Source organism: Tachypleus tridentatus, chromosome 3 (genome assembly GCF_004210375.1).
Source record: "Tachypleus tridentatus isolate NWPU-2018 chromosome 3, ASM421037v1, whole genome shotgun sequence".
NCBI classification, from domain to species: Eukaryota; Metazoa; Arthropoda; class Merostomata; order Xiphosura; family Limulidae; genus Tachypleus; species Tachypleus tridentatus.
In genome coordinates this window covers 35,772,686-35,885,864 of record NC_134827.1, presented here as the reverse complement: position 1 = coordinate 35,885,864, position 113,179 = coordinate 35,772,686, and the positions used below count along the sequence as shown (strand labels likewise).

Below are 113,179 nucleotides of genomic sequence, written 5' to 3'. Positions count from 1 at the left end.
GTGTGAGAGGGACATCTGCAGCTTATTTTATTCCTATAACAGTATTTAAGCCTATTGATTTCCAAATGTTCCTCAGTTTTCGTCGTTTTAGTCCCGCGCTGGTAAAGCGGTAAGTCTACGGATTTACAACGTTAAAATCAGGTGCCCAGCATGGCCAGGTGGTTGAGGCATCTGACTCGTAATCCGAGAGTTGCGGGTTGGAATCCCCGTCACACCAAAAATGCTCGTCCTTTTAGCCGTGGGGGCATCATAACGATACGATCAATCCCACTATTCGTTGGTAAAAGAGTACTCCAAGAGTTGGCGGTGGTTGGTGATGACTAGCTGCCTTCCCTCTAGTATTACATTGTTAAATTAGGGACAGCTAGCGCAGATAACCCCCGAGTAGCTTTGTGCGAAATTCAAAACCAAACCAAAACAATTTCGACTGTCCCATTCTTCAAGCGGCCTGGCATGGCCAAGCGCGTAAGGCGTGCGACTCGTAATCCGAGGGTCGCGGGTTCGCGCCCGCGTCGCGCTAAACATGCTCGCCCTCCCTGTCGTGGGGGTGTATAATGTGACGGTCAATCCCACTATTCGTTGGTAAAAGAGTAGCCCAAGAGTTGGCGGTGGGTGGTGATGACTAGCTGCCTTCCCTATAGTCTTACACTGCTAAATTAGGGACGGCTAGCACAGATAGCCCTCGAGTAGCTTTGTGCGAAATTCTAAAACGAACAAAACGAAGCATTCTTCAAGCCAAACTAAAATTATTAAACAAATAAATAAAACAATTAAAGCAGCCTTTCATGTCCTAAAAATAATCTTTCATTAATCATGAATTAGCACAACCTCCGTTAATGAATAAATTCTTATAAAATAGAAATATTTCTGCCTGAAAAAACAAATTTAACAACGTTCGTTTGTGTATCTTCTGTTTCTACTTTCTTTGAACAATTACTGTACAACATCTACAGTTTCGACATTTTATTTCTCCGGCAGATGGCGAATACCAAAAGTTGTTGCTGTGTGGAGAAATGACATCATAGTGATCAATGTTTTACCGAGGTGTATAAACGTATGGTATTTTGTGAGCAGTGATTAAATTAACATTTGAACTGAAAGAAAGAAAGGTTAACACTTTGAAACGAAATGGGAGCTGTTTTAGGGATTTGTACAGCTGGCCAAGTAAGTAATTCTTTTGAACAAAATTAAAATGCTGTGCAATATATTAGAAACAAGTAAAACAATCTAATAGGACAATGACATTTCATTTGTAATCAAAGGTAGGCTTGCAAGATAGAACGTACGATACACTGACGTTAAGCCTACGTTGTACTAAAATCAAAACTAAGTCGTTAACTTGTAGTAGATAATGCCTACGTGTTAGTATGCATGTGATAGTAGTAAATAATAGAGCTGTTACTTGTAATAGTACCTTTTGTTGTGGTGCTGTGTGCTCAGAAAGAAAGAAAATGGGAAGTATAACGAGACATGAAGCATCTAACTTATTTCAACTTTAAGTGTACTCAGCTAGTCCCTAACACGGGCCTTTCTAGTGATGTTAAGTAGTTCAATAGTAGTGATGTAGGGCTATGTGCTTAGAAGTTAGAAATATTTATGCTTTATGAAGTTATTATAGTGGTTAGCTCTTCGGTTACTGTTAGGGCTAAAATGTATGTTAGCCATACATATGCCCTTTTCAGATTTGTACTATGGTTCATTGCAAAGAAATAATAAAATATCTGTAACAGAAATATACACTAAAAGATATAAGTTGGTTATGTTTTTGTAACAAGAAGTTTGAAACTTGAACTCAATACTATACTATCTGACATGTACAGTCCAAATGTAACACATCTTGAAATAATATTTCAAAACAACCCGTATAAATACTACACTTCTAGATCTGTGCAGAAGAATGTCACAAAATCTGCATGAAATGACTTGTGGAAAATAAACTACAAGGTTAGATGTAAAGTAGGGATGTTGAACATTTCTGCTTTATGGCTCTTAAAACAATAGATAATCAGTTAAAAACCTTGAAATCTGTTTATTATATAGAATACTTTATAATATTAATAAATATTAATATATTTATAATATATAATGCAGTAGCATTACTTATGTAGGGAAAACTTGGACTGTTCATCAAAAATCTTATTTTAAATATTTCTTCATTAGGTTACAGAACTTTACAGTACTATACAATGTTTCCTATTATAACAATATGTAATGACAACTTCTGGTATTGTCTATAAATATCATAGCAAAAACTTTTGTGTCAACCAATTTCACTGTGGTGACATACTTTTAAATTGAGTACCTGCATTTATAAGTATTATCAACTAGTATTAATCGTTAAAAAAATCACAATTCTAGCGTAAGTTATAGCATTATTACCCCTTGAAATTAGTTTCTTATACAAATTTAGTGTTTCTTTAAAAAAAAAACTTAAGTGCAAGGAGATATGGAAATGAACACCCAGTTATAGATAAACAATAAATTATTCAGTTCGAACCTCATTGTATTTAATAAAAAGTTTTGAGATAACGTGGTACCTATTGGTTCATCTCGGCTGTTCCACATCATAAATTAACCATAAAAAAACCTTTACAGCCAGATTTTATCATTCATATACTTAAAAGATTTTGCTTCAATTCATTTACATTTGTTTTCTGTACAACATCTGAAGGCAACTCACTTCAAAGAAAAATAAAACTGAAGATTACTCCTACTCTGCTGGAATTTATACTTGTGTTTCCTGGTCCTGTGGTTCTCACTGTTAAATATGATAAACAGGTGATGTGTCAACACTATCAGTTTCCTTTACAATCTTGGTTTTCACTGTTAAATATGACAAACAGGTGATGTGTCAACACTATCAATTCCCTTTACAATCTTGGTTCTCACTGTTAAATATGATAAACAGGTGATGTGTCAACACTATCAGTTCCCTTTACAATCTTGGTTCTCACTGTTAAATATGATAAACAGGTGATGTGTCAACACTATCAGTTCCCTTTACAATCTTGGTTCTCACTGTTAAATATGATAAACAGGTGATGTGTCAACACTATCAATTCCCTTTAGAATCGTTTGTTCTCACTGTTAAATATGATAAACAGGTGATGTGTCAACACTATCAGTTCCCTTTACAATCTTGGTTCTCACTGTTAAATATGATAAACAGGTGATGTGTCAACACTATCAATTCCCTTTACAATCTTGGTTCTCACTGTTAAATATGATAAACAGGTGATGTGTCAACACTATCAGTTCCCTTTACAATCTTTGTTCTCACTGTTAAATATCATAAACAGGTGATGTGTCAACACTATCAGTTCCCTTTACAATCTTGGTTCTCACTGTTAAATATGATAAACAGGTGATGTGTCAACACTATCAGTTCCCTTTACAATCTTGGTTCTCACTGTTAAATATGATAAACAGGTGATGTGTCAACACTATCAGTTCCCTTTACAATCTTGGTTCTCACTGTTAAATATGATAAACAGGTGATGTGTCAACACTATCAATTCCCTTTACAATCTTGGTTCTCACTGTTAAATATGATAAACAGGTGATGTGTCAACACTATCAATTCCCTTTAGAATCGTTTGTTCTCACTGTTAAATATGATAAACAGGTGATGTGTCAACACTATCAATTCCCTTTACAATCTTGGTTCTCACTGTTAAATATGATAAACAGGTGATGTGTCAACACTATCAGTTCCCTTTACAATCTTTGTTCTCACTGTTAAATATGATAAACAGGTGATGTGTCAACACTATCAATTCCCTTTACAATCTTGGTTCTCACTGTTAAATATGATAAACAGGTGATGTGTCAACACTATCAATTCCCTTTACAATCTCTGTTCTCACTGTTAAATATGATAAACAGGTGATGTGTCAACACTAACAATTCCCTTTACAATCTTGGTTCTCACTGTTAAATATGATAAACAGGTGATGTGTCAACGCTATCAGTTCCATTTTCAATCTTGGTTCTCACTGTTAAATATGATAAACAGGTGATGTGTCGACACTATCAATTCCCTTTAGAATCTTGGTTCTCACTGTTAAATATGATAAACAGGTGATGTGTCAACACTATCAATTCCCTTTACAATCTTGAACACCTCAATCAGATTCCTTCAAATACTTTTTTTTAAAAGAGAAAACAGTTTGAGAGATTTCAAGCTTTCTTTTGTATGACAACCCTTCTTTTCCAGTCATCATTCTAGTAATCTCTTCTGAACCATTTCCAATATCTTTCCTATAGTAAGGATCCCAAGACTGAACACAATGTTTCAAATGTTGCCTGACCAGTGACTTATACAATGAAACTATAATCTCTTTAGACTTGTATTAATCATTTCTGTCGATACAACCTGAAATTCCATTCATTCTACGACTAGTAACAACACACTGCTTGGATGATTTTAGAGACTGATCAACTTTAATATCAGGATTCCTTTCATTTGTAACATTGAAGTTATTTGCATGCAAATTATAATTCAAATTTTGGTTTTCCACATGCATTATTTTGCATTTATTATAATTTAAATATATCTGCCATTTATTTGCTTAACTCAACAAATGATCTAAATCCTTTTGTAAAGTAGTAGCATCCTCTTCACAGATAGAAACACCTTAATATCATCTGTAAGGTTAAGTAACTTATTGACTATTCCTTCATCTGTATCATTGATATAAGTCAAAAAGAGCAAAGGCCCCAAAACTGAGCCCTGAGATACCCCACTTGTGACCTTAATCCAGTTTGACAGAATTCTATTTGTAACAACTCTGTGCTGTTTTTCATCCGACCACTCTTCCATCCAAGTAGCTAATATATTCTCCATACCTATAGAGACAATTTGTTTAACAAGTCTTTTATGTGGTACCTTGTTAAATGCTTTCTGAAAATTCAGATACACAAAATCCACACCAATTACCCTCATCTACATAAGCAGTAACGTTTTCAAAGAATGTCAAAAGATTTATAAGGCAAGATTTTACATTAATGAAAATATGTTAACAATCCAATAAAATTCTAAACTTTCTTAAGTGTCTGTAAAACTTTTTTTTAAAGACTTTCCAAATGCAATTCCCACAGCTGATATAAGACATGGATCTATAATTACTGTGACAATTTTTATCACCATTATTGAAAAGAGGAGTTACATCAGCTAACATTTCCAACCCTCTGGCACCTGCCTATTATTCAAGGACTGACAAAAAATAACAGTAAGTGGCTCGTATATCCCATCTTTAACCTCCTGCAATACCCTTTGAGAAATATTATCTGGCCCAAGAGCCTTATTGCTTTTTAAACTTCCCAATTTTTTTCTTAACTAGTTGACAATAAATGTAATCATCTAGTTTGATCTTTCTTCATTTATCAGCTGTTAAAGATGTCAAATACTGCTTCCATCTTCATCAGCAAAAACCGAATAAAAAGGAAAATTTAATCACCAAACCATCTCGTAATCATCAGGTACTAGCCTTCCTTTATCATCCCTGAAGGATTATATTCCCATTCAGTGGTTTGTTCACACTTGAGGTACCTGAAAAATATGTATTTTAAGTTCTATATTTTCAGCCAGGCCTTTCTGACATGTCCTAATTTGATGTCCTAATTTCCTATTTCACCAACTTTCTTAATATTCTATAATCTTTTAAATCTGTTATACCATTCAATTTTATGTCTAAAACTCTTTGTGAGCTAACCTGTTCTTTGTTACTTGTAGCTACCCTTTTATATCTATAAAGCACATATTTAGGTTGGATATTTTAAAATTTTCCACATCTGATCAGAGTTTCCAAGTAATACATCTGCCTAATTCACAACAGATAATTCTGGTTGGATCCGTTCAAAATTTGTTTTGAAATTTGTAACTAAAATATAGTTATTTGTTATCTCCACATGCAGTAAAACATCAAATCTAATACATCAATGATCGCTTGTACCCGGATGTTCTCCAGTTTCTACCATCTTGAGCATTTCTGTGTTTGAAGTTAACAATTACTCTAAAACATCATTGTTTCTACTAGTTTCCTTGAAAAAACTGGTGATGAAAGCCATCCTGAATAGTTTCCTAAAACCTTTTTCCTCATGGTTTGATTCTAACATTTCCAAATCTCTATATCTAAAGTTAAATTATGACTTTATTAACAGCTGAAATTTTAATTTTGTTGCAAAGTGTTTCACTAATTTCATCAGTATCGTTTGATTGATGCAACAGATTCTGACTAAACACCTTTTCCCTTTATATCAACTAATATAAACCTAAATGGATTCAGTCTTCTTCCCTTTATATCAACTAATATAACCCTAAAAGGATTCAGTCTTCTTCCCTTTATATCAACTAATATAACCCTAAATGGATACAATCTTCTTCCCTTTATATCAACTAATATAACCCTAAATGGATTCAGGCTTCTTCTCTTTATATCAACTAATATAACCTTAAATTTATTCAATCTTCTTCCCTTTATATCAACTAATATAAACCTAAATGGATTCAATCTTCTTCCCTTTATATCAACTAATATAAACCTAAATGGATTCAATCTTGCTATTATTTTTGATGTCTTAACATAATGTAACTCGCATATACTCTTCGAAACAAGAAACACAAAATGGATATTTTTGTTATTTTAAAGAGAAATATATGTAATAACGTTACAAGCTCAGAGTATGTGATGTTACACGTGTTAAGGCACTGATTGTCAGACCAAAATGACAATAAAAGTTGTGCACTTTGAAAACAAAGGAAAACATCAGATTTTGCCAAAATGCATTCGTGTCCAATAAATGTGTTTGAGAGATCTGCATGTTCTGCACGTGCAACATGTGCAAAATCCATATAAAAGTGACGGTTCTCGGTTTCCATAGGTCAGTGTTAAGTCACTGACACGCGCAATACAGTTACGCCAAGACTGACAGAAGCACAACGCAGCAACGCCATTGGTCACTTGGAAGCAGGCGAATCTCAATCAGATGTTGCCAGAGCTGTGAATGTCCACCCAAGCACCATCACAAGGCTATGGAAATTTGGAATCGCCACCAACAACATGGATCGTGGACCGCCCACGATCTAGCAGACCTCGTGTGACTACGCCCGCACAAGATCGCTACATCTGGTTACGCCACCTTCGGATAGGACCACCACTGCAACGCCAACTGCCTCAACCATACCAGGGCCACCGAGGATTTCCGATCAGACTGTACGCAACCGCTCTACAAGATTCTTAGGCCCCATGTGCAACCCATCATGGTGAACGTCAACGATGTTTTTCAACATGACAACGCCCGTCCTCACACAGCCCGACTCACCACTGTCTTCTTAAGACACCACAACATCAACGTTCTTCCTGGCCCTCCAGATCACCAGATTTAAACCCCATCAACATCTTTGGGACGAAGTTGGACCGATGTTCTGCACGGCGACAACCTCAACCGCTGATTCTACCTCAGCTTGCAGCAGCTTTGCAGGCTGAGTGGACAGCCATTGCACAGGATGTGATTCGTCATCTCATCGCCCATGGGCAGGAGATGCCAAGCAGTTATTGATGCTCACGGGGGGCATACTCATTATTGACGTTGAGTGACGTTAAACTTCAACTAGTGAGCGTGGACTTCGCCTTTGCAGGCTTTGGATGTTCAGCAGTGAATGTGCAAAGTTTCACACATGTCATACAGAACAACCCAGAATAAACTTGTTAACAATTTGTCTCAAATTTTGCCTTTTATGCTTTTTTTTTTGAAGAGTTCATTACATGTAAGGCCACTCCACCCTTCTTATATTAATACTCTATTCCTAGTAAACAGATTGTAATCCTGTTTTAAAAGACATCTACAAAATCATCTGTGTTTAACCGTGTTTCAGTTATTCCCATAACACCAGAGTGTTTCATTTCTACTAATTCTTTAAAGTCATCTATTTTATTTCTTATATATACCTCTAACATTACCATGGTAACTATTAAGTCTATCCTTATGACCACTATATCCATTTTCTATGCTAAACTCTTCTCTGTCTCATTATTTGTTGCATTTAGTTTTTTTTTGTTTCCCACCACTTTGATACACAGTACAGTTCTGAGTTAAACTTCCCTTACTGTTAAGAGCCTTTGCAAACAGTCCAGTTCCTACCATATTTAGTGTAAACCATCCATTCAAAAAAGCTCTTTCCATTGAACTGACTAAGTTAATTTTGAGCAGTTTTCCTGACAAAATGAAGTTATGGCCTTTTTATTTGAATGCCTTTATCAATCCCTTGTACTTATTAACCTGTCTGACCTGTCTTTCCCTATATCGTTATCCCTTATGTGTATTACAAAAACTGTATCTCTGCTATCCCTCTTCCTGCTATCTTCTGTTCTGTCATCTGTAATTTCCACCTGTGTCTTCAGGTAGCATAACCTGATTCTTTTATAATTACCCCACAGACTATTATATCCACATCCTACTCTGACCCTTCCTTCCAGTAGTTCCTCATCTGCAGAAGTCAAGGGCTGAAATTTGTTGCCCAGCAGAGTAGCCTCATTATAACTAAATTCATTACTTTCTGTGCTAATAATAATCTAACTTCTTCAGATGTATGTAAAATCTTACACTACTCCTGAATTAGTGCTACCATTATACAGTCTGTCTCTTGTTTCTACTTTGATTAGGATAGCCTCCAACTTCTCCATTCTACAAACTCTACATAAAAAATTGCACATCTGCAGTACTAGCTTTAAAGTACATGCCAGTCCTGAATTCTTAAGTAAAATCCACTCGCAACACCCATTACACCAAACAAACTGTGAATGCTAACTCTCATACTAGTCCTAACCATTGTATTTATACTTGATGTCTGTCGTTAACCCTGTTACTGTTAAACCTAACATTTAAGAACAAATATTTTTCATCACTACTTTGTTGCAATACTAAAGTAATAAAGTTTTCTCTGCTTATCAGTAAAAGTGTTAATACCCATACCAGCTGTTCATACCCATACCAGCTGTTAATACCCATACCAGCTGTTCCAAGATACATCTTTGTTTCAAGCGGGTTTCTCGTCATCAAGTACAACCCACCTCCATCTGTAACAGCATAAACTGAATTTAAACTAATGGGTCTAAGTTAAAGTATACAAGGTAATTCTTCAAACATCAGGAGACAGTAAACCAGTTTTCTATATTTTATTTAATAAAACAAATCTATCCTGCTTTACGATGTACTGAAAAGTTGAAATATACATAAGCCTAAAGTACTATTACGTGTACTAAGCCTACTTTAATGTTGTAGTAAAATTTACACCACTAAACTTTAACTTAAAAATCTTCATTGTCTTGTCTTTATATACCAAAATTACTATACGTAGTTGTTATTGCGTTATTTAATTCAAATTACTAAAGTTTATAGTGCAGATATTCAATAACTTTCAGAAATTATTTAGAATTTGGTTATAAGTACAACATTCATATGCTTATTAAAACAATGTATTAAAAAGTAAACAAACAAGTTTTCAAAACAGAAGTAAATGTAGGTATGGTTAATATCTATATTTTAAACGGGATAGTGGATGACATTTGTATCGTCTCTACATATTAACACATATTACTATGTGTTACATAGTAGGGAGTAACATTCCACAACACTGTGTGTCTGTGTTACATAGTAGGGAGAGATACAACTTCCATCGCTGCCATATTGTGTGCACTGTTTTAGAAAAATCAAAACAGCACATGAAACGATACAAAAACTCTACATGTTAAGAAACCAAATAAACACAGCCACAAAACTATGTTCACCCGATTAAAATTAATGATGAAATCGATAAAGTAAAACAACACTTCATCAAGACGGACAAATTTCCTCCAAAAACCATTGAAAAAATTACACACACACCTGGATCAACAACACAGTCAACTACAAACAAACAATAATAAATTCCAAGAAACAACAAACTACAAAACCTTGTACTGCTACATACCACGTTTCCGATCTCAGCGAAAAAATAACTAACATTTGGAAAAAACTCATATCAAAACATAACATTCCAGAAAACACCAAATTTGTTTAAAAACTAGATACAAAACTGAAGTCCATACTATGTAAAAACAATGACATACACAACACCAACATTATTTATAAGATACAGTGCACAAACTGTCACATCTGTATTGGAGAAACAAGCAGAAAAATGGAAACTAGATTCAAGAACACAAACACCTTCACACATTTTTGAATGCTACAAATAAAGTAAATACAACATAACCGTATAAAAGACCTAGGTACTATAAAGGGAAACAAATGTAGAATTCAAGAAGCCTTACTTATACAATAACTCAAACTGAAATTCCTTTATACTGGTTCAATACCTTTATAACTATACCAATTAATAACCTAACATCTAACTGCAACGCCCCCTACAATTTCATACCCATTTACATTTTTGTTCCTGAGATGTACCCAGCAACGGTAAGTTGCAAACTTTGTTAACCTGAAGATGTTCTAAGAAGGTCGAAATATTGTTCTGTACTTTATTTTAATTAAAGTTTTAATAACCATACCAGCTATCTTGAGAATAAATATTTTAACACATAGTTTGGTATAATGAACTACTTAGAAGATCCTTTTCTAAGTAAATTTTGTTTTAGTATAATGTTGTCGTGGTGGGTTAACAACCAATAAATAATGCTCAGTTTTGGTTTCTGTTTTTTAAGCTGGACCTGTATGACACTTTTAATGTCTAAGGGTACACAATGTTTTATTTCAGTTGGCTTGCTGCTGTGGAAGTGCAGCCTGTAGTCTCTGTTGTTCAGCATGTCCATCATGCAAAAACTCTACATCTACAAGAATTATGTATGCTATAATGCTACTACTTACAACTATTGTAGCATGTGTGATGCTGTCACCATCAGTGAAAGATGGCTTGGATAAAGTAAGTGTCTAAATTTCTTATCTACTTAGAACATAATTTTGATTTGTGAAGAAGTGGATTTTATCTCCAAGATAAACAGAACAAACTAATATAACCAAGAGACTTCTGAGGTGTTATTGGTTTTATGGCCAAGAATATCATTATTAGTAGTGTACCAAAGTGATGGAACAATACTTTCTAATCCGTATATGTAGATACCCAAGAAAAGTATGTCTGATTAGCTATGCTAATGGCCAGGTTATAATTTAGTTTAGCTATAGATCTATTCTGATTGGAAAATATGTACTGTGTGGTAAGGTAAAAATAGTAATGACTTTTGACTCAATATAAAAGTGATTTTACTTACATGGACACCATCTCCCATGTGAAAAGTAATTAAAAGGTATTTACAGTATGTGAAAATGAAGTGGTCAAAGAACTATGGGGTGACCCGTAAGTCCCTACCCATCCATATATCTTATGTATCCAGTGTATTTGTGTGCTGTCCCTCATTCTCGCTGCATAATATTATGCAACGCCATGTTCTGTGAGACATTTTCCTCAACTTAGCAGGGGTTATTGTACCAAATGCTGCGGTAACAGTTGCCTTCAACTCATCATTAGTATTATAACGTTGTTTAGACACAATGTCCTTTATAACATATGGATGGGTAGGGACTTACTGGCCACCCTGTACAGTTCATTATGATGTATTGGCTCCAGTTTTCTTAAACTTTTAAATTAGATTAATCAACCACAAGAAGAAATGTTACTAGTTTCCTTAAACTTTTAAATTAAATAATCAACAAGAATAAATGTTACTAGTCCATAAGTTGTACTTTTGTATGCAACAAATTATACAATTCCCATATTCAAAAGTATGTTTAAACATTTGTTTTAAGATGTATATATTTGTTTTTTGACATTTTAAGTGGATGTGTTTCTGAATAAATTAACAGTACATAGTTATTGATATTAAGAACCAAATTTGAAGGGTTTATGCATCAGTATTCTATTTTTTATTTGTTATGGAATGTCATCACTGTTTAACTCATTTAACTTATGTTAATAAAAGTGCTTGTTTTTTATATTCCAGTGTTCTGTTTAACTATAACACTGAAAGAACAAAATTCTAATTATTTTCATGAGTCATTACACTAATGTGGTAAACTTGGTAATTGTGAATTAATGAAAAATTGTAACAAAATAGTTTTGATTATTAGAACAACCAGGAAAATACAATTGATTAGTTGATTGTTTTCATGACATAAATTCATTGGATTTTAATGTCAAATAATAGATTACTTGACATTGTCAGTGTAATTTATGCTTAAGGATAATTAATATATTAATTGCCCAGTTAGCAGTGATGTAGTTTTTGCTATATACATAGCAACTAATTCATAGGTATAGGGACTCTTAAAGGCACTTAAAATAAGGGGCCACAATGATAGGAACTCAGTTGTGAATTAATTATAGGGTGAAATTCTAATTAAGAAAATTTTTTGCATGGAAAGCATATACTTAAACAGGACAAGGACAAACTTCTATGAAAGAACCTATAACCAAATTGTAAGGACAGCTTTAAACCAGTGGTAAGGGCCAAAATAAGAAATAGTGTAAGAAAACTATTCAGAATATTTAAGGCCATGCTAAGTTGTTACTGTTGTAATGTTAGAAATATAAGAAATATAATAGATCACCTTAGAGTGGTGGTAGGAATGAAGGATATAATGGGAGTTACTGAAACTTTTAGATGTTTAACCTGTTGACTGCCAAGTATTTCAGCTGATACAGCAATTCCGAACCAAGTTCAAAATACAACTCTAATGCTTCTTCATTTTGTAACCTTTTTCGTGACGCCATTTTGGATCGAAAGTGAAACAATTTGTAAGTAGGTCAAATGCATGTATGGTGCTGGCATCTAGTGTTAAAGTTAGGTATTTGAGCAATACTACCTTTTTTTTTTTAATTGGCACCCCTCATTGATTTCTGTCTTAAGTACTGTGCAGATGAACCAAAGATTAACTTTGTGCTTAAGTGAGAACAAGTGTTTAATTGAATTGTAAAAAAAACAAAACAAAATTATTGGAACTAGTAAAACTTAATGCACCATTATATGCTTTAGAAAACAAAATTTCCCAGAAGGTTGCCTGGAGAGGTCACCTGTTTTAACAATTTGCATCAGTATACAGTGTTGTCTGTATGTCAGTTAGTCGATACGAAAATGACACCACGAGAGAGGTGAAACACTGCAATATGCACTGTTGTGACAGCAGTAAAGTGTGCACATACCAGAAATTAAGAGAATAATTCTTCACGTGAAAGGCTGAAACAACATTACTAGTGAACTTGAAAAGCAAGATTTAAAAATATATGTAACTCATAATTTTGGTTTTACTTATTCCTGAAACAGAACACCTTTGGAGACTTTGAGGAAGTACATACAATAGTACTATATGCTAATCCATTCGGTATTGTGTACATGTCATCTTGTATTGAAAACCTTTGACTTCTGAGCATAATATATGCTTTTAATAACATTGTGTTTTGATTGAGTTTTAACAGTACTAATTAAGAATTCAATAAAATGTTTTTGGAAGTATTAAGTTCAACGTGATTGAAACGAGTGCTTTTGTTTTCAAATTAATTTTTCAGTAACTAAAATGATGGTTTTGAATAAATACATGAAAACAATGATTTTGTCACCTGCATGAGTCAGCTGAAAATATCAGGTTTGTTTTGTTTAAAACAATAGAATAAGTATTGATTTTGTTTTATCATTTTGTGCACCTTGCCTGACAGAACAAGTTCAATATAAAGTTAACACCAGGTCATGATAAATGTATTATATAAAGTTAACACCAGGTCATGATAAATGTATTATATAAAGTTAACACCAGGTCATGATAAATGTATTATATAAAGTTAACACCAGGTCATGATAAATGTATTATATAAAGTTAACACCAGATTATGATAAATGTATTATGTAAAGTTAACACCAGATTATGATAAATGTATTATATAAAGTTAACACCAGATTATGATAAATGTATTATATAAAGTGAACACCAGATTATGATAAATGTATTATGTAAAGTTAACACCAGATTAAGATAAATGTATTCTTTAATCTCTTCACTGAGTAAGTGAGTGCTGTTTGATGTGCCACATAATTTTGAAGGAACTGTGCAGCAGGTAACAAGTTTTTATGTTTGAATTATATACTTTAGTGCTGGTATAATTATTAATCTTAACATTACCAATATAGCACATGTGATTTGTATGGCTTCTGAAAAACAAGAAGAGAATCCATACAGTTGCAACTGTATTATGTTTAATAATTTTGTGATGTATGCAGCGTGGAACTATGTAGAGGTATACCTGTATCCATTCTTTAAAAACAAAATCTTTCAATTCAAACTGCCGTATTTTAAAGAGCTTTATACTGTAATGGTTTATTAACCCTTGCATATAACACTTTACATACATTTTAGTTTCAGTATTACTTTCTGTTGTGCTTTTTAGTTAGATAAGTGTGGAGTGTATAAATCTGTTATAATTGTATGGATGGACTAATTCTTCTAAAGCTTTTCATACCGTAAAGCAAACGTAAAATACATGTTGGTTTTTATGGATATAAAGACTTGTTATCCACGATGTTCACTTAAACCTCGTGTTTCAGGCCAACAGTTACCTGTGGTATTAGTTTCTGTTCTTTGTGTTTTAAGATGGAGAAATTTTTGACCCAGTTCTTTTTTGAAAAATGATGTTGTTAGTACATTCTAGTTTATATGATTGTTAGTTTGAAAAATGATGTTAGTACATTCTAGTTAATATGATTGTTAGTTTGAAAAATGATGATGTTAGTACATTCTAGTTAATATGATTGTTAGTTTGAAAAATGATGTTAGTACATTCTAGTTAATATGATTGTTAGTTTGAAAAATGATGATGTTAGTACATTCTAGTTTATATGATTGTTAGTTTGAAAAATGATGTTAGTACATTCTAGTTAATATGATTGTTAGTTTGAAAAATGATGTTGTTAGTACATTCTAGTTAATATGATTGTTAGTTTGAAAAATGATGTTAGTACATTCTAGTTAATATGATTGTTAGTTTGAAAAATGATGTTAGTACATTCTAGTTAATATGATTGTTAGTTTGAAAAATGATGATGTTAGTACATTCTAGTTTATATGATTGTTAGTTTGAAAAATGATGTTAGTACATTCTAGTTAATATGATTGTTAGTTTGAAAAATGATGTTGTTAGTACATTCTAGTTTATATGATTGTTAGTTTGAAAAATGATGTTAGTACATTCTAGTTTATATGATTGTTAGTTTGAAAAATGATGTTGTTAGTACATTCTAGTTTATATGATTGTTAGTTTGAAAAATGATGTTGTTAGTACATTCTAGTTTATATGATTGTTAGTTTGAAAAATGATGTTGTTAGTACATTCTAGTTTATATGATTGTTAGTTTGAAAAATGATGATAGTACATTCTAGTTTATATGGAACTTAGGATGATATGAATTATCTTATTTATTCCTGTCGTGAGTTTTTATGATTGTTTGTTTGAAAAATGATGATGTTAGTACATTCTAGTTTATATGGAACTTAGGATGATATGAATTATCTTATTTATTCCTGTCATGAATTTTTATGATTGTTAGTTTGCTGTGTATATTGGCTGTCTATATTTCTAGGATAAATTATTCATAGGTAGAACAAGTTGTCATTTTTATCAATTGAAATAAAAAAATTGATTTTTAAGCAAAAACTATAAATGTTGTTCAGCTCTATGAGTTTGTCAACAGTTATTTGATAGTTTTGTAAAGAAACAGTGTTCAACATGAAATACATTGAATTTGATTTATAGTGTTATTTTTAGTTTGTGATGAAAATAAATATTTTCTTTGATTAAGTTTTGTACACTGGATTTATAGTTTTAAATTAACAGGAGTACCTTTAATTAAGCTTGTAGGCAAATAGTAAAAACAGCACAGCTATAATGCATGCAATGTAAGCCTCTTAAAGTTTAGTAGTATATAAAAATAATTTGTATATATAGCCAGTTTTTAAAGCAGTGAAATGTTTGTTGATTTATTACTATATTTTGTAAAAGAAAAGAGATACTTAATTAGAAATGTGTGCACTCTTTATCGGATGTTAATACTTTACACTGCGTAGTTTTAGGGTATTCAACACACAGTTAAAATAATTTTTAATGGTGAATATTTATGCTTTTTATTTATTTTATAAGAATATTCTTTTGTATCGGTCTTATTTCAACTCCCTCAAGTGATGGCTGAAGTCTCAATATGACAAGTATTCTACTGTCTTCTATTTTGTTAATGTTCATCTCTTACTGAAAATTAAAATGTTCAATATGAGGAATGCACCACATTGAAAGCTCACCATTTTTTGGTTTTGAAAATTTTCATTATATTTTGCACACATGTGCCTGGTCAAACTTTTTCTTTCTTAATTCAAGCTTGTCACTTTCATGGTATAATGGAAGAATATAAATATGTAGAAAATCTACTGAAAATTACACAAAATTTGGTATACACTTTATCTATGGTAAGTAATTTTGTACTAGTAAAAATAATATAAATTGTACATGATGTTATCCAGTAGTTGCAGACTTAAACATTTGTATCAGTACTTTAAAACCTGTATGTTTGTTTTTGATGTGAAGCTTGTTGTAGTAAGTCCTGAGTCTTGGTTTTGTTTCTGTATAGTTGTGTACATTTTAAGTATTTGAGTTTTGAGTAAATTGGATTCTTTCATAGGCACCCTTTTGTAGTGACAACTCTGTTTACAAAGTTATGTGTCAGGATGTTGGATATCTAGCAGTGTATCGGATCTGCTTTGCCATGACACTTTTCTTCATTCTCTTTTCTCTCATTATGATTGGGGTTAAGTCATCAAAGGATCCACGGTCTGGTATACAAAATGGGTAAGAACTGTAATAATTATCTAACTATTTTATCTGATAGCTTTGTAAGTTTGCTTTCTTTGATACAATAATTATGATGTTTCTACAACTTGCTATCTCACTGAACTGTTTGGTGTATTCTTAATTATTCTTAGTTGTATTTTGGTAATAATTAAGACTCTGGCATATTTGGAAGAAATGGTATGATACATAAGCTGTTTATAAGTTGGTTGCTATAATCATTAGAATGAATGAGAAAAATTGATGTTTGTGTAAGAAATTTTTCAGTCTAAAGTACTGATAGCTACTGTTGGTTATTCTCCAGAAACACTCGAAATATTTCAAGCTTGGAAGAGTTTTTTGGTTAAAATGTATTTTGGAATCAAGAAATTGATAATACTCATAAGAACCTGTGTGAAAATCCATTAAGTAGTTTATTTTGCATAGGTGATGTTGTAGTTAAATTTTATATATTTATATGTGTGTGTGTGTGTGTTTTATATATATGCATGTGTGTCTAAAGGTGTTTTAATACCTATATGTTCAAGCATTTTGTGTAACCCTTATGTATGTGTCCAGATTAGGATGCAAAATGATTTTGCATTGGCTTAGATGCTGTGTAAAACTTGTGCATGGCATGCAGAAGTGGTCAGTGTCATTGTTTAACAATATCTTTTATTAGAAGCTCCAAACTTCTGAAAGATTTTCATTACACTGTTTATAGATGCTGTGTAAAACTTGTGCATGGCATGCAGAAGTGGTCAGTGTCATTGCTTAACAATATCTTTTATTAGAAGCTCCAAACTTCTGAAAGATTTTCATTACACTGTTTATAGATGCTGTGTAAAACTTGTGCGTGGCATGCAGAAGTGGTCAGTGTCATTGTTTAACAATATCTTTCATTAGAAGTTCCAAGCTTCTGAAAGATTTTCATTACACTGTTTATAGATGCTGTGTAAAACTTGTGCGTGGCATGCAGAAGTGGTCAGTGTCATTGTTTAACAATATCTTTCATTAGAAGCTCCAAACTTCTGAAAGATTTTCATTACACTGTTTATAGTGTATGAAGTGTTCACAACATTGAAACACAACCTGTTTTTTTCTGCTTATTTAGGTTTTGGGCCATAAAGTACTTGATTCTTATAGGTGGTATTGTTGGTGCTTTCTTTATCCCAGAAAGAAATACATTTGGCAGAGGTTAGTAGTCTTCATAATTTTTATCCTAAAAGTTTATACTTAGCTACAAGCTAAATATAATATACACAAGTTTGTCTACACATTTGTACACATGAAGTATTTGCACTATAGCTTTTGATACAGCATGTGTATCTTCATAAAGTTCAGAAGACTTTTAGTAAAGATTACAAGTATTTTATATAAAAAAATCAGATTTTTTAATAAAATATTTTTAATATAGATTTTTTTGTGAAAATAGTTTTCCATTGCTAGTCTGAGTGCAAAGTGATTTCTTGTTATGATTAAAAACAACTGTTCTTTGTTCCAAAAATCTCAAATATTATTTGTGTAATCTTTAAAACTCAAATATTTTTCAAATGTTTGTTTTCAGTAAGACTTTATATTTTGTTATTTTCTTACACTCTAGGCCTGGCATGGCCAGGTGGGTTAAGGTGTTTGACTCATATCTGAGTGTTGTGGGTTTGAATCCCCGTCACACCAAACATGCTTCTCCTTTCAGCTATGGGGTCATTATAATGTGTCAGTCAATTGCACTATTGATTGGTAAAAGAGTAACCTAAGAGTTGGCAGTGGGTAGTGATGACTAGCTGCCTTCCCCCTAGTCTTACACTGCTAAATTAAGGATGGCTAGTACAGATAGCCCTTTTGTAGCTTTGTGCAAAAAATTCCAAAACAAAGAAACAATGTGCACTCTAACTATGTGGGGTCTATCACTTGACCAACCTCACAATCATCATGAAAGAATTAGGAAATATAAATTATGCTTTTTTCATGTTAGAGTGGCTACATATTATAACATGAAAATACAAATGTTTAGTCTGAGCAGCTTAAGTTTCCTAATGCTATATATTTACATATATATTTACTTTTTATTATATTAACCTACCTGTCATGTATAGATAACATTACATGACTTGCATTGACTTGGTGCATGTGCACTTGTTACATATTCAGTTATATACAACTTTAGTCTTCCCTGAGTTGTCTGTGTTTTAGTGAACCAGTATTTTGTAATATAGTCACATTTAAATTATTATACATTATATACACTTGTATAGATTATTGCTATTTAGAAGTAAATTATTAAACTTGATTTTTTTTTAAAATATAGAACAATAAATCAAGAAGTGAAGCAAACAATTATCTTTTCTCACTACGGCCTTTGTACTCAGTTGTTACTGGAGATGAGTTGCTAAGCCTTTTAAAATTTCACATGTGGATGATATCAAACACATTTTTTGGGGATTTATATATGTACAGTTGAATGATCAAAAATCATAAATTACTACACTGATACCATATAATTCCACTATAATTTATTAAGCATAGCAACTAATATATTTTGATTTAAAAGAGAAAAAGAATCTTTGAGCACACTAAAGACACAACCTACCTCCTTGGAAACTTGGATCAAAAGAACATGGTAGCCTTTTCAAAGATTACAATGGTGGAGAAAACCACTTTGGGGACATTCAAAACTGTTGATTGGTTATTCACATTACATACTATAGTAAGAGTACATAAGGGACCATTTCATAAAATGGAGAGAATTGAACTTTAAGTACATAACCCATATTTCAGCAAAATAAAAAGATGCGAGGTTCTTATTTTATGTTCAGTATTAGTGAGTTGAGTTCCTAATTTGTACAAAACTATAGGCTTAGTATTTTGACTTGACAAACATCTAATTTTAAACAGTGAGGCATACCATATGACTCACTAAACTGTATATTTAGATGTGTTCATTTAATACTCACTTTTAAATTAAGAAATCAACTTGTATATAATATTAAAACTTGAATTATAAGCTACAGTTTGATTCCAAATTTACTGACATAAATTCATAAAATAGTAGTTCAATAAAATTTTGAATGCAAGTCAACAAACATGATGACATAGCCTTTGACCCATGACACATAGTGAAAGGGTTAAATGTTAAACTGTATTACAGTAATACTAAAAAGAACTAAAGATTTGGTTAGTTATGAAGGACAATGCTTTTTTCATTATAAGTGAAAAGGATGAACGCAGAATCGTACAACAATTTAAAAATGTGTTGCCATTTTACTCGCTGTTAGTTTAGTGTCTGTATCCGAGATTCAGTGATTTACATTAATTGTGGTCTTTCCTCAGTGTAGAGGCAAAGATTCAAGATTAGGAATACTCCTGGAATGGCATTACCAGATGAATGAAGATGTTATAAGTACATTGATTGTTTCCTGCACACAAATTTCTATAATACATGTATTTAATGGTATTTTATTATACCACGCTTTAGCATACACACATACACAGTGCATAATGAAATGAGAGAGAAAATAGAATGTTATACCTTAAGATAATCTGTGAATTTAATGTCTGATTTTCTTAAAAATGCAAATGGACTTCTCAATGGTATCTTTGCTTTTGCTGACATATTCAAGCAACTAGGGATTTTGATGAGTACTCTCAAAGTTTCTCAGTTTTTCCAAACATCCCATGTTTGTACCTGCATCATCTTCCTCGTCTGGAAAAGCAGTAAGGGTTTGTTCTCTGGCATAAGCTAGCAGTTTCTCGTCTGTCTGTGTAGTTCTCTTAGTGATGACATCATCAAAGTTTGCATGCTCTTCGCTGGTGATGTCTGTGTAGTTCTCTTAGTGATGACATCATCAAAGTTTGCATGCTCTTCGCTGGTGATGTCTGTGTAGTTCTCTTAGTGGTGACATCATCAAAGTTTGCATGCTCTTCGCTGGTGATGTCTGTGTAGTTCTCTTAGTGATGACATCATCAAAGTTTGCATGCTCTTTGCTGGTGATGTCAAAATTATCGTTAACTTCAGTATCACGTTTATCACCATTTTCAGTCAGACCATCTAAAAACCTCATTTAACAAACACTTCTTAATTGTTGAAGGTGATATGCTATTTCGTGCACTCTTTAACCACATGATAGCATCCAGCATGTCAACCTTCTTGGACAGGTCTGTTGCATGTGCAGAATCACCCATGTGAAATAAAATGTGTTGCCCAAGCAGTTTTCTGTAGTGCATTTTAATGTTCTATATAAACCTCAGAGTGACTGACAGTTAAGGGGAGGAGCATGGAAATCTACCTCGAGGATCGTTCTTCCACAGCTGGGTTCAACCTGTCAAGTCTGATGGTGGAAGAGGTATGGTTCAAATAAGGCCTGATCTCACAACACATTGGCTGTCCTACAGCTTTGGTGCATCTATTCACACACACATGGCCTGATCTCACAACACATTGGCTGTCCTACAGCTTTGGTGCATCTATTCACACACACATGGCCTGATCTCACAACACATTGGCTGTCCTACAGCTTTGGTGCATCTATTCACACACACATGGCCTGATCTCACAACACATTGGCTGTCCTACAGCTTTGGTGCATCTATTCACACACACATGGCCTGATCTCACAACACATTGGCTGTCCTACAGCTTTGGTGCATCTATTCACACACACATGGCCTGATCTCGCAACACATTGGCTGTCCTACAGCTTTGGTGCATCTATTCACACACACATGGCCTGATCTCACAACACATTGGCTGTCCTACAGCTTTGGTGCATCTATTCACACACACATGGCCTGATCTCACAACACATTGGCTGTCCTACAGCTTTGGTGCATCTATTCACACACACATGGCCTGATCTCACAACACATTGGCTGTCCTACAGCTTTGGTGCATCTATTCACACACACATGGCCTGATCTCACAACACATTGGCTGTCCTACAGCTTTGGTGCATCTATTCACACACACATGGCCTGATCTCACAACACATTGGCTGTCCTACAGCTTTTGTGCATCTATTCACACACACATATATACCTGCTTTTTCTGTCTTTGTGATACAATTATGGCTTCTTTCCTCTTCCATTGCCCCATATGGGCAAAGACTGGACCATGGATGAAATAGTCTCTCATGGGTGTGTCCCTGCCATGGAGTGTTACATCCCATGGACTTCCTTCAGATGCTTTCTGAAGGGAGATCATCTAGGTAATTTCTGCACTAATTCCTTCATCTTAATGTGAGATAATGGTGATTTTATGTAAAGATATCACATTGTTTCATGAGAGATTATGTGGTAGTTTATACAAGGCTGCTGGCTTACAGATTTCTTTGGCAGAGTGCAAAAAATAGTTCAGGAAGATATCAATGAGTATGTCTATGAACTTTCAGTGCTACAATTTGTTTTGATACCTGCAGTAGGCAGAGCACAGATAGCCCATTGTGTGGCTTTGTGCTTTCAATGCTACAATTTGTTTGATACCTGCAGTAGGCAGAGCACAGATAGCCCATTGTGTGGCTGTGTGCTTTCAGTGCTACAATTTGTTTTGATACCCAGAGTCGGCAGAGCACAGATAGCCCATTGTGTGGCTGTGTGCTTTCAGTGCTACAATTTGTTTTATACCTGCAGTAGGCAGAGCACAGATAGCCCATTGTGTGGCTGTGTGCTTTCAGTGCTACAATTTGTTTTGATACCTGCAGTAGGCAGAGCACAGATAGCCCATTGTGTGGCTTTGTGCTTTCAGTGCTACAATTTGTTTTGATACCTGCAGTAGGCAGAGCACAGATAGCCCATTGTGTGGCTGTGTGCTTTCAGTGCTACAATTTGTTTTGATACCTGCAGTAGGCAGAGCACAGATAGCCCATTGTGTGGCTGTGTGCTTTCAGTGCTACAATTTGTTTTGATACCTGCAGTAGGCAGAGCACAGATAGCCCATTGTGTGGCTGTGTGCTTTCAGTGCTACAATTTGTTTTGATACCTGCAGTAGGCAGAGCACAGATAGCCCATTGTGTGGCTGTGTGCTTAACTTCAAATAAACAAACAAGGAATAAAAATGTTAACTTTCATACAAGATATTTCCAGTATTGGCTTTGTACTGTTTGACTTCTACTCCAAGGTATATGTGAATATTAGAGCAACAACACTATTTTGATATTCAGACATGTACGAGTTTATTTGCACAAGGAGTTTGTTTGGTATATACTAGTAATGAGCTTGGAGCTCAGATATTTTAAAGCTTTCCAACAGATTGTAATGTAAAACTTATTGTATGTGAATATTTGAAGTTTTCTCATTACCGTTAACAAAATAACATGAGTCGTTAGATTTTTACAGTAGTTCCGAATTAAATGTGACGTATTTCAGTTACCCTTTGTCATTTAGTTACATTACAAACGCACACTTCCAAAACAAGTATTTGTATTTCCAGTGTATATCCTCCCATGTAAGACTAGTTGACAAAGCACTTGTTTTTTAATGTGTTCACAAGAAATGTAAAGTCATATTTGTTTAAGATATTTAAGTATGAGTGTGAGCTATAAGGAGTTAGAAATGAGATAGACATCACAATCTAAACTAAGTATGAGTGTGAGCTGTAAGGAGAGTTAGAAATGAGATAGACATCACAATCTAAACTAAGTATGAGTGTGAGCTGTAAGGAGAGTTAGAAATGAGATAGACATCACAATCTAAACTAAGTATGAGTGTGAGCTGTAAGGAGTTAGAAATGAGATAGACATCACGATCTAAACTAAGTATGAGTGTGAGCTGTAAGGAGAGTTAGAAATGAGATAGACATCACGATCTAAACTAAGTATGAGTGTGAGCTGTAAGGAGAGTTAGAAATGAGATAGACATCACGATCTAAACTAAGTATGAGTGTGAGCTGTAAGGAGAGTTAGAAATGAGATAGACATCACGATCTAAACTAAGTATGAGTGTGAGCTGTAAGGAGTTAGAAATGAGATAGACATCACGATCTAAACTAAGTATGAGTGTGAGCTGTAAGGAGAGTTAGAAATGAGATAGACATCACGATCTAAACTAAGTATGAGTGTGAGCTGTAAGGAGAGTTAGAAATGAGATAGACATCACGATCTAAACTAAGTATGAGTGTGAGCTGTAAGGAGAGTTAGAAATGAGATAGACATCACGATCTAAACTAAGTATGAGTGTGAGCTGTAAGGAGAGTTAGAAATGAGATAGACATCACGATCTAAACTAAGTATGAGTGTGAGCTGTAAGGAGTTAGAAATGAGATAGACATCACGATCTAAACTAAGTATGAGTGTGAGCTGTAAGGAGTTAGAAATGAGATAGACATCACGATCTAAACTAAGTATGAGTGTGAGCTGTAAGGAGTTAGAAATGAGATAGACATCACGATCTAAACTAAGTATGAGTGTGAGCTGTAAGGAGAGTTAGAAATGAGATAGACATCACGATCTAAACTAAGTATGAGTGTGAGCTGTAAGGAGAGTTAGAAATGAGATAGACATCACGATCTAAACTAAGTATGAGTGTGAGCTGTAAGGAGAGTTAGAAATGAGATAGACATCACGATCTAAACTAAGTATGAGTGTGAGCTGTAAGGAGAGTTAGAAATGAGATAGACATCACGATCTAAACTAAGTATGAGTGTGAGCTGTAAGGAGTTAGAAATGAGATAGACATCACGATCTAAACTAAGTATGAGTGTGAGCTGTAAGGAGAGTTAGAAATGAGATAGACATCACGATCTAAACTAAGTATGAGTGTGAGCTGTAAGGAGAGTTAGAAATGAGATAGACATCACGATCTAAACTAAGTATGAGTGTGAGCTGTAAGGAGAGTTAGAAATGAGATAGACATCACGATCTAAACTAAACACATTTAATGTCAGGACATTAGAAACAACCAGCAGCACTTACCAATAAGTAAGTATTGAGTCGCTTCTTGATTTGACATACCTTATACTCATTTTTATTACACTTTTCTCAACCTATTATTATAGAATGTAAACTAAAAATATGTTAATGAGTTATTTATTTTGTAATATTCATGAAAAGATAATTTCACCAGTCACGTGGTTTAATAGATAATTTCACGAGTCTCATGGTTTAATAGATAATTTCACCAGTCACATGGTTTAATAGATAATTTCACCAGTCACGTGGTTTCAAAGATAATTTCACCAGTCACGTGGTTTCAAAGATAATTTCACCAGTCACGTGGTTTCAAAGATAATTTCACCAGTCACGTGGTTTAATAGATAATTTCACCAGTCACGTGGTTTAATAGATAATTTCACCAGTCACATGGTTTAATAGATAATTTCATGAGTCACATGGTTTAATAGATAATTTCACGAGTCACATGGTTTAATAGATAATTTCACGAGTCACATGGTTTAATAGATAATTTCACCAGTCACATGGTTTAATAGATAATTTCACCCGTCACGTGGTTTAATAGATAATTTCACCAGGCACGTGGTTTAATAGATAATTTCATGAGTCACGTGGTTTAATAGATAATTTCACGAGTCACGTGGTTTAATAGATAATTTCACGAGTCACGTGGTTTAAAAGATAATTTCACCGGTCACGTGGTTTAAAAGATAATTTCACCGGTCACGTGGTTTAATAGATAATTTCACCGGTCACGTGGTTTAATAGATAATTTCACGAGTCACGTGGTTTGATAGATAATTTCACGAGTCACGTGGTTTGATAGATAATTTCACGAGTCACGTGGTTTAATAGATAATTTCACCGGTCACGTGGTTTAATAGATAATTTCACCGGTCACGTGGTTTAAAAGATAATTTCACCGGTCACGTGGTTTAAAAGATAATTTCACCGGTCACGTGGTTTAAAAGATAATTTCACCGGTCACGTGGTTTAAAAGATAATTTCACCGGTCACGTGGTTTAAAAGATAATTTCACCAGTCACGTGGTTTAATAGATAATTTCACCAGTCACGTGGCTTAATAGATAATTTCACCAGTCACATGGCTTAATAGATAATTTCACTAGTCACATGGTTTAAATATTAAATACAATGCAATACTTTTTATCTATTCAAGTGAAGGTGCATTTATTTTATCAATAAATAAAATATGATTGCAAGAAAAAACACAGAACCTTGGTCTCGATAAATTAACTTGTTTGATATATCTGCTAAAACAAGGCTTGATGTCAAGTGTTCAGTGCAAGATGAAGGAATCGGTGCCTGTATAAAAAAATGTAAATGCTATATGAAGTAATATTTTGTTTATATCAGGTGAAGGAAATGGAAAGTAATACTGTGATTTCACGTCTTCTATTATAGTGTGGATGTACTTTGGTTTGATTGGAGGATTTCTCTTCATATTAATTCAGTTGGTGTTGATCATTGATTTTGCTCACTCCTGGGCTGAGAGCTGGGTGGGAAAATATGAAGAAACAGAGTCGAAGGGCTGGTATGGAGGTAAGTTGTCTTTTGGTAAATGGTCTAAGAAACCCATCTTTATTAGTAAAGTTATACAAGTAGCTAGTAGAATAATTAACTTCAAGTAACAGTACTTTAAATATGTGTATAGCAACTTAAATTTCTTAATATTTTTCTGAGAAGGTGTTTAAATGCGACATCCATAAAATAAACACCTTATAAATGAAGCTTATTTTTCCTGTTTGACATGTCGTAATGTCACATTTGGGGTCAGTTCTGGAGTATACTTTCATCAGTTCTTTACTGAAGTGTTTAAAGGAAGTTGAGTTTTAAAGTGTGTAGGTATACATATATATTGGTGAAATTAAATAAATACACTTAAATGAAGTTAAATATGTAAATATAATCGTGAGGAAGGATTGTGTTAAAAACAGCAAATCCCAACCTTTGATTAATTATACTACAGCCATAATTTTTAAGCCAAAACAAAACACTTAAAAATTAAACAAAATACACTGCATTTAAAAAACAAACCCAAAGATCCTAGGGTACAATCTACAATGTGGGATTATAAAGTGTATCCTAGGTTGTGGAGGTGACTGAAGAAGTAGGACCCACTCATTGCTGCTACTTAATGAAGGCTGTGTTTAACAAAGTACTCCTAAAAATTAAGTGTGCATGATACTAGAACTTATAATACATGTATACCAATGTTTTAGACTTTGTCAACAACGATTATTTAATTTAGGCCTAGATTTAAATTGTAACAGATTAAGCTTTATTTTACTGCCAGCCAAATGTGCTATTAATTAATGAATTATGAATTAAGGTTGGTTTAAACAATTGTAACTTTTTCTTGGAATTGGTTGGAATGTTAAATATATGTATATTTCAGTTTTCTATTATTAAAGTATGTTTGCATTTGGAGCTCAGATTATTGACTTAGGACTAATCTATATCACCTAAAGTTATACAACATTATGAGATAAGAAGTTAGGATTATGACAGAAATGTATGGAGAATAATTAAAGTGCCAAATTGATAAATGATGTATTCTAGTCATTATAAAGAAAAACGTAAGTGTGTGTATTTGGTATTAATTAATTAGTTTTTAATCTATGTAAGTAACTTGTTTCAATCAGAAGTTAATATTCCATTAATTATATTACTACTTCCTTCTGTAATTAAAAAAAAGACTTGTAGAAATTGTGTACAAGAAACTGCTTTGTGTAAGTTTGTACATTTCTCTGAGAGTTGGGACCAGATGAAATTCAAACTTAAGTCTCTCTTCTGCCAGCTAAACTGTCAGTTTCACAATCTGAATGTTGTCACATTTGTTTTCACAGAAATTGTAAGTGTTATCACTATTTATTACTCCATTTTGAAGATATTAAGGTTAACAGAGTTACAAATGTAGAAGTAACATATCTGCTTATATAACTGTTAGTTAATACTGATAAGTTTCCTGTACCTCACTCTGATCATAACAACACGTATTGAAACTTTGTGGTAAAGGAGAAAAAAAAAAGAAGAAACCTGTATTACCAGTTATTTTATGGTTAATGTTAAGCAAGTGATCTAAATTATATATATTTAATGTTAAATGAACAGTAAAATAAGCAAGTGATCTAAATTCTATATATTTAATGTTAAATGAACAGTAAAATAAACAAGTGATCTAAATTATATATATTTAATGTTAAATGAACAGTAAAATAAGCAAGTGATCTAAATTCTATATATTTAATGTTAAATGTACAGTAAAATAAACAAGTGATCTAAATTCTATATATTTAATGTTAAATGTACAGTAAAATAAACAAGTGATCTAAATTCTATATATTTAATGTTAAATGTACAGTAAAATAAACAAGTGATCTAAATTCTATATATTTAATGTTAAATGTACAGTAAAATAAGCAAGTGATCTAAATTCTATATATTTAATGTTAAATGAACAGTAAAATAAACAAGTGATCTAAATTCTATGTATTTAATGTTAAATGAACAGTAAAATAAACAAGTGATCTAAATTCTATATATTTAATGTTAAATGAACAGTAAAATAAACAAGTGATCTAAATTCTATGAACAGTAAAATAAACAAGTATTTAATGTTAAATGAACAGTAAAATAAACAAGTGATCTAAATTCTATATATTTAATGTTAAATGAACAGTAAAATAAACAAGTGATCTAAATTCTATATATTTAATGTTAAATGAACAGTAAAATAAACAAGTGATCTAAATTCTATATATTTAATGTTAAATGAACAGTAAAATAAACAAGTGATCTAAATTCTATATATTTAATGTTAAATGAACAGTAAAATAAACAAGTGATCTAAATTCTATATATTTAATGTTAAATGAACAGTAAAATAAACAAGTGATCTAAATTCTATGTATTTAATGTTAAATGAACAGTAAAATAAACAAGTGATCTAAATTCTATATATTTAATGTTAAATGAACAGTAAAATAAGCAAGTGATCTAAATTCTATGTATTTAATGTTAAATGAACAGTAAAATAAACAAGTGATCTAAATTCTATATATTTAATGTTAAATGAACAGTAAAATAAGCAAGTGATCTAAATTCTATGTATATTTAATGTTAAATGATCTACTATATATTTAATGTTAAAATAAAATAAGCAAGTGATCTAAATTCTATGTATTTAATGTTAAATGAACAGTAAAATAAACAAGTGATCTAAATTCTATGTATTTAATGTTAAATGAACAGTAAAATAAGCAAGTGATCTAAATTCTATGTATTTAATGTTAAATGAACAGTAAAATAAACAAGTGATCTAAATTCTATGTATTTAATGTTAAATGAACAGTAAAATAAGCAAGTGATCTAAATTCTATATATTTAATGTTAAATGAACAGTAAAATAAACAAGTGATCTAAATTCTATGTATTTAATGTTAAATGAACAGTAAAATAAACAAGTGATCTAAATTCTATGTATTTAATGTTAAATGAACAGTAAAATAAGCAAGTGATCTAAATTCTATGTATTTAATGTTAAATGAACAGTAAAATAAATGAAAATTCATGTATTTAATGTTAAATGAACAGTAAAATAAGCAAGTGATCTAAATTCTATATATTTAATGTTAAATGAACAGTAAAATAAGCAAGTGATCTAAATTCTATGTATTTAATGTTAAATGAACAGTAAAATAAACAAGTGATCTAAATTCTATATATTTAATGTTAAATGAACAGTAAAATAAGCAAGTGATCTAAATTCTATGTATTTAATGTTAAATGAACAGTAAAATAAACAAGTGATCTAAATTCTATGTATTTAATGTTAAATGAACAGTAAAATAAGCAAGTGATCTAAATTCTATATATTTAATGTTAAATGAACAGTAAAATAAGCAAGTGATCTAAATTCTATGTATTTAATGTTAAATGAACAGTAAAATAAACAAGTGATCTAAATTCTATATATTTAATGTTAAATGAACAGTAAAATAAACAAGTGATCTAAATTCTATGTATTTAATGTTAAATGAACAGTAAAATAAACAAGTGATCTAAATTCTATGTATTTAATGTTAAATGAACAGTAAAATAAACAAGTGATCTAAATTCTATATATTTAATGTTAAATGAACAGTAAAATAAACAAGTGATCTAAATTCTATATATTTAATGTTAAATGAACAGTAAAATAAACAAGTGATCTAAATTCTATATATTTAATGTTAAATGAACAGTAAAATAAACAAGTGATCTAAATTCTATATATTTAATGTTAAATGAACAGTAAAATAAACAAGTGATCTAAATTCTATATATTTAATGTTAAATGAACAGTAAAATAAACAAGTGATCTAAATTCTATATATTTAATGTTAAATGAACAGTAAAATAAACAAGTGATCTAAATTCTATATATTTAATGTTAAATGAACAGTAAAATAAACAAGTGATCTAAATTCTATATATTTAATGTTAAATGAACAGTAAAATAAAATAAACAAGTGATCTAAATTCTATATATTTAATGTTAAATGAACAGTAAAATAAACAAGTGATCTAAATTCTATATATTTAATGTTAAATGAACAGTAAAATAAACAAGTGATCTAAATTCTATATATTTAATGTTAAATGAACAGTAAAATAAACAAGTGATCTAAATTCTATATATTTAATGTTAAATGAACAGTAAAATAAACAAGTGATCTAAATTCTATATATTTAATGTTAAATGAACAGTAAAATAAACAAGTGATCTAAATTCTATGTATTTAATGTTAAATGAACAGTAAAATAAACAAGTGATCTAAATTCTATATATTTAATGTTAAATGAACAGTAAAATAAAATTCTATGTATTTAATGTTAAATGAACAAGTGATCTAAATTCTATATATTTAATGTTAAATGAACAGTAAAATAAGCAAGTGATCTAAATTCTATGTATTTAATGTTAAATGAACAGTAAAATAAACAAGTGATCTAAATTCTATGTATTTAATGTTAAATGAACAGTAAAATAAACAAGTGATCTAAATTCTATGTATTTAATGTTAAATGAACAGTAAAATAAGCAAGTGATCTAAATTCTATATATTTAATGTTAAATGAACAGTAAAATAAACAAGTGATCTAAATTCTATGTATTTAATGTTAAATGAACAGTAAAATAAACAAGTGATCTAAATTCTATGTATTTAATGTTAAATGAACAGTAAAATAAACAAGTGATCTAAATTCTATATATTTAATGTTAAATGAACAGTAAAATAAGCAAGTGATCTAAATTCTATATATTTAATGTTAAATGAACAGTAAAATAAACAAGTGATCTAAATTCTATATATTTAATGTTAAATGAACAGTAAAATAAACAAGTGATCTAAATTCTATATATTTAATGTTAAATGAACAGTAAAATAAACAAGTGATCTAAATTCTATATATTTAATGTTAAATGAACAGTAAAATAAACAAGTGATCTAAATTCTATATATTTAATGTTAAATGAACAGTAAAATAAACAAGTGATCTAAATTCTATATATTTAATGTTAAATGAACAGTAAAATAAACAAGTGATCTAAATTCTATATTTAATGTTAAATGAACAGTAAAATAATGTTAAATGAACAGTAAAATAAACAAGTGATCTAAATTCTATATATTTAATGTTAAATGAACAGTAAAATAAACAAGTGATCTAAATTCTATATATTTAATGTTAAATGAACAGTAAAATAAACAAGTGATCTAAATTCTATATATTTAATGTTAAATGAACAGTAAAATAAACAAGTGATCTAAATTCTATATATTTAATGTTAAATGAACAGTAAAATAAACAAGTGATCTAAATTCTATATATTTAATGTTAAATGAACAGTAAAATAAACAAGTGATCTAAATTCTATATATTTAATGTTAAATGAACAGTAAAATAAACAAGTGATCTAAATTCTATATATTTAATGTTAAATGAACAGTAAAATAAACAAGTGATCTAAATTCTATATATTTAATGTTAAATGAACAGTAAAATAAACAAGTGATCTAAATTCTATATATTTAATGTTAAATGAACAGTAAAATAAACAAGTGATCTAAATTCTATATATTTAATGTTAAATGAACAGTAAAATAAACAAGTGATCTAAATTCTATATATTTAATGTTAAATGAACAAGTGATCTAAATTCTATATATTTAATGTTAAATGAACAGTAAAATAAACAAGTGATCTAAATTCTATATATTTAATGTTAAATGAACAGTAAAATAAACAAGTGATCTAAATTCTATATATTTAATGTTAAATGAACAGTAAAATAAACAAGTGATCTAAATTCTATATATTTAATGTTAAATGAACAGTAAAATAAACAAGTGATCTAAATTCTATATATTTAATGTTAAATGAACAGTAAAATAAACAAGTGATCTAAATTCTATATATTTAATGTTAAATGAACAGTAAAATAAGCAAGTGATCTAAATTCTATATATTTAATGTTAAATGAACAGTAAAATAAACAAGTGATCTAAATTCTATATATTTAATGTTAAATGAACAGTAAAATAAACAAGTGATCTAAATTCTATATATTTAATGTTAAATGAACAGTAAAATAAACAAGTGATCTAAATTCTATATATTTAATGTTAAATGAACAGTAAAATAAACAAGTGATCTAAATTCTATATATTTAATGTTAAATGAACAGTAAAATAAACAAGTGATCTAAATTCTATATATTTAATGTTAAATGAACAGTAAAATAAACAAGTGATCTAAATTCTATATATTTAATGTTAAATGAACAGTAAAATAAACAAGTGATCTAAATTCTATATATTTAATGTTAAATGAACAGTAAAATAAACAAGTGATCTAAATTCTATATATTTAATGTTAAATGAACAGTAAAATAAACAAGTGATCTAAATTCTATATATTTAATGTTAAATGAACAGTAAAATAAACAAGTGATCTAAATTCTATATATTTAATGTTAAATGAACAGTAAAATAAGCAAGTGATCTAAATTCTATATATTTAATGTTAAATGAACAGTAAAATAAACAAGTGATCTAAATTCTATATATTTAATGTTAAATGAACAGTAAAATAAACAAGTGATCTAAATTCTATATATTTAATGTTAAATGAACAGTAAAATAAGCAAGTGATCTAAATTCTATATATTTAATGTTAAATGAACTATATATTTAATGTTAAATGAACAGTAAAATAAGCAAGTGATCTAAATTCTATATATTTAATGTTAAATGAACAGTAAAATAAACAAGTGATCTAAATTCTATATATTTAATGTTAAATGAACAGTAAAATAAACAAGTGATCTAAATTCTATATATTTAATGTTAAATGAACAGTAAAATAAGCAAGTGATCTAAATTCTATATATTTAATGTTAAATGAACAGTAAAATAAGCAAGTGATCTAAATTCTATATATTTAATGTTAAATGAACAGTAAAATAAGCAAGTGATCTAAATTCTATATATTTAATGTTAAATGAACAGTAAAATAAGCAAGTGATCTAAATTCTATATATTTAATGTTAAATGAACAGTAAAATAAGCAAGTGATCTAAATTCTATATATTTAATGTTAAATGAACAGTAAAATAAGCAAGTGATCTAAATTCTATGTATTTAATGTTAAATGAACAGTAAAATAAGATCTAAATTCTATGTATTTAATGTTAAATGAACAGTAAAATAAGCAAGTGATCTAAATTCTATATATTTAATGTTAAATGAACAGTAAAATAAACAAGTGATCTAAATTCTATGTATTTAATGTTAAATGAACAGTAAAATAAGCAAGTGATCTAAATTCTATATTTAATGTTAAATGAACAGTAAAATAAGCAAGTGATCTAAATTCTATATATTTAATGTTAAATGAACAGTAAAATAAGCAAGTGATCTAAATTCTATATATTTAATGTTAAATGAACAGTAAAATAAACAAGTGATCTAAATTCTATATATTGTTAATGTAAAATAAAAGTGATCTAGTATAATTTATAAAAATGAACAGTAAAATAAACAAGTGATCTAAATTCTATATATTTAATGTTAAATGAACAGTAAAATAAACAGTGATCTAAATTCTATATATTTAATGTTAAATGAACAGTAAAATAAACAAGTGATCTAAATTCTATATTTAATGTTAAATGAACAGTAAAATAAGCAAGTGATCTAAATTCTATGTATTTAATGTTAAATGAACAGTAAAATAAGCAAGTGATCTAAATTCTATATATTTAATGTTAAATGAACAGTAAAATAAGCAAGTGATCTAAATTCTATATATTTAATGTTAAATGAACAGTAAAATAAGCAAGTGATCTAAATTCTATATATTTAATGTTAAATGAACAGTAAAATAAGCAAGTGATCTAAATTCTATATATTTAATGTTAAATGAACAGTAAAATAAGCAAGTGATCTAAATTCTATATATTTAATGTTAAATGAACAGTAAAATAAGCAAGTGATCTAAATTCTATATATTTAATGTTAAATGAACAGTAAAATAAGCAAGTGATCTAAATTCTATATATTTAATGTTAAATGAACAGTAAAATAAGCAAGTGATCTAAATTCTATATATTTAATGTTAAATGAACAGTAAAATAAGCAAGTGATCTAAATTCTATATATTTAATGTTAAATGAACAGTAAAATAAACAAGTGATCTAAATTCTATATATTTAATGTTAAATGAACAGTAAAATAAACAAGTGATCTAAATTCTATATATTTAATGTTAAATGAACAGTAAAATAAACAAGTGATCTAAATTCTATATATTTAATGTTAAATGAACAGTAAAATAAGCAAGTGATCTAAATTCTATATATTTAATGTTAAATGAACAGTAAAATAAACAAGTGATCTAAATTCTATATATTTAATGTTAAATGAACAGTAAAATAAGCAAGTGATCTAAATTCTATATATTTAATGTTAAATGAACAGTAAAATAAGCAAGTGATCTAAATTCTATATATTTAATGTTAAATGAACAGTAAAATAAACAAGTGATCTAAATTCTATATATTTAATGTTAAATGAACAGTAAAATAAACAAGTGATCTAAATTCTATATATTTAATGTTAAATGAACAGTAAAATAAATGATCTAAATTCTATGTATTTAATGTTAAATGAACAGTAAAATAAGCAAGTGATCTAAATTCTATATTTAATGTTAAATGAACAGTAAAATAAGCAAGTATCTAAATTCTATATATTTAATGTTAAATGAACAGTAAAATAAGCAAGTGATCTAAATTTATATATATGTTAAATGAACAGTAAAATAATGATTAAATTTATATATTTACAGTAAAATAAACAAGTGATCTAAATTCTATATATTTAATGTTAAATGAACAGTAAAATAAACAAGTGATCTAAATTCTATATATTTAATGTTAAATGAACAGTAAAATAAACAAGTGATCTAAATTCTATATATTTAATGTTAAATGAACAGTAAAATAAACAAGTGATCTAAATTCTATATATTTAATGTTAAATGAACAGTAAAATAAACAAGTGATCTAAATTCTATATATTTAATGTTAAATGAACAGTAAAATAAACAAGTGATCTAAATTCTATATATTTAATGTTAAATGAACAGTAAAATAAACAAGTGATCTAAATTCTATATATTTAATGTTAAATGAACAGTAAAATAAACAAGTGATCTAAATTCTATATATTTAATGTTAAATGAACAGTAAAATAAACAAGTGATCTAAATTCTATATATTTAATGTTAAATGAACAGTAAAATAAGCAAGTGATCTAAATTCTATATATTTAATGTTAAATGAACAGTAAAATAAACAAGTGATCTAAATTCTATATATTTAATGTTAAATGAACAGTAAAATAAGCAAGTGATCTAAATTCTATATATTTAATGTTAAATGAACAGTAAAATAAACAAGTGATCTAAATTCTATATATTTAATGTTAAATGAACAGTAAAATAAGCAAGTGATCTAAATTCTATATATTTAATGTTAATGTTAAATGAACAGTAATTCTAATAAATGAACAGTAAAATAAACAAGTGATCTAAATTCTATATATTTAATGTTAAATGAACAGTAAAATAAGCAAGTGATCTAAATTCTATATATTTAATGTTAAATGAACAGTAAAATAAGCAAGTGATCTAAATTCTATATATTTAATGTTAAATGAACAGTAAAATAAGCAAGTGATCTAAATTCTATATATTTAATGTTAAATGAACAGTAAAATAAGCAAGTGATCTAAATTCTATATATTTAATGTTAAATGAACAGTAAAATAAGCAAGTGATCTAAATTCTATATATTTAATGTTAAATGAACAGTAAAATAAGCAAGTGATCTAAATTCTATATATTTAATGTTAAATGAACAGTAAAATAAGCAAGTGATCTAAATTCTATATATTTAATGTTAAATGAACAGTAAAATAAACAAGTGATCTAAATTCTATATATTTAATGTTAAATGAACAGTAAAATAAACAAGTGATCTAAATTCTATATATTTAATGTTAAATGAACAGTAAAATAAAAGTGATCAAGTTAAATGATCTAAATTCTATATATTTAATGTTAAATGAACAGTAAAATAAACAAGTGATCTAAATTCTATATATTTAATGTTAAATGAACAGTAAAATAAACAAGTGATCTAAATTCTATATATTTAATGTTAAATGAACAGTAAAATAAACAAGTGATCTAAATTCTATATATTTAATGTTAAATGAACAGTAAAATAAGCAAGTGATCTAAATTCTATATATTTAATGTTAAATGAACAGTAAAATAAACAAGTGATCTAAATTCTATATATTTAATGTTAAATGAACAGTAAAATAAGCAAGTGATCTAAATTCTATATATTTAATGTTAAATGAACAGTAAAATAAGCAAGTGATCTAAATTCTATATATTTAATGTTAAATGAACAGTAAAATAAGCAAGTGATCTAAATTCTATATATTTAATGTTAAATGAACAGTAAAATAAACAAGTGATCTAAATTCTATATATTTAATGTTAAATGAACAGTAAAATAAACAAGTGATCTAAATTCTATATATTTAATGTTAAATGAACAGTAAAATAAACAAGTGATCTAAATTCTATATATTTAATGTTAAATGAACAGTAAAATAAACAAGTGATCTAAATTCTATATATTTAATGTTAAATGAACAGTAAAATAAGCAAGTGATCTAAATTCTATATATTTAATGTTAAATGAACAGTAAAATAAACAAGTGATCTAAATTCTATATATTTAATGTTAAATGAACAGTAAAATAAACAAGTGATCTAAATTCTATATATTTAATGTTAAATGAACAGTAAAATAAGCAAGTGATCTAAATTCTATATATTTTAATGTTAAATGAACAGTAAAATAAGCAAGTGATCTAAATTCTATATATTTAATGTTAAATGAACAGTAAAATAAGCAAGTGATCTAAATTCTATATATTTAATGTTAAATGAACAGTAAAATAAACAAGTGATCTAAATTCTATATATTTAATGTTAAATGAACAGTAAAATAAGCAAGTGATCTAAATTCTATATATTTAATGTTAAATGAACAGTAAAATAAACAAGTGATCTAAATTCTATATATTTAATGTTAAATGAACAGTAAAATAAGCAAGTGATCTAAATTCTATATATTTAATGTTAAATGAACAGTAAAATAAGCAAGTGATCTAAATTCTATATATTTAATGTTAAATGAAGTGATCTAAATTCTATGTATTTAATGTTAAATGAACAGTAAAATAAAAGTGATCTAAATTCTATATATTTAATGTTAAATGAACAGTAAAATAAACAAGTGATCTAAATTCTATATATTTAATGTTAAATGAACAGTAAAATAAACAAGTGATCTAAATTCTATATATTTAATGTTAAATGAACAGTAAAATAAGCAAGTGATCTAAATTCTATATATTTAATGTTAAATGAACAGTAAAATAAACAAGTGATCTAAATTCTATATATTTAATGTTAAATGAACAGTAAAATAAACAAGTGATCTAAATTCTATATATTTAATGTTAAATGAACAGTAAAATAAGCAAGTGATCTAAATTCTATATATTTAATGTTAAATGAACAGTAAAATAAGCAAGTGATCTAAATTCTATATATTTAATGTTAAATGAACAGTAAAATAAACAAGTGATCTAAATTCTATATATTTAATGTTAAATGAACAGTAAAATAAGCAAGTGATCTAAATTCTATATATTTAATGTTAAATGAACAGTAAAATAAACAGTAAAATAAACAAGTGATCTAAATTCTATATATTTAATGTTAAATGAACAGTAAAATAAGCAAGTGATCTAAATTCTATATATTTAATGTTAAATGAACAGTAAAATAAACAAGTGATCTAAATTCTATATATTTAATGTTAAATGAACAGTAAAATAAGCAAGTGATCTAAATTCTATATATTTAATGTTAAATGAACAGTAAAATAAACAAGTGATCTAAATTCTATATATTTAATGTTAAATGAACAGTAAAATAAACAAGTGATCTAAATTCTATATATTTAATGTTAAATGAACAGTAAAATAAACAAGTGATCTAAATTCTATATATTTAATGTTAAATGAACAGTAAAATAAGCAAGTGATCTAAATTCTATATATTTAATGTTAAATGAACAGTAAAATAAGCAAGTGATCTAAATTCTATATATTTAATGTTAAATGAACAGTAAAATAAGCAAGTGATCTAAATTCTATATATTTAATGTTAAATGAACAGTAAAATAAACAAGTGATCTAAATTCTATATATTTAATGTTAAATGAACAGTAAAATAAGCAAGTGATCTAAATTCTATATATTTAATGTTAAATGAACAGTAAAATAAGCAAGTGATCTAAATTCTATATATTTAATGTTAAATGAACAGTAAAATAAGCAAGTGATCTAAATTCTATATATTTAATGTTAAATGAACAGTAAAATAAACAAGTGATCTAAATTCTATATATTTAATGTTAAATGAACAGTAAAATAAGCAAGTGATCTAAATTCTATATATTTAATGTTAAATGAACAGTAAAATAAACAAGTGATCTAAATTCTATGTATTTAATGTTAAATGAACAGTAAAATAAACAAGTGATCTAAATTCTATGTATTTAATGTTAAATGAACAGTAAAATAAGCAAGTGATCTAAATTCTATATATTTAATGTTAAATGAACAGTAAAATAAGCAAGTGATCTAAATTCTATATATTTAATGTTAAATGAACAGTAAAATAAACAAGTGATCTAAATTCTATATATTTAATGTTAAATGAACAGTAAAATAAGCAAGTGATCTAAATTCTATATATTTAATGTTAAATGAACAGTAAATTCTATGTATTTAATGTTAAATGAACAGTAAAATAAGCAAGTGATCTAAATTCTATATATTTAATGTTAAATGAACAGTAAAATAAGCAAGTGATCTAAATTCTATGTATTTAATGTTAAATGAACAGTAAAATAAGCAAGTGATCTAAATTCTATATATTTAATGTTAAATGAACAGTAAAATAAACAAGTGATCTAAATTCTATATATTTAATGTTAAATGAACAGTAAAATAAGCAAGTGATCTAAATTCTATATATTTAATGTTAAATGAACAGTAAAATAAGCAAGTGATCTAAATTCTATATATTTAATGTTAAATGAACAGTAAAATAAGCAAGTGATTTAAATTCTATATATTTAATGTTAAATGAACAGTAAAATAAGCTAAGTGATCTAAATTCTATATATTTAATGTTAAATGAACAGTAAAATAAACAAGTGATCTAAATTCTATATATTTAATGTTAAATGAACAGTAAAATAAACAAGTGATCTAAATTCTATATATTTAATGTTAAATGAACAGTAAAATAAACAAGTGATCTAAATTCTATATATTTAATGTTAAATGAACAGTAAAATAAGCAAGTGATCTAAATTCTATATATTTAATGTTAAATGAACAGTAAAATAAACAAGTGATCTAAATTCTATATATTTAATGTTAAATGAACAGTAAAATAAGCAAGTGATCTAAATTCTATATATTTAATGTTAAATGAACAGTAAAATAAACAAGTGATCTAAATTCTATATATTTAATGTTAAATGAACAGTAAAATAAGCAAGTGATCTAAATTCTATATATTTAATGTTAAATGAACAGTAAAATAAGCAAAAATAAGTGATCTAAATTCTATATATTTAATGTTAAATGAACAGTAAAATAAGCAAGTGATCTAAATTCTATATTTAATGTTAAATGAACAGTAAAATAAGCAAGTGATCTAAATTCTATATATTTAATGTTAAATGAACAGTAAAATAAGCAAGTGATCTAAATTCTATATATTTAATGTTAAATGAACAGTAAAATAAACAAGTGATCTAAATTCTATATATTTAATGTTAAATGAACAGTAAAATAATGTTAAATGAACAGTAGTGATCTAAATTCTATATATTTAATGTTAAATGAACAGTAAAATAAACAAGTGATCTAAATTCTATATATTTAATGTTAAATGAACAGTAAAATAAACAAGTGATCTAAATTCTATATATTTAATGTTAAATGAACAGTAAAATAAGCAAGTGATCTAAATTCTATATATTTAATGTTAAATGAACAGTAAAATAAGCAAGTGATCTAAATTCTATATATTTAATGTTAAATGAACAGTAAAATAAGCAAGTGATCTAAATTCTATTCTATATTTTAATGTTAAATGAACAGTAAAATAAACAAGTGATCTAAATTCTATATATTTAATGTTAAATGAACAGTAAAATAAACAAGTGATCTAAATTCTATATTTAATGTTAAATGAACAGTAAAATAAGCAAGTGATCTAAATTCTATATATTTAATGTTAAATGAACAGTAAAATAAGCAAGTGATCTAAATTCTATATATTTAATGTTAAATGAACAGTAAAATAAGCAAGTGATCTAAATTCTATATATTTAATGTGAACAGTAAAATAAGCAAGTGAAAATTCTATAGTAAAATAAACAAGTGATCTAAATTCTATATATTTAAAATGAACAGTAAAATAAGCAAGTGATCTAAATTCTATATATTTAATGTTAAATGAACAGTAAAATAAGCAAGTGATCTAAATTCTATATATTTAATGTTAAATGAACAGTAAAATAAACAAGTGATCTAAATTCTATGTATTTAATGTTAAATGAACAGTAAAATAAAGCAAGTGATAAAATAAGCTAAATTCTATATATTTAATGTTAAATGAACAGTAAAATAAACAAGTGATCTAAATTCTATGTATTTAATGTTAAATGAACAGTAAAATAAACAAGTGATCTAAATTCTATATATTTAATGTTAAATGAACAGTAAAATAAACAAGTGATCTAAATTCTATATATTTAATGTTAAATGAACAGTAAAATAAACAAGTGATCTAAATTCTATATATTTAATGTTAAATGAACAGTAAAATAAACAAGTGATCTAAATTCTATATATTTAATGTTAAAATGAACAGTAAAATAAGCAAGTGATCTAAATTCTATATATTTAATGTTAAATGAACAGTAAAATAAACAAGTGATCTAAATTCTATATATTTAATGTTAAATGAACAGTAAAATAAACAAGTGATCTAAATTCTATATATTTAATGTTAAATGAACAGTAAAATAAACAAGTGATCTAAATTCTATATATTTAATGTTAAATGAACAGTAAAATAAGCAAGTGATCTAAATTCTATATATTTAATGTTAAATGAACAGTAAAATAAGCAAGTGATCTAAATTCTATATATTTAATGTTAAATGAACAGTAAAATAAACAAGTGATCTAAATTCTATATATTTAATGTTAAATGAACAGTAAAATAAACAAGTGATCTAAATTCTATATATTTAATGTTAAATGAACAGTAAAATAAGCAAGTGATCTAAATTCTATATATTTAATGTTAAATGAACAGTAAAATAAACAAGTGATCTAAATTCTATATATTTAATGTTAAATGAACAGTAAAATAAACAAGTGATCTAAATTCTATATATTTAATGTTAAATGAACAGTAAAATAAACAAGTGATCTAAATTCTATATATTTAATGTTAAATGAACAGTAAAATAAACAAGTGATCTAAATTCTATATATTTAATGTTAAATGAACAGTAAAATAAGCAAGTGATCTAAATTCTATATATTTAATGTTAAATGAACAGTAAAATAAACAAGTGATCTAAATTCTATATATTTAATGTTAAATGAACAGTAAAATAAACAAGTGATCTAAATTCTATATATTTAATGTTAAATGAACAGTAAAATAAAGTAAAATAAACAAGTGATCTAAATTCTATATATTTAATGTTAAATGAACAGTAAAATAAGCAAGTGATCTAAATTCTATGTATTTAATGTTAAATGAACAGTAAAATAAGCAAGTGATCTAAATTCTATGTATTTAATGTTAAATGAACAGTAAAATAAACAAGTGATCTAAATTCTATATATTTAATGTTAAATGAACAGTAAAATAAGCAAGTGATCTAAATTCTATATATTTAATGTTAAATGAACAGTAAAATAAGCAAGTGATCTAAATTCTATATATTTAATGTTAAATGAACAGTAAAATAAACAAGTGATCTAAATTCTATATATTTAATGTTAAATGAACAGTAAAATAAGCAAGTGATCTAAATTCTATATATTTAATGTTAAATGAACAGTAAAATAAACAAGTGATCTAAATTCTATATATTTAATGTTAAATGAACAGTAAAATAAGCAAGTGATCTAAATTCTATGTATTTAATGTTAAATGAACAGTAAAATAAGCAAGTGATCTAAATTCTATATATTTAATGTTAAATGAACAGTAAAATAAACAAGTGATCTAAATTCTATATATTTAATGTTAAATGAACAGTAAAATAAACAAGTGATCTAAATTCTATATTTATTATGTTAAATGAACAGTAAAATAAGCAAGTGATCTAAATTCTATATATTTAATGTTAAATGAACAGTAAAATAAGCAAGTGATCTAAATTCTATATATTTAATGTTAAATGAACAGTAAAATAAACAAGTGATCAAGTGATCTAAATTCTATTCTATATTTAATGTTAAATGAACAGTAAAATAAGCAAGTGATCTAAATTCTATGTATTTAATGTTAAATGAACAGTAAAATAAACAAGTGATCTAAATTCTATATATTTAATGTTAAATGAACAGTAAAATAAACAAGTGATCTAAATTCTATGTATTTAATGTTAAATGAACAGTAAAATAAGCAAGTGATCTAAATTCTATATATTTAATGTTAAATGAACAGTAAAATAAACAAGTGATCTAAATTCTATATATTTAATGTTAAATGAACAGTAAAATAAGCAAGTGATCTAAATTCTATATATTTAATGTTAAATGAACAGTAAAATAAGCAAGTGATCTAAATTCTATATATTTAATGTTAAATGAACAGTAAAATAAGCAAGTGATCTAAATTCTATATATTTAATGTTAAATGAACAGTAAAATAAACAAGTGATCTAAATTCTATATATTTAATGTTAAATGAACAGTAAAATAAGCAAGTGATCTAAATTCTATATATTTAATGTTAAATGAACAGTAAAATAAGCAAGTGATCTAAATTCTATATATTTAATGTTAAATGAACAGTAAAATAAACAAGTGATCTAAATTCTATATATTTAATGTTAAATGAACAGTAAAATAAACAAGTGATCTAAATTCTATATATTTAATGTTAAATGAACAGTAAAATAAGCAAGTGATCTAAATTCTATATATTTAATGTTAAATGAACAGTAAAATAAGCAAGTGATCTAAATTCTATATATTTAATGTTAAATGAACAGTAAAATAAGCAAGTGATCTAAATTCTATATATTTAATGTTAAATGAACAGTAAAATAAGCAAGTGATCTAAATTCTATATATTTATGTTAAATATTTAAATTCTATGTATTTAATGTTAAATGAACAGTAAAATAAGCAAGTGATCTAAATTCTATGTATTTAATGTTAAATGAACAGTAAAATAAGCAAGTGATTTAAATTCTATGTATTTAATGTTAAATGAACAGTAAAATAAGCAAGTGATCTAAATTCTATGTATTTAATGTTAAATGAACAGTAAAATAAGCAAGTGATCTAAATTCTATATATTTAATGTTAAATGAACAGTAAAATAAACAAGTGATCTAAATTCTATATATTTAATGTTAAATGAACAGTAAAATAAACAAGTGATCTAAATTCTATATATTTAATGTTAAATGAACAGTAAAATAAGCAAGTGATCTAAATTGATCTATATATTTAATGTTAAATGAACAGTTAAATGAACAGTAAAATAAACAAGTGATCTAAATTCTATATATTTAATGTTAAATGAACAGTAAAATAAACAAGTGATCTAAATTCTATATATTTAATGTTAAATGAACAGTAAAATAAACAAGTGATCTAAATTCTATATATTTAATGTTAAATGAACAGTAAAATAAACAAGTGATCTAAATTCTATATATTTAATGTTAAATGAACAGTAAAATAAACAAGTGATCTAAATTCTATATATTTAATGTTAAATGAACAGTAAAATAAGCAAGTGATCTAAATTCTATATATTTAATGTTAAATGAACAGTAAAATAAACAAGTGATCTAAATTCTATATATTTAATGTTAAATGAACAGTAAAATAAACAAGTGATCTAAATTCTATATATTTAATGTTAAATGAACAGTAAAATAAACAAGTGATCTAAATTCTATATATTTAATGTTAAATGAACAGTAAAATAAACAAGTGATCTAAATTCTATATATTTAATGTTAAATGAACAGTAAAATAAGCAAGTGATCTAAATTCTATATATTTAATGTTAAATGAACAGTAAAATAAACAAGTGATCTAAATTCTATATATTTAATGTTAAATGAACAGTAAAATAAGCAAGTGATCTAAATTCTATATATTTAATGTTAAATGAACAGTAAAATAAGCAAGTGATCTAAATTCTATATATTTAATGTTAAATGAACAGTAAAATAAGCAAGTGATCTAAATTCTATATATTTAATGTTAAATGAACAGTAAAATAAACAAGTGATCTAAATTCTATATATTTAATGTTAAATGAACAGTAAAATAAACAAGTGATCTAAATTCTATATATTTAATGTTAAATGAACAGTAAAATAAACAAGTGATCTAAATTCTATATATTTAATGTTAAATGAACAGTAAAATAAGTGATCAAGTGATCTAAAATTCTATATATTTAATGTTAAATGAACAGTAAAATAAACAAGTGATCTAAATTCTATATATTTAATGTTAAATGAACAGTAAAATAAACAAGTGATCTAAATTCTATATATTTAATGTTAAATGAACAGTAAAATAAGCAAGTGATCTAAATTCTATATATTTAATGTTAAATGAACAGTAAAATAAACAAGTGATCTAAATTCTATATATTTAATGTTAAATGAACAGTAAAATAAACAAGTGATCTAAATTCTATATATTTAATGTTAAATGAACAGTAAAATAAAATTCAAGTGATCTAAATTCTATATATTTAATGTTAAATGAACAGTAAAATAAGCAAGTGATCTAAATTCTATATATTTAATGTTAAATGAACAGTAAAATAAGCAAGTGATCTAAATTCTATATATTTAATGTTAAATGAACAGTAAAATAAGCAAGTGATCTAAATTCTATATATTTAATGTTAAATGAACAGTAAAATAAACAAGTGATCTAAATTCTATATATTTAATGTTAAATGAACAGTAAAATAAACAAGTGATCTAAATTCTATATATTTAATGTTAAATGAACAGTAAAATAAACAAGTGATCTAAATTCAGTAAAATAAACAAGTGATCTAAATTCTATATATTTAATGTTAAATGAACAGTAAAATAAACAAGTGATCTAAATTCTATATATTTAATGTTAAATGAACAGTAAAATAAGCAAGTGATCTAAATTCTATATATTTAATGTTAAATGAACAGTAAAATAAACAAGTGATCTAAATTCTATATATTTAATGTTAAATGAACAGTAAAATAAACAAGTGATCTAAATTCTATATATTTAATGTTAAATGAACAGTAAAATAAGCAAGTGATCTAAATTCTATATATTTAATGTTAAATGAACAGTAAAATAAGCAAGTGATCTAAATTCTATATATTTAATGTTAAATGAACAGTAAAATAAGCAAGTGATCTAAATTCTATATATTTAATGTTAAATGAACAGTAAAATAAACAAGTGATCTAAATTCTATATATTTAATGTTAAATGAACAGTAAAATAAACAAGTGATCTAAATTCTATATATTTAATGTTAAATGAACAGTAAAATAAACAAGTGATCTAAATTCTATATATTTAATGTTAAATGAACAGTAAAATAAGCAAGTGATCTAAATTCTATATATTTAATGTTAAATGAACAGTAAAATAAACAAGTGATCTAAATTCTATATATTTAATGTTAAATGAACAGTAAAATAAGCAAGTGATCTAAATTCTATATATTTAATGTTAAATGAACAGTAAAATAAGCAAGTGATCTAAATTCTATATATTTAATGTTAAATGAACAGTAAAATAAACAAGTGATCTAAATTCTATATATTTAATGTTAAATGAACAGTAAAATAAACAAGTGATCTAAATTCTATATATTTAATGTTAAATGAACAGTAAAATAAACAAGTGATCTAAATTCTATATATTTAATGTTAAATGAACAGTAAAATAAGCAAGTGATCTAAATTCTATATATTTAATGTTAAATGAACAGTAAAATAAGCAAGTGATCTAAATTCTATATATTTAATGTTAAATGAACAGTAAAATAAACAAGTGATCTAAATTCTATATATTTAATGTTAAATGAACAGTAAAATAAACAAGTGATCTAAATTCTATATATTTAATGTTAAATGAACAGTAAAATAAGCAAGTGATCTAAATTCTATATATTTAATGTTAAATGAACAGTAAAATAAACAAGTGATCTAAATTCTATATATTTAATGTTAAATGAACAGTAAAATAAACAAGTGATCTAAATTCTATATATTTAATGTTAAATGAACAGTAAAATAAACAAGTGATCTAAATTCTATATATTTAATGTTAAATGAACAGTAAAATAAACAAGTGATCTAAATTCTATATATTTAATGTTAAATGAACAGTAAAATAAACAAGTGATCTAAATTCTATATATTTAATGTTAAATGAACAGTAAAATAAACAAGTGATCTAAATTCTATATATTTAATGTTAAATGAACAGTAAAATAAACAAGTGATCTAAATTCTATATATTTAATGTTAAATGAACAGTAAAATAAACAAGTGATCTAAATTCTATATATTTAATGTTAAATGAACAGTAAAATAAACAAGTGATCAAATTCTATATATTTAATGTTAAATGAACAGTAAATAAACAAGTCTAAATATATATTTAATGTTAAATGAACAGTAAAATAAACAAGTGATCTAAATTCTATATATTTAATGTTAAATGAACAGTAAAATAAGCAAGTGATCTAAATTCTATATATTTAATGTTAAATGAACAGTAAAATAAACAAGTGATCAAGTGATCTAAATTCTATATATTTAATGTTAAATGAACAGTAAAATAAGCAAGTGATCTAAATTCTATATATTTAATGTTAAATGAACAGTAAAATAAACAAGTGATCTATATTTATTCTAATGAACATTTAATGATTAAATGAACAGTAAAATAAATAAGCAAGTGATCTAAATTCTATATATTTAATGTTAAATGAACAGTAAAATAAGTGATCTAAATTCTATATATTTAATGTTAAATGAACAGTAAAATAAGCAAGTGATCTAAATTCTATATATTTAATGTTAAATGAACAGTAAAATAAGCAAGTGATCTAAATTCTATATATTTAATGTTAAATGAACAGTAAAATAAGCAAGTGATCTAAATTCTATATATTTAATGTTAAATGAACAGTAAAATAAACAAGTGATCTAAATTCTATATATTTAATGTTAAATGAACAGTAAAATAAGCAAGTGATCTAAATTCTATATATTTAATGTTAAATGAACAGTAAAATAAAATAAGCAAGTGATCTAAATTCTATATATTTAATGTTAAATGAACAGTAAAATAAGCAAGTGATCTAAATTCTATATATTTAATGTTAAATGAACAGTAAAATAAGCAAGTGATCTAAATTCTATATATTTAATGTTAAATGAACAGTAAAATAAGCAAGTGATCTAAATTCTATATATTTAATGTTAAATGAACAGTAAAATAAGCAAGTGATCTAAATTCTATATATTTAATGTTAAATGAACAGTAAAATAAACAAGTGATCTAAATTCTATATATTTAATGTTAAATGAACAGTAAAAGTGATAAATTCAAGTGAAATGAACTAAATTCTATTCTATATTTAATGTTAAATGAACAGTAAAATAAGCAAGTGATCTAAATTCTATATATTTAATGTATTTAATGTTAAATGAACAGTAAAATAAGCAAGTGATCTAAATTCTATATATTTAATGTTAAATGAACAGTAAAATAAGCAAGTGATCTAAATTCTATATATTTAATGTTAAATGAACAGTAAAATAAGCAAGTGATCTAAATTCTATGTATTTAATGTTAAATGAACAGTAAAATAAACAAGTGATCTAAATTCTATATATTTAATGTTAAATGAACAGTAAAATAAGCAAGTGATCTAAATTCTATATATTTAATGTTAAATGAACAGTAAAATAAGCAAGTGATCTAAATTCTATATATTTAATGTTAAATGAACAGTAAAATAAGCAAGTGATCTAAATTCTATATATTTAATGTTAAATGAACAGTAAAATAAACAAGTGATCTAAATTCTATATATTTAATGTTAAATGAACAGTAAAATAAGCAAGTGATCTAAATTCTATATATTTAATGTTAAATGAACAGTAAAATAAACAAGTGATCTAAATTCTATATATTTAATGTTAAATGAACAGTAAAATAAGCAAGTGATCTAAATTCTATATATTTAATGTTAAATGAACAGTAAAATAAACAAGTAAAATAATATATTTAATGTTAAATGAACAAAAATAAACAAGTGATCTAAATTCTATATATTTAATGTTAAATGAACAGTAAAATAAGCAAGTGATCTAAATTCTATATATTTAATGTTAAATGAACAGTAAAATAAACAAGTGATCTAAATTCTATATATTTAATGTTAAATGAACAGTAAAATAAGCAAGTGATCTAAATTCTATGTATTTAATGTTAAATGAACGGTAAAATAAGTAAAATAAGCAAGTGATCTAAATTCTATATATTTAATGTTAAATGAACAGTAAAATAAACAAGTGATCTAAATTCTATATATTTAATGTTAAATGAACAGTAAAATAAGCAAGTGATCTAAATTCTATATATTTAATGTTAAATGAACAGTAAAATAAACAAGTGATCTAAATTCTATATATTTAATGTTAAATGAACAGTAAAATAAACAAGTGATCTAAATTCTATTTATATTTAATGTTAAATGAACAGTAAAATAAACAAGTGATCTAAATTCTATATATTTAATGTTAAATGAACAGTAAAATAAACAAGTGATCTAAATTCTATATATTTAATGTTAAATGAACAGTAAAATAAACAAGTGATCTAAATTCTATATATTTAATGTTAAATGAACAGTAAAATAAGCAAGTGATCAAGTGATCTAAATTCTATATATTTAATGTTAAATGAACAGTAAAATAAACAAGTGATCTAAATTCTATATATTTAATGTTAAATGAACAGTAAAATAAACAAGTGATCTAAATTCAGTATAAACAAGTGATTTAAATGTTAATGTTATGAACAGTAAAATAAACAAGTGATCTAAATTCTATATATTTAATGTTAAATGAACAGTAAAATAAACAAGTGATCTAAATTCTATATATTTAATGTTAAATGAACAGTAAAATAAACAAGTGATCTAAATTCTATATATTTAATGTTAAATGAACAGTAAAATAAACAAGTGATCTAAATTCTATATATTTAATGTTAAATGAACAGTAAAATAAGCAAGTGATCTAAATTCTATATATTTAATGTTAAATGAACAGTAAAATAATATTTTAATGTTAAATGAACAAGTGATCTAAATTCTATATATTTAATGTTAAATGAACAGTAAAATAAACAAGTGATCTAAATTCTATATATTTAATGTTAAATGAACAGTAAAATAAACAAGTGATCTAAATTCTATATATTTAATGTTAAATGAACAGTAAAATAAGCAAGTGATCTAAATTCTATATATTTAATGTTAAATGAACAGTAAAATAAGCAAGTGATCTAAATTCTATATATTTAATGTTAAATGAACAGTAAAATAAACAAGTGATCTAAATTCTATATATTTAATGTTAAATGAACAGTAAAATAAGCAAGTGATCTAAATTCTATATATTTAATGTTAAATGAACAGTAAAATAAGCAAGTGATCTAAATTCTATATATTTAATGTTAAATGAACAGTAAAATAAGCAAGTGATCTAAATTCTATATATTTAATGTTAAATGAACAGTAAAATAAACAAGTGATCTAAATTCTATATATTTAATGTTAAATGAACAGTAAAATAAGCAAGTGATCTAAATTCTATGTATTTAATGTTAAATGAACAGTAAAATAAGCAAGTGATCTAAATTCTATATATTTAATGTTAAATGAACAGTAAAATAAGCAAGTGATCTAAATTCTATGTATTTAATGTTAAATGAACAGTAAAATAAGCAAGTGATCTAAATTCTATATATTTAATGTTAAATGAACAGTAAAATAAACAAGTGATCTAAATTCTATATATTTAATGTTAAATGAACAGTAAAATAAGCAAGTGATCTAAATTCTATGTATTTAATGTTAAATGAACAGTAAAATAAGCAAGTGATCTAAATTCTATATATTTAATGTTAAATGAACAGTAAAATAAACAAGTGATCTAAATTCTATGTATTTAATGTTAAATGAACAGTAAAATAAGCAAGTGATCTAAATTCTATGTATTTAATGTTAAATGAACAGTAAAATAAGCAAGTGATCTAAATTCTATGTATTTAATGTTAAATGAACAGTAAAATAAGCAAGTGATCTAAATTCTATGTATTTAATGTTAAATGAACAGTAAAATAAGCAAGTGATCTAAATTCTATGTATATTTAATGTTAAATGAACAGTAAAATAAGCAAGTGATCTAAATTCTATGTATTTAATGTTAAATGAACAGTAAAATAAGCAAGTGATCTAAATTCTATGTATTTAATGTTAAATGAACAGTAAAATAAGCAAGTGATCTAAATTCTATATATTTAATGTTAAATGAACAGTAAAATAAGCAAGTGATCTAAATTCTATATATTTAATGTTAAATGAACAGTAAAATAAGCAAGTGATCTAAATTCTATATATTTAATGTTAAATGAACAGTAAAATAAGCAAGTGATCTAAATTCTATATATTTAATGTTAAATGAACAGTAAAATAAGCAAGTGATCTAAATTCTATATATTTAATGTTAAATGAACAGTAAAATAAACAAGTGATCTAAATTCTATATATTTAATGTTAAATGAACAGTAAAATAAGCAAGTGATCTAAATTCTATATATTTAATGTTAAATGAACAGTAAAATAAACAAGTGATCTAAATTCTATGTATTTAATGTTAAATGAACAGTAAAATAAGCAAGTGATCTAAATTCTATATATTTAATGTTAAATGAACAGTAAAATAAGCAAGTGATCTTAAATTCTATATATTTAATGTTAAATGAACAGTAAAATAAGCAAGTGATCTAAATTCTATATATTTAATGTTAAATGAACAGTAAAATAAACAAGTGATCTAAATTCTATATATTTAATGTTAACAGTAAAATAAGCAAGTGATCTAAATTCTATGTATTTAATGTTAAATGAACAGTAAAATAAACAAGTGATCTAAATTCTATATATTTAATGTTAAATGAACAGTAAAATAAACAAGTGATCTAAATTCTATGTATTTAATGTTAAATGAACAGTAAAATAAACAAGTGATCTAAATTCTATGATATTTAATGTTAAATGAACAGTAAAATAAGCAAGTGATCTAAATTCTATGTATTTAATGTTAAATGAACAGTAAAATAAGCAAGTGATCTAAATTCTATGTATTTAATGTTAAATGAACAGTAAAATAAACAAGTGATCTAAATTCTATGTATTTAATGTTAAATGAACAGTAAAATAAGCAAGTGAACTAAATTCTATGTATTTAATGTTAAATGAACAGTAAAATAAGCAAGTGATCTAAATTCTATGTATTTAATGTTAAATGAACAGTAAAATAAGCAAGTGATCTAAATTCTATGTATTTAATGTTAAATGAACAGTAAAATAAGCAAGTGATCTAAATTCTATGTATTTAATGTTAAATGAACAGTAAAATAAGCAAGTGATCTAAATTCTATGTATTTAATGTTAAATGAACAGTAAAATAAGCAAGTGATCTAAATTCTATGTATTTAATGTTAAATGAACAGTAAAATAAACAAGTGATTTAAATTCTATATATTTAATGTTAAATGAACAGTAAAATAAACAAGTGATCTAAATTCTATATATTTGATGTTAAATGAACAGTAAAATAAACAAGTGATCTAAATTCTATATATTTAATGTTAAATGAACAGTAAAATAAACAAGTGATCTAAATTCTATATATTTAATGTTAAATGAACAGTAAAATAAGCAAGTGATCTAAATTCTATATATTTAATGTTAAATGAACAGTAAAATAAACAAGTGATCTAAATTCTATATATTTAATGTTAAATGAACAGTAAAATAAGCAAGTGATCTAAATTCTATATATTTAATGTTAAATGAACAGTAAAATAAGCAAGTGATCTAAATTCTATATATTTAATGTTAAATGAACAGTAAAATAAGCAAGTGATCTAAATTCTATATATTTAATGTTAAATGAACAGTAAAATAAACAAGTGATCTAAATTCTATATCTTTAATGTTAAATGAACAGTAAAATAAGCAAGTGATTTAAATTCTATGTATTTAATGTTAAATGAACAGTAAAATAAGCAAGTGATTTAAATTCTATGTATTTAATGTTAAATGAACAGTAAAATAAGCAAGTGATCTAAATTCTATGTATTTAATGTTAAATGAACAGTAAAATAAGCAAGTGATCTAAATTCTATATATTTAATGTTAAATGAACAGTACAATAAACATATGATCTAAATTCTATATATTTAATGTTAATTGAACAGTAAAATAAGCAAGTGATCTAAATTCTATGTATTTAATGTTAAATGAACAGTAAAATAAGCAAGTGATCTAAATTCTATATATTTAATGTTAAATGAACAGTAAAATAAACAAGTGATCTAAATTCTATGTATTTAATGTTAAATGAACAGTAAAATAAACAAGTGATCTAAATTCTAGATATTTAATATTAAATGAACAGTAAAATAAGCAAGTGATCTAAATTCTATGTATTTAATGTTAAATGAACAGTAAAATAAGCAAGTGATCTAAATTCTATGTATTTAATGTTAAATGAACAGTAAAATAAACAAGTGATCTAAATTCTATGTATTTAATGTTAAATGAACAGTAAAATAAGCAAGTGAACTAAATTCTATGTATTTAATGTTAAATGAACAGTAAAATAAGCAAGTGATCTAAATTCTATGTATTTAATGTTAAATGAACAGTAAAATAAGCAAGTGATCTAAATTCTATGTATTTAATGTTAAATGAACAGTAAAATAAGCAAGTGATCTAAATTCTATGTATTTAATGTTAAATGAACAGTAAAATAAGCAAGTGATCTAAATTCTATGTATTTAATGTTGAATGAACAGTAAAATAAGCAAGTGATCTAAATTCTATGTATTTAATGTTAAATGAACAGTAAAATAAGCAAGTGATCTAAATTCTATGTATTTAATGTTAAATGAACAGTAAAATAAACAAGTGATTTAAATTCTATATATTTAACAAACTTATGAACTTATTAGTTCCATTTTCTTTTGACATTTCAGGCATCACAGGCCATTTTGAGATGTTCAGTGACAAATTTTAAAAAAAACTGTGAAATCAGTGCTAGAGATTACTTAATAGTCCAACCAGACCCATATAAACATTGATGTATTTATATTTATTTCAGCTTAATAGTCCTACCAGAGCCATATAAACATTGATGTATTTATATTTGTTATTTCAGCTTAATAGTCCTACCAGACCCATATAAACATTGGTGTATTTATATTTGTTATTTCAGCTTAATAGTCCTACCAGACCCATATAAACATTGATGTATTTATATTTGTTATTTCAGCACTGCTGTTTTTTACCTTTATTCACTACAGTGTTGTCATTGCTGCAGTTGTACTTTTTTACCTTTACTATATCCAGGTAAGTCCACCAGATGTCAGCTTTATTTGAATTTTTTTTTTCACCTTAACTACAGTATTATTAATGTTTTTACATTTAGTACATTCCAACAAGTTTAAACATTTTGCATTGTTTTTATTTTTCCTTATTTCTACAATATTATCATTATTCCTGTTGTTACATTCATATATATTTAAATGTTACCTGTCAGTTCAGACTTGCTGATTGGTTTATTTATTACTTATATTTCCTCTAATTTGTAAACATTTGGTCATCAATGTTTTGTTTAACTGATTTTTTTGCAGTCAGAAGGTTGTGGACTTCACAAGTTTTTCATAAGTTTCAACTTTTTGCTGTGTCTCGTGTTGTCGGTCTTATCCATCTTACCTAAAGTGCAGAAACGTAAGTTTGTCATCACAGACATTCAGTTGTTTAATTAAAGTAAACAGCATATAATAAAGATCGGTTTTTAATTTTCTTGAACAACAAATATGTCACAGCTGTTATATACATAGCACGATATTAATAGGAGTGTGTAATAGAGATGTTGTATACATAGCACGATATTAATAGGAGTGTGTAATAGAGATGTTATATACATAGCACGATATTAATAGGAGTGTGTAGTATAGCTGTTATATATATAGCACAATATTAATAGGAGTGTGTAATACAGCTGTTGTATATATAACACGATATTAATAGGAATGTGTAATACAGCTGTTACATACATATCACGATATTAATAGGAATACGTAATAGAGTTGTTACATACGTAACACAATATTAATAGGAATGTGTAGTAGAGCTGTTATATACATAACACTATTAATAGGAGTGTGTAGTAGAGCTGTTGTATACATAACACGATATTCATAGGAATGTGTAGTAGAGCTGTTATATACATAACACTATTAATAGGAGTGTGTAGTAGAGCTGTTGTATACATAACATGATATTAATAGGAATGTGTAATAGAGCTGTTACATATACATAAGATGCTAATTTTATGTTATTGGTATATCAGACAAGATACATGTGTATTAAGTTTTATAGTAAAGTGAAACACGTATTGTCAGTTGTCTCTCAGAATACTCTATATTTATTATCAGTATTCAGATTATACACATTTGATTCATAACATGTTTATAGTTGAACAGAAAGGGAATAAAACATGTAATAATACATAGATAAAAGTAAAATATATTTAAAAATCGGGACAACACATAATTAAAGTCTCTTTATGTGTGTGTTTCCATGAATATTCATTGCTACCTCTGATAGCTGAAAATAGCCTTGCAAACAAGTTTTTTTAATTGAAGAACATAAGGTTAGTCTAAACCATAGAAAGGAAGTTTTAATGTATTCAGTTGATTTTATCTAACCCATAAGTGAGGTTCATACCCACAAAAAAGCAAAGTTTTTACCTTATTATGTCAATAACTTCTCTCTAATGTAAAGGAATGTGTATTTGTTTTTATTTAGTCATAAGAGCCTTTATTTAGAGCTTTAGTTTCAGACCACGTTTCGTTTGACCAAAAGTGAAGAATTCATAAGAAAGCAACAATTTTGACACTGACAAAATTGAACACATGGGTTATAAAACTACTATTGTTTTTGCCAGAGAATTTATCTGAACCACTAAAGTAGTGGTTTTTTGTGCTTTGTAAGGAACATCAGAGAATGATTTTGAATGAAATAAAATTCTAATTTATAACAAGAAAGAGGTTGCTGTGGCCTTGATGTCAGTTTTTCTTGTGGACTTTATGATTTACTTCTAGCAATACGAATGCTATCTTGAGATGTTGAAGTGCAACTTTTGTTGTATGCGACATCCTCGTAAGGAGCAGGTCTGTCTAGTGTTAGTGTCCCTATGTCGCAAATCCAAGGGCTCATGGGTAACATCCCACTGCTTCAGAAATGCTCTTTGCACTTTACAGCTGTGGGTGCATCAGTAATGATGGTCAAATCCTTCTACAAATTCAAATGCAAGCAGCCCAGAATTAATGGAGGGTGTCATTGCCTTCTGTGTAGTTTGTCAGGTCAGAAATGATTTGTTAGCTTTTGTGTTGCTATATGTGAAAATTCCAGAACAAACTTGCTTCAGGCAGAAAGTTTATGTTCTGAAGAAAATGTTTGAACAAATATAATGAGGATGTCCTTGATTTTGTTTGGGGGGTATATATATATTAACATATGAAATGTTTTATTATTTTCCTGTATTTTTATCTATATATATTTTTGTGAGTGTGTGTCTGTATATATAAAGACAATGTGCATTTGTTTGAACCCTAATTTCTCTGATCCTATTACTGATCCTCAGTAAAAATATGTATGTAAACACTGAACTGTGAGAAACATCATTATGAGGCTTAACATTGAAATTAACCTCATTTTTATCTATCTGATTTGTATATTAATTCTAGACTAAACTAAAAATGACTGAAATGAAGTAGAATTGAAACACTGTGCTTGTTTATCAACTTGCATTTTATTACCTGTCTGTTTGTTTATGATAGATTTAAATTAAAAGTTACCTTATTTAATTTTTGAAGTTAAATAAAATGTCAGTTTCCTTTATCATTTAAAACGTGTGATAATTGATTTACCATTACACTTATTAATTCTAGACATGTGACTGTATTACCTTAGGTTTTGGTTGCTCTTCTATACATACAGATTCAGTTATTTTTTGGATATGTTTTTAATATGTCAGTTAATTATTTTGGATGAAACTTATGAACACTTAAAAACAGCTGTCAAGTATAATTTATCTACTCATGATAAAAAGTGTAACTTCTTGAAACTTATGTCAACATGGTACTTCTGTTCTCCAGAAGTTGTTGTTTATTTTTCTTTAAGTTGTAAATATATTTACTGGTATTTTTCAAAACTAAAATGCAAGCTCATTTGAAAAGTTTTTTGATTTAAAGATAAAACAAAGTTACTTCAACTCTTGTTGTGGTTTATCGTTTCACCTTCCTTTATTGTTTGTGGACTACACACACAAATAGTGCAATATTTATTGTACACGTGATAAAATTCTAAAGTCATATTTGCTGGATCGTTCTTAAAAGAAAAATCAAAAAGTGTTAATTTTCAGTGTAGCCTGTGGATCTACACTGATGTAACTTTAATTGTCAAAGAAACTGTTGTTTTTTTTTACAGAAACCCTTATGTTCAATTAACCAGTAATCTACTCTTGAACCTGTGAGTTAATCTTCGTGTTATATTCCAGATAATATTTACACCAGTGATGTAGTGGAGGTGTAGCTGTTGTTTTAACATGTTAAAACTGTTCTTCTGTGATTTCCTACCTATAAATTACATGGTAACATTTACTTTTGCCAATGTTATCTATATACAATGTAAATGGATATCTGAAAGGAATGTTTGAGAAATGTAATACATTTTACTGAAATCGTGGCTAATTTCACTAATTTATTCCAAGATCAACCCAAGGCTGGACTTCTCCAATCTTCCATTGTCTCTCTCTACACAATGTACCTGACTTGGACATCACTGAACAGTTCTACTGGTGAGATTTGTTTGTTATTCATGTAATTATTCAGTTATTAAAAGAAAATGTTGCTCAGAAAAAAAAACATGAGTGATCAACCTAAATTCCACCAAATCAGCATATCAAACAAGCTACTTACATTCACGTCTTGGTTATTGTATACCTCCCTGAAACTTAAAACTTTGTTATTACGTTGAAAAGGAAGTTACAGATACACACACTCTCTCTCTTTCACAAGTATTATGGAACTGTAGTAGTGAAAAGCAGTGGTTATAAACTTGTGTTCCTGCAAAGGAACTAAAGTCATACACCTTTAGGTTAATTATTGGTTATGTACCAGGTGTGACGATCTGCATGACCAACAACGTCCAGTTGTGACACTACAATGACCTTTGGATAAAAAACATAAAGATACAAATTAAATTTAATAAGTTATCAAACTACTCAGATGGTTAATGTTGTTCACATTGTATTATCTTATACCAGCGTGGACAGAGGATATGGTTGAAGAAAGAATAGAAATCCATAAGGGTTACATTATTGAGGTTATTTTGCCAAATCTGTGAGATGAATACACATTCACTTCTTGTCTGTCTCTATGGCTCAGAGGACCATATTGGTTTTTTTACAACATTTTGTTTTCAATTGGAACAGTGCTTGCTTTTAAACATTGGTAATTTATCTTCAGACAGATAAGTGAAGATTAGATTTTTTGTTCTGTTTCAGATATTAAAGCTTTGTTAACAAACCCATACAGAACTTGTTTATAGACTTTACGATGTACGATTGAACATTTTTACTTGGTAATTAATCGTGACAGCTTTGTAACTTGTTTGTCAAAGGAATTCGAACATTACTGTCCAAGAGCTTACAAATCATGTTAAAACTAATGCCTAAAATTTTCTGGAGTCTTTAATTTCTAGAATCAGAATGCTTGTTTATTGTTGCTACATTTAAGAATGATTAGTTTAAAACAACATAGGGATGTTTCATCTAAAAAATTCAGAATTGTATTAACCTTTGTAGTTTGGTACAAGATTTTGTTAACTAAATGTTGGATATTGTGGAACATAGAGGCACTTGACAAGATAGTCCTTATATTTACTAATTAAATATTTTAGCAATGGTGAAAAGTTTCTCTTAAAGTTTTCTGCATTCAAAAAAGACATTTTTTTATGAAAAGAGTTTAATGTTATTTGTAATATAATATCAGATTGTCTAACCCTAATGTGTACTTTACTTGGTAATATAATATCAGATTGTCTAACCATAATATGTACTTTACTTGGTAATATGATATCAGATTAACTAACCATAATATGTACTTTACTTGGTAATATAATATCAGATTGTCTAACCGTAATATGTACTTTACTTGGTAATATAATATCAGATTGTCTAACCGTAATATGTACTTTACTTGGTAATATAATATCAGATTGTCTAACCGTAATATGTACTTTACTTGGTAATATAATATCAGATTGTCTAACTATAATATGTACTTTACTTGGTAATATAATATCAGATTGTCTAACTATAATATGTACTTTACTTGGTAATATGATATCAGATTGACTAACCATAATATGTACTTTACTTGGTAATATAATATCAGATTGTCTAACTATAATATGTACTTTACTTGGTAATATGATATCAGATTGACTAACCATAATATGTACTTTACTTGGTAATATAATATCAGATTGTCTAACCGTAATATGTACTTTACTTGGTAATATAATATCAGATTGTCTAACTATAATGTGTACTTTACTTGGTAATATAATATCAGATTGTCTGACCATAGTATGTACTTTACTTGGTAATATAATATCAGATTGTCTAACCATAATATGTACTTTACTTGGTAATATAATATCAGATTGTCTAACCGTAATATGTACTTTACTTGGTAATATAATATCAGATTGTCTAACCGTAATATGTACTTTACTTGGTAATATAATATCAGATTGTCTAACTATAATATGTACTTTACTTGGTAATATAATATCAGATTGTCTAACTATAATATGTACTTTACTTGGTAATATGATATCAGATTGACTAACCATAATATGTACTTTACTTGGTAATATCAGATTGTCTAACCATAATATGTACTTTACTTGGTAATATCAGATTGTCTAACTATAATGTGTACTTTACTTGGTAATATAATATCAGATTGACTAACCATAATATGTACTTTACTTGGTAATATAATATCAGATTGTCTAACCATAATATGTACTTTACTTGGTAATATAATATCAGATTGTCTAACCATAATATGTACTTTACTTGGTAATATAATATCAGATTGTCTAACCATTATATGTACTTTACTTGGTAATATAATATCAGATTGTCTAACCATAATATGTACTTTACTTGGTAATATAATATCAGAGTGTCTAACTATAATGTGTACTTTATTTGGTAATATAATATCAGATTGACTAACCATAATATGTACTTTTCAGCAAAAGATTGCAAACCGACAGTGTTCCAGTCTAGCAGTGAAAGCCACTTTGATACCGAGAGCGTTATTGGTTTGATCATCTGGTTTGTGTGTGTTCTGTACTCCAGGTAATAATGGATACCAGTAAATCTAAATACAAGAACAAATTTCTTTACAGGTTGAGCAGTGGTATATAAAGATAAGGTAGAGTGAAAGCTGCCATGTACTAGTACTTGGAGGGATAACAAGGAGTGTATAAAGTATTACTGAACTAACTAGTACTGTGACTAGGTAACTACTGAACTAACTAGTACTGTGACTAGGTAACTACTGAACTAACTAGTACTGTGACTAGGTAACTACTGAACTAACTAGTACTGTGACTAGGTAACTACTGAACTAACTAGTACTGAGACTAGGTAACTACTGAACTAACTAGTACTGAGACTAGGTAACTACTGAACTAACTAGTACTGTGACTAGGTAACTACTGAACTAACTAGTATTGAGACTAGGTAACTACTGAACTAACTAGTACTGTGACTGGGTAACTACTGAACCAACTAGTACCGTGACTAGGTAACTACTGAACTAACTAGTACTGAGACTAGGTAACTACTGAACTAACTAGTACTGAGACTAGGTAACTACTGAACTAACTAGTACTGTGACTAGGTAACTACTGAACTAACTAGTACTGTGACTAGGTAACTACTGAACTAACTAGTACTTTGAATAGGTAACTACTGAACTAACTAGTACTGTTACTAGGTAACTACTGAACTAACTAGTACTGTGACTAGGTAACTACTGAACTAACTAGTACTGTGACTAGGTAACTACTGAACTAACTAGTACTGTGACTAGGTAACTACTGAACTAACTAGTACTGTGACTAGGTAACTACTGAACTAACTAGTATTGAGACTAGGTAACTATTGAACTAACTAGTACTGTGACTAGGTAACTACTGAACTAACTAGTACTGTGACTAGGTAACTACTGAACTAACTAGTACTGTGACTAGATAATTACTGAACTAACTAGTACTGTGACTAGATAATTACTGAACTAACTAGTACTGTGACTAGTTAATTACTGAACTAACTAGTACTGTGACTAGGTAACTACTGAACTAACTAGTACTGTGACTAGGTAACTACTGAACTAACTAGTACTGTGACTAGGTAACTACTGAACTAACTAGTACTGTGACTAGGTAACTACTGAACTAACTAGTACTGTGACTAGGTAATTATGTTGTGTGATATAAACTTTGTAACTTGTAGCTACAGTATTTTTAATGTATTCTTATTTTTCAAATTACATTTTCCAATTAAGATAAATCTTAAAACTGTAGATGTACTTAATATATCCACAAATAAATAATAAAAATTATATAGATTTGTTTGTTTTTAAAATATTTCACTAAATGTATCCCTATGGTGGGGTAGTGATAACCTTCTAGACTTGTAATAATAAAATATGAAGTATGGTTCATTTTAGTGAATGAAAATAATAGCCTTTTGTGTAGGTCTGTGCTAAAACAAAATTTGTTAGAGTATGGAGCTGTGGGTGGATTGTTTACATTTTAAATTAAAATCATTCCACACTTTGGGGCTAGGAATGCTAGTCAAATCCCACAGTCAGTTGGACAAAACCTAGAGGTGGTACTTTAGTCCAAATGTTTTCCCATTATTCTGTCTTATCAAAGTTATGGATGACAAATAAGAGAAACTTAAAGTAGCTTTGTGTCAATATTTATAAAGAAATAGAATTCAGAAACATCACCTGTAATTTGTCCACAGAGATGAGTGAATACAGATTCAACAAGATCCAGTTATAAATAAATGTACCCTTATGGATACTGTTTTTTATATTCATAAATTCTTTACAACAGTATAAACTGTGCTGTGTATCGTGAAGCTCTGTTTCAATAGTATAAACTGTGCTGTGTGTCGTGAAGTTCTTTTTAGATAGTATGAACTGTGCTGTATATCGTGAAGTTCTGTTTATATAGTATGAACTGTGCTGTATATCGTGAAGTTCTGCTTATATAGTATAAACTGTGCTGTGTGTCGTAAAGTTCTGCTTAGATAGTATAAACTGTGCTGTGTGTCGTGAAGTTCTGTTTAGACAGTATAAATTGTGCTGTGAAGTTCTGTTTAGATAGTATGAACTGTGCTGTGTATCCTGAAGTTCTGTTTAGACAGTATGAACTGTGCTGTGTATCGTGAAGTTCTGTTTAGATAGTATAAACTGTGCTGTGTGTCGTGAAGTTCTGTTTAGACAGTATAAACTGTGCTGTGTGTCATGAAGTTCTGTTTAGACAGTACAAACTGTGCTGTGTGTCGTGAAGTTCTGTTTAGACAGTATAAACTGTGCTGGGTATCCTGAAGTTCTGTTTAGATAGTATAAACTGTGCTGGGTATCCTGAAGTTCTGTTTAGATAGTATAAACTGTGCTGTGAAGTTCTGTTTAGACAGTATAAACTGTGCTGGGTATCCTGAAGTTCTGTTTAGATAGTATAAACTGTGCTGTGAAGTTCTGTTTAGATAGTATGAACTGTGCTGTGTATCGTGAAGTTCTTTTTATATAGTATGAACTGTGCTGTGTATCGTGAAGTTCTGTTTAGATAGTATAAACTGTGCTGTATATCGTGAAGTTCTGTTTAGACAGTATAAACTGTGCTGTGTGTCATGAAGTTCTGTTTAGACAGTACAAACTGTGCTGTGTGTCGTGAAGTTCTGTTTAGATAGTATAAACTGTGCTGGGTATCGTGAAGTTCTGTTTAGATAGTATAAACTGTGCTGTGTATCGTGAAGTTCTGTTTAGACAGTATAAACTGTGGTGTGTATCGTGAAGTTCTGTTTAGATAGTATAAACTGTGGTGTGTATCGTGAAGTTCTGTTTAGACAGTATAAACTGTGCTGTGTATCATGAAGTTCTGTTTAGATAGTATAAACTGTGCTGGGTATCCTGAAGTTCTGTTTAGATAGTATAAACTGTGCTGTGAAGTTCTGTTTAGATAGTATGAACTGTGCTGTGTATCGTGAAGTTCTTTTTATATAGTATGAACTGTGCTGTGTATCGTGAAGTTCTGTTTAGATAGTATAAACTGTGCTGTATATCGTGAAGTTCTGTTTAGACAGTATAAACTGTGGTGTGTATCGTTAAGTTCTGTTTAGACAGTATAACCTGTGCTGTGTGTCGTGAAGTTCTGTTTAGATAGTATAAACTGTGCTGTGTGTCGTGAAGTTCTGTTTAGACAGTATGAACTGTGCTGTGTATCGTGAAGTTCTGTTTAGACAGTATAAACTGTGCTGGGTATCCTGAAGTTCTGTTTAGATAGTATAAACTGTGCTGGGTATCCTGAAGTTCTGTTTAGATAGTATAAACTGTGCTGGGTATCCTGAAGTTCTGTTTAGATAGTATAAACTGTGCTGTGAAGTTCTGTTTAGACAGTATAAACTGTGCTGGGTATCCTGAAGTTCTGTTTAGATAGTATAAACTGTGCTGTGAAGTTCTGTTTAGATAGTATGACCTGTGCTGTGTATCGTGAAGTTCTTTTTATATAGTATGAACTGTGCTGTGTATCGTGAAGTTCTGTTTAGATAGTATAAACTGTGCTGTATATCGTGAAGTTCTGTTTAGACAGTATAAACTGTGGTGTATATCGTGAAGTTCTGTTTAGACAGTATAAACTGTGGTGTGTATCGTGAAGTTCTGTTTAGACAGTATAAACTGTGCTGTGTGTCGTGAAGTTCTGTTTAGATAGTATAAACTGTGCTGTGTGTCGTGAAGTTCTGTTTAGACAGTATGAACTGTGCTGTGTGTCGTGAAGTTCTGTTTAGACAGTATGAACTGTGCTGTGTATCGTGAAGTTCTGTTTAGACAGTATGAACTGTGCTGTGTATCGTGAAGTTCTGTTTAGACAGTATGAACTGTGCTGTGTATCGTGAAGTTCTGTTTAGACAGTATAAACTGTGGTGTGTATCGTGAAGTTCTGTTTAGATAGTATAAACTGTGGTGTGTATCGTGAAGTTCTGTTTAGATAGTATGAACTGTGCTGTGTGTCGTGAAGTTCTGTTTAGATAGTATAAACTGTGCTGTGTGTCGTGAAGTTCTGTTTAGACAGTATGAACTGTGCTGTGTATCATGAAGTTCTGTTTAGATAGTATAAACTGTGCTGGGTATCCTGAAGTTCTGTTTAGATAGTATAAACTGTGCTGTGAACTTCTGTTTAGACAGTATAAACTGTGCTGTGTATCGTGAAGTTCTGTTTAGACAGTATAAACTGTGCTGGGTATTCTGAAGTTCTGTTTAGATAGTATAAACTGTGCTGTGAAGTTCTGTTTAGATAGTATGAACTGTGCTGTGTATCGTGAAGTTCTTTTTATATAGTATGAACTGTGCTGTGTATCGTGAAGTTCTGTTTAGATAGTATAAACTGTGCTGTATATCGTGAAGTTCTGTTTAGACAGTATAAACTGTGGTGTGTTTCGTGAAGTTCTGTTTAGACAGTATAACCTGTGCTGTGTGTCGTGAAGTTCTGTTTAGATAGTATCAACTGTGCTGTGTGTCGTGAAGTTCTGTTTAGACAGTATGAACTGTGCTGTGTATCGTGAAGTTCTGTTTAGACAGTATAAACTGTGGTGTGTATCGTGAAGTTCTGTTTAGATAGTATAAACTGTGCTGTGTGTCGTGAAGTTCTGTTTAGACAGTATGAACTGTGCTGTGTATCATGAAGTTCTGTTTAGACAGTATGAACTGTGCTGTGTATCATGAAGTTCTGTTTAGACAGTATGAACTGTGCTGTGTATCGTGAAGTTCTGTTTAGACAGTATAAACTGTTCTGTGTGTCGTGAAGTTCTGTTTAGACAGTATAAACTGTTCTGTGTGTCGTGAAGTTCTGTTAAGACAGTATGAACTGTGCTGTGTTTCGTGAAGTTCTGTTTAGATAGTATAAACTGTGCTGTGTATCATGAAGTTCTGTTTAGACAGTATAAACTGTGCTGTGAAGTTCTGTTTAGACAGTATAAACTGTGCTGTGAAGTTCTGTTTAGACAGTATAAACTGTGCTGTGTATCGTGAAGTTCTGTTTAGACAGTATAAACTGTGCTGTGAAGTTCTGTTTATATAGTATAAACTGTGCTGTGAAGTTCTGTTTAGATAGTATAAACTGTGCTGTGAAGTTCTGTTTAGATAGTATAAACTGTGCTGTATATCGTGAAGTTCTGTTTATATAGTATAAACTGTGCTGTGAAGTTCTGTTTAGACAGTATAAAATGTGCCGTGTATCGTGAAGTTCTGTTTAGACAGTATAAACTGTGCTGTGTATCGTGAAGTTCTGTTTAGACAGTATAAACTGTGCTGTGTATCGTGAAGTTCTGTTTAGACAGTATAAACTGTGCTGTGTATCGTGAAGTTCTGTTTAGATAGTATAAACTGTGCTGTGAAGTTCTGTTTAGACAGTATAAACTGTGCTGTATATCGTGAAGTTCTGTTTAGATAGTATAAACTGTGCTGTATATCGTGAAGTTCTGTTTATATAGTATAAACTGTGCTGTGAAGTTCTGTTTAGACAGTATAAACTGTGCTGTGTATCGTGAAGTTCTGTTTAGACAGTATAAACTGTGCTGTGTATCGTGAAGTTCTGTTTAGACAGTATAAACTGTGCTGTGTATCGTGAAGTTCTGTTTAGACAGTATAAACTGTGCTGTGTATCGTGAAGTTCTGTTTAGACAGTATAAACTGTGCTGTATATCGTGAAGTTCTGTTTATATAGTATAAACTGTGCTGTGTATCGTGAAGTTCTGTTTAGATAGTATAAACTGTGCTGTATATCGTGAAGTTCTGTTTATATAGTATAAACTGTGCTGTGAAGTTCTGTTTAGATAGTATAAACTGTGCTGTGAAGTTCTGTTTAGACAGTATAAACTGTGCTGTGTATCGTAAAGTTCTGTTTAGACAGTATAAACTGTGCTGTGAAGTTCTGTTTAGACAGTATAAACTGTGCTGTGTATCGTGAAGTTCTGTTTAGATAGTATGAACTGTGCTGTATATCGTGAAGTTCTGTTTATTTAGTATAAACTGTGCTGTGTGTCGTGAAGTTCTGTTTAGACAGTATGAACTGTGCTGTGTTTCGTGAAGTTCTGTTTAGATAGTATAAACTGTGCTGTGTATCGTGAAGTTCTGTTTAGATAGTATAAACTGTGCTGTGTATCGTGAAGTTCTGTTTAGACAGTATAAACTGTGCTGTGTATCGTGAAGTTCTGTTTAGACAGTATAAACTGTGCTGTGTATCGTGAAGTTCTGTTTAGACAGTATAAACTGTGCTGTGAAGTTCTGTTTAGATAGTATAAACTGTGCTGTGAAGTTCTGTTTAGATAGTATAAACTGTGCTGTGAAGTTCTGTTTAGATAGTATAAACTGTGCTGTGAAGTTCTGTTTAGATAGTATAAACTGTGCTGTGAAGTTCTGTTTAGATAGTATAAACTGTGCTGTGAAGTTCTGTTTAGATAGTATAAACTGTGCTGTATATCGTGAAGTTCTGTTTAGATAGTATAAACTGTGCTGTATATCGTGAAGTTCTGTTTATACAGTATAAACTGTGCTGTATATCGTGAAGTTCTGTTTATACAGTATAAACTGTGCTGTGAAGTTCTGTTTAGACAGTATAAACTGTGCTGTATATCGTGAAGTTCTGTTTATATAGTATAAACTGTGCTGTATATCGTGAAGTTCTGTTTATATAGTATAAACTGTGCTGTGAAGTTCTGTTTAGACAGTATAAACTGTGCTGTGTATCGTGAAATTCTGTTTAGACAGTATAAACTGTGCTGTGTATCGTGAAGTTCTGTTTAGACAGTATAAACTGTGCTGTGAAGTTCTGTTTAGACAGTATAAACTGTGCTGTATATCGTGAAGTTCTGTTTATATAGTATAAACTGTGCTGTGAAGTTCTGTTTATATAGTATAAACTGTGCTGTGAAGTTCTGTTTAGATAGTATAAACTGTGCTGTATATCGTGAAGTTCTGTTTATATAGTATAAACTGTGCTGTGAAGTTCTGTTTAGACAGTATAAACTGTGCTGTGTATCGTAAAGTTCTGTTTAGACAGTATAAACTGTGCTGTGAAGTTCTGTTTAGATAGTATAAACTGTGCTGTGAAGTTCTGTTTAGACAGTATAAACTGTGCTGTGTATCATGAAGTTCTGTTTAGATAGTATAAACTGTGCTGTGTATTGTGAAGTTCTGTTTAGATAGTATACACTGTGCTGTGTATCATGAAGTTCTGTTTAGATAGTATGAACTGTGCTGTGTATCATGAAGCTCTGTTTAGACAGTATACACTGTGCTGTGTATCATGAAGTTCTGTTTAGATAGTATGAACTGTGCTGTGTATCATGAAGCTCTGTTTAGACAGTATAAACTGTGCTGTGTATCATGAAGCTCTGTTTAGATAGTATAAACTGTGCTGTGTATTGTGAAGTTGTGTTTAGACAGTATAAACTGTGCTGTGTGTCATGAAGTTCTGTTTAGACAGTATAAACTGTGCTGTGTGTCATGAAGTTCTGTTTAGATAGTATAAACTGTGCTGTGTATCGTGAAGTTCTGTTTAGATAGTATAAACTGTGCTGTGTATCGTGAAGTTCTGTTTAGATAGTATAAACTGTGCTGTGTATCGTGAAGTTCTGTTTAGATAGTATAAACTGTGCTGTGTATCATGAAGTTCTGTTTAGATAGTATAAACTGTGCTGTGTATCGTGAAGTTCTGTTTAGATAGTATAAACTGTGCTGTGTATCATGAAGTTCTGTTTATATAGTATGAACTGTGCTGTGTATCCTGAAGTTATTCTTTATGATAATATTAGTATAGACTTGCTTGAATTTTTCTGTTATCACCTATAGAAATGTGTATCCATATGACTACATCTGTACCTCTAATTAAAAGGCTAGAATATGTTTTTCTTCTGTAGAGTTCTTGGTTTGATAAATTGTACTTTTGGACTTACAGCATCAGAACCTCTTCTAACAGCCAAGTGAGCAAGCTAACAATGTCGGAGAAGATTTTAGTTAAAGAAAATGGTGCTGGTCAGTATCTTTTGTGTTCAATTCTGTTTCATTGATTAGTTTTTTGAAACTGTGTTTTTCTTTCCTGAGCACTGTATAAGTATATTGTAAGCTTATCTCTGTTATGTTTTAAAAAGTTTTCACATACCTGAATATCATATAATTATTTAGTGATCTCATTTCTGTTATGTTTTTAATATGCTTTCACATGCCAGAATATGGTATAATAATTTAGTGATTTTATGTTCATGATATTTGTAACAAGCTTTCTTTTGTGTGTTCAAAATAAAGGGACAGTCAGTGGTCTGTTACTACTAGGATGTAAACCTGATGTTTCATAGATTACCATTGATCATCAGTATATCTTACACAAACCACTGAACCACCATGACAATAAACTTGTTTTACAACCGATCATTATAGGATCTACTATCTGTAATGAAAGGGAAATATATATCGATAGATATAGATACACACTTAGAACACAGTTCACGTAGATATATCTAGTAAACTTGGAATTATTTTGTACTTAAATATAAAGTATTAGGTACATTCAAATTTATTATAAAATGATTTGGTATCTTGTAACGTTATTGTTGCTTTCAATGCCAGCTTGCCACTTTACATCACAGTAGGTGTCACTGTTGTTAAAAAGCAAATTTTGTAATTTATTTAAGTTGTTTTGTTATTTTATTTTTTCTAAGTCATTACAACTGTTACTTATTTCATGATAAATTAGTTATGATATATTTTTACATTGATCTAGATACATGTATTAAATGTGTTAATTTACATAATTTCATATTACTGCTATTTCAGGTAAAGTTATTTATTTTAGGGCATGAAATGTTATGCATGAACATGAATTTTTTCTTTAATTAGAAAATATTGTATAAAACAATTTAATTTAGATGTGGCTTGTTTTTCAGGTTTTTTTTTCAAATAAAGTTGTAACTGTTTCTAATAACATCACTTTGATAATAATATTGAGATTTTTCTTCTACACTTTCATTCTGTGTTTTGTATTTATTTTTTTCATCTTTGTTTGGAGCTAAAACTTCCTCTGTGTGTGTTTGTCATACTTTTATGTTCTAACCATTCATACCTTCATTATCTTACCCAATCACTGTTACTATTGTAGTTTCTAAAACAGAAAAACCTTCTATGTACATATTACTAATACTACATAGCATTCTTGAATAAAACGAGTTAAAACAGTGATATTAATACTGATCTGCACCCTGACACGTGTTGCTAAATTAATCAGTGTATGTGCTTTTTGTATGTTTTATAGAGCATTTTAAAAACTTTGTTTTATGAACCGGTTGCAGTAGGTTTATATGATTAATTTAAAAAAACAAAAAGGTTTTATCTGGCTGGTCATTTGTTGGGAAAATTAATCGGTGTTATTAGGTCCACGCGTGTCGTTTTTTTACGTTTTACAATTAAATGTAGTATAAAGTCAGGTTTGTGTCATTACTGGACTTCTTTCAAAAGATATGTAATGTAGAACTAAAGGACACTGATTATATATAATGTAGAACTAAAGGACACTGATTATATGTAATGTAGAACTAAAGGACACTGATTATAGTACTTTATTAATTTAAATCATGGACTATCATACATCTGATTTTGTCACATAGACTTAACGAGCTTCTTAAATGTGTCCTATTGAGGTTACCTTTACCTATCAAATACTTTATACTGTTGTCAGTGCTGAAATATTGAAGACTTTATTTTCAGTGTTTTGAACAAGTTTGGTTTTATATCAAAAACCCAAGGTTGAGTGAAATATTGATTTTAATTGTGCCAATGAGATTGTGTCACACTCATGTATGGTAGCTAACTAGCCAAATTTGGCATTAAGGGAACTTGAATGCTCTTTAACATTGACGGTTGAACTGCAATATAAAAAGAATCCATGAAATATAATCATAGAGGTTTTAATTACTTGACTAAAACATTTTGACCGTATATTTTGTACTAAATTGGTTTGTTGTTTTGCATAGGACTATGTGGTACTACCAGTAATCAAGTTGTTGTCACCATATTCCAATTGATTATAGACTGTCTGTTTCCCATAAAACACTTTCATACATAACATGAATCTTTCTGTGGATGTAGAAGATAGTTGATTACAGAGTGCAATAACAAGTGGATGTTATTTAAATACATTTATTTGAAGTACAAACTTTCCTAATTTTACAGTCTTAAGAAAGAGTTCATTTAAAGGATCTGAAATGTAGTGCTTGGAGGTTACATTTTAACCACCATTGTTTATAAAACATCCATTTATTACAATACTTTTTTAATTTTAATGTCAGTTTATTTAAAGCATGTATAAAACAGCTTTATTGTGTAGGAACTAATTAAAATATTTTAAAGTTAAAACATGATTGAAGAGGTTTATTATTGTAGCAAAGAAAGGTATTTCTAATGTCACCCTACTTCTGGGGTTATTCATAGGTTTGTTGATATAGCAAAAGAAATGCTTACAATTTCATTTTGTATTTGGAGTTAAAACATATCAAGAGATACTTGTGAACAGCTCCTCAGTGTGGATTCCTGTACGTGGTGAGGGGACCTCCCAGGGAAGGTTCTTTCAGTTTACCTTCTCTGGGATCTAAACATCACCCACGTGTTTGCCATGCGTGGCGACCCGTGAAGGTGAGGAGAGGATCCTGGTGGTTGAGGGGTACAATCCTAACACACAACTTTGGCTTTGAATTCCTGTAGACGGGCAGCCTTGGGGTGGCCCCCCCTTTGGGTCAGTCAGCTGGTCCACTTGGGCGAGGGTCAATCAAGTACCAGTGTTGGATGTTCTCAACAGGTGTTGTGGACATTGTATCAAATGCTGGTGTTTGGGTATAGTGCTCACAAATCCCTAACATTGCTGCAGTGTTCTTGTTTGACATTGTAGTGCATCTACTTAAAGGGCTCCATAGTGGGTGGGATCAGTGGGCACCAAATTTCCCTTTTTATATTATGGATATTCCAAATAAAAATTGAAATAAAATATTGGAGAACAGTCTAGAAGTAAATGACCACGTCTTGAAGTTTTTGAGCAGCAATATTCAACATCTGTACAACCTGTTTTACCTCATTTTCTTATCCTACACTCTCTTTCAGACAAACCTTTAGGACAAATGTTCCCTTTTTTATTCAGAAGGGATTGGAGGGATTTGCTGGCTCTCCAGAGTCAGTAAAGAAGTTTTGATCTGGTGACATTTTGGTGGAAACATCCACATCTCAACACAGTGAACTCCTTGAATTCAAAGGCAGCTGGGGATATACCTATAGAGGTTACACCTCTCTCTTCTTCTCAATTTTGCACTCTGATGGCCAGGAAGAAGCTGATACTCTGGGTGAAAGCTTTTGCCAGATATCTAGCATTTCTGCTTCATTCTCCATCTTTTTAGCCATCAAGACTTGGGCAGAGCAATCATTTCTTTCCTTTCAAGCTGATTGTTTTTATGACTATAATCGTTCCTTTACATTGATGGAACTCCAACTGGCCCTTCATCGGTCTGGCAGTACATCGGTTGGACCTGATGATGTACACTATGACATGCTGTGCCATCTATCTCCTGCTTCTCATGCTATTCTTCTGATTGTTTTTACTGGACCTGACAGGAAAATGTTTTTCATGATGCCTGGTGCCAGACTGTCATCTTACCTTTCTCTAAGCCGGGGAAGGATCCCAAGATTCCTTCAAACTACTGTCCAATTGCTTTGACAAGCTGTCTCTGTAAGACCTTAGAGAGGATGGTTAATGCTCGTCGTGTTTGGTTCCTTGAATCAAACAGCCTACTCTTGCCCACCCAGTGTGGGTTTCAATGACAGCTCTCCACCATGGACCACCTGATTCGACTTGAAATGTTGATCAGAGAAGCCTTTCTCAAACAGCAACATCTTGTATCAATATTCTTTGACATTCAGAATGCTTATGATACAAACTGGAGGTATGGCATTTTGCGAGACCTCCATATATATGGGGTTACGTGGCCATTTTCCCATTTTTATTAAAAATGTTTTAATGGACAGGAGATTCGAAGTTCATGTGAGTTTGGCCTTCATATACAGGTGCAGTTGGATGAATTAGGTCTGTCCATGGATAACATTACTGTATCCACTGGTCAGTCCATCCCACCATGGCTTATTACAGTCTCCAATTGTGACCTATCTTTAATCATCTGAGAAATGCAGACACTCCTGATTGGATATACTGTCTGTTATTTGCTGAAAATCTTCCATACCATCCTTCCAGTCATATTTATACAGATGGTTTGAAATCAGGTGACTCTGTGGGCTCTGCTATTATTTGTTGTGGTTTGGTAGTTGCATGCAGAATCCCCCTCTATAGCTTCTGTGTTCATTGCTGAACTGTACGCCATATCTCTTGCCCTGGATCATAATGAAGCTGAGCAGTACTCCGACTGCACTATTTATACTGACTCTCTTAGTTCTCTGCTGGCCCTGAAATTTATTCATATTGGTTCACACCCTGTTCTCACTGATATTCAAAACTGACTGGCCTATTTCTTTTCAACATCTACTTCTATCCAGTTTTTCTGGATACTGGGCCACGTTAGTATTTGTGGGAACAAGCTCGCCAATACCACAGCGAAGTCTATCTGATCTGGCACTGTCACTGCTGTGCCTGTCTCATATATGGACTATGGTCCGGTATTCAAGGCTCAGCTCCATGCTAGCTGGCAGTCAACTTGGAGTGAGCAATGCAAAAACAAGCTTTTCCAAATAAAACCCTATATTGGACTTTGGCCATCTTGCTTCTGTAAGGATTGGAAGGAGGAAGTTGTTCTAACTAGACTACGCATTGGTCACAGTTTTTTAACTCATCGTTTTCTTTTATCCGAAACTGATGCACCAGTGTGTAGTCTGTGTAACACTCAGACCACAATACACCACATTTTACTTTCTTGCCATCGTTATGACTCTCAACGATGGCACCATCTTAAACATGTTCTACCACAAGGTTTGTCTGTAACGTTAGACAGTGGTATTGGTGATGATGACACTGTCCACCTTGGTAAAGTTTTTAGTTTTTTAAAGGCCATTAATCTTTTTAATGTCATTTAAGATTTTAATTTATACATTAAACCTTTTTAAATGTGGTTCCTTTTTAAGAATCAAAGTACATCTAATTTGATTTGAACTTAGAAAATGGCTGTAACGTTACATAAATCGAAACCAGGACTGGAACAGCTTAACTTCAGGTGACTAATGCTGCTGTTTGAGCTACCCGTTAGTCATCCTGGCGAGTTATTATTAAAATTTTGCTGCATGTCTTTTAAAACTTTTATTACTTTTCACAAATGGCCATAACTTCAAATAACTTGGAACCAGGACAGGAACAACTAACTTCAGGTGACATGGTGGTTTTTGTACTTACCTGTTCGTCTTCCTGGCGGGTTATAATAATTATAATTATTATAATAACGTATAAACGTTATACACCAGATGTAAAAATTGGTTTTAATGCTATTTATGTTGTTTTTCAATTTTGTTTTGTTTTACCTTAATTTTCTTTTATGAATTTTACTAAATTTACTTTAATTTTTACCTTTTACTGGATGTTTGGCACAGACAGTCTAGCTGCTTTGTGCCATAAAACACTAAATCAACCAAATAACTTGTGAACAGAGCAAGAAATGTAAAGGAACTAAACACTAACCTTGATAAACTACTGATGGTAAACATTGTCCCTCAGGAGGATATTTCCATTTTTCAAATGTGCTTGGGTTACAGGGTTTTGTTTTTATTGGTAAATATGGGAATTATTTCCCCATACCCCGAAGATAACGACAAACTTAAAATCCAGTTTTTATTTTATAATTTCTCATGTTTAATGTGGTTCTCTCTTTTTTGAATTTTATGTTATATTTTTGTTTTATTAATTTTGTATTTATTGCAGGGTTGAATTGCATGTGTTGTGATCTTTTACAGAGCTACATTCAACACTTAAGCAAATAACTTTACTGTATGCAATGAGCTTGGCATCAAAACATAGTTTCTAATTCAAATTTTTGTATTACTTGCATTTTAATCCCCTAATTTCAAGAGGAAATACTTGAATAAATAATCAATCTCAACATGTCTGGGTTGTGCTGCCAATGATTTCTGAACAGCCCATTTTTGATTTTCTTGGTGTTGGTGTGTTCGACAAATTAAAAACTCATAATACAGGTATTTACAAGCTATAATATAAAGTAAGTCTCCAATCTTCTTTCTTGTGTTAGATTTAAAACAAATTCAAGTCTACATGACACACACACACCCCCTCCTGTACCATTCTGTCTTTTAAAAAAATTGTAATTTTCACTAACATTGCTGTTAGATAATTTCTAACCAATAGAAAGAGAAAAATCCTTTCCTTGCAAGAATGTTTGTACAGGGTGTTCGGAAAGTTACTGTGCAGTTTTGTAATCATATGTCTATTCAGTCTATTTCAAGCCAGCAACTGATAGTGGTGTTTAGAAACAAAATAAGAAGAATCCAGGCCTGTATTGATGCCAACAGGGGTCACTTTCAACATTGTTTATAATTGTTATTCATACTTACCTCCTGTATTCTACATTGAAACATGTCTGTTAATAAATATATAACTGCACAGTGACTTTCCGAACACTCTGTAGATATTTGGTGTTGGTTTCATCATTATCCATCATGTTGTTCAGACTCAAGCTGAATAGTTCTACCTATTTTTAGGTACCTATGAATTAGGTAGAAAACCAGTTAAATTATGAAACATTATGTTGTTGGACCTGATATATCTTTAAAAATTTTGCACAAGAAGGATGTGAATTATTTTTTTTTTTTAGGTTTTATATGTACAGTTTAATAACCAAAAACATAAATTACTGATACAATAGAATTCCACTATAATTCATCAAGCTTTGTAACTAAGGTGTGTTTAGGTAAAACAATATGAACCTTTGAGCAAACTAAAGATGCAACCTACCTCCTTGAAGTCTTAGTTTGAAAGAATGTGGTAGTCTTTTAACAGATTAAAATGGCTGAGAACACTGAACTATTACTTGGTTATTTACATGTCATATTGAAATGTGGGTTTTATGGACCATTTCTAAAAAATGGAAAGATGTGGGTATGGTTACTGTGTTTGATTCAGTACGTAACCAATATCTCAACAAAATAAGATGTGATGTTTTTATTTTATATTCTAGCTTGTCAATATTGGTAGTTTGAGTTTCTAATTTCTATGAAATTGTGTGCTTAGTATTTTGGAGTGACAAACATCTAATTTTAACCAGTGCTGCATTCAAAATGCCACGTGACTCACAAAACTCAATATTTAGGTGTGATCTTTTAAAATAAGTTAAATAATGTATATTATGAAAACTTGAATTATATTGTACTATTTAATACCAAACTTATTGTCATAATTCATAAATTAATAGTTCAATAACATTTTAAATGCAAGTTAACAAATGTGATGACATGGCCTTGACCCTTGACCCATTGTGATAGGGTTAAGTGATTGCTAGGGTTGTTCTTAAATAATAGATTGACATTTCTGATTTATTACACATTAATAACACTAATAATACATTATAAAAATAAATAAAACCGAATATATTACCTTGACCCATAAAGAAAGGGTTAAAGAACATAAACTAATTTTCATGTTAACAAACAGTTGAATCGGTAGTTTGTAAAAGATATGAACTATCATTTAGTAAAAATAAATTCTTGTCTGAGATTCTTGTTTATAATAAAACTAAGGGTACAAAGTGAAATATTTCATTTTATAACAGTCAATTAGAAATTGTGTATTTTTATTTGTATTTCATTAAACTATGTACATCAACTGTTGTTTCATTTTATTATGACAGTTTAAAAAAAACAGTGATCAACTTCCTGCTAATGTTATATTGACCAGACTTTGTTGTGCATCTAACTCGCTGAAAATGTCATTATTAGTTTATGTAACATTCTCTTAAGTAGGAACCTTTGGGGACAAACATGCTTAAGAGTTTAATTTGTTGAAGCTGATATGTAAGAATTATTGTAAGAATTTTGTGTGAGGTTTGTTTACACAGTACAGAAGTTTTGTTATAATAAAGATGAAGGCTCATGAATAGTTAAACCTGTCATTAAAATATACATTATTCTTTTGCACATGTGTTTTGAGATTGTGAAAGTTTAATAACACTGTAATATTTTTGTTGCATGACATGTAGATAAAGATTGATTTAGTTAGGGTAGATATGATTTCAGACGTTACTGAAAGCCTGAAGTGACAATAAATATCTTTGATAATTGGTTATTTCCTCCATTTTCCCTCATATATCTGGCCAGCCAAAGGAGCATCACGATTGGTTGATGATGAAGGTATGACCTGTTCATTTTCATATTTGTTTTCTTCTGATAATTTCTGCTTTCCCTTTCTCATGTTTTATATGTGTGTGCCTGTGTTATAAAGTCAATGATATCTGACTTAATTTGTGGATTCAGTAACAAAATGAGAAAATTAGGTTCTTACATGAAATATCTAAGCTAATTTGTAACTGTATAACTAGTATTATAAAGTGCTTGATATTGACTTAATGAGGTATAACGTGTTTCATATTAACATGAAATGTGGTATAACATGTTTGATATTGACATGAAATGTGGTATAACATGTTTCATATTGACATGAAATGTGGTATAACATGTTTGATATTGACATGAAATGTGGTATAACATGTTTCATATTAACGTGAAATGTGGTATAACGTTTCATATTAACATGAAATGTGGTATAACATGTTTCATATTGACATGAAATGTGGTATAACATGTTTGATATTGACATGAAATGTGGTATAACATGTTTCATATTGACATGAAATGTGGTATAACATGTTTCATATTGACATGAAATGTGGTATAACATGTTTCATATTAACGTGAAATGTGGTATAACGTTTCATATTAACATGAAATGTGGTATAACATGTTTCATATTAACGTGAAATGTGGTATAACGTTTCATATTAACATGAAATGTGGTATAACATGTTTTATATTGACATGAAATGTGGTATAACATGTTTGATATTGACATGAAATGTGGTATAACATGTTTGATATTGACATGAAATGTGGTATAACGTTTCATATTAACATGAAATGTGGTATAATGTGTTTCATATTAAGCCTTTTTTCTCAGCGGATATAAGTTTGTGTTGAGATTGCTGATGAAAACTGAATATCTGTTTTAGTGGCTTTAGAGTTTAACACTTCGTTCAATGAATATGTTGTTTGTTCTTGACTTTTGGACTTTACTACACAATTCTAAATAAGTAAATACAAGGACATCATAACTCAGAAAACTTTGACACAATTGTTTCTAACTTGGATATTAGTCATAAAATGAAACTTTTGGCTCTGCTATTTTGGTCTGAAAACACTAAAACCCCACTAAAGTACAGTGTTTTATCAAATTGTTTGTGATCTTCCATACACGTACACTTCTTAGTAATTTGTTCATGATATCAGAAATTCACCCTGTCAGTGCCTGCAACCTTGCCAACTAGACTAGAATATAAACCTATAGTACATGCAATGCACATTTAGTATTGAGCCAGGTATGAACTCTTTTAATATTGGATTGGTGCCAAGGACCAACCATACAGTGGTGGGATTCAACTGGTTCATAAGAACCGGTTCTTAAAATTTCACGAGTTCTCTCAACTGGTTCTTACCAGCTCTGATGCTAGATGTACAACGTATTGACTGTTACTCTTGGAATTCTTGCTACGTAAGGTTACACGCAATAACCCAGTTGTAAATTAGTAAGATAACGTTTGAGGCTGGATTTGCATGGGCTTCTACAAGTGACAGATCAGCCCTCTTAAATCAAGGAAGAAGAGAATTGCTATAAACTAATGTAGGCCTGCATTTCCCTGTGTGAACATTTGGTGTCAATTATCTATCATACCTGGAACAGACAAAAGAAGGTGAGTTTGAGAAATGATGTAATATGTGTAGGCTTTCATACTATTAACGTTAAACTGTGAGGCGTAATGTTATTTTGTAGGTTTTACTATTCTAGAGCAAAATTAAAAGTTCACGAATTGGATATTTAACCTGGAGTGACATTTTCATTGTTGATCTTTTCAGTACTAGTTGGTTAAAAGTGTTGACCCTTACCTTTTTAAAGGCAATTTTGTGCCACTTAAACATTTAATTTATTCAGACATGAACAAGTTATTTTAATATCCGTATTACCTAAAATGTTAAATGTAGTACATGATGGTGTCTGACTGTCTAAGGGAATAAAATACATCTCTTGTTTTTCTTGGGACACTGAATCTCTCTTTACTTGTGTTTTCATATTGACAGGATATGAAATTTTGATATTAGGCCAAGTAGACTAATACTCAAATAAAACAAACTATATCAATAATAGATATAAACGTGAACTGTAACACCACAGTACTACATATGTGTTATAATTGTTTGGCTTGTTAAAACTATATTTCACTATATTTGTTTGTTGGTATTTACTTACCATAAGATTCCTTATGTAAGCAGAACAGTCACCTATAAACTATTTGCAAAAACAGTTAAATATTAAATTAATTTTGTTTTTTAATTTTTTTTGGTGGCATATAAACAGATGATTATAAAAATAGTTTTCATATGAAAATTTATAAAAATAATTATAAAATAATTTGTATTTTTAGCCCTTGTGGTGAAAGTTCAATAAGAAGTTATATTAACACATTTATTTTTGAATAAAGGAATTTTGGCATTTCAGACTTCAGCCACTAAAAGGAAGCAGCAACATGATATACTGGAGTTTGTAAGAAAAACCCTAAGAACAAACTTCAAAGCAAGATCCAATTGAACATCTAATACCAGTGACTCCAAGAAGTGATGAAAACATCTGTTTCTACTACTTCACAAACTAGAGATGTTGAAGATCCAGAAACTGCTCTCCTGGACTGCTAGAGTATGAAGCAGGCCAAGAGGAAATACGATGGATTGGTTGTTCACAGCAAGAAACTTGGTTGTGATTACTGCATTGAATTTGGTTCCATAAAGATGAAGGTAATTCAGGTATAGATGGAATGGAGAAGATACAGTATTGAACTAAAACTGTCCAGCAACCATCTCTCAGGAAAAACATGAATGAACATTTTTTATTGAATGCACACAATATATGTGCAAAGGAATTGAAAGATTGTGCAGATGATGCAATTACTGAATACCTAGATAAAATAAACCATGTGAAGTTTTTAATACAATCTACAGTGTAGCAAAACAAAACAGATCATTCTGACATTCAAGATGAGATTGAGCGACAAATTAAAAATGGGTTGGACACAGGAGTGGATATCCATTCTTGGAAAACTGCTGTTAAAATAGTTGATCACATGGCAAAGGAAATTTACAATGAAATATTTACCAAAACTATTGAACAAAATTTAAAACTGTCATCACTGATGAAGCTTCAATCGTATCTAGTAAACCAGTGATCATATTTTTTGTAAAGGTTGAGGATTGAGATCTGTTGCCAATAATGTTTCTTGATTTGGTTGAGTTGAAAGGACAGGATATTGAAACTATATACACATCTCCATTCAATAGTGTGCATGATGCAGGATTTGATAGTGGATATTTGAAAAATGTAATGCTTTGGTTGCAAGTCAGGGGTGAGCACTAAGTATAAAAATGATTTTCCTGACATCGTAATTTGGGATTGCTAAAATCACTGCTTGCAACTCATTTTAGATAATTCTGTCACTGATATAAAACAAGTGAATCACTTCAGAGTGTTCATAGATAAAATCTACACAATCCTTTACCAATCAAACAAAAACCAGATGGAACTTTTCAACATTTTGGAATAAATTGGAATAGAAATTCTGAAGATTGGTAGAATTTTGGGACGAAGATGGGCTGCTTGCAGCCTGAGATCAACATTTGTTGTATGGCCTGCTTATCCATTATACAAATATTTTTCCACTGAGAAAAAATATTCAGGAATGGCTAGCCATCTTTGTAACAACTTCTTTCTGAAGGATTTAGCAATAAGGATGGATATACTACAAGAAATGTCTTTACTTTCTAATGCCCTTCAAGCCAGAAATTTAAATTTAGCAAGAGCTGAAAAACTAATAAAAAGGGCCATTAAGGCATTTGAAATGCTCAAATAAAATATGGGAACCTTTGAAAAGAAAATTGGAGAAACCATTGCTTCTGAAGCCTTTAGGAATATTGAGTTTGTTGAACACCAAAGATACGTAGGCCTTCCTCATCAAAAACTACTGGAAGCAGTAATAAAATGAAGTATGGGAACCTTTGAAAAGAAAATTGGAGAAACCATTGCTTCTGAAGCCTTTAGGAATATTGAGTTTGTTGAACACCAAAGATATGTAGGCCTTCCTCATCAAAAACTACTGGAAGCAGTAATAAAATGAAGTATGGGAACCTTTGAAAAGAAAATTGGAGAAACCATTGCTTCTGAAGCCTTTAGGAATATTGAGTTTGTTGAACACCAAAGATATGTAGGCCTTCCTCATCAAAAACTACTGGAAGCAGTAATAAAAATATGATTGATGTGATAACTTAAAACGACAATAAAATTCATGAACTGGTAAACACACTTGAACTAGATTCTTGGAATACTGATGACATTGTCCCTTTGGAAGCTGCTTAAGAAAATTTGTATTGATTCAGGAAGCTCTTTCATCACAAAATCAGCATTAATGATTTTCATGACTATGTGGAAAATGTCCTACAAAATTGCCATGATCATGAGATTCCAAGAACTGTACAAAAGGCTAAAAGATGTCATCAGTACTGTTGCTCTGCAGAGGCAGAAGGAAGGTTTTGAATAATAAATATCATATATTCAGATGAAACAAGCTGCCTTACAGTTGAATATGAGGTAAACCTGATGACAATTAGTTTGATTGGCCTCGCATTAGGTTCATAGAATCCCGCTTCTTCAGTTCAAACGTGGCTAAGAAAAAAACCACACAGCTGATGGGCAAACGTGGTTGCACTTTTTGTAGAAGTGAGAAATAGACAGAGACAAGGGGATGCCTAGAGAAAAAAATATGTTTATCGTGTGGAAAATTCAGTCTTTTAAATATTGCCTTATAGAATTAAGGAGTTAAAACTTGTATATTATTAAAATATGGATTATTAGCTAAGATTGTATTTATACTAATTGGTATAACATGAACAGAAAGAACTGGTTTAATTACATTTTGAATGTAACTCACTAAAAACCTTGACATGCACAGTAGAGGATGTCCATAGTGAGAAGAGTAGTTGGTTACTTCTGAAAAGTTGCAAACATTTTTTTTCTTGAGAAAGCTATCAAGACCACGTTGTTGATGAGGTCTTGCCAAACAAAAACTGGATTAATTTAAAAAAAATGTTTTGTGGCAACCTTGTTCACTTGCAATATCTTCAAGTCACTTCTTTCTCTGATTAATTGAGCGTTGTATTATTTTGTGGCAGCTGAGGTGTTCGGTATTTCTTGCATTTTTCAAGTTTTAGTATACAGACCAGGAACTATGTTGTTCATGAAATGCCATGTATGGTAGAATTAACTATTAGGGTTTGAAATTGAATAAAAGTTTTATTAGAATCAAAGCACATAATTTTTTCATTACTGGAGGTCTTTACAAAGAGTTAAGACTTTTAGTATTGGATTTACTTGCCATAATGTGTTAAAATGATAAATATTATTAGAAAGATGTTAACCAAAACTTGCTAATGAAATGCACCAAACTACATTACTCAGTTTTAATAAAGTTTTTGTGATTTTATAATATTGTGTCTTGAAATGTATGTTTTCACTCTCAAATCGTATAATGTACTTTTCAAAGTGTTTCATGTTTTTTATACAATTAAAATCAGTATGAAGTAATGTTACATATATTAGATACAACTGCTACAAATCTTTAAATGTGTATTTGGTTATGATGAGTACTTTGACATTATAACTGCATTAAATATTGTTTACATGTTATCAGTTACATACAAAGATTTGAACATTCCAAGTCCACTCTTCCTTCTATCATAACTTCTAACATGAAACACGAACACAGAAGTATACAACAAGTAATGTAACCAATACCACAATCAGATGAGAATTACAGTTTTCAACTTTATTACCATCCAGCACTGTTGATGATAAAGCTGTGAAATTATGGATATCTTTTAACTCTGTTAGAATAAAGAATAATATATTATCTGTCTTAAAACTTGTCTTACCTTCACAAGTCGTATTGCTCTTAAATTTGTGGATGATGAAATCAATTGTTGTGTAATGTTATGATTTTTACCTCTTTGAACTGTGGTGTGAAAATTATATTCTTAATAAAAAGTTGCATTATTAAAATAGTGGCCAGAAAATTTTGTTGTTGTGTGATGAATATAACAGCAATTGTATGAGCCATTTAGTGATGGCGTTAAAGGTGTAAATGTCAGAGTACGTTTAGTGTACAAGTGTTTCTCTGATTATTCATTGTAAACATGAAGTAAAGAACATATTGTAGCTGATTTGTAAGTTGTTTCTAAAGTTTTTAATATTACAAAGTGTATATGATGCTTATATTATATATAGTGGAATCTGGAGGCAGTAATGAGGATAAACATGTTTGGGACAATGAAGAGGATTGTGTTTCATACAGCTGGTCTTTCTTTCATTTGATGTTTGCTCTCGCTTCTCTGTATGTAATGATGACTCTCACAAATTGGTTTCGGTAAGTTCAACTTGCTAGTCATTTTGAGCTTATATTGGATTCAACTTGTTCACTGAACTGATCATTATAGACTGGTATTGTGAAGTTTGTGTCCACAAAACTGATCATTACAGACTGGTATTGTGAAGTTTGTGTCCACAAAACTGATCATTACAGACTGGTATTGTAAAGTTTGTGTCCACAAAACCGATCATTACATACTGGTGTTGTGAAGTTTGTGTCCACAAAACTGATTATTACAGACTGGTATTGTAAAGTTTGTGTCCACAAAACCGATCATTACATACTGGTGTTGTTAAGTTTGTGTCCACAAAACTGATTATTACAGACTGGTGTTGTGAAGTTTGTGTCCACAAAACTGATCATTACAGACTGGTATTGTAAAGTTTGTGTCCACAAAACCGATCATTACATACTGGTGTTGTGAAGTTTGTGTCCACAAAATTGATCATTACAGACTGGTATTGTGAAGTTTGTGTCCACAAAACTGATCATTACAGACTGGTATTGTAAAGTTTGTGTCCACAAAACCGATCATTACATACTGGTGTTGTGAAGTTTGTGTCCACAAAACTGATCATTACAGACTGGTATTGTGAAGTTTGTGTCCACAAAACTGATCATTACAGACTGGTATTGTAAAGTTTGTGTCCACAAAACCGATCATTACATACTGGTGTTGTGAAGTTTGTGTCCACAAAACTGATCATTACAGACTGGTGTTGTGAAGTTTGTGTCCACAAAACTGATCATTACAGACTGGTATTGTGAAGTTTGTGTCCACAAAACTGATTATTAGAGACTGGTATTGTGAAGTTTGTGTCCACAAAACTGATCATTACAGACTGGTATTGTGAAGTTTGTGTCCACAAAACTGATCATTACATACTGGTATTGTGAAGTTTGTGTCCACAAAACTGATTATTAGAGACTGGTATTGTGAAGTTTGTGTCCACAAAACTGATCATTACAGACTGGTATTGTGAAGTTTGTGTCCACAAAACTGATTATTAGAGACTGGTGTTGTGAAGTTTGTGTCCACAAAACTGATCATTACAGACTGGTGTTGTGAAGTTTGTGTCCACAAAACCGATCATTACAGACTGGTGTTGTGAAGTTTGTGTCCACAAAACTGATTATTACAGACTGGTGTTGTGAAGTTTGTGTCCACAAAACTGATCATTACAGACTGGTGTTGTGAAGTTTGTGTCCACAAAACTGATCATTACAGACTGGTGTTGTGAAGTTTGTGTCCACAAAACTGATCATTACAGACTGGTGTTGTGAAGTTTGTGTCCACAAAACCGATCATTACATACTGGTATTGTGAATTTTGTGTCCACAAAACTGATTATTACAGACAGGTATTGTAAAGTTTGTGTCCACAAAACTGATCATTACAGACTGGTATTGTAAAGTTTGTGTCCACAAAACTGATCATTACAGACTGGTATTGTGAAGTTTGTGTCCACAAAACTGATCATTACAGACTGGTATTGTGAAGTTTGTGTCCACAAAACTGATCATTACAGACTGGTATTGTGAAGTTTGTGTCCACAAAACTGATCATTACAGACTGGTATTGTAAAGTTTGTGTCCACAAAACTGATCATTAGAGACTGGTATTGTGAAGTTTGTGTCCACAAAACTGATAATTACAGACTGGTATTGTGAAGTTTGTGTCCACAAAACTGATCATTACAGACTGGTATTGTGAAGTTTGTGTCCACAAAACTGATCATTACAGACTGGTATTGTAAAGTTTGTGTCCACAAAACTGATCATTACATACTGGTGTTGTGAAGTTTGTGTCCACAAAACTGATCATTACAGACTGGTGTTGTGAAGTTTGTGTCCACAAAACTGATCATTACAGACTGGTGTTGTGAAGTTTGTGTCCACAAAACTGATTATTACAGACTGGTGTTGTGAAGTTTGTGTCCACAAAACTGATTATTACAGACTGGTGTTGTGAAGTTTGTGTCCACAAAACTGATTATTACAGACTGGTGTTGTGAAGTTTGTGTCCACAAAACTGATCATTACAGACTGGTGTTGTGAAGTTTGTGTCCACAAAACTGATCATTACAGACTGGTGTTGTGAAGTTTGTGTCCACAAAACTGATCATTACAGACTGGTATTGTGAAGTTTGTGTCCACAAAACTGATCATTACAGACTGGTATTGTGAAGTTTGTGTCCACAAAACTGATCATTACAGACTGGTATTGTGAAGTTTGTGTCCACAAAACTGATCATTACATACTGGTGTCATGAAATTATTACCTACAAAACTAATCATTACAGACTAGAATTTCAAAATTCATCATGTATGCAAAACTAATTATTCCAAACCAGTATCATTGAGTTCAGTATATTTGAACTAATCATTAGACTGTTATTATTAGATCTGCCCATAAAACTACTTAGTATGAAATAGTTTCATTATTTTCAAATATTCAATAAAACTGATTTTAAACAAACTGTTATAATTGACTGAATAGGATTTGAGGCAGAATTACAACAAAGATTTGTTTTTTTTGACATAATCAAGTGAAATTACATGCAAGTTATTTTGTGTATCTTAGACTGTTTAAGTCCACTAGTTATGAAATAGTCGTAGCTTATCTTAAAGCAAAAAGAAAAATTTATTCACTTATGAGTTCAAAATGTAGTTTAGCTTATTTTAAAAACAGTGAACACAAATAGGTCTTACATTTCATTGTAAAATGACAATAGTCTTTCTATGTCCTTCAAGTCCTGACACAGCCGACGGGAAGCTGACAGAAAATGAAGCCTCCATGTGGGTCAAAATCATCTCCAGTTGGCTGTGTATCTTACTGTATGTCTGGAGTCTTATTGCACCAATGCTTCTTCGCAATCGAGACTTCAGTTAAAAGAACACATGCACAGTGTTTGTTTTGTAGTGTTTTAAGGCTCTGTACAGTCTTTGCATCAGTAATTAAGAAAATATTAGTTAGACAGTTAAACTTGTGTTACTAATAATCTTGAATGATATAGACCATAGAAGAAAATTCTGTTTCTGGCAGTATGTAATTCCTATATATAATTTTTAATATTATAACCATTAATATGTGTGTTCAGTAGATAAAATGTCTTTGTCATGAAAAGTTACTATCTCTGAGTAGATTGAATTTTTGATGTAAAAGTGATGAAAGGAAAACCTTTTGCTGTAGTTGTACCAGTTTCTTCAGTCTGCATACAGGGGGAGTTTGGAACTTTGCCAATTCTACCGTACTGCAGTGTAGAAGATTCTACATATTAGATTGTCTCATTCTCTCTCTAGTTTGATATGTTGTTCAATGAAATAATTACTGTATCCTGTAGGTTTTCAAATCATAATAACATTATTGTAACTAAAATAAATTATACTCTGACAGATTTTTCAAGGTATTGGAATTTTCTTGTACTTGATGCGAATATGAGCTGATACAAAAAATCGGAGGTTTTGTGACTTTTACCCATAGCTTGGAATGCAAATGTAATCTTTATAAGTATATATGAGAATGTAATTTTACTTGTTATAACCCTAACTGAATACAGCTATTGTAACCATAGTGGGTAGGTTAAATGTCACTGAACATTTTTGACTTTTTTTTTCAAGCTTGTAACTAGGACTGTTGTATCATTCTGTTAATGTATGTTTGGTATATTTCTTGTTTGGTTACATTCTAGTTCAAGGCTTCCTTCTAAATTGTACTTCTGTAAACTTCCTGTAAGTAATTGTAAAAAAAAAAACACATGTTTTTCTCTCTCCTACTGGTTGTGTCACAAAACGATTTAAGTGTTGAAAACATTAGTTCTGTATCATATAGAAGGTACATTATCAATACACCAAACAAAATATAGTTTTTGTTAAATACGGTTTAGAAACTGAAATCTAAGTGACATAAAAATAAACTTAAATGAGAACTGTCAAAATGTTGGGAGATATTAAACAGTTTATAACATCATGAAATCTGGTAGAATTAGTTTAAATAGTTAATTAAATATTGAAGAAATAAATCACTAGTAATATAAGTATTAAAATATTTGAATTCCAATACACATTACAAAAACAGTAATGATGACCAAACTGGTATCCATGATTCATTACCTTGTTTTGATTTTCTCAGTTTCTCAAGTAATGGTAACCAAACTGGGATCCATGATTCATTACCTTGTTTTGATTTTCCCAGGTTTCTCTGTGTATTTCTTTGTTACAAAGATAGGTTGCCATTTCAGATGCTTCATATGTTTCTGTATTAGTTTGTATGAAATGCAGAATTATTCATTTTCAAACAGAATAAAAGCTGATGAAATGTAGATTTATAGTTGTAATTCCCTGACTGTGATAACTGTCAGTCTTATTTCATTGTTTTAATTACTGAGAACTGGTAGTAATACTGTAATGTCCAGTTGTCAACAAGAAAGTAACTGGTATATCTGTGTACCAGCAGACCAACTGGAGAAGTACTATCAGTAAGGATCAACAATCTCCTTACTGGTGTAGGGTACATAAATTAGATGGTACGTTTAAAAACACATTTCTATAAAATATATATATATATTACATTAAAGTAATTTATTATTGTACAGTGTAAGCACACAGAAATAATAAACAAGTCCAATTATGTCCTATCTTTCCATTTCAACAGCAATCCAGTGCAGTGTATCTGGCCTACCCATATTTATATGGAATAAATGGCACAAATATCCAAGTGCTTGATGTGTGACTAGATGCCTCATGTTGGTGAACATTTAACCCTAGTAACCTTGTTAATATATATCCTTGATTATTTCATCATGGATCATGTATGGATAATCTAAGCTGCTGATCTTCGTTTTTGGATTTCCACATTTTACAAAACACCACACTGCTCACTGTGGCCAGGATGCATGACTTGTTTCAGGTCTCTTTCATTTTACAAAACACCACACTGCTTACTGTGGCCAGGATGCATGACTTGTTTCAGGTCTCTTTCATTTTACAAAACACCACACTGCTTACTGTGGCCAGGATGCATGACTTGTTTCAGGTCTCTTTCATTTTACAAAACACCACACTGCTTACTGTGGCCAGGATGCATGACTTGTTTCAGGTCTCTTTCATTTTACAAAACACCACACTGCTTACTGTGGCCAGGATGCATGACTTGTTTCAGGTCTCTTTCATTTTACAAAACACCACACTGCTTACTGTGGCTAGGATGCATGACTTGTTTCAGGTCTCTTTCATTTTACAAAACACCACACTGCTTACTGTGGCTAGGATGCATGACTTGTTTCAGGTCTCTTTCATTTTACAAAACACCACACTGCTTACTGTGGCTAGGATGCATGACTTGTTTCAGGTCTCTTTCATTTTACAAAACACCACACTGCTTACTGTGGCCAGGATGCATGACTTGTTTCAGGTCTCTTTCATTTTACAAAACACCACACTGCTTACTGTGGCCAGGATGCATGACTTGTTTCAGGTCTCTTTCATTTTACAAAACACCACACTGCTTACTGTGGCCAGGATGCATGACTTGTTTCAGGTCTCTTTCATTTTACAAAACACCACACTGCTTACTGTGGCCAGGATGCATGACTTGTTTCAGGTCTCTTTCATTTTACAAAACACCACACTGCTTACTGTGGCCAGGATGCATGACTTGTTTCAGGTCTCTTTCATTTTACAAAACACCACACTGCTTACTGTGGCTAGGATGCATGACTTGTTTCAGGTCTCTTTCATTTTACAAAACACCACACTGCTTACTGTGGCCAGGATGCATGACTTGTTTCAGGTCTCTTTCATTTTACAAAACACCACACTGCTTACTGTGGCTAGGATGCATGACTTGTTTCAGGTCTCTTTCATTTTACAAAACACCACACTGCTTACTGTGGCTAGGATGCATGACTTGTTTCAGGTCTCTTTCATTTTACAAAACACCACACTGCTTACTGTGGCCAGGATGCATGACTTGTTTCAGGTCTCTTTCATTTTACAAAACACCACACTGCTTACTGTGGCCAGGATGCATGACTTGTTTCAGGTCTCTTTCATTTTACAAAACACCACACTGCTTACTGTGGCTAGGATGCATGACTTGTTTCAGGTCTCTTTCATTTTACAAAACACCACACTGCTTACTGTGGCTAGGATGCATGACTTGTTTCAGGTCTCTTTCATTTTACAAAACACCACACTGCTTACTGTGGCTAGGATGCATGACTTGTTTCAGGTCTCTTTCATTTTACAAAACACCACACTGCTTACTGTGGCTAGGATGCATGACTTGTTTCAGGTCTCTTTCATTTTACAAAACACCACACTGCTTACTGTGGCCAGGATGCATGACTTGTTTCAGGTCTCTTTCATTTTACAAAACACCACACTGCTTACTGTGGCCAGGATGCATGACTTGTTTCAGGTCTCTTTCATTTTACAAAACACCACACTGCTTACTGTGGCCAGGATGCATGACTTGTTTCAGGTCTCTTTCTGAAAGGTCCCAGGTGCTCAAGCTTATCTATTTTCCAATGACGATTAGTAGACAATATTCCAACCTTTTGAAAATCACAATGCCAAATTTGAACCCATATTTGAATTGAGTTTACATATCCTATTCCAAAAGCAATTAAATTGTGGCATTGAACCAACTATAAAATGCCAAAATATAGTTCTTGTACACTGTTTAGTTGCGACTGTATCTCAGCCACTTGACTTGCTGATTTTGTCAGGGATGTACTGTTTAATGTTAGTACTTACACAGCATGCTTTTTTACATGGTGTCTTCATTAAATATGTAGTCCTAGATATCAAACTTGTAACTAGATTTGCTTAGGAAGAGCAGAAATCTTTCTTCTTGAAGAATAAAACTCGATGCTTATTCAATGTAATTATACACTCCAGGAACAGTGAATTATTTATTGTATTCTTACATTTGGTTAACTATGTTTAGATATTGAATTTTAAATATCTTCTAGTATTTAACCTTTCTTAACAGGTTAAACATTAACAGTTTATTTACAAGAAATGCATCTGATACATTTCTTAAAATAACAGTTTATTTCAGATACCATGTTCTTAATGACTGAAGAAATTCTCATCCTAATTACAGATTTCTTTCGCTAAAATGCATGTGAACGATATTGAAAAAAAAAAATCTTGTTACATACTGGTTGTTGAAGGATATATGGCCCTTTTGTGTTTCGGTCAGGAGTCTAAAGTAAGATACATATTTCAACTTTTCACAGAACCATCAAACAAAGCAATTGGACATATAGAATTGGAAAGTATTATGATGAGTTATTTCAGAAACTTTCATGTAGGTGGTGCTGGATGATAAAATCAAGGACATAACTAAAAATGAAAGACGGAACTACTGAGAACCATCCATGTACAAGGTGATAACAACTGAAAACTTGGTCAAATGCTTTAGAAATTCATAGTATTATTATTATTATAAGGATGTTTATTTATTTGGAAAAGAAATAAAGTTAGTGTGACATTCTTGAATCAAAGTTGAAAGAGAAATGGACAGTCAACAAGAACTAATTCATATACAGAACACTGAAACTACAGCACTATCACTATCTGAATATGTGTGTTCTTAGTTTTGTTTCAAAAGGTCAGTGATGGCTACTGTTTTGGTTAAGACATTGTGCTCGTGCTGTTTACTTGTACACTAAAACACACAAGGGAAGCATAGTGTGGAATACTGTATACAGTGAAGAGATGCTCAGTGATTTTACCAATTCATCCACTTGTAATATTGCTATTTAAAGCCAACCTAAATACTTCTGTGTTGTCGGGTAGAGCACCAATCATCGGTAACTACTTCTGTGTTGTTGGGTAGAGAACCAATCATCAGTAACTCCCACACTTTTGCATTCCTATTCCCATTCACACCTGAGAAATGATTTTATGCATTAAGAAAGAATGTTTAGGTTATTGTGAATCATCTTTATATTACCCTGAACAATATTGGTGTCACAAACATTGGCTATCAAGAAAGAATGTTTAGGTTATTGTGAATCATCTTTATATTACCCTGAACAATTTATTGGGCATCAAAAAAGAATGTTTGGATAAAAACCTTAGAATAACATTTTACAGAAACATTTTAAAAGATGAAGCTGATAAATGCAGCTTGCATTCTAACCTAATTCCAGAGTTAGGTGCGAAAAATATTCCCAGGGGGTCTTTTTTACTGAATGTTCTTTTAGTTTTAAATATACTAGTAGCATGTTGAAAGTACACATCATTAAATCTTTCATAGTTGGTACTTTTTGAAAATAATCGCTCTTTCTCAGTAAACTTTAATGTTTCATTTCTCATACTTCCAGTTTCGAGTCACATAAAAAAATTATACAGTACAAATACCTTTATTTTCCATATACCGAGTAAGAGACTGTACACATATACACTAGTTTGTGGCACTGTGCCAGTAAGTGCAGATACACAAAAAAAGCTAACTTTATAATCCAAGATATATCACCGTGATGATCATTTTTTGCTAAGCCTTATGACGTGAATATCGGGGCTTGTGTAGTCCGGGTGTAATTCTCGTCCTTGTAGTTCCTCCAGCAGAAAGTCATCTTCTATCAGCTGTATTACAAGAAAGGACAATTTGTATTTTTCATTGCACTACTACTTAATATATTTTACGTTTGATTATTATTTGATGAAAAAATTAGATCTGTGGTCATACAATTATTAAGTCACTTTTTCTGAAATTCATACACTTAATTCACTTCTTAAACAGCAAGATTTTGTTTTTCATCATGATTGATAACTGTTAAAAAAATGTTGTGCAATAAATATATATTTCCCATTTTATGCATTCAAACACAATAGCTTCAAAGCTTTATTATAATAATGGGTTTGGATTTCAGTTTTCTGAGGCATCAAAGCCAACTAGACTGTGTGTGTGTGATCATGATTTTAAATAGGCCTAACTCTAATAACAAAACACAGGAAGCTATGCCTATCTCAACTAATGCCAAAAAACTTACCATCTTACAAGAATTCAACTCTCCAGTACAACACAAAATTTGTTGAATTCTCTGAGCTCCAGCTGACAAAGGATTATAAAAATTTAACCTTGTACCTACTTTGTACACACTGTTTACTTAGTCGTGCCTTAGAAAAAAAAATGTCTAGGTACCTCCTTGGTCAAAACTGTACATACACTATTATGTAAGCCAATAACAATTTATAGAAACTTATTAATAGTGGTAATATAATAAAAAACTATTTTAATTGCAGTGGAAGTATGCTAACACAGAATTCAAGCATTGGAACCATCAAGAGTACTGACAGTAGAAAGTAATGACAGGTTTTACAAGCTAATGATATATTATGACCCTGCTTTACATTTTAATAATCAAGCCCTTTTCTTCAGAGTACTTCCAGTAACTAGTATTGAAGTGTAGCCACAGTTGTGATAACTAAAAAAAATTCTGTTTCTGTTAATTTTCTCAAATGTTGTAACAGTTTTATATATCCCTACCATTCTGACCAGTTGTTACTGTTATGGCTGCAGATAGGGTTGTCAATGGCTTAAAGGCATGTCACTTTTGTTGTTGTTGTTCAAAAACCTTTTAAAGAAATGGCTACTGATGAGTGTGGGAAGGAAAAGATTCCAAGATCTTGGGCTGAGGGATTCGCTTACTAAGTTCCAAATAGTTATAAGGAGGGAGACATCTACCAAGGATATTGCAATGAGGGATTCACTTAGTTTTAACATGGTCATAAGGAGGAAGACATTTCTAAGAAATGTGTACAAAGGGATTTATTGACTTAGCTTTGACATAATCATAAACAAGGAGACACCTCTAGGGCTATCTGTCAGACCAAATAGTCAGATTCAAAACATTATCCATTGTCATCTCTGTGGCTATCTGTCAGACCAAACAGTCAGATTCAAAACATTATCCATTGTCATCTCTGTGGCTATCTGTCAGACCAAACAGTGAGATTCAAAACATTATCCATTGTCATCTCTGTGGCTATCTGTCAGACCAAACAGTGAGATTCAAAACATTATCCATTGTCATCTCTGTGGCTATCTGTCAGACCAAACAGTGAGATTCAAAACATTATCCATTGTCATCTCTGTGGCTATCTGTCAGACCAAACAGTCAGATTCAAAACATTATCCATTGTCATCTCTGTGGCTATCTGTCAGACCAAACAGTCAGATTCAAAACATTATCCATTGTCATCTCTGTGGCTATCTGTCAGACCAAATAGTCAGATTCAAAACATTATCCATTGTCATCTCTGTGGCTATCTGTCAGACCAAATAGTCAGATTCAAAACATTATCCATTGTCATCTCTGTGGCTATCTGTCAGACCAAATAGTCAGATTCAAAACATTATCCATTGTCATCTCTGTGGCTATCTGTCAGACCAAATAGTCAGATTCAAAACATTATCCATTGTCATCTCTGTGGCTATCTGTCAGACCAAATAGTCAGATTCAAAACATTATCCATTGTCATCTCTGTGGCTATCTGTCAGACCAAATAGTCAGATTCAAAACATTATCCATTGTCATCTCTGTGGCTATCTGTCAGACCAAATAGTCAGATTCAAAACATTATCCATTGTCATCTCTGTGGCTATCTGTCAGACCAAATAGTCAGATTCAAAACATTATCCATTGTCATCTCTGTGGCTATCTGTCAGACCAAATAGTCAGATTCAAAACATTATCCATTGTCATCTCTGTGGCTATCTGTCAGACCAAATAGTCAGATTCAAAACATTATCCATTGTCATCTCTGTGGCTATCTGTCAGACCAAATAGTCAGATTCAAAACATTATCCATTGTCATCTCTGTGGCTATCTGTCAGACCAAATAGTCAGATTCAAAACATTATCCATTGTCATTCTCTGTGGCTATCTGTCAGACCAAATAGTCAGATTCAAAACATTATCCATTGTCATCTCTGTGGCTATCTGTCAGACCAAATAGTCAGATTCAAAACATTATCCATTGTCATCTCTGTGGCTATCTGTCAGACCAAATAGTCAGATTCAAAACATTATCCATTGTCATCTCTGTGGCTATCTGTCAGACCAAATAGTCAGATTCAAAACATTATCCATTGTCATCTCTGTGGCTATCTGTCAGACCAAATAGTCAGATTCAAAACATTATCCATTGTCATCTCTGTGGCTATCTGTCAGACCAAATAGTCAGATTCAAAACATTATCCATTGTCATCTCTGTGGCTATCTGTCAGACCAAATAGTCAGATTCAAAACATTATCCATTGTCATCTCTGTGGCTATCTGTCAGACCAAATAGTCAGATTCAAAACATTATCCATTGTCATCTCTGTGGCTATCTGTCAGACCAAATAGTCAGATTCAAAACATTATCCATTGTCATCTCTGTGGCTATCTGTCAGACCAAATAGTCAGATTCAAAACATTATCCATTGTCATCTCTGTGGCTATCTGTCAGACCAAATAGTCAGATTCAAAACATTATCCATTGTCATCTCTGTGGCTATCTGTCAGACCAAATAGTCAGATTCAAAACATTATCCATTGTCATCTCTGTGGCTATCTGTCAGACCAAATAGTCAGATTCAAAACATTATCCATTGTCATCTCTGTGGCTATCTGTCAGACCAAATAGTCAGATTCAAAACATTATCCATTGTCATCTCTGTGGCTATCTGTCAGACCAAATAGTCAGATTCAAAACATTATCCATTGTCATCTCTGTGGCTATCTGTCAGACCAAATAGTCAGATTCAAAACATTATCCATTGTCATCTCTGTGGCTATCTGTCAGACCAAATAGTCAGATTCAAAACATTATCCATTGTCATCTCTGTGGCTATCTGTCAGACCAAATAGTCAGATTCAAAACATTATCCATTGTCATCTCTGTGGCTATCTGTCAGACCAAATAGTCAGATTCAAAACATTATCCATTGTCATCTCTGTGGCTATTTGTCAGACCAAACAGTCAGTTTCAAAACATTATCCATTGTCATCTCTGTGGCTATTTGTCAGACCAAACAGTCAGTTTCAAAACATTATCCATTGTCATCTCTGTGGCTATTTGTCAGACCAAACAGTCAGTTTCAAACTTCATTTTTATAATCCATTCACTGTTTCAAAATGAAAAGTTGAACTTTTATTTTTTTTGCAGTAATAGAAAGCAAACCATGAAACCTCAACTCCACAGTCTTCTATGCTAATGACAGCCCTCAGTCCTATGTCTAGTGTTTAATTTTTTTAAGAGAAGAGAGGGAAATACCCAGGAAAGTAATCACAGTAGTGGGACTTACATTATGAGTAGTGTTTGCTATCAGAGATCACTCAGATAAACATCTTAAAAGTTATTGGAAGAGGGATTAGGTGAATTGCCTACCCTATTAATTCACTTCATATGGGGATTCAGCTTGTTTTGATGAAGGTACCCTAGGAAATACTATACACCCAAATTTTCAGATCTCTCAAAGAGTGACAAATAATATCTATTACATACAAGATTCTTATGGAGCTAGTGGAAAATTAAATAGTTAATAAAGCATTTTTCTTACTGGTGAAAGTAAATTATTTTACCTCTTTCAGTCCAGCTTTAGTATTTGTGTTGGTTACTATTTATTAAAATAACCTGAATAACTGTTGCATATTGATAATAAAGAATATTTTGGGGAAGATAATTTTGTCAGAAAGCTTTAGGGAAGGTGATTTTATCATAAACCTTTTGGGGAAATAATTGTGTCAGAAAGGTGATTCCATCTGAAAATTCTGTTAATTAAGAAGGGCTCAAACAATAATTTTATTTATTTACAAAATGTAAATGGATAAGAACATTGGTAAATGTCAAACATATACAAAACTCGGTACACTATTTGTTATCACAGTCACATCCAGATCTTCAATTAATTGTCTGTTTGTTTTGTCAAAAGTCCACACAGGTGGGTTCAATTACTTTAGAATACGCTTTGATGAGGCAAATTTTATCCTCTATCTATGTTATTACAATACAGGCTGGAAATTCACTTTAGAAGTCACCACTGCATACTTTTTATGGCTGAACTGACAATCACACAGTTTAACTCATTTCACTTTCAGTAAATCACATGCATAATGTAGTTGATTTTCTGACAGAGAACTAGAACTTGATACAAACTATGAAACATTATGATGTAACAATACTCATTGAAATCAAAGAGAAAAATTCAGATAATGTAACATCAATTCACAACAACTGATTTGTAAACATGTGGAGTATGTGACAGAAACATTGGTTTTTGTAGAAAAAAAATATACATATATATCTGAGTGTGTGTTAAAAAGATAAATTTAAGAAGTCTTGAGTACAGTGAAAAAAACAACAAATAATTTTGGTATCTAATGTATTAAATATTATACTAACCTTCTACATGAAGTTGGTAAACGTGTGGTACTTATAGTTAGTTTTAGTTTCTATTTTTACTTAACACTGGAAAAAAAATAGTCACACCAGAAACTAAGAGTTAGTTTAAAATATTTGAGCTATAATAAAAGGCTTGTTAAAAACTAAAGGCAATTTGATACGACTGTTTAATTTTAACTCTTGGATAAATTAAGACAGAAAAATCTGAAAAGTAGTTGATGTGTTAAAAATATCCTTGAACATTTAAAATGTTATATGCAAGCCTCATTTTTTGAGACCAATACTTCTTTGTAACCTTTACAAGTTTCTTAAAAGGTTTGTCCAACAACCCAGCGGAAAAAATTCGTTCATAACAATTTAAATTTTAATAGGCAGATATAAATTTTAAGGGCTACATTTATATTTTATTTTTTTACATACTGGGAAGTTTACCTCATACAATATGGTTGACATATAATTATACTCTCTTCTTTCAGAGATGAATACTTATTAATAATTAATAGGTCAAAGACTCAAATACGTATTACCTTGGTCATTCTGTTATATTTATGTCTTACACTGAAAGATAGTTTATATCACTCAAACTAAATCAATACATGAAAATCATATTGAAAAAATCCACAACACGAAATTAGAATAAATGATACAACATTTTTTTTCTTTTCATATAGTTTGAATTAAACGTTTTCCTAACCTCAAAAAATCTTTTCTGAAGCATTGGTTTGTTTCCTGTCTCTCTCTCTTCGTACGACATCAGAATCTCAGTGTTGTGGTCACTAAGTTCCTTAAGAGTGACCACCAGTGGCTCTAAGGACTGAAAATTCACACCTAACTCATTTGGATAAGGAACATTTTTAAATCTTAAAAGATTTCTAAACCAATGGTACCACTGAACACCATGTAACTATAAAGTATTAAAATGATCACAACCAATGGTAACACTGAACACCATGTAACTATAAAGTAAGTATTAAAATGATCACAACCAAAGGTAGTACTGACCACCATGTAACTATAAAGTAAGTATTAAAATGATCACAACCAGTGGTAGCACTGAACACCATGTAACTATAAAGTATTAAAATGATCACAACCAGTGGTAGTACTGAACACCATGTAACTATAAAGTAAGTATTAAAATGATCACAACCAAAGGTAGCACTGGACACCATGTAACTATAAAGTAAGTATTAAAATGATCACAACCAAAGGTAACACTGAACACCATGTAACTATAAAGTATTAAAATAATCAGAACCAATGGTAGCAATGAACACCATGTAACTATAAAGTATTAAAATGATCACAACCAATGTTAGCACTGAACACCATGTAACTATAAGGTATTAAAATGATCACAACCAGTGGTAGTACTGAACACCATGTAACTATAAAGTATTAAAATGATCACAACCAATGGTAGCACTGAACACCTTGTAACTATAAAGTATTAAAATGATCACAACCAATGGTAACACTGAACACCATGTAACTATAAAGTATTAAAATGATCACAACCAATGGTAACACTGAACACCATGTAACTATAAAGTATTAAAATGATCACAACCAATGGTAGCACTGAACACCATGTAACTATAAAGTAAGTATTAAAATGATCACAACCAATGGTAGCACTGAACACCATGTAACTATAAAGTATTAAAATGATTACAACCAAAGGTAGTACTGACCACCATGTAACTATAAAGTAAGTATTAAAATGATCACAACCAGTGGTAGCACTGAACACCATGTAACTATAAAGTAAGTATTAAAATGATCACAACCAAAGGTAGCACTGAACACCATGTAACTATAAATTATTAAAATGATCACAACCAGTGGTAGTACTGAACACCATGTAACTATAAAGTATTAAAATGATCACAACCAATGGAAGTACTGAACACCATGTAACTATAAAGTATTAAAATGATCACAACCAATGGAAGTACTGAACACCATGTAACTATAAAGTATTAAAATGATCACAACCAATGTTAGCACTGAACACCATGTAACTATAAGGTATTAAAATGATCACAACCAGTGGTAGTACTGAACACCATGTAACTATAAAGTAAGTATTAAAATGATCACAACCAAAGGTAGCACTGAACACCATGTAACTATAAAGTATTAAAATGATCACAACCAATGGTAGCACTGAACACCATGTAACTATAAAGTAAGTATTAAAATGATCACAACCAGTGGTAGCACTGAACACCATGTAACTATAAAGTAAGTATTAAAATGATCACAACCAAAGGTAGCACTGAACACCATGTAACTATAAATTATTAAAATGATCACAACCAGTGGTAGTACTGAACACCATGTAACTATAAAGTATTAAAATGATCACAACCAATGGAAGTACTGAACACCATGTAACTATAAAGTATTAAAATGATCACAACCAATGGAAGTACTGAACACCATGTAACTATAAAGTATTAAAATGATCACAACCAATGTTAGCACTGAACACCATGTAACTATAAAGTATTAAAATGATCACAACCAGTGGTAGTACTGAACACCATGTAACTATAAAGTAAGTATTAAAATGATCACAACCAAAGGTAGCACTGAACACCATGTAACTATAAAGTAAGTATTAAAATGATCACAACCAATGGTAGCACTGAACACCATGTAACTATAAAGTATTAAAATGATCACAACCAATGGTAGCACTGAACACCATGTAACTATAAAGTAAGTATTAAAATGATCACAACCAGTGGTAGCACTGAACACCATGTAACTATAAAGTAAGTATTAAAATGATCACAACCAAAGGTAGCACTGAACACCATGTAACTATAAATTATTAAAATGATCACAACCAGTGGTAGTACTGAACACCATGTAACTATAAAGTATTAAAATGATCACAACCAATGGAAGTACTGAACACCATGTAACTATAAAGTATTAAAATGATCACAACCAATGGAAGTACTGAACACCATGTAACTATAAAGTATTAAAATGATCACAACCAATGTTAGCACTGAACACCATGTAACTATAAGGTATTAAAATGATCACAACCAGTGGTAGTACTGAACACCATGTAACTATAAAGTATTAAAATGATCACAACCAGTGGTAGTACTGAACACCATGTAACTATAAAGTATTAAAATGATCACAACCAATAGTAACACTGAACACCATGTAACTATAAAGTATTAAAATGATTACAACCAGTGGTAGTACTGAACACCATGTAACTATAAAGTATTAAAATGATCACAACCAATAGTAACACTGAACACCATGTAACTATAAAGTATTAAAATGATTATAACCAGTGGTAGTACTGAACACCATGTAACTATAAAGTATTACAATGATCACAACCAGTGGTAGTACTGAACACCATGTAACTATAAAGTATTACAATGATCACAACCAGTGGTAGTACTGTACACCATGTAACTATAAAGTATTACAATAATCGCTCCAACTCCCCATTCTTCTCAAAATACTAAAACCTTACACAGAGTCGTTCTTTTCCAGTTAACAGAACACTGATGGAAGTTATAAATAAAACTCACTCCTATAATAATTCATTGCACAGTTAGCTACACTTACACTTTCTACAATAACCTAACAATATGTTGGAACAGCACAGGATTTCTTGATGACAAGAAGTCCACTTGAAATAAAAATATATCTCAGAATGGCTGGTATGGGTATTAACACTTCATCAACATCAAATTTTCTCAAAAAACTGGAAAAAATTATACATACACACCTAGACCAACAACAAACAAACAATAAATCCCAAGATACAAGAAACCACAAAACCTTAAACTGCTGTATACTATATATTCCAAACACCAGTGAAAAAATAACCAACATTTGGAAAAACTTATAACAAAACACAACATTCCAGTAAACACCAAATTTATTCGAAAACCAGGTACAAAACTAAAGTCCATTCTATGTAAAAACTACACTGACAAACACAACACCAACATAATTCATAAAATACGATACAACAACTGCCACGACTTCTATACTGGGGAAATAAGTAGAAAAATGGAAACTAGATAAAATAACACAAAACAAACACCATTTTTTGAACACGTTTTTGAACACTACAAATCAAATAAACACAACATAACCAAAGGAAACACTTAGATACTAAGCAGGGAAGCAAATATAAACAAATGCAAAATCAAATCCTACTTGTACAGCAACTAAAACCAAAATTAAACCAGTATAAAGGAACACCTTTATATCTATACTAATTAATAACCTAACATCAAATTGCAACGCCACCTACAATCCCGTACCCGTTTATACTCTCGTCCATAAGATGTGTCCAGCAATGGTCAGTTGCAAACTCTCTTTGTTAACCCGAAGATGAGCTAGGAAGATTGAAACTCTGCTTATCAGTAAAAGTGTTAATACCCATACCAGGCATTTTGAGATACATTTTTACAACGTGGGATCTATTGGTTCATCTTAGGTGTTCTATTTGAACTAAGCTACAACTATTAATAGTTAAAATTGAATTTACTGCTTCCACAACATCCAAAGACAACACATTCTAAAACACCAATCATGTTTATAGAAAAAAGTATTTTAGCTGAAAATGATTCCTACTCTCCTAAAACTTATGTTTGTGTCTCTTAGTCCTACTGCTCTCAATGGTAAGTGTTAAATATGATGCACCAACACTTTAAATCTATAAACATCTCAATCAGATCCACCTAACTCTTTTTCTAAAAAGGAAAAGTTAAACAGTTTGAGAGATGTCAGCTTCTCCTCACATGACAAACATTCCAGATATTATTCTAGTAACACTTTTCTGAAATCTTTCTAGCAATTCAATATCTTTCCTATGGTAAGGATCCCAAGACTGAACACAATATTTCAAAGGTGGCCTAACCAGTGACTTATATAATGAAACTAACTTCTTTTGGCTTGTATTCATCATTTCTATAGATACAACCTAAAATTCTATTTATCCTACCACGAGCAACAGCACATTGCTTGGATGGGTTTAGAGACTGATCAATTATTACCATTTTATTTCTTTGCCTGACTCACTAAATGATCTAAATCCTTCTGTGAATCAAAACAATCCTCTTCACAGATAGCAACACCAGAGACACTGGTATCATTTGAAAATATAAGTAAGTTATTGTCTATTTCATGATGACAAGAAACCCACTGGATGTAAAAATGTATTCTCAAGACATCTGAAGTGGGTATTAGTACTTTTATTCAAGTAAAGTACAAAAACAGCATTTTGACCTTCTTAGGTCATCTTCAGGTTAATAAAGAGAGTTTGCAACTGACAGTTGCTGGGTAAGATTGTAGAGGGTGTTGTAGTTAAATGTTAGGTTATTAATTTGTATAGGTGTAAAGGTGTTTCTCTGTATTGGTTTAATTTTGTTTAAACAACTCAAACCAAAATTAATAATCATACTGGCCATCTTGAGAATACATTGTCTATTCCTGCATCTTTCACTGACATAAAGCAAAAGGACCAATGGTCCTAACACTGAACCATGAGGTACCCTATTTGTGACATTAATCCTGTTTGATTGAACTCCATTAAAAACATTGGAAAATAAAGTTGACAAAAGTGACCTGGCATATCAACTTCACTCCTTGTTCAAGAAACTGAAAAAAAAATTTAACCAATGTAAAACATTTATATTCACAAACCTAATCAATCAAATGTTTAGATAATTCAGACTAGCTGCAAATACATAGTTATGTTAACTACTAAGTAGCTTTGTAACTTAAACTGAAGAAATCATCTACCCTGAGGCTTCTAAAACTCTCTCTAATATTCAAATATCTATATCCAACTTTTTCATTTCACCATTTAAACAAGCCACCCACAGGAAGACCATCCATACCTCTAAGCATACTGAAACCAGTCAGATTGTCCATACTTCTAAACATACTGAATATTACCACACTTTCCATACCTTTACTAATACTAAAATCTACCAGACTCTCCTCACTTCCAATAATGGTAAAATCTACCAGACTCTCCTCACTTCCAATAATGGTAAAATCTACCAGACGATCTTCACCTCTAATAATGGTAAAATCTACCAGATTCTCTTCACCTCTAATAATGGTAAAATCTACCAGACTCTCTTCACCTCTAATAATGGTAAAATCTACCAGACTCTCTTCACCTCTAATAATGGTAAAAATCTACCAGACTCTCCTCACATCTAATAATAGTGAAACCAGTCACTCTCCTCACCTCTAATAATAGTGAAGCCAGTCACTCTCCTCACCTCTAATAATAGTGAAGCCAGTCACTCTCCTCACCTCTAATAATAGTGAAGCCAGTCACTCTCCTCACCTCTAATAATAGTGAAGCCAGTCACTCTCCTCACCTCTAATAATAGTGAAGCCAGTCACTCTCCTCACCTCTAATAATAGTGAAGCCAGTCACCTCCTCACCTCTAATAATGGTGAAGCCAGTCACTCTCCTCACCTCTAATAATAGTGAAACCAGTCACTCTCCTCACCTCTAATAATAGTGAAGCCAGTCACTCTCCTCACCTCTAATAATAGTGAAGCCAGTCACTCTCCCACACCTCTAATAATAGTGAAGCCAGTCACTCTCCTCACCTCTAATAATAGTGAAGCCAGTCACTCTCCTCACCTCTAATAATAGTGAAGCCAGTCACTCTCCTCACCTCTAATAATAGTGAAACCAGTCACTCTCCTTACCTCTAACAACAGTGAAACCAGTCACTCTCCTTACCTCTAACAACAGCGAAACCCATCACTCTCCTTACCTCTAACAACAGCGAAACCAGTCACTCTCCTTACCTCTAACAACAGCGAAACCAGTCACTCTCCTTACCTCTAACAACAGTGAAACCAGCCACTCTCCTTACCTCTAATAATAGTGAAACCAGCCACTCTCCTTACCTCTAATAATAGTGAAACCAGCCACTCTCCTTACCTCTAATAATAGTGAAACCAGCCACTCTCCTTACCTCTAATAATAGTGAAACCAGTCACTCTCCTTACCTCTAATAATAGTGAAACCAGCCACTCTCCTTACCTCTAATAATAGTGAAACCAGCCACTCTCCTTACCTCTAATAATAGTGAAACCAGCCACTCTCCTTACTTCTAATAATAGTGAAACCAGCCACTCTCCTTACTTCTAATAATAGTGAAACCAGCCACTCTCCTTACTTCTAATAATAGTGAAACCAGCCACTCTCCTTACCTCTAATAATAGCGAAACCAGTCACTCTCCTTACTTCTAATAATAGTGAAACCAGTCACTCTCCTTACTTCTAATAATAGTGAAACCAGTCACTCTCCTTACTTCTAATAATAGTGAAACCAGTCACTCTCCTTACCTCTAATAATAGTGAAACCTCTCTTAAATTCTTGTTCAAATGTTCCAGAGAATACAAAACCAAGATTCTCTAACTTTTAAACAGCTTAAATATCGTAACCATGCATCATGATAATAAAGCAGATTTTCTACTCACATCAACCTCTTGACTGTCCTTCTGTAGAAAACCTAAACATATCAGCAAAATTTATCCTGGCCTTCTCATTTTTAGATTTAAAAACAAACAATATTTGCAGATGATTTAAGAGTTTCTTCAACTAAAACAACTATCTTTTTCTATAACATCATTTCTCCTCTAACGTAAGAGGTTCTTTCAAACTGTCCAGATCCTAAGTGTATATCTATATTTTTCACCAATAAAACTCATTTTCTACATTCTGGGTCATTTGGAATAAGAGAAAATCATGAGAGCAATCTCAACAGAATCATCTCTTTCCTAGCACTTGAATATTGTTAGAAAAAGTATAGCTATTACTGTTTGAAAAAACATGTCAGTGTTTAAGAAAAATGAACACCAGAGGTCTAGAAATCATCTCATAATGATCCTAGTAGCAACATTCTGTCAAATGGAAAAATGTCCATTTATTAAACCTCTGCTTTTGTGGCTAATAATTTGATCTTGTGAAGCACTTTAAGGCTTGGTAAAAGCTAAGATATATATTAATCAGGTATCTCTCATCCTGTTCAGTTTAGTATTCATACATAACGAAACTATGAATACACATCTGATAAATAAAACACCTAATACATCTTTCCCTCAGTATTCTTCCAAACCAATCTGTACATCATTACCTAATTCTTATAACCTTACTGCTTGATTATGCAAATACTGAAATAATGAAAAGCACCTTTCAGTAGAGTGAGTTACTTTGACATTTAATGACTTCAATCACACTGACCAGTAGAAAGTATTTAAACATACTGAACACACCGACCAGTAGAAAGTATTTAAACATACTGAAAAATAAAGAACACAAAAAAAATCAAACATATCAAAAACAAAGCCATTTTACAAATTTATATTACTTGATTTTACCAACAGCAGTGGTCATTAACTGTTTTAACAACCACACAACAGACTTACATAATAATAAATTAGTTGCACAGAACACATTAAAAGGCAAACAATTTACAAGTTTATAACTTTTAACTTATGAAATTAGTTTATACCTAGAAGTTACAAATCTGGATTTACAAAGTTTCTGTTTCTACTTCCCTACTATTCAACTTCAAAACTTGTATGTTCAAAAATTCTGCAACCCTTCACACTACACACATGTGAAAGTTTTAAACTTTTATCAGAAAGAAATCTAATTTAAATTTTCTTTTTCTTCCACTAATTCAAGAGATAAGAACACTTACCTAGATATATCACTATACATATCTCAACATCAAACATATCGTCCATTCATTAATATTATTTAGGTCTATCACAACAGTAACAACTATAGAAAACTTCTCACTTCAATATTCTATCATTTATATCAAATAAATATATATTTAATGTGAAACTATTGGCATTTCTCAACTTCAAATATTTTGTTCAGTTTTCTTTCAGGATTACTTGTACATAAAACATTTTCAAAATTTCTTTAAAGTTTGTGCATTAACTTCATATGTTTTGAAAGCTAACAATCTAAATAAGGTATGAAAAATTACAAAGATATTATGTACTCACTTTTAACTGATTCATCGACAAGTAACCGTCTCGTGTGTCAACTTCTCACATACATGCTCTGAAGTCTTTCTAATTTACATACACTAATAATCTTACACAAGTTTATATCAATTCAAGTGAGAACATCAATTGGTTAAAAAATACTGAATATGTTACTAACTGTTAAACCCACTACGTGTAACATTACAGTACCTGTTGGTAATAAATACAGTCTGCAACAAGGATGACATCTGGCTTGACAAATGCCGAAACGTCCTGGCCCCACTTCAAAACTCTAACTTCAGTGTTCCCCTGCAGTTTATCTCCATTTTCAGTCAAGTTCAGTTCAAGCAGTGGAAGCAATGCTGGCAAATCAGTCAATAACACACTGGCCCTACACAATTGTAGAAAAATAATTTTACATAACAGTATACAATAAGTCAGGTGGTCCTGATGCATTACCATGTATAAATAGAGAGAGGTAGAGATTTTTTATAGGTGTTACAACTGGATCTAAGCATACAAAAGTTGAAAAAGTAAGTTAATGAAAAATGGTTTTTAATTATAATTACTGCAAGGTAATGCGTGTGACATGTCATAATTTGATTTATAAGTTGAATGGGTGTAACCTTAACAATGTCATAAAAGGGTTCTCTGTGTAATAGCTGACCAGACTCTTAAAGCCATCCAAGCAGTATGTTGTTGGTAGTTATAGGGCAAATAGGGTTTTAGGTTGTGTCTGCAGAAATATTGAATACAAATCTAAAGTGGTTATAATGTCATTGTATAGGTCACTGGTTACCTAATGGTTAGGCCACATTTGGAATATTGTGTTCAGTCTTGGGCTCCTTACCCAAGAAAACTGAATATTGGAGAGGGTTCTGACAGGGATACTAGGATGATAGGTGGAAAAGTTGTCATACGAGAACAGGTTAAAGTCACAAAAACAATCTTCTATTCAGTTATATAGGATCTAATTGAGATAGTTAAATTGTTAAAAGAATTGATAATACTGACGCATCATTTTTCTCTCACACTTAATGATGCAAATGGTTGGACTGAGGGACAAAAATGGTTTAAATAAAAAATTTTGGCAGTCTATTATTAAAAGAATAATAAAACTTCGTCTGAAAACCGTGACTTTGAGACTGAGACGAAACGTCGCATGCGGGATTCGCACAGACACCTAAATGACAACCAAACCTACAGCCAAAACCGTAACATGAGACAAGTTAATAAAAAAATTCTCTTTCAGCATTTTCGTAACATAGGTTTAAAACTGTGACGGCAGATATAAATTGAATTATACTTTGTTTTCTGTTTACTAATATTCAAAGTCAATGTAATTACTTTTTCAGTAAACAATTTTCTTCAAAAAAGAATAATTAATCAACGGTTACACACCCCAAACAAGCAGCTGTCAAACCAACCAATCCAGTGCCGGCACCCAGTTCTATCACATATTTATTTTTCCAGTGTCCTTTCAGAAAGCAATGTTTGTACTCTAAATATTTTGCCAATACTAATCCCGAATCCCACACAACACATCCCACATCACCAACTTCACACTGATGAATCTTCAGGATTATATTTTCGCTTTCAATTTCAACTTCCCTTGTAAACGTACGTTGAAGTAAAGCCATTACGACTCAACAAAAGATTTATCTAACTGTTTTCAGTCCAGTGCGGTAACCTACGTACAACATGCCACAATCCCAACCAGTAAAGCCATAAGATCTGCAGTATTAGGTAATATGGCCAACAGGCGGCGAGTCATTTATAATTATTTATTTTATTTTTAAACAGTGACCTTACGTATTGTACGCCTAATAAAATTATCAACATTTATTGGAATAACAGAATTTTAATTAAAAAAAAACACATTAAAATCCAGAGGTGTGATAGTATTACATATTAACATTGCTGTTTCTATTGATAGGTTACTAACTGAACAAAGATTCTTATTGTCTATAATTCATATGAAAAGAAAAAAAACAAAAAACTGGTGTTAACAGAAGAAAAGTTTTATGTCTAAAAGATTAGTGTGATACATCTGTGAAAATCAAAAAGAAAATTTTAAAGGAAAGTTACTAAATCCTGTATTTATATTTAGAAAAGAATTAAACCCATAGCTCTAAAAAATTACAATAGATAGAATAATATACAATTAAATAATTACAAAATAAAATTTTAAAAAAAACATTATAAGTACATGTTTTTTTATTTATTTATCTGCAGCAGAATTATAAACTTTTCGTGAACATTATTCGAAATCGAAATAAGTAAATAACAACAGCAGTGTGTATACTAATTCTTCACAGTAAAATGCCTCCATCCCCTCAATGGTATAGTGGTATGTATGCAGACTTATAGCGCTAGAAACTAAATCTGAGGATGAGAAGTTTGGAATATGTATGTATGTGTGTAATAATTAACATTAAATGTTAATTAAAGATGTATTAAACATGTGTTAATCATTTTATTAAGGTGCAGCTTACATATGATAGCATCTCTCTATAGAAGCTTACATCGGTGTGGCCCTGTGTGTTTTTCCACTACTTAGTATGAGGCAAATTTAATTATTGTGGTGTTACAGATAAATGCACAAATTAGAACGAGTTGGGGATCTCTCCCTTGAATACGTTACTTAGAATAATCTTTCGTGTGTATAATTTGTGGATTATGGAATATTGCAACAAGACATATATTTTTTCTGGATTTAAGATGAGTATAATAGTATTCATTTTCCCCTAATTTTGTATAGACATTTAGGAAAACGTCTCTTTTCCAAGAAACCGTCAGATATACTACGGAATATTTAAAATCAATCATTTCGTGAAGCACATTTGCAAAACATAATTGTAAATGAAGTTTATTTCATGAGTTCGCTTGTTTTTCTTTTATTGGTCATGTTCAGTTTATTCTCTGGTTAGCATTCACAGAACTTGCTATGTAGCAGCAGGTACCTTTCGCTACGGCCCGGCATGGCCTAGCGCGTAAGGCGTGCGACTCGTAATCCGAGGGTCGCGGGTTCGCGCCCGCGTCGCGCTAAACATGCTCGCCCTCCCAGCCGTGGGGGTGTATAATATGACGGTCAATCCCACTATTCGTTGGTAAAAGAGTAGCCCAAGAGTTGGCGGTGGGTGGTGATGACTAGCCGCGTCGCGCTAAACATGCTCGCCATCCCAGCCGTGGGGGTGTATAATATGACGGTCAATCCCACTATTCGTTGGTAAAAGAGTAGCCCAAGAGTTGGCGGTGGGTGGTGATGACTAGCTGCCTTCCCTCTAGTCTTACACTGCTAAATTAGGGACGGCTAGCACAGATAGCCCTCGAGTAGCTTTGTGCGAAATTCCAAAACAAACAAACCTTTCGCTACCAGTTGATATCAATGTATCTTATTATGATAATATAATTACACATATTCATTCTATACATTTATCACTTTAAATTAATTACAAGTTACGTCTAAGTCCCTTTATATTCCATTCAAGATTGAGATACAATTATCTAACGTACTTTAAAATGAAAGGCCAGAAAGATAATTAAGATATTAAAAGGAAGTAGAACTTATTAAGAAACAGACGTAACACATATGTGTCGAACAAAGGTGGGAAAACTTTAAGAAAACCTGCTCTAATTTCTTAAATAACTAAGCAGACAATTAACTAGTCATCGAAATAACTAAATTCTTTTAAAATATCCCACGAAACTTTTTTTTTTTACTACACGAACAGGCATTTATCGCATCGAAATTTCTGACTAACTATTAAGGGAGAACGCTGTACTTGAATCTAATTCTTTCTCTTGTGTAGAGTTTTGTTAGAAACACGATTCTAAGAGCTCGTTAATATTTATATATTCAAGACTTTCTTTACTGGTCCTAGGCTATGGATTTACAATACAGTTACGTTTCATCGTATTGAAAACCCATAGCCTAGGACCAGTAAAGAAAGTCTTGAAAATGTAAATGTTATCGAGTTCTTAGAATCGTGTTTCTAACAGAACTGTACACAAGAGAAAGAATTAGATTCAAGTACAGCGTTCTCCCTTAACAGTTAGTAAGAAATTTTAATGAGATAAATGCCTGTTCGTGTGTAAAAAAGAAAAAGTTTCATGGGAGATGTTAAAGGAATTTAGTTCTTCCGAAGACTAGTAAAGAAAGAACTGCAAATAATTATTACGTCTTTTTTCTGATGCAATGTCACACAACTCCCACCATAAGGCGTTATACGTTATTACAAATTATTTTAAAAACCGTTGAGCTATTAACTGATGCCATGTAATTTATTTGAATTGCCATTGAAGAGTTTATTTCCTTACTATTGAACACAAAGCTGCACGATGCACTATCCTGGCTGTGACCACTGCAGGGATCAACTCCAAATTATAACGTTATAAGGCGTCGTAGGCTCTAGTAAATAGAAATCAACGTATCTGTGCACAACGTCATATATTTATATGTATGTGTTTTTAGGCACAACCAGGCGAAATTTTTAACTACGGTGATATAACTGAATAAACCAGACGTGACTACAAATAGTACTAGCATTTCAAATAAACTGTCTCATCATCTAGTTTAACTGAGACCTTTTTTTCGTTGTAGCAATTAAATCTTTTCATATCTAATTATGATGAACCCTTTGGGAAAAGAAAAATCTGTTCGTTTGTATGTTTACATGAAAAGTTAGCATTAACTTTAAACATGAGCGTTTGTTTGTTTGGAAATTTCGCACAAAGCTACTCGAGGGCTATCTGTGCTAGCCGTCCCTAATTTAGCAGTGTAAGACTAGAGGGAAGGCAGCTAGTCATCACCACCCACCGCCAACTCTTGGGCTACTCTTTACCAACGAATAGTGGGATTGACCGTCACATTATACACCCCCACGGCTGGGAGGGCGAGCATGTTTAGCGCGACGCGGGCGCGAATCCGCGACCCTCGGATTACGAGTCGCACGCCTTACGCGCTAGGCCATGCCGGGCCCAACATGAGCGAAACATCACTCCTCAGACAGGTCACTTCACTCTCTACTTACAAGTTGCTATAGGTGACGCTAGTTGTACAACAGCTTTTACTGGCATTTGAACTTAACATCAGTAAACGTCTTTAAGTTTTAGAGTTTATCAGGTAGGAAAGTAATAGCATATGGTAGTTGATTTTGTAATTCGATTGTAATTATATTAATACTTTTATAAGAATGGTTTGCAACAAGAAACACGGGCCAGGTAATTTTGGAAAGGTTTATCTGGCGTTGTACAATTTCGTACAGTTTCTTGGGTATGTATTATTTTATTTATTTTGTAAGATATCTTAAACTGAAACTAAGAGCCGAAATACATTTTAAATATGAAGTTAATGATACTAATAGATTTCGTTTGATGTACAAACGTCGGACTGGTAGGCTTTACTCGTTGTTATTACAACTTGCAAGGCGATTAGGGGGAGTGGGTTAGAGGCATACTGGTGGTGACTTGTAAATAAGTTTACAATAAAGAATAGAATAAACCGTAGTAACAGTGTCATATATTTCACCACATAGAGTTCTGCAGTACTATTGGCAAGTAATACTGGTGTTTAAATTAAAACGGAGTATAGTTTGTGTGTTTTAATTTTGTTTTTAAAGGCCTACTCTTTTGTATAATGAAACACTTGAAATGTTTACTTGGCAATTTAATGTCCTACATTCTTTACCTTAGCTTAAATGTTAAAAAAAATAAAATAAATTGTCTTTTAACTGTCTTTAACATTTTTTCTTTGGTACCTTATCCAGATATTGAATTCTTAAACTTAAGTACGTTTGCATTCTGTTTGAACTTACTTAATTAACAGCAAATAAATAAATGAGTCATAATGTTAAGTGGAATAGTTAAGTCTAGGATGCACTATTTTATTAAAACACTTGTTTATACTTGCTTTATGGCATGTTGGACAGTCACTTTTACTGGCTTTAATTACTTCTTACTCTTAGCGATTGTGTCCATATTCAGTGCCACATAGTTCCCTTAAATGTAACATTTATATCAACTGACAAATATTATCCATATGAGAGATCATTCTCAGTGTAACATTTGTAAGGCCATAACTAATAGATATCACTTAAACAATAATTGTAGTTCAGTTGACATCCTTTCACGACAGACAGAACAGTTATTATCCATCTGAGAATACGAAAGGTGTCTAGAATGAACACAACAGCTTTCTCACTCGTGTTACAACCAAATGGACCTCACAAGAAATTAAGTCTACAAATTATATGTACACGTAGAGTTTTAGAGTTATTGAAATTGTGATTGTTTTAAATTAAGTGGTGTACTTTTTTTAGTGTAAACATTTTAATAAATTAATATTTTTTGCTTTAATTGGCCTTTTGTGTACAAAGAAAAAAGATTTCACCATAACTTATAAACTTCTGAGCAGCCATGGTTATACAATAAGCAAAATTTAACAGGTATACTTTTTTAAAAGGCAAGGTAAAAGTAAAAAAAATATCCAAAACCAGTTTCATACTTTCCATAAATTAACAGTTGAGAGGAAAACATGAGATTTTCAGCTTCATCAGTTTACAGCTTCCATTCAATACATTTTTATTTTAATTATTAAAAATATAGGTTTGTGAGTATTACAGTAGTCAGAGTTATTTGAATTATTATTGTGGGAACAACTAAATAATAGGAACTAAAGAGTAATGCCATGAACAAAACTTGGTCAAACAAAAATTTTTTACCAAATGCTATAATTAAAAATGGTTAGTGCTTTGAGTTATAAAGTATACATATCACGAATTATTCAGTTTCTTGTTTTGTGAATTACCAGCCTGATATTGTGTAGCTTGAGTGTATTTATTGAGAGTTTCTACAACTTCAAGTGATAAGTTGTATTGTGTTAAGTTATTAATGGTATCTGAGTGTTGTTGTATTTTCCACATTAATTTATGATGATTTGTAGTGAAGGCAGTACTGTTATTATTTAAGAAAGGTGCTTTTCCTTGTAGGTTTTTTTTTTTTTTAAATATGTGTGTAAAGTTTCTGATAAGTTTCCTTATTCAAAGTTGACCTTGAAGTAAGTGTAGGTGCTCTATATTTGGCTGCACAGTTTCTCCTGTTGTAGGAGTTAAGTGGTGTTGGTTGATGGATTATTTGAACTTTTTCAGGAAAAATTGTGATGGACCATTTCACTCAGTTTTAAAGTACTGGTGATTAAGGAAAAAAGAACATTTGAACCTCTAAAACAAAGTGCATGTTGGTGAGAGAGCTTTGGAAATGGGGAATAAGTCAATTCATAAGATAGAAATGAGGAGTTTGAAGATAAAAATAGTATTAATTACAGTTGTTGTAATCCTCGTGTTAAGAGTATCAAGAAGAGATCAGAGAGTTTGTTGAAATGGGAATGAAATGTGGTTAGGCTTAGCAAGTATTGATACTAGGAGTTAT

General features: G+C 30.1%; 2 protein-coding genes across 3 annotated transcripts; one reads left to right on the top strand and one right to left on the bottom strand.

Annotated features, from left to right (window-relative positions):
- The first annotated feature begins 965 nt into the window (after positions 1–965).
- On the top strand, positions 966–87,626 carry LOC143246697 (putative serine incorporator). Of its 2 annotated transcripts, XM_076493785.1 has the most exons (13): positions 966–1,164; positions 10,757–10,921; positions 16,710–16,876; positions 17,970–18,052; positions 26,163–26,300; positions 54,421–54,497; positions 54,782–54,878; positions 57,928–58,014; positions 60,489–60,594; positions 68,487–68,563; positions 76,886–76,918; positions 83,163–83,301; positions 86,059–87,626. In XM_076493785.1, the coding sequence occupies exons 1-13, from the start codon at positions 1,129–1,131 to the stop codon at positions 86,195–86,197; spliced, it is 1,344 nt and encodes a 447-aa protein (XP_076349900.1). In that variant the 5' UTR covers positions 966–1,128; the 3' UTR covers positions 86,198–87,626. The 2 variants fall into 2 exon arrangements, with proteins under 2 accessions (XP_076349900.1, XP_076349901.1); XM_076493786.1 differs by lacking the exon at positions 76,886–76,918 and having other exon boundaries at positions 967–1,164.
- A 4,037-nt stretch (positions 87,627–91,663) lies between these two features.
- LOC143246696 (protein N-lysine methyltransferase METTL21D-like) lies at positions 91,664–107,502 on the bottom strand. The gene is made up of 4 exons (XM_076493783.1): positions 107,153–107,502; positions 105,962–106,142; positions 97,406–97,525; positions 91,664–91,905 (listed from the first exon to the last, which is right to left on the bottom strand). Exons 1-4 carry the CDS (start codon positions 107,389–107,391, stop codon positions 91,804–91,806), a joined length of 642 nt encoding a protein of 213 aa, XP_076349898.1. The 5' UTR covers positions 107,392–107,502; the 3' UTR covers positions 91,664–91,803.
- Between the last annotated feature and the right edge of the window lie 5,677 nt (positions 107,503–113,179).

Bases quoted from the DNA above. Each gene is read 5' to 3' on its own strand.
- LOC143246697 (XM_076493785.1), top strand. From the start codon at position 1,129: ATGGGAGCTGTTTTAGGGATTTGTACAGCTGGCCAA. The intron at 26,301-54,420 runs GTAAGTTGTCTT...TTGTTATTTCAG, and splicing joins GTCGAAGGGCTGGTATGGAG to CACTGCTGTTTTTTACCTTT. The intron at 68,564-76,885 runs GTCAGTATCTTT...ATATCTGGCCAG, and splicing joins AGTTAAAGAAAATGGTGCTG to CCAAAGGAGCATCACGATTG.
- LOC143246696 (XM_076493783.1), bottom strand. From the start codon at position 107,391: ATGGCTTTACTTCAACGTACGTTTACAAGGGAAGTTGAAATTGAAAGC. The intron at 106,143-107,152 runs GTGTGTAACCGT...ACAATTGTGTAG, and splicing joins TTGACAGCTGCTTGTTTGGG to GGCCAGTGTGTTATTGACTG. The intron at 91,906-97,405 runs GTTAGGAAAACG...CTTGTAATACAG, and splicing joins TTCAGAAAAGATTTTTTGAG to CTGATAGAAGATGACTTTCT.